General features: G+C 34.3%; 1 long non-coding RNA gene and 1 other non-coding gene across 3 annotated transcripts; both read left to right on the top strand.

Annotated features, from left to right (window-relative positions):
* Nucleotides 1–28,328: 28,328 nt before the first annotated feature.
* On the top strand, nt 28,329–142,433 carry LOC140636290 (uncharacterized). Of its 2 annotated transcripts, none has more exons than XR_012033576.1 (4): nt 28,329–28,436; nt 42,298–42,445; nt 59,263–59,411; nt 142,336–142,433. It is a non-coding gene; the product is annotated as an uncharacterized lncRNA (long non-coding RNA). The 2 variants fall into 2 exon arrangements; XR_012033577.1 differs by lacking the exon at nt 142,336–142,433 and adding an exon at nt 72,153–72,422.
* On the top strand, nt 127,498–127,679 carry LOC140637412 (U2 spliceosomal RNA). The gene has a single exon (XR_012034531.1). It is a non-coding gene; the product is annotated as a U2 spliceosomal RNA (small nuclear RNA).
* Nucleotides 142,434–144,179: the final 1,746 nt, after the last annotated feature.

Below are 144,179 nucleotides of genomic sequence, written 5' to 3'. Positions count from 1 at the left end.
CTATTGCCATAAATGAGAAGAAATTTCTTTCTTTTGGATAATTGAGAGGGTGAGAGAAGAAAAGACATTCTACCTCCAGTGACTACATTACATATGGCACTAAAAAAATACAATAATCATAGATGAAGAAGCTATTAATTCTGCCTGCAGGATCAGGGAGGCTTTACAGTAGATTTGACATTTGAATGCAGTGTTGAAAAAAAGAAAAAGGATTTTATGAGGATGACATGGTGGAGGTGGAATATTTTAGCTCAAAGAAATAGCTAGAATAGATGCAGGGCCAGTTGAAAGTTCATAATGTATTTAGGGAGTCATGGATCAGCCTATGGCTTATGTGATTGAAGAAGTGGACAAAAGTTTAAGCATGGTGGGAGATAAGATTGGAAAGCACATTTGGGGCCTGAAGCTCAAGTATTTTGATATGATTTTAACACCAGAGAAATAGTTAAATACTTTTTCTTGAACAATATTTATATGTTTGTGTATTACAAGCTGATTTTAAATGATTACACATCTATTTGTTAAAGAAATAGCTCTTTGTTATGGCTGCAGAGAGAAATTTAGGAATCAGGAAGCAAAAGTTATAGCTGTTAGATGTGGTAGATTGGAGTATTGTTTCCAATTCTTTACTTTCTATATCAGAATTATACCTCTATACTTCTAGCCATGTGTCCATGCAGCCCTTCCACTTAAAGTAGATGATATAGTTCTCTGCCTTCTTGATAATAGACAAACTTCGGAAAAGTTTGAGTTTGCTATGGAAGATAAGTGGTTTGAAGGAACAGGGTTCCAGTTCCGAGGAAAAATTCAAACACACTAACGCAGTTTGCCTTGCCCTCTGGTACTTTTTGTAACTTCCATGAGAAGAACACTTCTTGAATAACCAGCCTTACAAGGATCCTGGGAATGTACAAAGCATACCTGGCCTCAGCCCAGAATCTTGGGCCAAGTCCATCCAAATCTAGCAAAGTCAAGCTGACCTGCATACCACCAAGAAGAAAATAAAGGTTTGCTGTTGTTATGAGATTTGAGAGTACTTATTATGAAGCAAAAAAACAGACTCATTCTCCAGAAAAGCCATTTAACAATCCAACCTCTTTGAAATAAATAAGAAAACTTTGGAGGCACTGTTTTCAGGATTATTCAACTAGAAGCTGGCGTTCTTTCTTTTCATCTCAACTGCTATATACCTAGGGTTAGCCATTGTTACTTCTCCTTGGAAGACTCTAAAAGCCAGTAAATACATCCGGTTATTTAAACCATGTGTCACATGGCAGCAAGAATGACTTTTTACAAAGTTGCTGATTTATTTTATCCCTTTAAAAGAAAATACTTAGACAGAAACCCAAACTCCCAACAAGACCTTGCATGATCCTCTACCATTTCTTCCTCTTATTTCTGTGCACCCTATCCTTTCCTACTGCACTTGAATCACATTCAACTTTTTCTATGTGATTAACATGCTTGTCTCATTCTCATATAGTGTCATTGGAATTACTTTCTGCCAGATGTTCTTTTCCCTTCATCCTCCTATTGCTGGTTCTTTCTCATCCTTCATATATCACCATAAATCTCCTTTTTGTGCCTTTCCTAGTCATGCTGTCATTCTTTATTTCAAAACCAGCAATTTGTTTATTTACTTAGTTAATTTCACCACATAAATGTATGTTTGGTATAAGTAAGAACCATATTTGTGTTGTAACCTTATTGTCTAGATTTGGTGTGTGTATATTTGCCCAGCAAAAGAAAAAAAAGATTAATGAGTAAATAATATGTCATTAGAGACATAATGGTGTGGGCCAAATTATTGGATAAAGATTGAATAAAATGAACTCTAAGATCATTTTATTTCAAAAACCTTTTGTGTAATTAGACTTGCATGCTTTATTAGAATGTTACTGGGAGAATTTAAGACCATATCTAAGTCCCTTCTTTCTGCATTAGTTTTGAATGGTAAACCTTGAACTAACACAAAGGGAATAGTGGTGAAAAGGAAATAGTTCTCCTGTACTATTTCTGATCTCTCCAAATTGTACCAGAAAGCCACCAAAGCATTCTTTGCAAATTACAGCACTTATAACGTATATGAAAGAGGAAGGCATTTCCGTATTTCAGATGGCATGTTCTTCTCCAATGTGGGCTTGACTTCATTTTTCTTGATAATTTATTGACCTCTAGAGACATGCATGCAATTAAATAAACAGGCTGTCTGAAACACAGTGGTGTGACAATTAAATTAGGCTTGGAGGATCATGTAAATTTTAAATCTTAAGTATTGGAGCAACAGAACCTACTGCCACCGGTTAAGCACCATACTGTATCAGCAACTTCTCCTTATAATCTATTTCATAGGAGAGAGAGAGAGAGAGAGAGAGAGAGAGAGATGTACTATTTCAAATTTGAAACATTAAGATAAACAGGCTTAGGCAAAGATGCATTAAAAGGCTTGGGAAGATACCTAACAGCCAAAAACTGGAAATAGCACAAAAGTCCATTAACTGATGAATGGGTAAATACAATGTATTATATCTATACAATGGAATATTATTCAACATAAAAGGAATAAAGTAATGATACATTATATAAAAGAAGCCAGTCACAAAATTATACAAATGTAAGATTGCATTAAATGAAATGTCCAGAATAACAAATCCATAGAGATAAGTAGATTAGTAGTTGCCAGGATTTAGGGAAAGAGGAAATAGGGAGTGACAACTAAATGAGCGTAGGATTTCTCTGAGGGTGCCAAAATAGTCTAAAATGAGATAATGGTGATAGTTGCATAAAGCCACTGAACTATATACATTAAAGAGGCTGAATTTTATAGTATTTAAAATATATATCAATAAAGGTGTTATGAAAAAGAATGCTTGTGAGTCGGACCTTAATAGAATAGGGTTATTCTCAAATTAGCTAGAATCATATGGATTTGTTTCTGACAGAAGACATTTTCAAATTAACTTCTCTGCACTTATGGAAATATATCACCAAGATTATTTACTTATTTATATATCCAGCTGTATATCAGTAAATTTTCCACTGAATTTTTCCATATAGAAATGACCTATACTTCACTAATTCTCAATACTTGTTTGCCTCAAGCTCCTTTTAATAAAATAGTTCCTTAGTAGTAGATAAAATATTGATATCATTGAGACTACTAATCTATTCTAGGAAACTGTCAAATAATTAACTCCATACCTAAGTATAAAACAAAAAAAAATGTTTTTTCTATAGAAAAAATAGTGTTGCATAATGTCTGCAATTATTAATTTATAATTTTAAATGCCACTTGATTTAGCCTGGGTTTTGAGGGCAAAGATTAAATCTTACTCTTTATATCTTTAGCCCCCAGAAGAGTCTGACACATGTTGGGTATTTTAAAAACGCTTGTCAAATATATACTTGATTACAAAGAAACAGAGTATTTTGAATTCTACTAATCAAAGAACATTATATTGAAGTTATAATATGTTCAAAATTTTTTTTCTTTTAGGGAATTTTATCATCCTTAAAATTAGAACATTGCTCACTTTTTGAATATTGTAAACTAAAGTATCATTACTTCTTACACATTTTGTTGATTTATTTTGTGTCTAAACAACCTTTCATTTTAACAACTTTTTTTTTTTTTTTGAGATTTATTTATTCATTCATGAGAGACACAGGAGAGAGAGAGGCAGAAACATAGGCTGAGTGAGAAGCAGGCTCCCTACTGGAAGCCTGACCGAGATTCTATTCCAGGCCCCGGGATCAAGCCTTGAGCTGAAGGCAGACACTCAACTGCTAAGCCACCCAGGCATCCCAACAACATTTTTTTTTTAATGTCTAGACAACCTCCCACATTCTAACCCATAAAGCTCAAATTGTTACCTATATATGATAGCCTGTGGGACATGAGTGTAAAGATGTAGCACACGACAGTATTTCTATGGGAACTTTTTCTAAAGCATGTTCCATACAGTACAAATCTCCTGGCCGTGGCTTATTTACTTAAGGAAAAAAAAATAACACAATGAAAGGTGATACATGCAGGTAAAATTAGGCATTTTGCCTACTACTGCTATGCTTCCCAAAGCATCACAAGAATCACTGGAATGCTAAAGACTGAGGCACCTTTGAAAATAAACCTATTACTTCGATTTCCTGGTTGTGATATTATGCTAACGTTTTGCAAGATGTTACTATTGGGGGAAACTGTATGGAATTTATATGGATGTTATCTGTATTGTTTATTACAATGAATGGGAATCTACAATGATCTCAGAATAAAAAGTTAATGAAATACACACAAACAATTTGGAAGCACCCTAGGTTTTGTCCTTTTAGCATCACATAAATATATTTCTTTGTAGCTAAATAGTTTATTTCATTAACAAGCAAATTTATTTAGTTTTGTCTAACCTGGTATTTTCAAAACATATCCTATTGAAGATTTCTTTCAACATTTATGGCACATTTTGCTAAACACTGTCTAGAATATTCCCAGCTGAAATGGTTATGTTTGAATTGCAAAATTTGGGACTCTCCAGTATAAATCAGATTTTTCCCATTTTTTTTTTCTTCTGCTACTTGAATCTTATATATTTGGGGATCACAGCTTATCCCAGTAACAACTAAGAATTTCTAGTTTGTCTGTTTAAGGATAAGAATGATTATATATTTTTTTTTGTGCCCCCAATGCCTAATACAAAGCTATGCACAGGATTGGGAATGAGCTAAGGATGCCTGTGCTGGTAGTTTCTGTTTTCCTTCCCACTATAGGGCATAGGAAGGGTGTAATGTTAGTGACCAGGGTGATTTACTAATGTAAATATCACCTAGTCCATTAGAGTCAACACTGGTTTTCAAATGAGGTTTAAGAAAAGTTACCATGTAGTTTTTGCTAGGGACCTGAAGCTTAAGAAAAAAGATATTAGGGAAATATTTCAATTATTACTTTTGATTCTGTGTCTGAAGATTAAAAAAATAGGACAACTAGATTAATGGAACACAATTTCAGATACATAGTGAAATATATGAATAGTAATTCAGAAAATCAGAAGATAGAGGAAAGAAAGATGTGCTCTGAAAACTCATGATCTTTAATACTGAGAAGTATATGTATTTTAGTCCAAAAACTCATGTATAAGAACTATCAGGTTTTTTTTCCCCCTTCAAATCAATTTCATTGAATTTCTTTTTCACTTATCCTAAGGAAAAATAAATCAATTTTTTTTTGAGGGATCACACTTTCTTTAATATTGTGCAACTTTTCTCACATAGCATGAAGACTGAGTGAATCACACCTTTCTTCTGTTCCCATATCTCTCTTATACATTGTTATTAATATTGGTGTTTCAAATGCTATTTTCATACCTTTGTATATTGCTTTTATTAGCAACCTCAGGACAAGGACTATTTCTTAGTTATCTCTTATTTGATGATTTTTGGACATATCCCATTATACGATAGGCACTGAATATATGATCGATCTCACATGAAGAGTGCTCAAATGATAATAATTGAGTTGTCACATATGTAAATATTTTCTAAAGAAACTAAAATTTTTCAAAAGGGAGAATATTGTCCTGTGGAACTCAACATCTTGTTATTGGTGATATCATTATTTATATTTCAAATTTAATGCAACATAAATGAATTTATAGAATAGTGAAAAATAAAGCACTTCATTGAATTTATCTAATTGTGCCTGAGGCTGGAAAGGGTTAAATGCCCAGTCTAAAAGAAGAATGTTTCCAATTAAGGAGATTGAAAAAAAAATTTAAAAAAGAGGCCACTAGAACACTGGAAAAATGTATCAGCTACAATTTGCCAGTAGGTTTTATAAGAACAAAAAAATAAAAAAATAAAAAAATAAAAAAGAAAAGAAAAAGAAGAAAAAAAGAATGGGAAAGAAATGCAAAAGCAAAAGAAAGAACCTACTTTTCTGACTATGGGATACTATTTCTCTGCTTTATCTATTAAAGGCAAATGAAAGTAGAAAATATCATCTTTGCAAACCAGGAAACAGATTCTTCACTATAGAGAACACTTATGGGAGTGGGGGTGGGGATGGGTGAAATAGGTGATGGGTATTAAGGAGGGCAGTTTTTGATGAACACCAGGTGTTGTATGGAAATTGTATATCTGAAGCTACTATTACACTATGTGAACTAACTAACTGGAATTTAAATAAAAGCAAACAAATAAATGCCATCTTTAAACTGTTTCTCCATCTGCTTCCAAGAACAAAATGTCTCCTCATTCTCATTTCCATATAGTCAGCTTAAAATTGTTCTTCTTCACTCTTTGAGGTATTTACCTATCTCATCATCAAACTCTCTAAGCTAACCTTTCTCCCATTCTTGGAAAGCTCACTCTTATTTGAGTTCTCCAACAAGTTTCTCCACCTGCCTGTCATCATCTGACTTTTTCTTGTTTTTCAGTCACACCCTCAACATTACCTCACTGGGGACCTGGACAGTATCAGACATAGTACCAACCTAAAATCACATTTTCCAAAAACATTTCACTGTCAGTTTACAAGCTTCTGATTCATATACTTGCTTAAAATATATAATCAGACAAATACCAGAATTGTCAACCCCATAAAAGCAACTCTATTGATTTCCTAGGACTGCTGTAACAAATTACCACAAACTGGATGATGGATATAACAGAAATTTATTCTCTCTCATTCTCGGAGCTGCAAGTCTGAAACCACTGTGCTGACCTGGCCACATTCCAGTGGTAAAGTCTGTTGATTAGCTGCAATGCTTTGAATATCATCTTTCCTCCCTAAAATTTATGTTCACTCTATCCTCAGAATACAACATTATTGGGAAATACGATCTTTTTAGATTTCATTAGTTACAATAAGGAGATTCTTGTTTAGAGTGGGCCCTATATCTAGTAACTTAGGGTCCTTATAAGAAGAGCACAGTACATAGCCACAAGGAAGGCCATGAGCTATACGGGTAGAGATGGAGTGATGTTGCCACAAGCCAAGGAAACACAAGAAGTCATCAGAATCTGGAAGCTCCCTTCCTTTACTTTCTCCACGCCAAAAAAAATCCCACCAGGTTGTCTAAACCTTTGATTTTATTACCTTTTTGCTATTCTTCTCCTCATGTTCTCCTTTCTAACTTTAATTACTTAGAGTCTATGGTCCATTGATTTCATCCCTCTAGCATGTATGCTCAATGCTCTTCCTCCCCTTCAAAGGAAAATGTGTGAAATTAATCTTAGAAATATCATCTCACATTATTTGATACTCATCTTTTTAAATATGAAAGCAGTCATATATATGTGTCTTATGTTTATATGTGCATATTCACTTATAAAATAATCTGATCATAAGTCTAAGTCTCTTGAAAAATTCCAAATTATAAAACTAGTTATATAATATTATATTAGTCATATACATAAATTTATTTTAAAATGTATTTTCTTCCTTTAATTTTTTTTCTTTTATCACTTTCTATTTTAAATATTTTAGGCTTATTACTCACCTCTGAAACACTCATATTCTTGTTTTTATAATTCAGAGACATTATAGATATAACAATCATACAGTGGATTTTAGAATTCTTTACTATTTATTTTATTTAGGTACAATAAATACACTTTTCCTTTTTCATGGTACAGTTTGTCTTGATGAGTAAGTTCCTTAGTAAGACTTTTATCTCACATTAATTTTTCTGACAGCAATACGTAGAAAAATATTCCAATTTTTAAAATGGAAAGTACTTGAATTTGTAAGCCATTTGGTATTATTCCTGATTTTCAGCGTGAGATACAGATAGAAATTACGTTTTTTCCCCCCTGTGGCTACCAAGATATCCTACCTCATTTTATTGAATACCCCACTTTTCTTTTTATTCATTTTTTTAAAAAATTTATTTATTCATGAGAGAGAGAGAGAGAGAGAGGCAGAGACACAGGCAGAGGGAGAAGTAGGCTCCATGCAGGGAACCGAATACCCCATTTTTTCCTGGCAATTTCATATTCTACTTTTACCATAATGTATATTGCCTTTTCCATTAATATGTTCTTTAATTAATGAAAATGTTTATAATATAAATTATTGTCAAGTCAATTTAGATTCTACCATCCTTTACTTTTTTCTGACATTTTCTGTTTCTACTTTTTTATTGTTCCATATGAATTTTATAATGAACTTGGTAATATTTCCTTTATATCTCAACAAATAAAGCACTATTGGGTTTTTGCAGGAGATATAGAACAATAAACAAATATCTCACTTATTTTCTGTTATCATAAATAGGCTCCTTTCTACAAATCTGTAGCTATTGGGCGATTCTTTTTTCAGCCTCCTTACTCTGATTACCTAAACCACTAATTCAAGAACTTTGGCTAGGCCCTCTATCCATCCTAGTTCCCTCACACAATGTTGCAAAAACATGCTGGAAGAGAGTTTTGTTGGGACTCTTTGAAATCCATTACTCCCTTTGCCAGAAAGTCTCACCACTCATTTTTACTCTTTATGAGCTCCAGCGAAATTTAATTATTTAATTTTTCTGAATTTCCTATTTTAATTTTCTTGTAAATTATAGTTTCTTTTCCTAAAATCATTTTTGTGTTTCTTGGGATGGCTGCTAGTTAACATAATAATTTGCTTCCCCATTTTGTAGAAGAAAGGATAGTAAAAATAATTAGGTTTAGGGGCATTCGCCAAGTTATAATTAACTCATAACTATTATTAATAGCCTTTGTTTAACAAAATAAGATAAAAATGATAAAAAATTACATATTGAAAATCTAGTGTTCATACTTTCATCATATATTTGTGTACAAGCTCTCTATGTTTATATATATATGTATTATACATATATATAATGCCACTTTCTAAATTAAAGATATATACTTATATTAAAGTAACAAATAGTTGTCTACAAATACAATAACTGCACATTGTTTCTTTGTTTCTGGATTTTAATGCATCTGTCAGTTAATAAGACATAATTGTGGTATGTTTTATGGTATAAATTAAATGTCACTGAAAAATTGCTAATATCCTCACTGGGTAATCATGAAATCACCTTCCACATTTACTGTGTTAGATCTCAAGAGGGTATTCCCTTGCATTCTAATAATTTTGGCTAACACAATTTATTACCCAAGACTGTTAGTTTTATCTTTATAGTAGAGATTAATTGACATTCAATTTAAAACCACATTGCTAGGCCTACTTTACTCAAAACCACTGAGGATGTTTCTGGATTAGGTCCCATATGCCAAACTTGTAACCCCAACCAAACTATAAAAGTGAGACTTGGGTAAGAACTAAAGCTTTAAAATCTATTTAAATATTTGCAGATGGATTTTTTATCAATTATCTCTTGAATGGATATGAATATGTTCTTGCTATTGTCTGTCTATATTTTTCACAGCTAGAAGATTTTCTTATCAAAAGACAGCTACACAGATGGTAGGAAAATAAATGAACAACCAAAGTATCAAACTTTTAAAAATTTTTTCTAGGACTTCTGTTCCCAACTTCTATTATAGCAACTACTTTATCAAGTCAAAGAATTGCCCATTGATAGAAACTATGATCAATAAGCTTTGTAAGACACTGCTCACTATAGAGAAATGAATTGTACTTATCATTGTAGGTCATCAATGAAAATTAAGAGAAAATGAGTCCATGAAGTCAAACTTGTGAGTTTATTTGTAGAGTTATTATAAATTATTAAATCCATATACATAATTTTTTATTAAAGGTATAGACAGTTTATTCCATGTTTAAGTACAAAAACTCCTGCATTCCTGCATACCATCAGCTCTTAGACTGCTGTTGAGCCTTATTGGAATGACTCATATCAGGAACTCTCATCTACTAACCAGTAATTAATTTAAAAACAGAGATCTTTGAATTCACATTTCATAATTATAAAAACATGACCCAATGGCATGATGTCGTCATTTCTCACAAACTTCATTAGGCATAACTTGAAGATATTGTAGGTTTGATTCCAGACAACCGCATAAAAGTAAGCCAAATGAATTTTTTGGTTTCTTAGTGGATATGAAAGTTATGTTTTCATGATCCTGTATTTTGTGTGCGATAGCATTATCTCTGAAAAATCCCAATGTACATAACTTTATTTAAAAATACTTTTTGTTGGGTGGCCTGGGTGGCTCAGCAGTTTAGCGCCGCCTTCAGCCCAGGGTGTGATCCTAGGTATCCTGAAACGAGTCCTGCACTGGGCTCCCTGCATGGACCCTGCTTCTCCCTCTGCCTATGTCTCTGCTTTTCTCTGTCTCTGTGTCTCTCATGAATCAATAAATAAAATATTAAAAAAATAATTCATTGTTAACAAATGTCAATCATCATCTGAAGTTTCAACAAATTACAATCTTTTTTCTGATGGAGGGTGTTTCCTTGATGTTGATGGCTGCTGACTAATAAGGGTGGTGGTTGCTGAAGGTTGGAGTAGCTGAGGCAATTTCTTAAGATAAGGTTCACTACATTGATTCTGACTTTTATTAACAATCTGTCTGTAGCATGGGATGCTGTTTTTTAGCATTTTATCTATAGTAGAACTTTTTTCAAAATTGAAGTCGATCCTTTCAAACTCTGCCATTCTCAAACCCTCTCAAAACCCTGCTTTAACAACTGAATTTATGTAATATTCTGACTCCTTTGTTGTCATTTCAATGACCTTCACAGAATCTTCCCAAGTTGTAGATTCCATCTCAAGAAATCACTTTCTTTGATCATCCATAAAAAGCAACTCCTTCATCCATCAAAGTTTAATCATGCAATTCAGTCACGTCTTCAGGCTCCATTTCCAATTCTAGTTCTCTTGCTATTTTCACCACATCTGCACTTACTTCCTCCACTGATGTCTTGAAACTTCATTTGTAAAAAATGCAATATCTGCGAAGTGCAATAAAATAAGGTATGACTGTACTGAAGATCTCTCAAGATTCTCTGGGAACAGATGGCATCATGAAGGAGAGAACTTTCTCCAAAACTTCAGATTAAGCAGCAGACTTCCATATGTAGAGAGCTTCCATTCAAGATTCCCAGACAAAGACACTTCAATGCCAAGAGCCACTATCAAACAATTTCTTTGTATCTACCTTCTTTTTATAGGTATCTTCTTAATTTCTTATAGTTCAAATTTCTAGATTATTAGTTATCAATGATATAAACTTTTAATTTTAATTATGTGATTTGATTTTCAAAGTCTAATTCTTGGTATTTTATCAACATCTGACAAATACGATAAAGACTAAAACAAAATGTAATTAAATTTATAAATTGATGACTATGTCAACTTCTGGGTCCTCCAGTTAATAAGTTCAGATGAAGGATGGAGTTGGTGTTCTTTGTTAGGAACACATAATATAGGTGGGTTGCTAAGGGAAACATTTTAAAGCCTTTTAGCAAATCAACTTGCTATCCTTGGCATCTTAGTCCTATGTTCATTGAGTTCTGTGTCTACACAACAGCAAACTCAATATATGATTGAAGTCAACACACATACACACACACACACAAATGAAATCATACAAGAATATAGGATCTCACTCAAAACTCAACTATTCCTAAGCTTATGGATCTCATCAGTTTTTCAAACATATATATTAAGTAGCAGAGAAAATCTGGACTCTGACTCTTTCTTAAGCATGTCGGCCCTGAACCCAATGCTAGATGAAAAGAAAGTCTGAGAAAGACCTTGAAGAACTAAAAATTTCCCCACTGAGCCTTGCAGGACTTTAGCCCTGTCTTAGTTCTGTCTGTTATCACAAAAATACCATAGATTGAATGGGTTAGATAATAGAAATTGATTTCTCACAGTTCTGGAAGCTGAGAAGTCCAAGATCAAGGTGCTGACATATCTGGTGTCTGATAAGAGCTTACTTTGTAGTTTTCACATGGCTCTCTTTTTGTTGTTTCCTCATATGGAAGACAGCAGAGGGAGAAGCAAGCTCTCTAGTGTCTCTTCTTAAAACGGCAGTCATTCCATAATGAGGGCTCAACCTCAGACTTAATTACCCCACCTCCAAATACCATTTATTGGACATTAATTTTCAACATATGAATTTCGGGAGAGACACAAATATTTGGTCAATGGCCACCCTTAATTGTTCATTTATGATACTTTTGTTAACCTCATATTGTCCTAGCAATATCTGCTAAACTGAGGCTAGTCTTGCTACATTTTTATCTTGGCCCATGACTAATACAACTTCAATTTCCCCATATCTACTGAGGAATTCAATGGCAAACAATTTTCAGAACAAAGTGTACTCTGACCAAATTTCCCCTATCTGTGCTACAAAATCTTTAAATTCTTTGCTTTCTGCAAAACAGTTATTTTAGAGTTTTTCTCAGGTTTTAATAATTTAACAGAGATTTAGCTAGAGGCTTTTGGTCTGTGCATTTTCTTTTCCTGTACACATATATAATAATACATAAACTAAAATTTCATGAAGAATACTTTCAAGTCTTTTAAAAATTTCTTAATTTCATGGAGAATACTTTCAAGTCTTTTTAAAATTTCTTATTTTCTTATTTAATGGGACTAAAGATTAATGCTACTGGTTATTTAAAATAGATGTGGACATCACATCGCTTCAATGGAAATTACTCAACTTTTAGTTAAAGAATAAATCATCAACTAAAAAGCAAGAAAAAAATCACCTTGAGTTAATTTTTCACTAACCATTAACTCTGGTCAAAGGTAGTCTGTGACTGAAATAAATACAAAATAGAGTCCATGCACAGTCTTTGGATTGTACAATGAATATTGAATAGATGATTTAATTATGCTTTTCTTCATTTTTGTTGAAATTTCTTTTTTTTTTTTTAATTTCCAAGTATCTTTAATGTTTGCAGCTGAAGAACCTGGCACATTTCTATGGAAATACAGAAGGAAGAAGATAAAATACAAAACAGGACACAGGAACATGAAAGTGTTCAGTCTTCACTTGTTTCCATGTCCTGTGCCCAGAACTTTATTAGATTCACCTCAACCCATATATTATTATTAAACAAACACTGGAATTCACATATCACTCTTCAGTGTGCATTTAGAGTAAATAACTGTAACGGGTATAGAATATACAAATATGATTAATATATATGGCTGCTGCTTGTGAGAAGCTATACATTTCAGAATAAATTAACATAACTTTCATTTCACATAGTAAAAGGAATCTAAAATCCTTTAGTAACTTGTTTTTAACAAGAGGAATAATAACAATAAAATCCTAGATGAAGTTGACCAAAATTAGCCTAACTGTGTCTATCTCAGATTAAACTGTAGAATTTGTAAGGTAAGTATTAAGATAGTATCATAATAAGATATACTTTTTAGGTATTTATTCTTTAGAAATTATATTTCATTATAATCATCATCTACTTATATTTTTGTAACACATCTGGGCCACTGTAATGTTTAAAGAAAAACAAAATATACAAGGTAAATAAAGAGAGAAATAACTGAGTTTGAAAAGCAAAAACCATAATAAAAACCTGAATGTGTTATATAATGTGGTAAACCACAGAATGTCAAAGATAGTTAATAATGTCATTGCTAATTGCAATTTAAAGCATAATCTAGTTTGCTACCTACTTCCACATCTGGCTTTTCTCTTCAATATGCCTTCACATAGCCTTCCAAATTTTGTCCTAGATCAATGAAGATGACTATCCAGAGGCAAACTCAACTTTTACCCACAGGTTGAGTTGGACAGAAAGAAAAGGTCTTTGGATTCTGCACAGCTCCTAAAGTCTTTTTATGATACTTTAAAATTACTTTTTAGAAATTTTGTAGAGAATATTTAATGCCATTTATGGAAATGAAATCCTCCACAACTAGAACTCATATGTCATTAAATAAATCATTGATAATATACACATTTTACTTGCAAATTGCAGTTCTCAAAATGTAATGATAAAAGCTAATATTATTTACTCAGTCTATAAAGGTGGACTTTTTTTGTAGTAATGCTACTACAAAAGAACAAGAGAAATGGTAATTTGTTATGTATCAATGAGTAATGGAGTCTGGTAAGAATAACAAACACTTCCATAACATTTATAAGACTCTAAGTACCCGATGTATTATTTACTTAAGGCTCTTAATTAATCCCAATTTAAAGAAGAGAACATTGAGAGCAATGAAGTTTTATAATTTGCACAAGGAAACCCATGTATTAAAGGGGAAGCTTAGGTTGAATCCTAGACCACCTAGTCAGAGTCAGTGCTCTTAACAATGATGTCATACAAAAGAGATATGAGGAAAAAGAGTAGAAAGAGAGAACTAGGATGGGAGAAAAGAGAAAGCAGATACAGATGATGATAATGATAGATGATAGATAGATGATAGATAGATAGATAGATAGATAGATAGATAGATAGATATAGATAGATAGATAGTAGATAAGAGGGAGAGAATAAATAGACAAATGGTAGGGAAGCTTACAAATTACTTTGCTCTCTGAATAGTCTCTCGAGATGACACTGACAGGCATAGTTAATCTACATAAGAGTGATGATGACTGGTCCTATCCCTCTTCAGCAGCCTTCCTGTCTGTCTATTCAGAAACACTTGGAAAACATCTCAAGTACAGCATCAGTGAAGCAGTGCCTAGCCTTATAGCCACACATATCACAGGTGGTAAATCAAATGTCCTCATTGTTGATACAAGTAATTTTAACATCTATATTTTAGTTCTGATGGATGAACAGAGGGCATTGGCCTCTTCCTGAATGATTGCAACTGCATAAAAGAGCCATGGCTTTGGGTTATTTTATTATAGAAAGCATCTTTTGCCATGGGTCACTGCAGGTTTTATTTCAAGGAGATTAATCCTCTTGAAGGAGAAAGATAAATTTGTGGTATATTACATCTGAGTAGCTCTCACGGATGTGCAGAATTAACTGGTAATGATGCTTACTGATGCTATTGAGGACAAGGGATATTCAGTCCAGAGCTGCATTCATCATGCAGAAAATAACAGGGACTGTTCAAGGATCCCTTGCACACTTCTTTCCCTATTTCTGTGCAACGTCAGCTATGGACTGTGGGACAAGACTTGACATAGGCTTTAACCAGGGAAAAGAAGTAGATCACTGCTAGTGCAGATATTGTTTAACCTTGCACATACTTATGGATTTCTACACAACAATATTCTCTCAGTTGTTTCAGAACAAAAATGGAGTCAGCTTTACCAATCCAATTCCATACACCAGAAGATAGATTTTTTTTTTTTCTGGTATATTCTTCTGAAGAGATAGAATTAGATTGACAAAGTGGCACCTGGCCTTGCCTCCAGCTTTCTGCTTAGTGGGGAGTCTGCTTTTCCTTCTCCCTCTGCCTGCCACTCCCCCTACTTGTACTCTCTCTCTGTGTCAGATAAATAAATAAATAAATAAATAAATAAATAAATAAATAAATAAATATTAAATAAATAAGAATTAGACTGAAAAAAATAACTTTTATCTAACATCGGATTGCAATGATTATAGTCTTTTAATTATTCGAATCCTTTAAAAACTGAGTTGAATACTTTTGTATTCTCTTCTCATGTGGGTTAACAAGGACTTAGACTACATTATATATCAAAATGTTAATATATAATTCTTTCTCTTTATATTCCTCTAAAACTTTGTATATTTTAACAATTTTATTTAAATATTTTTTAAACCAATCTTTTTCCATTAAGTATGTCCTCTTAAAATGTTGATAGTCCTTTTAATCTCACCCAACCTGTTTCATGTCCTGCTATGGATCTTTGTACCTGGACTACAACCCACACACTAGAGATGGAGTCATATACCACCTATCCTCAGCCATTTTAAAAGAATCCATTTTTTATCTCTCTCTGTTTTTCTGAGTTACACCTTTTTCTGATTTTCCTCATTTCTTTTTTTCACTAATGTTTCATCCCTCTTTCCTCTAGAGGCATTGCAAAAGTCTTAGTCTCCCTTATTTGCTGTCTAAAATTAAATCATAATTCCTTTTTAAGCTCATTCATTCTGGATGAGACAAGAAGTCACATGCGGCGTTAAGATATGAGACTACCTTCAACAACTATAGAAACAAGAAAGAAATTGACAGTCCTCTTAGTTACAACAAGTAGCTCCTTACATGACCAGAAATTTCTATGTGAGCTTGATACCACTGAATAAACAACGTCTTCTAAAATTAAAAACAACAATAACAGCTACAAAAACTAGATAATCTCTAATCACCTATGCTAAAGTTTGGTATAATAAGAAGGTCCATGAATCTCGAGGGCTGTTAACTCCCAGTCAACCAAAATTCTGAGAATGTGAATAAATATTTCCTGGTTTAATGATATTTACAGTAAATGAGTATTATGAGTGATTTTTCTTTTACAAACATTAAAGAGTTTTTTTTTTTTTTTTGAAAGGAAGTGAAGAAGGGGGGGCAGAGGGAAAAGGAAAAAGAATCTTAAGCAGGCTCCACACCCAGCAGGGAGCCCCATGCAGAATTCCATCTCACAACCCTAAGATCATGACTTGAGTTGAAATCAAGTCAGACGTTTAAATGACTGAGCCACCCAGGTGCCCCAAAACTTTAAATATTTCAGTCTGCAATCTGTTTAGGTTTTTGGAAAAACTTAAAATGAAATGGAGAGGAAATCAACTACATAAGCAAAAATCAACATTTTGTTGAAAAATATTGGTTTTCAATGACATCATATTATTAGTCTGTCTGGAAAATGTTATCTCAGTCCAAATAAAATTACATTTTATCACATTTTTACTGCCACGTGCCACAACTTTTGCAATTCAAAGTATATTCTTTTCTCTCTACCATGTAGTTATATTTTTAAGGTACATATTAATTCTAATATTTCTATTGTCTTTTAATGACCATAACTCTTCAGTGAAATAGATACAAAATAAATGCTGAAAATTATGTTTATGTCCTGTATATACATATAGGTGTTATTTTGTATTTTATATATGTTTAAGCAAACTTTAAAACACCTAAACTTTGATAAAATTGTATACTTTTTTCATTAATCTGCAAATGCCACTCATCATATTCTAATATGATTTATGCACAGACTTTGATAAAAAATATTATATTCTAACTAACCTTTAATTCCATTTTAGAGCCTCTGCTCTCCTGCTCTGGGACATAGTATTGAGGCTTCAGGGTAGCCAGAGATTAACATTCTTTCTAGAGTGATTTCTTGAATAGTTTTTAGCTTTTCCCATTCATTTGTACATCATTATTGAGCTCTCATGTGCATAAGATGCCAATCTTAAGTAAATGGAAGACATAGCCATTTCATCAAAGGATGCTTAAGTCATTAAGGGATTTATTAAATTTGAAGGGGAAGTTTCATTATATTGACAGTTTCATTATATTGAACGTACATTATAACAGAAATTTTTACTTTGTGCTATAACCTTACAGAAAAGAAATATTGATGCAGAGGTGTGGAGAAAGCTACCTGTTCTTCAGCTATCCAGAAAAACTGAATCAGAGTTGGCTTATCCAAAAATGTGGGAAAAATAATATTTTGGTTGAAAGAAATAGAATGAGCAAACACCCTGAGGAATGGAAAAAAAGCACAGACAATTGCTAATAATTTCTTGACTGTAATGCATGAATTGTTGATAATAGTGGGATAGAGTGCATGGGATTGGGTAGCAAGACAGAAAACTGGAGAAATGTGCAGTGAATAGACTGTGAAGAGACTCTGCTGATGAGCTAAAAGCAAGGCAATGGATTGCTCAGGAAGGCAATGAGGAGATGTAAACCAGGAAGAAATCTGAAGAGATGTACATTTGGCAAAGAGCAAGGCAGCATTGTAGATCATGCATTTTAGGTAATTATTATAGATAAACCAAGGACTCTCTATTTCCCCTTCAATCTACCTCACTTACTTTACAGACAAACAAACAACAAAAAAACTGAAGGAATTGTCTATTCTCACAATCTATCATTTCTCTCTTCTTATTTTTTCTGAAACCCATTTACACAATATTCAAATTTTCATCTAACTTTACAGATGCATTTGATACATTTGTTCACTTTCATCTTCTTAGACACTTTCTTCACATGGCTACTAGGAACTAACCTTCTTTTTTTCTTTCTGCCACACTGGTGTTTCTTATTTTCCTTCTTCACTGGTGCATCATTTCCCAGACCTCTGATGTTGGAGTTTCCCATGACTCAGTGAACTAATTTCTTTCTTCTATCTGTACCCACTTCTTTGGTATTTTTATACTGTTTCAGGACCTTACTTGTCATTTATAGCTAATGATTCATTAATTTAAATCTTCAATTTAGTCTTCTTTCCTGAACTCAGGCTTCTAGATTTTTCTTTCTAAAATTTTATTTATTTCTTCATGAAAGACACACAGAGAGAGGCAGAGACATAGGCATAGGGAGAAGCAGGCTCCATGCAGGAAGAGTGATGCAGGACTCAATCCTGGGACTCCAGGATTATGCCCTGAGCCAAAGACAGATACTGAACTGCTGAGCCACCCAGGCGTCCCTCTGGCTTCTAGATTTTATATTGAACTGCCTCTTCCACATTTCACAGTATCTCAGAATTAATGTGTTTCTTTTTTTTTTTTTTTTTTTTTAAATTTTTATTTATTTATGATAGTCACACAGAGAGAGAGAGAGAGAGAGAGAGAGAGGCAGAGACACAGGCAGAGGGAGAAGCAGGCTCCATGCACCGGGAGCCCGACGTGGGATTCGATCCTGGGTCTCCAGGATCGCGCCCTGGGCCAAAGGCAGGCGCCAAACCGCTGCGCCACCCAGGGATCCCGAATTAATGTGTTTCAAAACAAAATCCCAAGATTCCTTTCCAAATGATCTCTATCTACAATCACCCCAATCTCACTTAGTGGACCTTCTTTGGTGGACTTCCCACCTATTCCGTTGCTCAGGAAAAAATGTCTCTTGAGTCAAAATCAATCCTCATATTCTATTGCTGTGCAGAAGCTTTTTATCTTGATTAAGTCCCAATAGTTCATTTTTGTTTTTGTTTCCTTTGCCTTCATAGATGTATCTTGAAAGAAGTTACTGTGGCCAAGTTCAAAAAGAGTGTTGTCTGTGTTCTCTTCTAGGATTTTGATGGATTCTTTTCTCACATTTAGATCTTTCATCCATTTTGAGTTTATCTTTGTGTATGGTGTAAGAGAATGGCCTAATTTCATTCTTCTGCATGTGGCTGTCCAATTTTCCCAACACCATTTGTTAAAGAGACTGTCTTTTTTCCAGTGGATAGTCTTTCCTGCTTTGTCAAATATTAGTTGACCATAGAGTCGAGGGCCCATTTCTGGGTTCTGTATTCTGTTCCATTGATCTATGTGTCTGTTTTTTGCGCCAGTACCATACTGTTTGATGATCACAGCTTTGTAATACAGCTTGAAATTCGGCATTGTGATGCCCCCAGCTCTGGTTTTCTTTTTCAATATTCCTCTGGCTATTCAGGGTCTTTTCTGATTCCACACAAATCTTAAGATGGTTTGTTTCAACTCTTGTAAGAAAGTCCATGGTATTTTGATAGGGATTGCATTAAATGTGTAAATTTCCCTGGGTAGCATAGACATTTTCACTATATTAATTCTTCCAATCCATGAGCATGGAATACTTTCCCATCTCTTTGTGTCTTCCTCAATTTCTTTCAGAAGTGTTCTGTAGTTTTTAGGGTATGGATCCTTTACCTCTTTGGTTAGGTTTATTCCCAGGTATCTTATGCTTTTGGGTGCAATTGTAAATGGGATTGAGTCCCTAATTTCTCTTTCTTCAGTCTCATTGTTAGTGTATAGAAAACCACTGATTTTGGGGCATTGATTTTGTATCCTGCCACATTGCTGAATTGCTGTATGAGTTCTAGCAATCTTGGGGTGGAGTCTTTTGGGTTTTCTTTATACAGTATCATGTCAATCTTCATATTCTAGAATATAAGCTCCAAGAGGGCAAAAATGTTCTCTTTTTATTCACTGATGTTTCTCCACGACTTAGAAAAATGCTTAATGTATTGTAGGTACTCAAAAATGTTGAAATGAAGATTTATCTTTTAAAGTTTTTTTTTTTATGTTTAATTCATAGAGACACACACAGAGAGAGAGGCAGAGACACAGGCAGAGGGAGAAGCTGGCTCCATGCAGAGAGCCTGATGTGGGACCCAATCCAGAGTCTCCAGGATCACACCCTGGGCTGCAGGCGGCACTAAACCGCTGCACCACCAGGGCTGCCCGAAATGAATATTTATCTTAAAGTTACACCTAATTAGTAAGGATATAAAGTCAGCTTTATTTATTTTTTGAATTACAAAATTGAAGCACATGCTATTATCTACATGGATACCCCTGTGGTCCAAGTTACCATTATCCTACGGCAAGATTATTGCTATAGCCTATTGTTCCTTTTGTTTTCCTCTATAGTTTATTCCACAAACTGGTAGTTAAAATGGATTAAAACACATATAGCTAATCCTTCTACTCAAACCTCTCCCTGTGTACATCGTATAGCTAACAATAAGACTTATATACTTAAAGCAACCAGTCTGTCTCTTTATAACCTTTCTGAATGCATCTATTATTCTTGGTTTACTGTTATCTGGAATCACATACTCCTCACTGTTTCTCAAACTTCAGGTATACTTCTATCTCTGGGCTTCTGCACTCTGTTTGCTGTATCTGGAATGATCTCCTTTTAGATATCTGTAGGATGTATCCCCTCGATACTTTATTACAATACTAATAAAGTATTTGAATACTTTACTCAAATATTATGGATGAGGTCTTCTTTAACCTTATCCTTCAAATTATTACCTCTCTCTAAACTCTGATACAACTTCCTTGATTTATAGTTTTCTTTTTTACTTCCTTTGTCTGAACAGCTATTTTGATTTGCTTATTTTTTTATTACCTTTTTTTCCCCACTGAAATGTAAGCTCCATGAGATTAGGAATTTTTTTTTATTTAATAATAAATCATCAGTGCCAAGAATGGTCCCCAGTACATAGCATGAAACTGCTGTTTCCCCAAACCTCACTTTCTTCCTGAGATTGCCCTGACAATCATATCTGGATCATCTTATAACTAATCTTCCTGTCTCCATTTTTATATCTGTGTAGTAAAATGCCTACAGATACATCTTTTTTAATCATGGCTTCTTCCAATTGCTTTCCATCTTTATCTTCTCCTCATAGCTATTTCCTTCACAGCACTAAACAACATCTGAATTTATGTTGTTTATTATCTTTCTCTTTCATTCTCTTTCTTTCTTTCATTCTCTTCTCTTTGTTCCTTCCCTACCTCTTCCTTCCTTCCTTTCTTCCTTCCTTCCTTCCTTCCTTCCTTTCCTTTTTTCACAAGAAGAAACAAAACTGCTTTTAGTTTGCTTTATCCCATTATCTTAACAAAATGACTGATGCATAAATATCCCTCAAAAAGGACTTTTTGAATACATAATTAAAATCGTAACTATAGATACAACTGAAATGTTAAGATTATGATACTTCTGAAATAAAATGCATCTCTATTGTAATAACATGTTTTTCTTTAAATAAAGGAATCTTTAATAATAATTTAAGTTCTATTATCATATGATTAAAATAAATCAAACTACTATAGAAGTATAACACAAATTTGGAACAAAATGAATGTTTAAATGTGATAAACGTCATTTTCTCAAGCATTTAAATTAAATTAGAATTGAATATTACTATTAAAACTTTCACATCTTTGGTACATAACTTTGGAAAATATTGATATGGTAACTATAATTTGCATCATTCCAATCACCTTCTGATGCTAGAAGGGAGTTTTCTTTGTGGACATTGACATGTTCTACTTTAACACATCTTTCAAATTCCCATAATGATTTCTATAGGGCCATTTATGTTTCCTTTCTGTCTGACAATATGGTCAGGCCATTGACCACTTCTCATGAGTTTGTAAAAACAGAGACATCATGTCAAGAAGCATGCAAATTAGCCCATCTTCTTAGATTAGAATGGTAGTCTTCCAAACAGGTTGTTGTCCATTTACCTTGGAACTGACATCCACAAACCAAGCAGCTCCTTGTTGGTCAATTGAATGCTGTTCATAGGGTACAATCCATGTGATGATAGAATCTGGCAGCTCCTCCCACTGCTCCAAAGTCAGTCCTAAAGAAAAAAAAAGAGTCTTCCTACTCATAACTCTTTCCTCCTTGCATTCCCTTTGTACCATGATCCTGTATAAACCATTTTCATTTTATTATAGAACTATTCTAATCATTGTTTCCCCATGAGAATTTTTTTTCTAATATTACCCAAGACATCATATGTATTTTAGATTTCAAGACTGCTTAATGCCCTTTGGTCATAGCGGCGGTTTCAATTAGTGTTGGATAGCAAGCTAGTAATTGGCCCTCAAATGGACAATATTTAGTGCAAAGTTCCAGCTGATGTCTTTGAAGGTGCTATCAGGTTTTGTCCATAAGCACCAGTCTATACTTTACATGGAGGTATCAAACAGATAATTTGTCTGTGCCTAGCCTCTATTCTACACTGTAGGGACTCAGGAAACCTTATTTTTCTCCATATAGCATGTTTAATTAATATTGCTTGAAGGAAAAAAAATATTGCTTGAAGGGCAGCTTTACATGCCTTATGTTTTACAGGAATAGTTTCCCTGTCAGATACAATGTATATCCCTAAATATATCCAGGTAAGAGACACAGTCACTTTAAATGTATCAACTTTGTCCCAGCTTTCACCTTAATTTTATTTTTCTTGTACATTGAAATTAAATTCAGAAATGGAATCTTACTATCAAAACTTTCACATCATTGATACATGACTTTGGGAACTGTTTATATGGAAACTCTAATTTGTATCTTCGACAGGATTCATGAATGTAATTTGTTAGGAGATGAGAGGATGAAAGTTAAACATCTGTAAAATAAAATGAAATGGAAAAAAAAGTATGCAAAGTGCAATCTGCTTATAACATATTTTCATTTGTTTCTGTTTGCTTGACTTTCCATCCATAAAGCGAATTAGATTTTGATCTCATATAAATCTCCATAAATTCAAAACTGTGTGAATTTAGTTACAAAGTTTTTAGAGTCAATATAGGTCAATATAGTTCTCATAAATAACTATTTGGATTAAGATGAGTTCTTTGGATTTATATTGTTCTAATTTAAACAGAAATGTAATTTAACTTATTCTCTTTCATTTCATGTAGTGTTAACTAGACCTCAGCTTCATAATTTGGATTGCTGTCTATAAAGAGTCAGAAACAATATATCCACAACAGGAAAAAAAAATGTCAGACTGTGTCATTGTGGCATTTGTAAGAAATAAAGATGAATGGATTTTTGACATCCTGGATGTTTGGATAACATTAAATTCAATAGTTTCTCTAATAAAACCATACACTTCCCCTTTCAGTTGCCTCTTTTGGACCTGGAGTCTCCTTAACTAATTTCATAAAGATTTGACAAAAGATAAAAGTACTTTGTAAGAATTTAGACAAGAATAATTCACATTTTTTCCCCAGAATTGTCCCTTAATAATACTCTTTCTTCTATTTCTGTATTTTTAATTACTCTTTTTTTTTCATTTTACATAAGAATGAGGTAGAAGATGTAGTGAAATTCCTTTTCAAATGATAATTTTAAAAACAAAATCAATACACTATAGAAAAAAAAAAAAAACAAAAGAAATACCTTTCTATCCCATTGGTTCATGAACTTGTCCTTTTATAAAATATCATACTAATTTTCTAATCTTATAATATTTTGATCAATTTTATATAAGTATATTAAAGGCATTCTATGACATCCTTAATGATTATCCAGAATGATTCTATGTCCTTCTTGCCTTTGGAACCAGATGCAGCCTCTCTTACCACATAAATTGGATGTGAGGCCTCAGCAGGTCAACCTAAATGAGCTCAGCCTCTATTGTTCCTAGTGACATACCCAAACCCAGGGAGTCACAACAGGATAATCATTCTGCTTTATGGCTTTAAATCATTTGACAGCTTCTGCTTCCTGTGTGGCAGAAGAAAGTACTGAATATCTCTTTGAGTCCCTAGAATATGCCATTAACATAAATAGTATTTATTCTCTGTTGGATACAAAACTGATTGAAAACAACATGACCATCTTGTGTCTGATTCATCAAGAATTATTTCAATTAAAGTGTTAATGCCATGATATTTTCTGTATAGCACTCAGATGGATCATCTTGTACTTCCCAACCTATTATTAACTAAAAATTTATATCTGTCTCCATGCAATTTCCCTTAGATAAAAGGATGGCCATGGACTCGATATACAGTTATACAAAAAGATCTAATTTAACTTATGGTTCTTTTTATTTCACATGCTTATATATTTTTAAAATATTGAGTTAAGGGAAAGGATGGCTACATAGCTCACAGACCTCCAAAGAGATTTAGAATATTCTCTAAATCTCTAAATATGTGTTTACAATTCCAAAAGGGAAAAAAATCCTGAATGGTAAACTCAGAGATACAGTCTTATCTACCCCCTGGAGAAATATATTTACCCTCTGACACGTAAGGACGTATATTTACCCTCTGACACGTAAGACCTTCCTCCACTCTTAGGAGAGTAGCTATTCCCAATTCTATATAATGGAGACATTGGTATTTCTAATTTCCTTTCCTGAAGGGGAATCCTTCTGAACATGTAGGGTAATGACATCTGACTCTCAGTATATCACCTCTGGGATGTTATCATAGAGGTCCAAACCCACCAAGTTACTTTGCCTAGTGTCTTGGTTCTCATCTCTGAGCAAGGTGCCTCATGTTTCTGCTAGTTAGCTAATAATATCTTTCTATAAGTACAATGTGCACATGTGTGTGTATTAGGTATACTTTAGAATCTTTAGTAATTTTGATTTAATTGAGTATAGATTCCCAGGTTTAGAACCTGTAGTGTTTGTTACTGGGCAGCAGAGTTGATTGATGCTTTCCACCTATACTGAAGAAAAACAGCTCTAAAATTGAGATTCTTAAATAAGTAAATCTTGAGGGAATGTCATTCTCAAAGGCTATTTAAGAATTGTTTCTCTTGGAAACTTGAAGTGGAAGAAAGAAATCTAAATATGTGCACATTTTTGTCTTTGGTACAATAATATCATTCATCATTTTCTTAGCTTCAGCTTCCTTATCTCTTGGAAGTTAATGCATGATAATTGTCTGATTTCATTCACAGGACCATCACTAAAATTAAGTTGCAATATGATAGGAACATTTTGTATGCTTTGATGTGTTATCCCAAGAAGTTATTTGAGATAAACTTACCTTTCTATTCTCTACCTTTTTCATGTTCTACATTCATAAAGCTTTGAAGAACAAATATGCAATTTGAGAAATGCTGCATATTTTTCCATTGCTTGAAGGTTTACAACATTGTATAATATAGAGAGTTCTACAAATTCCAATACTGATTTTTTCCTACTTGGAGTTTTACCAAGTTATTTGACCATAGAAAGCTGTTTTCCTTAACAGCTTTCCATGGCATACATATCTTAGTGAACGACAGCAAACCAAGAACTCTCAATAAGTTTTCTTTAGACTCCTTAAGGAATGATGAATATTAATGGCTCCTAGGTCCTGTTGTCTAGTGACTACAAGAAATATTCTCCTTTTGAGGAATCATGTCGACCTTTATAGCTTTCTTTGCTCTTCTATGGGTGGAACTGCTCTTTTTTCATTCCCATATTATTTCTTCTGTCAGCTTGACAGAGGATGCATGAGTCCTGTGAGAGCAGGACTGGAAAAGTCTGAGGGAGGCCCAGTAGTTGTGAAGGAATGCCCTCAATGTCAGCAAATTTTCCAATCTTTATTATATAACATGATTTCTTATTTTCTGAAGGTTAAGATTTCACTTAAAAGAAACAGAAAGATGTTGACTTTGACCATTCACAATTTTGTTACAATTTCAGGTGTTCTGTAATGAAAAGAAAAGAAAAATCTAACTTCGATACCACTTTTATTTCTGTTCTCTGTGCCTCGTTATTTGACACCAGGAGATGTGCATTGATGCCAAGCTGTTAAATTTTTGACATTGCCAGGTCTGTTGGACTGGTGCTATACGTCCTTAGATTGAAGCTATTACAACTCTTGACTACTTTTCTCCATCTCTTCCTTTCTATGCTTAGCTCCCTAAGGGCTGTTCAATCAAGACTCAATAAAAATTGTTGAACTGTTCAGCTTTTTATTGAGAGTCTTGATGCTTCAGCCCCATAGGAGCCCACTGAAAAGAGGATTAGCCTCGTTACCATAAAGAGGCAAAGAGAATGCCAAGGACAAAGAAAGGCATAAAACTTAAGACTGTAATTGACCAACTTAGTTGATTTTAGAAAGGAGGAAGGTGTGCAAGATACTAACATCAGAGGAAAGCTGATACTCTAAAAAGACAAAGCATTTATTAAAAAGAGCTTTCATTTATAGCTTTCATTTATCCATATTTATTTGTATTGATACAAGTGGTACCTGTTAAGTATAATAATTTTCTTCTACTAAATAATTCAGTGTACCTTGATATGGAGGAGTTTAATTATGTGCTAGTGCATACATAAAGCCCCACTACTGAGAGAGGTCATCTTTTGATTCTCAGGTAATAGAAATATAAACACAAAAATAAGGAAATTAAATTTGATATATTATGATCTTCTAATTCATCCTCACCATTTATGATTCACCAAATATTTCAATGATGTCTTTTAGAGTAAAAATGATTCAATTCAAATAATATGTCACATTAGGTATGTCTCTAGCTTGCTTCAATCTTAAACAGCTTCATGGTCTTGCATTGACATTCATGACCTTAAAACTTCTGAAGATTATCAGCAGTTATTTTGAAGAATGGGCCTCTGTTTGGATTTATTTGATGTTTCCTTACTATTTAATTCTGGTAGTGCATCTTTGGCAAAATATCATAAAAATAGAAATAATGATGTATTTTTCTCATTCCATGAGAAAATGGCAGGCACACAATTTAATTTCCCCGATCACTGATGATATTAACATTGATCTCTTGACTGAGAAGGTGTCTGATGACTCCACTGTAGAGTTACTATTTTTTCTTTTGTAATCAGTAAGTATTTTGTGGAAATATTATATAAATATTTCATTATTTGTCAAACTTTCATCCATTAGTTTTAACATCCTTTGATTTGTTTTATTTGGCTGAATTAATTATGAAAATAATGGTTTTGCCTTTGTGATACCCTTTAGCAAGAGATATTAAATCACAGAGTTTGGAACATGTAAAAATAGTTCATATTTACCTCACTTGGTGGAATATTCCCACTTAGAAGGCATTTCCTCTTTTCCTAGACTGGGATTTAATCTATTATTGTCCTGCTAGGCTCTGTTTTAGTATATTAAATATATTTTGTTGCTAAATTTAGAAGTTAAGAATGTGAGTTTCTAAGGAATGTATGCTCAGATCATTGCTGGAACTGCAATTTCACCCATAATAATTGTGCCACCTGGAAACTCATCTGTGATGTATTGATCATTTCATAATGATCCATGTAATCTTCCCTTCACCAATGTGTCCACATTTCTGGTATAAGCTAAGAGAAAATATTCTCAGAATATTTTCACATTTCAGCCTGCTTCAGAGTAAATTATAAATAGCAAGATAAAAAATAATGAATGTAATATCTATTATTGTTATTGTTGATATTATTATTATTATTAAAATTATTGCCTTAATTAAACAGTTCTTCATGGTTTCCTTGATTTAGGTTTCCTAAGTTGTATTCAGTCCAGTCTGGTCCTTAGAATCTAGTCTCTCTTAATCTATTAAATTTCTTTTATGAGGGTCATTCTTTTTTTTTTTCTTTTTTTTTTTCTTTTAAAGCAGGCTCCACTCCGGGAGCCCGACGTGGGACTCAATCTCGGGACTCCAGGATCACGCCCTGGGCCAAAGGCAGGCGCCAAACCGCTGAGCCACCCAGGGATCCCCCGAGGGTCATTCTTTTTGATCTAATAGAGGCTAATATATCAAAATGTTTACTTATATTTTAAAAATTCATAAATGTCAAAACAATGAAAAAAAGAAATATTCTAAAATAAGACAATAGGCAAAAAAAATAATGAATGTTATGAGAACTATCAGGAAAATGCATAAATAAGAATTGAGGAGAGTTCAGAAATCCTTGTAAACAATCATGAAAACCAGTTATAATTCCAAATATAGGTACAACAGAAAAACTAATCAGTATGGGGGAGTTTTCTACCACACGGATTAGTGTGAAAATGAAACTGCACATTCAAGGTCACTCTGGGTGTTTTCCTGCATCAAAGAAACAAGAAGTCTGAGGAATTTCATACACACACCCCTTTTCCGCCTCTCAGACTGAGTTCAGGGACCTTCATTTTGTTTTCCTTCATGATTTCTATTCCCTGACGTGTTCTCAGCTCTCAGGTAATGGAGGTTGCTTTTCTTAAAATCACTTTTATATAGATTATTTCAGAAACTAATCATGTCTTAAAAATATGAAAAGTAAGCATAAGTTTGTAGTATTCATTTACACAAGTGTGCAGATATTGAGTTTTAACTTTTATGTCTAAGGGCAGAACAGAAAAGACAAAGGAACTTTACTAGAGTAGGTCAGGGGTGTGTGTGTGTCTGTGTGTCTGTGTGTGTGTATTAACTTTTTACCAGATTGTGGAAGTTAGGAAGGGACAAAATAATTTAAATGAGACACAAAGCACTAGTAAGAATTTCAATTGAAGGGATGTTCAGTTTCTAAGAACAGATCGTGTGTTTATATTGAATACAAAGAATTAAGACAGCACATGGTATATGTAGGATTTAAAACCAATAGTAAATCTGAGTTTAGAGTTAGAAAAAAAGATGTGCCTGGAGAGAAAAAGCAGAAACTGAATTAGAAAAAAATAAAAACAAAAACAACCCAAAACCTTTTATGGTCATCTGGAGGAAACTGGAATTTAACCCAAAAGTTTTGAAAAGGTCATAAACACAGTGAGATATAAGCTTTCAGAAAAGGACTCTGTTGGTCATGCAGTGATAGGACTGGGAAGAGGATGTATCAATACACTTGATCTTGAGGCCAGTTGCAAAGCTGTCACTTAATGAAGAATAGCAATTGTTGGGGTATTAATGCAAGTGATCATAGGGAATTTGGATTAGTAGAGTATAGAGATTCTAGAGAAATTTTGGAATGATGTTTATAGGGCAAGATCATTAAATATGGCTGGTGGTTGGTAAATGAAGAATACAAATGACTTGGAGAAGACATACAGTAATCCCTCCTTTCCTATTTCAGCTACTAAATGGATGACGGTAACTTTCACTAATAGAAGGAGCAATAGAGCAAAGGTAGATTTATAGCAAGTTGGGGAGAATTCAAGTTCTGAATTGTCTTTGTTGTAAGTGCCTATAGGGCATTTATGTGGAAAATTTCAGTGGGCATTTAAACCTACAGTGCTAGAACTTACAGGAGAGATTGGAATGGGGATATAGATTTGGAAGTCATAAACAAGAACAAGAACAATAAAATCTCCCAGGGAGAGCAACTAGAAGGATAGGAAAATAACTGTGATAAATGCCAATATTATTAAGGCAAGTCAGAGGGGAGGATGTCACAAAGTCACCTGAAAAGGAACAAGTGAGATAGTAGAGAGCTAGGAGAGAATAGTGGCACATTATTGAGTGCAAGGCACTTAGCAGAACACTTCAAAGTTACTTCTGATGTTTGAAACCTCAAAGCAAAACAATGTGGTTTGTGCCACAGGGAAGCAATTCTGTGTGGATGCAATTTTTAGTGTAAACAGCTCCAGAAGGATAACATATAAATACAAGAGTATACTTATGTCTGACTCAGGATAAATAACATTGATGGCATGGAAAAGAGAACAAATTGGTTTCAGAATATTTTAAGAAAAATCCAAAACACTAACAGTATATGTGTTTTTTTTTAATTGTCAGAAAATGTCTTACTACCTACAATATTTCTTATAGCATAACTCATTAGTGTTTTCATCTTAATAGTATATTTTATCAGAAAAAATAAATATATTGGAAATGCTTCTATTTATGCCTGTGTGGAATTTATTACTCAGGTCTTAATTACCTTATTAAGAGACAGAGCTAAACAGGATAGCACTTCAGATTTCAGCCAGAAATCCTGGCGGAAAAATTCTCACATCTTTCAAAATGACAAGTAAAATGAGTCATCTTCATATACAGTTCCTCCAACATTTTCATTGCCAGCAATTCCATTCTAATTTCAGTGTTTGTAGCTGGCATCACATGACACAATGGCAACTACTGTATATTTCTGATACAGCATGACTATGGCATATTTGATCTCCTTTATTTCCCAGACACACTCAAAGGAAAGAATCCTACTTCTAAAGATGGTGTATTTCAAAAGCAAGAGTTCATATATTGCTATGTAAGCAATGGTCTTACTAAGACATGATATAATTATTGGCTTAATAATACATGTATTTTCAAAATAGATGAGCCAAAAATATTATACTAAATATTGATGTATAACAGTAGATCCTAGTATTCAGTTTCCATCTCCCCTGTCCAAAATCCACTTTTATATGGGCAGCAATATGAATAAATAAATAAATAAATAAACAAACAAATAAATAAATAAATAAATAAATAAATAAATTCCAAGTCTTTTACACAGCTAGTCAGGACTATGAGACTGAGTTCTTGCCAGTGAGCAGTGACCTAAAGCTTTTCGTTAGAATTTCTAGAAAAGTTCTCCAAAGAGGAAGAGACAGCTAATTTATATGTTTTTGCTCTTCTGTCATTCATTCTTCCTAACCCGTGAAATACAGAAATAATAGCTAAAACTCTAGAAGCCATCATTCAGGCATTTGAAAGAGGGTCATATCCTAGGGATAGTGTAGAGATTTCTTGACAACACTGTAGTCCTGTCATTCTAGTCTTTATCTTCTATTCTGGACTTTTCTTTTTAGGATGCTAAAATACTCTTCTTTTTCATCTGAGTTACTGTTTTGGGGTGAATGGTAGGCAGAATATTGAGGTCCCAATCCCGTGAATCTGAATATCACCTTGTATAGCATAAGTGACTTTGCAGGTGTGATTAAATTAAAAAATTTGAAAAGGGAAGATAATCCTTGATTATCTGGGTGGACTCAATTAAGTTGAAAGAATCCTTTAAAAAGGAAGCAGTAGGAGATTTGATTACAGAGACATGCTATCCTGGAGCTGCTGGTTTAGAGATGAGGAAAGGGACATGAGCCAATAGGACATGAGGGAATGCAGCTCTAGAGGTGGGAAAAAAAAAAAACAAGAAAACAGATTCTCCCCTAATTTCCAACAGTAGTGCTGCTCTGCCAACACCTTGATTTGAGTCTAGAGAAATTGATTCTGGATTTCTGACTTCCAGAAATAAACGAAAATTAATTGGCATTGTTTTAAATCCCAAGTTTGTAATAATTTGTTATGGCAGCAATAGTACACTAATACAGAGTTCTTGTTATTTGTAAGGGAGTATAATTCTTAAATAATGCAGTACACAATGATACTCTTAAGCACTAAGGATAAATTGTTTTAATTTGATGTTTTAACCCCTTAAAGAAAAGGAGGATTCTATTAATCTATGTGGCTGATGCTAATAAATAGTAGCTAGAGCATAGGAGGTATTGAATAAACATTTGATAAACTAAAATGGATTTCAGCTTTCTTATCATTGTATGTGTAAGGAAGCAGTGCTTTGAAAAAGAAAACAATTGGTTATTTTCTCCTCCATAATGTGAATATGACATTGGATCAGATTTTTCTGTTTTGTGGTTGTACAGGTGTACAATAGTTAACTGTTTAGATATAAATAATATTATAAAATGAAAATGCTTTTTGGAATTCATATGATTACATCAAATGATCAAATTTCTAACTTAAACACTTGTTTATTCAATCTGAATTATTACATCTTCCAATAATTTCCAAAATAAAGTATGTTGTTGATTTCAGTTTGACTTAGGTCAAAATCTATTGATATAAATATAGTAAATAAGGATAAGGTGATATAAACTTCTTGCTGAAGATAAGTTATTTACTTTCTGACATTGTGTCTATGTAAAAATATATACACCACACATAACTACTATGTTTCTCAACAAAAACAGAGCAGATAATCGGAAGTTTAAAGTTTATTAAAAAGTTTAAAAGAGTTATTTTACTCAATTATATTTCTAAATATGTAGTTGATTCTGAAAGTTTTCTAGATTTTAAACTTATTTTGTCTAGTAGATTTTAAACTGTAGGGTAGATAAGAAACAGAATCCATTGTTACAATGGAAATTTGAGGCTTTCTTCCTGTGGATTCTAATCCAGTAGGTATGTATAAAATGGAGAAATCTGTATCTGAACAACCTCTCCAAATCATCTGTACACCGTTGGTCAGACATTTGCACCAATGTACTGAAATACAGTTTTGCAGTAACCTTTGCTTGACAATTAAGAGACAATTTGAGTTACATATCTTACTCCAGTACATTTTGTTTTAGTGCAAATATTTTTTTCTGAAACTCATAATAAATAGTATTATAATTGGAGAATTTCCATCCTCTAAACAACTGGATCTATTCATAGTCTCCTGTGTAGACAGCTTTATTTGAGGGAGAATTCCCATGGTGAAACATTAAAGAACATCTGTCATCTTTGTAGAACCTCATAAAACAAGGGACCCTGCAAGTTTTAGTAAATGGATTATGCTACATAAAGCACTCTGAAAGTACCTTCATGCATTGAAACACCATGGAGTGCATTTTACAGTCTCCTAGTAGTCAAAGGTGGTTAATATTATACTGTAATCTGCATGATAAATTTTCAGAGACTTGCTGGGAAAAACAAAGTATCTAGGGATTACCATAAAAAAATAGTAAAATTGAACATATTCTTTCAAGTATAAGAGAGTATATTTAATTTTAGATGAACTCTAAAATATTTAAGAATAATTAATATAAATCCAGTTTGTTTCATACACATATGATTCATTATTTTTATAGCTAAAATAATGCATTTATAATTTCTTGAGTTGCTATTAAATAGAAACCTCTGTAAACAATAGAAGCCATATTTACTGTGTCCCAAATATTTACCAGGCACTGTGCTGTACATTTAAGTCATATAATGGACCTGTGAGATATTGTATTAGTCAGCATTCTCCAGAGAAACAGAATCAATAGAATGTATACATATGAAGAGAGATTTATTTTAAGGAACTGGTTCACATAATTGTGGGGGCTGGCAAGTCTGTTATCTATAGGGCAGGACTACAGTCTGGAAATTACAGCAAGAGTTGATGCTACAGATTTGTCTGAAGATTGAGTCTGAAGACAGACTGAGAACAAAATTCTTTTTAGATATTTTCTCTTAAGACCTTCAGTTGATTACATGAGACCCATTCACATTATGGAAGGTGAATTGTTTTACTCACAGTCTAGTGATTTAAATGTTAGTCACATCTAAAAAATAGCTTCTGACCAGTGTCTAGACTAGTGTTTGACCATAAGGTTGGATAGAGTCTCCTAGCTAGGTTAACACATTAAATTAACTATCATAGGTAGGTACTACTATTATTTCACTTTACAGAGGAATAAACTGAGGCAAGGAGAAATTTAAAATTTGTCCAAGATAATAAAATTTGTAAAAGTGAGGTCCAAAACTCAAACCCAGGCTGTGAAATATCTGGAAATATATAATTCAGTTCCCCTTCCAGGAAAGACTTGCAACCCAGCTGTGTGTTGGAGAAGAGACATGAAGTGTGTGGGTGGGTAGGGAGAATTCAGTCAGTGAACAGATAGCCTTCAGTTTCCAATTTCTTTTGGGTCTGCTTCAATTACAGAAATCTACTCTTTCTGGGGAGGTTTTTATCTGAAGAGTAAAGCATGGATATAAAGGCCAGGCCATTTAGGCTCCATGTAGAACAATCCAATGGGCAATAATCATTCTAGAGTTCCCTTCCAAATTACTGTGGCTCTGTTGACACTACATTTGACTTTTATCAGCTACTCTGCCCAACTCTGCTTCTTCTCTTTCTTTCACAGTGGTTAGTTAATTCCTGGGTACCACAAACTCCATCTTAGTGTCTTCTTCCAAAATACTCAAACTGTAACACAGGCCATCTTATCCTGAGCATGAGTTGCTAAACCATTCTTGAAGCATTTTATATGGCATATAGTTATAGCCCTTCTTCTACAAATATAGAGATTCTTGGGCACAAATGTAAGAATTAAATCTTAACAGGCTGTGGAAATTTGGACTTTAGCTGGATAAAATAGAAAATACATTTATCAAAAGGTTTTTGAATCCTACCCTTTTTGACTATCCTACTTTCATGCCTCTTACAACTATAATGAACATGGCAACTATATCTAGTAAGGATCAAGGGCAATTAGAAAAACAGCCCATGGCAAGTAGTTCATTGCAGTGAGATTAATATGGGAAAATAATTGCAAAGGCCTGAAAGAGATGGAAGAGAAGTGTCAGTGAGAAACTCAGAGATTAGAAAATTTAGGAAACACCTTTAGAAATCAATGGTGTTCTTGAGCTCCAATGGGAGGCTGTATGGAGGCAACTAGAACCATAAGGAAGCTCTCTGACAAGAGCTGGGAACACAGAGGGAGATACTGAGAAGGAGCTGAAATATCAAGAAAATGTTTCCTAAAACATGGAGGGCTGGACACACAAATGCTGCCCGCCTCCCTGCCCCCACTCCTCCTTTTCTCCTTCCTTGCATTCCTCTACCAGTGCCACCTAATGGTGAGGAAATCTGGCAAATGTAGTGGGGCTGACCAGCCCTCTGAAAGACTGGACAGAACCGAAGAAAGGGGGAAGGGAAAGGTCTTAAAAGAGATTAATGACAGATGCATCACCGAGATGTCTACTGAAGTCTGTGACAATGATTTTTAATTACAGAGACAAAGACCAAGTCCCATGATATGCTGCCATTCTTATCACTATTATCAGCCTGTGTCAGTGTGATTAACCAATTAATCCCAACACTTCTTCCATAACACATTTCTTCATCTTGCCCACAAGATCTCATGGTATAAGTTAAAAATTTGCAACAGAAATTAAGACATGTTCTCTGGGGCCATTCATTCATCAAGTAAGCCAGTGGTTGTTATGGAAGAAAGCAAGCTTCACTTGTTTTTCTGTTTTAATCTGCAAGAGTCACAAATTTCTTGCAAGCACTCTGGGAGAAAAAGTAGACACTTGGTTTCTGAGATTTTGTCAGAGTAGCAAAAGAAACTACATAATTTATGTAATAATAGTATAGGTAAATGCAAGGCTATTCAAATTCATTTACTAAAGTGGAAAAAAATCCCTTTCCTGACAACAAACTTCCTTTAGATCATTTGAACATTGTGATGTTTTACATGCTTTCAAGTTGAAGGTTGTTTACAAGATTTAAAAAACATCATGTACTAAATAGCTCAGAACATTTTGTTATCACTTATGAATATCTCAGGAAATTTTTCTTCTGTTCCTTCCCAACAATCATAGTAAGAGAGAGTGAGTAAATAAATCTAAATTCCAATACATTCTTCTCCCACCCTTCTGCTCCCTTTGTTCCATAAGAGCCTGAAGTCATAGATACTCTTATCTTCAGACTCCTTTCTCTTATCAATAACCTAATTATTAACTTGTACATTAAAAATGAGAAGTAATCAATATGTGAGTTTTCTTACTACCTAATAGGTTACTAATACTAGTGTGACTTATAGATTTAAAAAAATTAAATCAGTGTTGTGCCCAAGATTGCGAATCTGAGAAACCACCAAGGAGCCGACACCAATGCAAGTGCACGAGGGTTTATCTACAAGCTCGAGCTTGGGTCCAAGTGGACCCAACAGAGCAGAGCAGGGACTTGGACCCTGAAGTGGGTTACAGCTGGGTTTTTATAGGCTGGTCTAGGGGATTTTCAGAAGAGATGGAGGAATTTCTCAAGTTCTGTTTACATTCTGATATGGGGCCTAAGGGCATTGAGCTCTGTTCTCATTCTAATATGGGACTTTCTACCATGGGCAGGCATGGGCTCTGTTTTCTTTCTGATATGGGATTCCCTGTCAAGAACTTTGAGGACATTCTGCAGTTTTTCCCGTAAAGTTCAGCTCTTATTCACAGGGGCCTAAAATGGCTGTACTTGTGCTAATGCTAAACTTTAGGTGGGATGGCCTTAATTTTTCTTGGCCTCCACATTTCCCCCTCTCAGAGGAACCTAAGGAAGGACCCAACCATGGGTCCAGGATGGTCTCAGAGTAAGTCAGTGGGTAAGATTAAATCATGATTCAAACCAACCTTGTTGCTGTTCTCGCTCCCGTTTACATCTAGCCAAACCTTTTCTGACTTTTTCCATAGATTCCCAGACTATTCCTGAGTGGTCAGTAAAGAAGCAACACTCCTCATTTGGGGCAACACATAACCCCCACCCCTTGCTTGCAAGAGCCTCTCTACAGTTAGGATGCTCCCATCTTTTTAACCCTTAAAAGACTTTAAAAGCAAGGCTGAATTGGGTGCACATTTAAAAATGGCTAACGGGGAAGCAACATTAGTGGGGTAAGTGAGAACGGCACAGTCTTAGCTTTAGGGGATTGTCCTTGTCTGGTTGGCCTTTCCATTCTGGAACAAAGTCCTTGAGAATAGCATGTGGATCAGCTGGCTGGACGTGGGTGTAGTGGACCCAGGGAGTAATCCCATCGACCTTGAGAGTGGTGGGAGTGGTCAGGATCACAATGTAGGGTGCCTTCCAGCGAGGTTGAAGTGTCTGGTGTTGGTATCTCCACACGTACACCCAGTCACCCAGCCGGTATCGATGGGGGCCCGGGGGTAGCCCAGTCTCGTAGAGGCCCCTCAGCTTAGGCCACACCTGCTCATGGGTTCGTTTTAACATTTGGAGGGAGAAAAGGAGTTGGTGATCAAATTCAGCAAGCACCTCGGGTTTTAAATTGGGGATAATAGGTGGAGGAAAACTGTACATGATCTCATAGGGAGTCAGTCCCATCTTATATGGGGAGTTCCTCACCCTATATAGGGTGAAGGGGAGGAGAGTCACCCAGTCCCTGCCAGTCTCCAGGGCTAATTTAGTTAAGGTCTCCTTTAATGTTCTATTCATCCCCTCCACCTGTCCTGAGCTTTGGGGCCTATATGCACAATGTAATTTCCAATCTGCCCCAAGTATGTAAGTGCCACTCCTCATGTTACCTTAGAAATGAATTCTGGGCCTTTGTCTGATCCAATCTTAACAGGAAAACCATACCTTGGTAAGATGTCTTCCAGCAGTTTCTTGGTCACGGTCTGTGCTGTTTCATGTTTGGTGGGAAAAGCCTCTGTCCATCCTGGCGGACAGTTTGCGGTTGTGGGATCCTCTGCTCTGCAGACCTGGGCTTTTTTAGCTGAGGCCCAGTATCCTAGAGCCGCTATGGTTTGTAGCAAATCCCTGGTGCTTTGCAAGCATGTGTCCTGGTCCTCCACTGCCAACAGGATATCAAATGAGGGTGCTTGGAACGGAACTCACCCAAGTCTTCATGTAAGGCCTCATGGAAGATGGTCGGTGAATTTTTGAATCCTTGTGGTAGTCGAATCCAGGTGAGCTGGCCATTGATGCCTTTCTCAGGGTCCGTCCATTCAAAGGCGAAGAGATCTTGGCTTTTGGGTGCTAAAGGCAGGCTGAAAAAGGCATCTTTTAAATAGAAGAGGGTGTATGTGTTTGGGACCATAGGGTGCATATCCTCTACTCGCCGGTTAACTTCCCTTAAGTCCTGGACTGGCCCGTAATCATTAGAGTGGGGTTTTGAACTGGCAGCAAGGGAGTGTTCCATGCTGATTGGCAGGGCCTCAATAGGCCAGAGTCCAGTAGTCGCCATATGTGGGGTGTGAGTCCCATACGTGTTGCGAGAGACATGGGGTATCGGTGGACCCTGACAGGGTCTGCCCCTGGCTTTAGTTCTATGTATATGGCCAGTCGGTGCCGAGCCAGCCCAATTCCTCCAGTTTCTGCCCATGCTTGGGAAAATTCCCTCAGCCAATGGTCAATGTCAGTCATTGGGGCCGAGGGCATTTGGTGGAGACTATATTCATCTTCTAAACTCAGGACAAGCACCTGAATAAGGTGCCCCTCCTTGTTTAGGATTTTTGCCCCTTTGGGGTGGAAGCAAATTTGTGCCCCCATCTTGGTGAGCAAATGCCGACCTAACAACAGGTAGGGACACTCAGGGATGACCATGAAGGAGTGGGATACCCAGCCCATGCCAAGATCCACAGTTCTTCGGGTAGTCCATGAGTATTGTTTGGTGCCCATGGCCCCTTGCACCCATGAAGTCTTGTTTGCCAATTTCCCTTGGGGTTGTAATAAAACCAAGTGTTGTGCACCAGTGTCCACTAGGAATTTAATAGATTGCCCCTCCACTCTGAGAGTTGCCCTGGGCTTGGGGAGGGGTGCCAAACCCCAGTTCCCCTAGTTGTCCAGATCCTCCATCTCCAAGATCTTGGCAGGGGCCTTAGGTCTTTTGTTAAGACAGTCTTTCACCCAGTGGCCCTCTTCTTTGCAATAAGCACATTGGTTTTTGTTCAGCTTAGGGCGCTCCCGATGGGGACCAGGGCCATCCTCCTTACCTGTCCCTGAAGCCAGCTTCTTGAGGTGCCTCCGTCTTTCCTGGGGGTCATCCATGGTTGTGGCCAGCAGGATTTTGGCCAGGTTTCGGGTCTGCCAGTCACTTAGTTTGGTTTGTTGCTCTTCCAGACTTTCTTTATTATTATTGACTCTTTTTGCTACTGTAAGTCCTGCAAGCTCTTCTCTCCTAGTATTTTCTCTAAGAAGGCTGCTGGACTCTCAGTCTTACCCTGTCTTACAGAACCATACCTCAGCCAGATTGCTTGTGCCTGGTAGCCTGGAGACCTGCCATTAGAGTCTGGCAGTGGACCCGGAGTCTCTCCTTACCTTCAGCTGAGTGTTGCGCTTTGGGGAGTAAAAATGGTTTTAGCCAAGGAGAGGAATTCTCAATCATGTCCTGCCAGACCAGGATGTAGGGCACCTGGTCAGGGTGGCCATCCGGTTTGTCCCTGAAGATCACAGCCTTAACCTGTAAGATAGTAGGTAGGTGGAAAGTTCCTTCTCAGTGCCATCCCACGCCAAAGGTTGGCCATTCTGACATGCTGTAAGTTTGAAATTTCCCTCTCTTTATGTAAACAGTTATGACAGTTAACAAAGACACAGTAACACAGACAAATGCACAGTTAACAAGGACATAGTAACACAGACAAATATTCTCGTGGTCCGCAGAGACAAAACAGAAAGTAATCCGAAGGGCTGGCAGCCAGCCCTCCTTACAGATGAAGACTCCTGTCCTTACAGATGAGGACCCCATCCTCCTTACAGATGAGGACCCCCGTCCTCCTTACAGATGAGGACCCCGTCCTCCAGGTGGGGGCAAGGGACGTCTCCTCAAGACCCCTGGTTGACAGCCCACCAGTGCGTCTGCCTAAGCCAATGCTGACCCCATACAGATTGGAATTCCTACAGGTAAAAGTACAGTTTAGAGCTCTCAGAGAATATGTGTGCAAAAGGTGGAAAATTTGAGTGCACTCAACATGCGTGAAACCCTCTGGATAGGGTCCTGGAGGTCTCTCAGATACCGGATGAGCCCCCAAATGTTGTGCCCAAGATTGCAAAGCCGAGAAACAACCAAGGAGCCGACACCGATGCAAACACACGAGGGTTTATTTACAAGCTCGAACTTGGGTCCAAGTGCACCCAACACAGCAGAGCAGGGACTTGGACCCCGAGGTGGGTTATAGCTGGGTTTTTATAGGCTGGTCTAGGGGATTTTCAGAAGAGATGGAGGAATTTCTCAAGTTCTGTTTACATTCTGATATGGGGCCTAAGGGCATTGAGCTCTGTTCTCATTCTAATATGGGACTTTCTACCATGGGCGGGCATGGGCTCTGTTGTCTTTCTGATACGGGATTCCCTGCCAAGGACTTTGAGGACATTCTGCAATTCTTCCCATAAAGTTCAGCTCTTATTCACAGGGGCCTAAGATGGCTGTACTTGTGCTAATGCTAAACTTTAGGTGGGATGGCCTTAATTTTCCTCGGCCTCCACAATCAGGTTTAGGGTAATTTACAATTAAATGTACCCACTGGAGCTGTAGATTTTAGTGAGTTTATATAAATTCATATACTCATCTAACCACCACCATTATTGAAATATAGAACGTTTCCATCACTCTAAAATGGCCCCTCATGTTCCTTCTCAGCTTTACTCCTAGCCCCAGGCAATCACTGATCTTCAGAAGCCCCAGGCCTTCTGTCACTGTAGATTTGAATTGTCTTTTCAGACTTCTATATAAATGGAATCATACAGTAAGTACTCTCTCCTGTCTGGGATCTTTCAATCAATATAATGTTTGTGAAATTCACCTATGTTTTTGCATGTGTCAGCAATCATTTCTATTTATTGTTGACCACTATACCCCTGTTTAGATAATAACACAATTCGTTATCCTTTCATTTGCTGATGGATATTTGGGTTGTTTCTAGTTTTGTCATAATGCAGTTTATATGGGAGAGCTTGGTTCTTGTCTCACAGAGTCAAAGAATGAACCTCGCGGACAAAGTAGAGTGAGTAAAGCTATAGAAGTTTATTATTATTTTTTTTTAATTTTTTTATTATTTTTTTAAATTTATTTATGATAGGCACACAGTGAGAGAGAGAGAGGCAGAGACACAGGCAGAGGGAGAAGCAGGCTCCATGCACCGGGAGCCCGATGTGGGATTTGATCCCGGGTCTCCAGGATCGTGCCCTGGGCCAAAGGCAGGCGCTAAACCACTGCGCCACCCAGGGATCCCTATAGAAGTTTATTAAACAAAGATAATACAGAAAGCTCTCAGAAATGAGTCAGCTCCTGACAGGGTTGCCACTGGGGGCTTTTAGGGTTGATCTTTTATTGAAGGCCAACTAGGAACCTAAATTCTTTTTAACATATCTAGTGATAGCACCACTGAGTAAGGACTAGCATCTTTAATAGCTTACTTCTTTGGGATCTGGTTATTTTTTATTGGTCACAGATGACTGTCATGAAAAAAAGACACCCTCCTCACCCACACCCAGGGCAGGATGGTCTGGCTTGTTCCCTTATCTCTCTGGTTTCCTTACACCTTAGCATTTTGGGGATTTTTGTGAGCCTGATTTCATGGCCCCCTACCTAGCCTTGCCTAGTCCCATTTCTCTCTAACTCACAGTGGGAGTGCAAAATGGTACAACTATGTTGGAAAACAATTTGACAATTTTTTATAACTTAAATATAAATTTACTATTGACCAAGATGGCCTTGCTATTTCTTTCAGCTTGACTAAACTTTAGACAAGTTTCTTTCTGATATAGGCCCTTAGCCTCTCAGAGCATTATTTTACAAAATCTAGAATAAATGATCAATTTTCCTCTGACCCTTTGAGATATTAGCATTCTCTGGTCTCTTGAAGTTTTAGAATCCTGGGAATGTCTTTCTCTAATACCTGGGAGAAATCTAATCATCATGAAAGATAGAGCCCCTGTCTTTCAGCTTGTGGGACAGGAGGGACCCAACTTTCATATATACCCTACCCATTAGCAATCACATTCACCGACCTTCTTCACTTATCTCTTCCAGGATTTTTACACTAGCTCATAGCAGTGCTCAAAAACCCTCTTGCTGGGATGCCTGGGTGGCTCAGCGGTTGAGCATCTGCCTTTGGCTTGGGGCATAATCCTGGGTTCCCACATCAGGCTCCTACCATGGAGTCTGCTTCTCTTCCCTCTGTGTCTCTGCCTCTCTTTCTGTATCTCTCATGAATAAATAAGTAAAATCTCAAAAACAAACAAACAAAACCCCCTCTTGCCTTTTGTTTCAGTGGAATTGGGTTTAATCTCTCTTCCCTATTGCAATAATCTCAAATAAGTTCTTCGGTTGCCCACTCATTTTGTCTGGTACAATTTTTCTTTGATACCATATGACTAAGAGATTCCATTTGTAGTTCATTTATCAGAGAAAAATAAAATACCAAGACATGTATTTGAAAATGTTAAATTTTACCAAGACTGTGATGCCTTTTAAACAAATATGTTTAAAAAATCCCTTTGAGTTGTAGGAAAAGGCTTATTAGAACTACTCTTTCCCTTAAGTCTCACAGATTTCCTCCTTGCTTACCTATGAGAAGGCCAGACACAGATTATCCAAAATACTATAATGTGTCTCATAAATAATTTGCTAAACTATTCATTCATCTCCAGTGATCAGTTGGAACTGTTGTGCCCAAGATTACGTTTCTAAGAAACCACCAAGGAGCAGACACCGATGCAAACACAAGAGGGTTTATTTACAGCTCGAGCTTGGGTCCAAGTATACCTGACACAGCAGACCAGGGGCTTGGACCCAGAGGTGAGTTTCAGCTTAGTTGTAAGGGCTGGTCTAGGGGACCTCCAGAAGGGGTGGAGGAATTTCTCAAGTTCTGTTTACATTCTGATATGGGGCTTTCAAGGGCATTGAGCTCTGTTCTCATTCTGATGTGCGACTTTCTGCCATGGGCATTGAGCTCTGTTCTTATTCTAATATGGGACTTCCTGCCCTGGCTTGGCCTCTGTTCTTATTCTGATATGGGGCTTTCTAGGATGTTAAGCTGTAAACTGTTTTCTTCCTGTAACTGAAGTAAGGTAAAGTTCAGCTCTTATTCACAGGGGCCTGGGATGGCTGTACTTGTGCTAACACTGAACTTAAAGTGGAATGGCCTTAATTTTCTCGGCCTCCACAGAACAAAATGCCTTTCAATCTGACTTAATCAAACTTTAGTCAAACTCACCTTCCGCCGTGCTCCTAATCTTTGACCCATCCTCCACTTGAGCCAGCATGTAAACCCTTTTTAACAATCTCTCTGAGAGAGAAGAGACTGACCTCAGAGTAAAACATCCTCTGATCAACTCTTTTAGCACATTACCTGCATTCACTCTTTTCATTTCCTCATACTTCTCCCCCCCGCCCCCCAGCGTCATAGATTTGTCTTTATGAAAGAAAAGTCTTTTTTCTGTTTGGTGTTTAAGATTCTTTCAGACCTCTCTGTTGGGAGCATTCTCCTCCCCATTGTCATGGTCCTCCCTGCCCCCTCCATTGCAATAATCCATTCAAAGAAACTCTCTCTTTTCTTAAGTCCAGATTTGTTTTTATTTGACAATGCTAATGTTCACAGCTTCTTCTGTTTTTTTTATTTTAAATTATTTTTTGTATATTTTTTTTATTGGAGTTTGATTTGCCAACATATAGTGTAACAGCTTCTTTTAATGTTAAACACATTTGATTTGAACACACAATAAAATGTGTTTTGTTTACAATGCCCTTGCCAACAACAGAATCACATTGTCATAGATTTATAAAATGTTCTAGTTAAAAGAGAACTCAAGCAGTGTCTAATATGATCTTTCACTTTTCAGGTGACAAAACAGAAATCAAGAAAATGAGGTATCTTGACTAAGATTACAGAATAAGGAATTTGAAGGATAAAGTTTAGAATCTTGACATTATGGCCCTTTGTCAATGACAAACTTGCTTACAAACCACCTGGTTTATATTTAATACTCAAATTTTGCCAAGGACAACATTTAGTGCATTTTGTCTGTAGATTCCAGAATACATCATTTTCTCATTTATAAAAAGTGCAGTACATTTGCCTGTTTTTAAATTCTGGCCCTCATCCTATTATTCATAATACTTCATAGATAGCCAGCAATGATTGCACAATCACACTCTAAATTATTTATCAAGTCATATTTATAATCTTCAGTGTCAGAGATTTTAATTCATTTAATGTTTTCCTTCACTTGTCACAGGCAAGAGGTCCCTCAACAATAAATCACTAACACTTTCTAGTTTGCAAATTGTTCTCTTTAACAAAGAGAAAAAGCAAACATTATTTTTAGTAGTCCTTTCATTTCTTTAAGATTTGCCTAAAATGGTGAGTATATTCATATTCATAAATGTTCTTGTTCTTTTTGATATATTTTGCAAATGCCAGCTTATTTTTGACAATAGACACAGTGGGACTATTATATTTTCATTCTATTGATGTATTTTTCTATAGTTAAGTATCCTTTTACATAATTAAAAAACTGCATGTATCCTTATTAGAGAAATATCTGAGCTGATACATGGTTTCTTGTTGTTTTATTATTTCTCCTTCACTTATTGAAGTGATAGAATTTCATTATCAAAATCTCTCCATAAGATCCTTTGCCACGATCCTAAGCACTTTATGTATTTCAATTCCTTTAAACTTCACAACAAACCCTCAGGATATGTACTATTATTATTCTTATTTCACAAATAATGCAGATGATTATATCATTAATAAGTGGCAAATTAGCTGCTCTTCAGCACTCTACCATATTGCCTCCAATCTCTGCAGATCCTCCATATTATTACATTTTATTACCACAGGATTGTTCCATTATCTTGAAACTCTTTTAAAATCTCCTTTTTCGCAGAGCAAAATAGTAGAATAATGCTATTGCTATAGTAGTAGAATAGTTTAATGACTATACCCAGAAAGTTAATACTTTTCTCTCCAAATTTCTCATCACTACTCTTCAGTAGGCAGGACTTCTTTTTGCTAAAATTAAGTAAAAACTGAAGTTCCTTGGTTATGTTCCCAATCTTCTGGAAGATGACCCTGTCAGCAAGGCAAATAAAGAATTTATTACATGGTTTTATTAGACATACAGTTGGAAGAAAATGATCCCTTTCTAAAACCTCATCCAAATACATTTTATCATGCTTCCACTATCATTTCATTGATTTAGAACCAAATCAAGATCATTGTTGAAAATTTTATCTGTAGAAATAAAAGCCATACATTTGAAGGTAAAAACTTCAAGTTGTTACTGGAGTCATAGCAGTTTAGATAAGCACTGCAATTCTGTCCTGAAAAGGTGCCTATACTGCTGGGGATGGACCATATTAAGCTTGTGACTGGTTGAGATAAGAAACCAGCCTACTCAGAAAAGAAGAGCCAGGAGCTAGGAGTCATGTTCATTTCAGATGGGGAAGTGAGAAAGCAGTCCTTACAGATTCGCCTATTACCACATATGTATATTATTGTTCTGCCAGAATTATATGCTTTCTCATTTTGTTTATAAAGGACTCATCAGAGATTTTTATTTAGGTAAAGTGATGATAATTTACTAAGATCCAGATGACTTATGTAAAACATACTTTCTGAATTTAATTAAGAAGTATTTATATTGTTCCCACTAGTTGTATCAAAGTTTACTGACTCCAGATTACCCAACCCATAGATAAGGATACAAAGAAATATTTCAAAACTACCTACATACATGTCTGAATGAATGTATGCTCCCAGATCAGACCTTCTCTTCACCTGAAGTAATATCTAGAGTTTGGCAGAATGTGTATAGATTCAAAAAGTACAATTGACAAACATCCTTGCTACTTTGCATCCTCCATCTAAATTGTGGATTTTAGTGATTTTTTAAATATAATATTTAATGGAGAAACTGACAATCTGGAAAAAAAACTCCAAGAAAGCAGAGAACACAGGCAAGGTCTATGATATCATAATAAATGAAGAACAAGTGGAAATTTCACTCTGAATAAAAGAATATTTAGAAGAACAGGATCAATTCCATAAAGTGAAAATTCCCATAAAAAGGAAGCAGAATATCTGTTCTATGTTTTTGCAAAGTACATATTTAGAACTGAAAATTAGGACATCATAAGAAAGAGTGCATAGGAATGTCTGGCAGCAACAGTGGGTAGCCCATGAGGATTTGAAAGTGAGGTAAACAGAAATCTTTCTACTAGACCAAATATGAAGTTAACACATATGGGATCACTGCAGATATGGAAATTTGTATTAATAGGATAAAATATTTCCCATGATAGCATCAACTTTGATTGTAAACTAATTACCTATACCATTACATTGAAGAATCTAACTAATAGAGAGATGGTTAGTAAGCAATAGAAATCAAAGTGAAACACAAGTCACAAAAAACATTGGATTCTTATAGTTTAAACTGACATACTTCTAACTTAAACATAGAGAAAAAATAATTTGGGGCTCACTTTAATGGAAAGATTAGATATGGTTCTAGTTTTAAAAAATATAAGATCCTGGGTCTCAAAGAATACTAGGAAGCCTCTGAATTCTCTACAAGCTCTGTTTATCTATGATTGCCTGTATTCTAAATGTGGTTTTTCAGTACTGTGAGCTCGTTTAATATCAGCAACCTATGTTCTCTAAGCTTAGAAACATCAGAATAAAGACAATGTTTTAATATTTTTTCTTCAGATATCAATCCCATAAATTAATCTGAGTGACCTTCATTAGATATCAACACCTGCCTTCCCTGAGACCAAGCACTGAGAAACAAAGAAATAATGCTAGGATGATATCCATTATATTGTACACCCGAGCTAACATAACATTGTATGTTATTTATATTTCAATAAAAATATTTTGTAGGAAAAATGAGATAAATTATTAATATTATATATCAAAATCCTTCCAGACATGGAAAACAGCATTTATGATTCTTGCAAAAAATAAATAAATAAACTAACTGATCTTTTTTTAGTAAGCTTTAAGTAGTAAACTTTCTTGTGTTACAAGTTAGATCTTAATAATTTAGGTATTTTTTAAAAGATTTTATTTATTCATGAGAGACATACACACAGAGAGAGAGAGAGGCAGAGACATAGGCAGAGGGAGAAGCAGGCTCTCTGCAGGGAGCCTGATACAGTACTTGATCCTAGGACCCCGGGATCACACCCTAAGGCTAAGGCAAAAGGCATATATGCTCAACCACTGAGCCACCCAGTTGTCCCTTAAAAATTTAAGTATTTTCTATAGCACTCACAAGTTATTCTTGGTCTGAATTAGGGAAGTCTGTGATAGATGTTGATTTTAGCCTAATATAGATTCCATCTATTTATATAAAATATCTTATAATTTTACTAATATTTTGTATACCACAAAATGATTTGGGTCTTGTTTGTTTGCTTTTTCATTTTGGCAACCCATATAAAAAAGAAACACATTTTCAGTTTGTAAACCAAAATATTTAGGTCATTTTATACCCTCCTCATTAACCACCTAGTGAAGAAAACCTGATCTGGGTAAACACAGTGAGTGGGTAAAAATCATAATTTTATTTATACATGAAAAAAGATAATACACAAAATCCTGATGTACAAAACTTGATAAATTTCATCCTCATTCATCTACTGAGTCATTTATTAAGGATTTATTGAGCACAAAGTATGTGCTATGCACAAAACAAATGAATTGATAACTAGAAAAAGCCCTTTCTTCAAGTTACTTATAATGATTAAGGAGTGAAGACAAACTAGAAACCATACAGATTCTGACCAATTGTGTAGAAATAAAGTTCATGCCTATTGGTTGAAAAATGACTAAGGAGACTTCAGAGATTTAGAAGATAACAAATCTCACTGACAAATTTCCTTCTCTGTGGTTTCATGAAATAATGCTTTTAATTCCACGCCTCAGAAAATAAAAATAAAATACGAATGTAAAAATGACACATTGTTAAGAAGAAACTAGAGTGGTTTGTGTTTTCTTGAATAGGGTTATTATTTTTTAATGTAATAGCTATAAACCCCCCCCCCCCCCAAAAAAAAAAAAAAAAAGAATTTTTTTCATTAGATTGTCCAGGCCTTGTGGCTGAAGGCCATACTGCAAAAACATTTCCTCAGGTAGTTTTACATTTAATTTTCATCAATTGTGATGAGCACCAGGTGTTGTATGGAAGGACTGAATCATTGAATTCTACACCTAAAACTAATACACAGTGTGTTAACTAACTGGAATTTAAATAAAGACTTGAAACTACAAAAAAAAAAAAATTTAAGACATCAGATATTTATCTTTAATTTTGTCTTTGCCAACCAAACTTATGAGATTGTAGGCCTAATTGACACAAATAAATGTCTAAGATTATGTAATATTGAATACTACTTAAGATATATCTGTGGCGAAAAAAGCTGTAGCATATGCAATGACTAGATATAGAAGATAAAGGTATCTGAGAACATTGGTGTTATCTTAAAGCGTAACAATTTTCAAGGTCTCAAGTTCCAACAGAAAAAGAAATTAATATGAATCCAATACATGCAGTAACCAAATCAGGTATGTTCTGATAACATTAAAATATTGTTTCCTATCATTGTTAGAAAGATAAAATGACAGAATATTCAGAATATTCTAGTGATAAGTTAATATGTAATAATCATTTAAAAAGATTTAATACTTTATTCTAGAAAGAGCAAAATGGTGAATAAGAGACATGAATAGGTGTTATTATTACAATTTATTATTACATTTTTCTAAATTATATTTAAATTAATCTTAGTAGACATAATTCCACTAATACAATTCAACATTATAGAAAGCTCATAGGAATAGAGTGTCTTCTAAAGTTAGGTTACCATAACCTCAAGTATAAGACAACTCCCACTTTCCCAATGAGAATACCCTACCAAGCAGCTTTTTATTAAGTTTGATAATGGAAATTTTGAGGAACTTAAAATTTAACAGCAAACAGTTAAGGGATAATAGTTGATGTTACATATGCATATTTAAAATGACGTATAAATCAATGTTTAGAAATTTTGCCATTTTTAATACTAAAATTCATGTAAAGAAGGTTGTTGTTGTTGTTGTTGTTTAGATGACCAGAAGCATTGAAAAGCATGGCTCTCTTTTTTAGCATTCTAGCCACTTTCAAGTCATTTAACTTAGATTTCCAGACCAAGTTACCTTTCATTTACCTAAGCTGATTGTGACAATGCACTTCTTGAATATCTTAGGGATGCAGTCACTAGAAATTTTATTCCAATTGACTTTTTATAACACATAATACTTGTATAGTTTTAGAAATTATTATTCATTTTAGATGTACATATTTCTGATCTATAAAATTTAACAATTGTTTTGTTGATTTGTACCATCAGTTTTATTAATTTTTGAAAGCCTCGTATGTTTTAACTTCCAGCACTTGAAATTGTGAGGTCACACATTGAAAAGAGTTACCAAACAAAAAACACATTTTATTTAACCTGCTTTCTCCCTCTCTTCCTTCTGTCTCTTCTTTTTCCTCCGTCTTTCACTCTCCCTTTTCTCTCCTTATAACTCACCACCACTATAAGTATTTAAGACTATCATTCACTTAATAAAAATTTCTTCACTAATTATGATATGTACTATGTGCAAAGCTCTGTTCTAGATCGGGTTATAAATGATTAAGACAAAACAGGAAAAATGCTACTGTCAAAATTATTTGAAAAGCACTACACCATAATTAAACTCAATAAATGTTTACTGATTTATATGATATTATATCTATTTTTACACATATGTACATATCCATATACACACACACATATATACACATGTATACATGCACATATATAGACATACACATGCACATGCACACACATAGAAACAGACACATACACACATATAATATTAAAAGTCTTGGGATGCCTGGGTGGCTCAACGGTTGACCCTCTGCCTTTGGCTCAGGGCATAATCCTGGAATCCCAGGATGGAGTCCCACATCTGGCTTCCTGCATGGAGCCTGCTTCCCCTTCTGCTTGTGTCTCTACCTCTCTCTCTCTGTGTGTGTCTCTCATGAATAAATAAAATCTTAAAAAAAAAGTCTTGTCCTTATGGAACATACATTATATTTTTTAAAATAAAAAGGTAACACTTTATTTTATATATTGCATTTATAGTAGATTGATTAAGCTATGATTATATCTTTATGTAAAAATAAAAAAAGTATCAATTATTATTTTAATGTTGGCTAAAGTAATCATTTATGATTGGATTTTATACCCAAGAACAAAGATCTTACACTTTACTATATAGACAAAGCACTTTTTTATATGTCTGTGTGAAAAGAAGCCACCATCTCATGACGTTATCATGGACCAATTTGAACTTTTGGAAGAAACATTTCTAATATAACTGAGTATATTCTATTTATTTGCAGCTCTTTTATGTATAAACAGAATAAAGACATATTATAGTCTCTCATTTGAGAAGAGGTAATTTCAGTCTAATTTCATATGTTAAAACACAAAGTGTTAACTAACAGGTGACAAAACAGAATTAGGAGCTTCAAACAAGCATCTCATTTAGTCTGCAAATTTTGAAGTAACTGTCAACTTAAGGAAGCTGAGACTTCTCTGTTTTCTCAAAAAGTTCAAATGACATTACAATAATGGTATAAAATGGTAGAAATAAATAAAAGCAGAGTGAACAAAGCATGGGAAGAAACCACAGCAACAAGAAAAGCCAACACAATTTTAGAAGATGAAGTATGGGTTGATAAATGCTAGCATTATCAAAGTAAGGGATGCTGAGATCTATCAGTACAGAATGTGAAGGAAATCGATTGAGATCAGGCAGGCCAAAAGTTTCATGAATCAGAATTACCTAATACTTGGATTATGAGGGCTGCAAGGCTTGGAAGGAAACAGAACTGAGTGAAAATAAAGCACAAGAAATATTTAAACTTTCACCTCTCTCCCCAGACCAGGAAGGCAGACAACCATCTGTCTTCCACCCAAGCAGAAAAATGGAGTTTTACTTTCTGCAAAGCTGAATGTAAGGTTTCTAGACTCACTGACACCAAGAAGGGATGGGGTAGGGATGATATTTTACTGAGGCCAAGAGAATTCACTTTGAATCTTCATTCTGAAATATCACCAGATATTTTAACAGGAGTTATAGAAGTTAGGAAACAACAGATGAATGTTTTCAACTTTAGAGGGAAAATTATCAGCAAAATTATAATCAACCCCCAAAAGTTGTGAAGACAATGCAGTATAATCTTCACCGTAACAATAAGCAGGGTTCAAAAACTTAAACCTAGTAAGTGTATTATTGAAATTGTTATTATTGTAATGTTAAGCCTTCACATCTCCCTGTCAAGAAGTACTGTGTTCTCACTACCCGCTCTAAATGTCACCAGGCCCAGTGCTGGCTAGATTCACATGATGGTGTTTGTCTGCTCTGGTTAGAAAGGTCGAAAGGGTTGGTTCTGTGTCCACTGGCTATTTAGACTGTTATAACTGAGGAGGAATTCCAGTAAATATAAGTTTATTTAGTACTAGTTTCATTCATTCCCAAATGCACCAGGAAAAATAAGGACAATGGACCATGATCTGTCTCCCTTCTATCCGTGAAAAAGTTACCTGCCCTTTCCACACACACCATTCTACCTTCCCTCCATTTAACTCCCTCTCTCCCAGCAGATAAGAATTCTAATGTGCTGCATTTTGAGAATAGAGTTGGGTTAAGGGTAGGATCTGCTATGTATCTAATTTTTTTTTTTTTACAATGTCTTATTTCTGAAAATAACATATTTCAGCGTGAAAGTTTTCAAACCTAATATATCACCAAAACACACATGTTCAGGATACTACTGTGATTATGTGTTTTCTAAATAAGATAGTAAGCAGTCAACAAAGGGTCCAGAAATTGATGCTATATAAGAGATCTAACACAAGAAAGACAGCTTTAAGGGACTCCCAAGGAGATATATATGAAGCTGATCTTGACAACATCCAATCCAGACTAGAGCAGCAGGGAAGAATGCTCAAGGAGGAAAGATACCACTAACAAAATAAAAGTTGTATTATCTGATGTGCTTTGTCACACTGAGTGGAGATTATGAGGCTCTCAGCCAGGCAGGAAAGAGATAAAAAAAATATTCATAGATATAAGGACAAACAAGAAAATAAAAGAATGTTATGATTATTTCTTCTAGAGAAAACTATGAGATATTCAAAAAATAGAACATAAATATACTGTATTTTCTTAGTGCAGATAACATTTACATGGTCCAAGTAATATATTGATTCAACTAGAAACTATAGTATAAATATGCTAGGATGTTGGGGAGAAAGAGGAGAAAGTTTGAAAGCACAGTTAAGAAGGGGTAGTTTTAAGAATATAACACTCTCATTGTCTATATTTGGAAATTAATAAATAATAAAAGACATGAAAACATAAAAGTCAGTAGATTATATTATTTCAAATATGGAAGCAAGTACAAGAAGAAACAATTGAATTAACTGAGAGTCACTTGACTTGTGAGTGTGATCCAGGAGTGAAAATAATTTAGAGAAGGGATTCTTGACTTTGGTTATAAGGCTTAAGGTAGCATTAATTTTTAAATTATGGACATGCATTTTAGAAAATAAAATGGAGGACTCATAGTCTTTAAACATTAGGTCCATCAGAAATAGTGGAATGAGATTCAAGAATGTTAGTTTTAGTCCACTGCTTCTTAATTCTTATGTTTTCCTCAATTTTAAAAGTATTTAATTTAAACATTGTAAGAAAGAAAAAAAGAGAAAATGATAATACTGATTAGAATTAGTTAGGAAAGTTACTGAGAAGAAATCCATATTCTAGAGCTACTCTGCCCAACACAGTAGCTACCTGTCCCTTTTGTTTATTGGAAGACTTGAAATATAGCTAGACATATTTTTGATATTTTAAGTAAAATCAAATATGAATTTGAAACAAAGTTTATCTGTTGAATTTTAATTGTTTAATGTGGCTAGTCTAAAATATAAACTTACATGTGTGGCTCTCATTTGTGGCTTATCTTACATTTTTATTGATATATGTTATTGGGTAAAAGTTAGAAGTGAATAGACAGAAAATAAGGTTCTGGTAAGGAAATATAGGGACATTGTACACAAGAGCACAAATTATCAAAGATCATGTTTTATCTGGAGAATGACATCAGCCAGACTGAAACTGAAGATTTTTTTGTGTGAGAAGGGAAAATGAACATAGTTTGATGCTCAGTTGGAAGTGACGATAAAACACTTAGGCTCTAACAACAACAAAAGACTTCAAGAGAGCATGGATCATAGAATGGACCCAATAAATACTGTATAGATATAAAAAGAGTAAAAGGGTGCCATGGTGTGTTAAAGGGACTATCCAAGCAGTGGTGTTGCTGATTGCAGTACATATAAGTATTAAGAGATGTAAGAGATCTAAGATGATGTTTAAGCATAAGGTCGTGTTTTCCAAATTAGCTAAGTTGAAAAGAAATTGAATACAAAAAATGCTTTGGAAAAAAAACTCAGAACATATGATAGAGAAGAAAGAAAAATAATTGAAAGGACATAATCCTACTAATTTGAAGTTGTGGTTTTAAATAGACTAGAAAGTCTATAAATAATAAAGGAAAACTCTAAATAAGTATATGTTTAAATGGGAATTCATTTTTTTAAAAGATTTTATTTATTTGAGAGAGAGACAGATCATGTGCACACAAATGGGGAGGAGGAAAGGGAGAGGGAGAAAGAAAATCTCAAGCAGACTCTCTGCTGAGAACGGAGCCCAACACGGGGCTGGATGTGGGGCTCAAGAAGGCGCTCCATCTCACAACCCTGAGACCATGACCTGAGCTGAAATCAAGAGTTGATTGCCTAATCAAGAGCCACCCAAAGGGGAATTCATTTTTTAATACATTAAAGTTTGGTTGCAAACCAATTGTAAATAAAGCTAGAATATGACATTGAAGAAAAGATTAGGAACTATGATGTATGAAATGCATTTTGGAACTATTTACACAAAAATAAGAATTGCAACTGTAAAAGCCAATTATTTTCATAAGTAATAAGTGTGAAAAGCTCAATGAGCATTACCTAGAAATATGTCATAATGTGGTTATGTAGTGATAACATCAATACGTATGAACACACAAAATATGTTAGGCATATTATCACTATTAACAACAAAAATCCTGCACTGACATCCTAGTATTTTAAAATTTTTGGGAAATACCATCGTTGTAGATCAAGAGAAGAAAACAGAGTTTTCAAAGAGATCCTAGAATGACCAGACATCAGAGAACAAGACTGCAGAATGATTAATGATTGATCAGGAGCCATTAGTTGTCTTTGGATAACATGGTCACCATATTTTTAATTTTTACAACTTTATTGAGAAATAACTGACAAATATGGTCCCTGGCAACCTCCATTATATTTTGTGTTTCTATAAAATCAACTTTTTTTTTTTTTTTTTTTTAGATTCCGCATATAAGTGATCACATAAAATAATACAATATTTGCCTTTCTTTTTCTGGTTATTTCCCTCAGCATAATATTCTCAGAGTTTTACATGTTTTGTTACAAAAGGCAGGATTTCTCTCTTTTTTATGGCTGAATAATATTCTAATATATATAAAACATCACATTTTCTTTAGTCATTCATCTTTAAAAGGACACTTAGGAAATGTCCACTTATTGGCTATTGTGAATAATGTTGCAATGAACAGGAAAATACAGATGTCTCCTCAAGATCCTGCTTTCATTTCTTTCAAATCTTTATCTATCTATCTATCTATCTATCTATCTATCTATCTATGAATTGCATTGCTACATAATATGACAGTCCTATATTTAATTTTTTAAGGAGTAGTCATACTGTTTTCCATAATGACTGTACCAGCTTATATTGTTACCAATAGTGTACAAGTGTTCCTTTTTCTCCATATCCTCATCAACATTTATTATATCTTATTTTTTTTATGATAGCCATCCTAGCAGGTATGAGGTGGTATCTCTTTTTTTTTTTTTTTTTTTTTTGAGGTGGTATCTCTTTGTGGCTTTGATTTATAATTTCATGTTATTTAGTGAGATTAAGCACCTTTCCATGAACTTGTTGGCCATTTGTATCTCTTCCTTGAAAAATGTCTATTCAGGTCCTTTACTGAATTTTTAAATTAATTTGCTTTTTGTTGCTATTCATTTGTATGAGTTTTTTTCACACATTTTGTATATTAACCTCTGATCCAATATATAGTTTGAAAAAATATTCTTCAATTCTGTAGGTAACCTTTTCAGTGTATTGAATTTTTTTTTCTTTTCTTTTTTTTTTTTTTTTTTTTTGCTGTGCAGGAGCTCTTTAGTTAGATGCAGTCTCAATTTTTTTTTTTTAATTTTAGTTTTTGTTGCCTGCACTTTTAATGACTTATCAAAAAAAATCATTACCCATACATGTGTCAAGGAATTTTTCCCCCTATATTTTCTTCTAGGATCTTCATGATTTCAGGTCTTACATTTAAGTCTTTATTCCATTTTGAGTGATTTTTAATATGGGTCAAGTTTCATTCTTTTGCATTTGGCTGTCTAGTTTTCCCAACACCATTTATTAAAGAAACTATCTTTTTCTCATTACATATTCTTGGTTTCTTTGTTGTTAATTGACCTTATGTGTATGGGTTCATTTCTCTGCTATCTACTCATTTCCATTGATCTATGTGTGTTTTTATGCAAGTACCATGTTTTGATTATTGTAGCTTTGTAATATAGTTTGAAATCCAGAAATATGATGTCTTCACCTTTGTTCCTCTTTCTCAAGATTGCTTTGGCTTTTCGGGATCCTTTTTGGTTCCATATAGATTTTAGGTTTTTTTTTTTTCTATTTCTGTAAAAAATGGCCATTGGAATTTTGGTAGGGATTGCATTGATTCCATAGATACTTTTGCATGGAAATTTTCACAACATTAATCCTTGCAATCCAAGAACTTGGGATATCTTTCCATTTATTCATGTCTTCTTCAATTTCTTTCATCAATGTCTTATAGTTTGCATTGTCCAAGTCTCTTTCACCTTCTTTGTTAAATTTATTCCTAAGTAGTTTATTGTTTTTGATGCTATTTTAAATAGGAATGCTTTCTTGATTTTTCTTAGCTAGTTCATTGTCAGTGTACAAAAATATAGCTGATTTTCATATGTTGATTTTTGCATCCTGAAACTTTACCAAATTTATTTATTAGTTCTAATAGTTTTTCCTGTGGAATCTTTAGGATTGTCTATGTAAAAGATCGTATTGTCCACAAACAATTTTACTTCTTCCTTTCTAATTTGGGTGCCTTTATTTTCTCCTGGCCTAATTGATCTAGCTAGAACTTTCAGTGCTATGTTGAGTAGAAGTTAGGAGAGCAAGCATCCTTGTCTCATTTCAATCACTATATGCTTTTAAACAAGCTTTCAGTAAAATTCCACATAACACATTAACTTTCTATTATTTTCTATTTCTTTTACACTAAAAATATATGCTGCTTTATTTGTACTAAAATTAATAAAATCAAAAAAGTGGGTCAAAGGAGATACATAAAAGATAAATCGTTAAGCAAAATGACTTTTCAGGATATTAAAGTGATTTTTTAAACATCCAGAAAGGAAAAAGATATTCATGTCATTGGAGTAAGCTGATGACTTGACGTTCTATTTAATTCTACTCTTTAGATAATAACTTTATTATAACTTTATTAATATCTGGAGGAAAAATCACTTAAATCTTTTGCCAAAATAATAGTGCTTGCTTACCATTTAGCAATTTTCTCATTCTTATTTTTTTCCTTGAAGCTGTTTGCATATTCCACAGGCTCATTCGTTATGTTTATCTTTTTTACCATATCTAATTGAATGGAATAGGATGATTTGGCTCATTCTGTGCACAGTGTGGTCTCTGCAGGCATGCTTCTCAATTCATTTTAATATCCTAAAAGAAAACCCTATTACTGCAAGATAACTTTCAGATTAAAATGTAAACATGCCAGTCTATTGCCTTACCTTGTTTGAAATCACAGGAGTCATAAGACAGAAATTCTTAGGGTCTAATACAAATGTCTTTGAAATAAGGATAATGAACTTTGTATTACAGAGAATAAAGCTCCAGAAGAGTCTTGTACTTTATTCTGGTCGTGTAGAGATGCTATGTATCATATTCATCTAATTTACTTTCATATTGTAGCTGCAGTAAAGGAAATAGACTCTTTGGAAGTTATAAATTAATTTTAACAAAACTCAATAAATAAGAGTAAGTAATAAATAAATAAATAAGTAAGTAATAAATAAATAAATAAATAAATCAGTGAGTCAAAAAGGACTAAGTAATCAGACATTTATGAGTTTACTGTATCCATTTCTACCATCCAAAGGTCAATGTGTAATAGAGGATGATGGTTAAACAATTAGGGGATTAAATTTAAGGAAAAGGAAATGAGATGATGGATTATTATAAATGTTAAAAACTAATTTAATGTCATAAAATGTAGTAATCAGCTATTTATAATTTCAACTTAAAATAGCAAACATTGGAGCTAGACTAATGACAAGAAGAAGCTTCCTACTCATTTGGAGAAGTTTAAACTTGCTGTTACATATGTGTTTATCTTGCTTGTAGTGGTTGTCCCAAGGCTTTCTCTGTAAAGTATGTGAACATGTTTTCTACTATAATTTTGGTATATGCAAAACAAGAGGATGACAGAAAAAAATTATAAATAGGTATAATAGAGGTACATTTTGAGGTAAAAGGCTGTGAAAAAACATAGAAGCAAAGAGATAAAAAATCTCTGTCAACAAAAGGAATGTCCACTTTTATGAGGCTCTATCAACAAGCTATGTCCTATTTCCATCTTAACTCATTTTGGCAGCTGTGTTTCAGAAGCCACTCAAGGTTAAAAAGAACCTTGATTCAAAAGAACTATCTGTCAATGTTATTTGAGAAAATAGTCACAGGATATTTAGTCATTGATTTAACTGTAATGATTGTGACTGAAAAACATTTCCCAGGAAAAATAAATTACCTTGTAGGAAATAATCCTTTGGCAATACTACCTTGAAATGTACATACTGTAGTTTTGTTGCATTTGTTCAAGACAGAGCATAAGGCCTTCTAGTATGCATTTCTGAGATCTCTCTGAGTATTCTGGCTAAGACCAGGGTTTAACTGATATTAAAATAAGCCCAGTAAATGGATAAAACACAGTTTTCAAATTTTAGTATGTGGCCCAGTTACCTGGAAGATTTGTGAAAATACAGGTTGTTAAGTCTAAATTCCAGAGTTTCTGAATCAATAAGTCTAGGGTGGAGCCTGATAATTTTCATTTGTAATAATGTCTCAAGTGGTACTGATGCTCCTTGTCTGGAGATCACCTTTTGAGGATTAGTTTTCTAAGACACAGTATAATTATTGTTAGCATGATCATTATGAAAAAGATACTAACCACTTAGATCCAATTAGATGATCTTGATTCATATAATTTTATGTATTTGTATATTATGTGACATTTCTATTATTAATATATATTAAATGATATAAATTATTTAAACTGAACACAGACACATTTGTACTTTCAGGAAAATGAGCATTGGACATACCGTAAATAAAAAATTTGAGTATTATTCCCAATTGATTTGCAAATTTTATGTAATTTTATAAAATCTTCATCATTTGAAACCATATGGAACTCTGCAAAGAAAAATATATTGTTTAAGGTAACTTATATAATCTGTATAAACCTGACTTACTGAAAAATTGCAACATATTACACTGTCATTTGTGGCTAAGTAACCTTATCAGAAAAACTATATGGACTCTTAGGTCACCAGAGTACTTCATAAGAGGAACATTTTCACAAGATAAATAGGGTAATTAATATAACTTAGAAACAAATGGAATATATACACAATGGTGAGCTATGTTACAAGATAAAAATCAATATGATGATCTAATAGTCTTCCTGTGGAGATATTAATGTTTGACCACAGTTTTTAATGAAGCTGTAGTTGACGCTTACAAGCCAATTTTTGCAATGAATAAAATGACAAGGTGCTAAATATATTACAATGTAAACCTATAAATCTCTGTAGAAGTTATCGCTCAAATTTTATTTTTTCTTTTTGTTCAGACTGGATATTCACACTTTTTTAAGTTCCTATCTTGGTTTTATCATTTTCCTCTAAACAGTATTATATAAAAGATAAGATGAGCCACAGGAACAATATGATCTAAGTAACTTTTTAACTTCAAAGAGAGAGCAAGAAATTTAAAGTCACGTTGGATATTTCTAATTATGATTTTTTAATGATCCTTGCTAAGGTAGTTAATATTAACACTTCCTGTCCAAGATAAATCAGGATGGAATTAGAGAAATTAAGCAAGTTATATTCACAGCACCATGTACAAACACAAACACACTCTCCCACACATTATGCACTTCTGTAGAGTAAGTCAATATGAATTGAGGGATCAGACTCATGTTTAAGGAACATAAATCTCAAATGTCAAGCATATTGAAAACCATACAATGGCCATGCCATTATGTATTCTATTTCAGAAGCTTTTTTGCAAAAGGCTCTTCTGTGACATTGGTTTGCCTCCATGGAGAGATATCTATGTTCCCTCTGTCTGAACAGTGACTGACTTCGTAACTATCTTATCCAATGGAATACGGCAGAAAGGACACAATGGGAAATCTAAGAAAAGGTAATAAAAAGTACAGTTTCTACTTGTGACTCTCCTCTGTGTTTGTGTGTGTGTGTTTCATTTTTATCTCTAATGCTTCAAGCTTTTATCTCTAATGCTGCAATGTTTCACATTCTATATCCTTACATTTTTTTGTTCTTGTTAATTTCTGCCCGTTTTTGCTGATCTTTTTTTGATACTACAAGGTCAGGTGCACACAAGTTTATTAAAAAAAAAAAATGTTTTGGAGGCTCTTGTTTTCTTTCTTTTAAAACTATCATTCCCATTTGTCCTTCACAGCTTTTTTATGCTTTAAAAATCATTTGAAGTATACCAATATTATTGTACCAGCTGTCTTCATTTATCATTTAAAACATTTCTATTAGAGTCTGTTTGTAATAATTCTCTTCTAAGAGTGATATAGATCAATCATAGCATCTTTTAAATCTCAGTGTGTGCCTATTAATAAGTATTATTAATTTATTAAAGATAGCTATGATAATATAATATTTGAACTATTTCTAAATGTCACTTTGTATTTTGCTTACAATGTTCCCTGTGTATTATTTTCCCCTCATCTTTAACTGAAAGATATATGTTAATATATATATTTTTCCCATGATGGTTTTCTTCTTTAATAACTTACCTTAAATATTTTTATGCCCCAAAATGTTTATTGTTTCTGTCCTTTCCCAGATTATGACAAGGAACATAACATGTCTTAGTTTTCTCTGAAATGTGTTCCTGGATCTTATTTGTTATTGTTGTATAGTATTTTAGATGAGTCTTTCTTAATTCACCTGCAAACTGATCATTAGTATTTCAAATTAATTAGATGAAAAATCATATGTTATTAAGTATTTGCTAACCACTCTCCCTTTGATTATTTATGTTTTAGCTGATACATACTTTCAGCAAGTTTCAGAGGAGCTATACATTTGTATTGCTAGGCCTAAAAATATTTTTATTTATTTCTTTAAATCTTAGAAGATATATATTTTATTTCCCCTAAGAATTGAAGTGGTATTCCAATGTCTTTTGGAAACTAATTTTAAATATAATATGTATTTAGGGGTGCCTGGGTGGCTCAGTTGGTTAAGTATCTGTCTTCAGTTCAGGTCAGGATTTCAGGCTCAGCAGGGAGTCTGCTTCTCCCTCTCCCTCTGACCCTTCCCACTGCTTGAGCTTTCTCTCTCTTTCTCTCTCATAAATAAATAAAATCTTAAAAAAAAAAAAAACTATTGTAAATGTTCATAAAAAAATCTAAATTTTCTCTCTCTAGTTGCCATTAATATTTTCTTATTTACTACATACTTTTTTGCTTCTTTATGTTTGTTTTTATTTATTCATACTTTCCTTCATGTGTCTTTTCAGTTTAAGGACTCATATCTTCTGTAACTTAAGAAACATTTCATATAATATGTATTTGGATATTGTCTTTTCATCATTTCTTATAGTCCTTTTTTTTTAAAGAAGATATTTATTTATTCATGAGAGACAGAGAGAGAGAGAGAGAAAGAGAGAGAGAGAGAGGCAGAGACACAGGCAGAGGGAGAAGTAGGCCTCATGCAGGGAACCTGATGTGGGACTCAATCCAGGACCCCAGGATCACAACCTGAGCCGAAGGCAGACGCTTAACCGCTGAGCCACCCAGGCATCCCTCTTATATTCTTTTCTCATAGAATGTTTATTAAATGCCCACTTGAAACTTTCTTTTCTGAATCCACTCTACACTTTATCTCTTATTAATTCATTTTTATTTCAATAACTGATTTTTATTTATATATTTTTCATGCTTATATGTCTTCTATTCATGTTCAGTTTTTTTTCCCTATAAGTTCTTGTCTTTGGTTATGGATGTAAGTATTTCCTTTAGATTTGAGAAACTTAAACACACTGATAAAGAGCCCTTTTCACATTGCATTACAATTGCAATTTCCTCAGGAACAAAATCTTTAATTTATTGATTTTGTTGGAATTGATAGAGATTTTTTCCTCTGGGTTTAACATTATAGCTTGTATGGGCACCTGGATGTTTAATGGTTGAGCATCTGCCTTTGGCTCAGGTCATGATCCTGGGGTCCTGGATGGAGTCCCGCATCAGGCTCCCCTCAGGGAGTGCTTGTCCCTCTGCCAATGTCTCTGCCTCTCTCTCTGTGTCTCTCATGAATAAATAAATAAAATCTTTAAAAAAAAATTATTCCTCAAGCCAGTGCCCTGTTACCCATCTTGTAGGACTGCGTATGATCTATCCTATCACTTTAAAAAAAAACTATTTGTTATGAATAACAGTCTTGAGTAGTGAGTAGTGGGCACGTTTTGTAAATCTTTAGTTCACACAGTGAGCCTGGGTCAAGTCCGAAGCCATTGTTGTCTATTTCCTATTCTAATTTCTACCTCCACAATCTGCTTTATTTGTTTCATTTAAGGTCCACAAAGAGAATTTTTTATAAGTATTATGTTTGGATTTGTCTATAAATTATTAATTTCATTATCTTGACCAGAATTATAAATATATATACACATGCATATATATGTATAAACATATCCACACATACACATATATGTATGTGCATGTATGTGCTATGTGTGTATATATACATATATATGTGTATGTATGTATATATATGTCTTTTTGAGAGAGAGGAGAGAGAGAGAGAGCACTTGCAAGTGGGAGGAGGTGCAAAGGGAGAGAGAAAGAGAGAATCTTAAGCATTCTCCACATCCAGCATGGAGCCCAACTTGGGCTCTATCGCATGACATGACTTGAGCCAAAAACCAAGAGTCAGAGGCTTAGCTGACGAAGCCACCCATATATATGTCTTATTTTAAAGATTATGATATTCTCTTTTGAATTGGGGTGCAGGGTATAGATATTATATGAAAAGGGGATTAACTTTTGTAATGCCTTTTCTATATCTTTATTTCAGTGTTATACTTGTCATAGAATGATATAAAGACTATTCAGTGACTGTTTCCAAAAACTGTGATGCTGTCAGATACTCTTTTTTGCAAGACTGTCAGAGTTCCCAATTTATTCTAGTAATAAAACTTCTAATTTGTGAAATATGACTCCATTTAGGAAATACTTTTCTAAGATGTCTGTTTGCACCATATGCACAGAATTATTAAACATTTCTTCAATAGTTAGGATATGCTACAGTTTGAGAACTGACTAGATCTCAAAATAATGTGTCATCTGATATGTAGACTCATGAAATACTTGGTTTCTAAAAGGAAATATTCTAATGAGATTAAATGTACTTAACAGTGAAGTATATCTGTTGCTAACTGAAAATGTATTATCAAGAAAAATTAACAAATCTTTCCAACTGCCATATACATTCTTGAATATGGTGCATGTGTCTACTTCACCACTTTTTCATATTTTAGATAAATTAGTGGTTAATGTTAGTGTGTATATAAATAGTATATATGCTGTATATACAGTATATTATATACATATACATATCATACATCATAGGATGTATATATATTATATACACACCACAAACTTTCTCACACAAGAATTCTGCACCTTTTGTGCCCCTTCTAACACAACTTTACAGAAATGATCATCTTGTAATTGGATTCTTTATCAAGAATTGTTTGATATAGCAATCTGATTGCAAACATGTTTTGGAGAACTGTCAATCTGAAGAAAAGAAAGGAGAATCATAATAAAAAGTAGAAAACAATAGAGTTCTTCAAGGCAAAGAGAGTATCTGAATAGGGTCTACAAGGGAACCTTTTGTAATGCTGCTACTTAAAGGTTGGAATATTAATCAAAACTAAATATGAGGGATCCCTGGGTGGCGCAGCGGTTTGGCGCCTGCCTTTGACCCAGGGCGTGATCCTGGAGACCCGGGATCGAATCCCATGTCGGGCTCCTGGTGCATGGAGCCTGCTTCTCCCTCTGCCTGTGTCTCTGCCTCTCTCTCTCTCTGTGAGACTATCATAAATAAATAAAAATTTATAAAAAAAAAAAAAAAAACCAAACCTAAATATGAATTCCCTTTCTTACCTTTACATCTGGAACTTTGATTTACTTTTTTAAGCAATCCATATTCACAAGCCTTATTTTTTTTAATTAATTAATTAATTAATTAATTAATTAATTTATTTATTTATGGTAGTCACACAGAGAGAGAGAGAGAGGCAGAGACACAGGCAGAGGGAGAAGCAGGCTGCATGCGCTGGGACCCCGACGTGGGATTCGATCCCGAGTCTCCAGGATCGCGCCCTGGGCCAAAGGCAGGCGCTAAACCGCTGCGCCACCCAGGGATCCCCCCTGCGCCACCCAGGGATCCATACAAGCCTTATTAAAATTAATTCTTCATTTCATTTTTAACATGGCTTCTCAAAAATTATGATTTCAAAACTATAACTTTCCTGTTTGCCATCATTATGAACAAAGACCATGAAGACTTTAGAGTGTAGTCAAAGAAAAATCACCTTAAAAAGAAAAATCTACTATAGCTTAAAACAAGGACAAATTAAAATAATCTATTTTTCTTTCTAATGTATTTCTTAAATATCTAGAGCTTAATGTTTTGTACTTAAAATTTGTTCATCTAAAATTATTAATAAGCAGCATTTTCTATGAGAGGGTTAACCTCTTGAAAATAAACAATTTACTTATGTTCTAATTCCATAAATTAATTCCATAAATCCATCTAATTCCATAAATTCCATTAAAGCTTTAATTCCATAAATTTGAATAAATTAACTCAGTTGAAGACTTGCCTTATTATTTGGAGGCCCATACACTGTCATAACTTCACAAGTAGGCTATGTGTGCCCTTAATCTCACATTCTTATCATAGATGTATCATGTCACCATCTACTAGGTACACACACAAACATCCTAGAGACATCTTAGACTATCTACTTCCCCTTTTCTCTACCTCCTACGGCTAGTCAATTACCAGCTCATATGCTCTACTCTCTAAACATACTTAAAATCCATCCCTCATCTCCACATTCTTTTTTTTTAACATATTAATACTTTTTATTTAACATTTATATTTAAGTAAGAAGATAGGTACATTTAGATTTTTTTTTCATTTCCACACTCTTTAATAATTTCCAAAAAGGGGAACATTGTCAAATTTCTCCTTCAGATTCACCGATCCCATCTGGCATAAGTGATTGTTCAAACATTTTCAGATCTCATAATACATTGTTCTTAATAAAACCATTTGAACGGCCCCTCCATTTTCTTTAGAATAAAACTCACTTTCATATTAAGCCCATTTATGATTTTTTCCTCAATGATCTCTTCTGTTTCATTCCTTATCATATATTTACATAATAATTATTTTACATAAATTATTATTACATAAAACATATTTACAGTGCTTGCTAGGTATCATATACTGTTCCAAATGCTTTACAAAACCCTGCCCTGTAAGTTGATGTAGCTCTCATTTCCATTTAACAGATGAGGATGCTGAGGAATAGAGCAGTAAAGTCACTTGGCCATAGTTACAGCTACTAAGTGGCAGAGCCTGAATTTGAATCCAGGTTCCCCTCCAGTTCTAGAATCTTGGCTTTTAATCATCCTTCCTTCTGCCTATGTTCCTTCTACTTCGTGAAAAAATTAATCATACTGGAAAATCATAATTGTAGAGGGTTTTTTTTTTCTACTAGATGATTCATATTTCCTTTTGCCATGGTGTCTTCAAGTATTCTATACTCTGGAATGTGGGTGTGTGTGCATGTGTGTTTCTCTCTCTCTCTTCTCTCTCTCTCTCTCTCTCTCATATTTCTCATGTTACAAAATGAACTCAAATAGGAATTCTCTGAGACTTTAAATTTCAAACGTTTCTCTGATTCCTTTTTCCCTTGCCTTCCCACAGTTTAACAAGATATCAAGTGCACACATCTTTAACCTAAGGGGAAAAAAAGAGAAAAAAAAGCAAGCAAGCAAGCAAGCAAGCAAGCAAGAAAGAAAGATTAATATTATCACTTCTCTATTTCCACAAGTATCTGTGTAGTTCTAGTCATACATCCCTATTCACAGGCTGCAAAAAGGACAGTTTAACAGAAGCCAATTCATAGTATGGCTGGGGTAAAGAGAAACCACTTGTATTGATATTTTTATATCAATCATTAAACAAATTGTAATGTGACAAATTAGTTTTATTTGTAAGGTACACAAAGCAACTAGCTGGATATTTTTAGCAGCCCATTGTTATGGATGCCATTTTGGCACAGTTAAATAGATGATTAAGGTAACCAAAGGGGGAAAGATTAGTGTTTTTTAGTCAACTAAAGCAAACAAATGAAAAGAAAGGATATTAGGAGTGCAAATATAAGTTTAGTGACAGTTTCTTTTCTGATTCCTTAAGTAGTATAAGCTTCAAATATTTGTTGTTAGTACACTCAGTGGTTCCTGTATATTTGTTTTGAGAACTGAAATTTAAGCAGGCCTCTAATACTTATACTTTCTTTTGGAATGGATTTTAAAAATGACTATGTATACTGTTGAAGAGAAAGAAAAAAGAATAGTGCTATGAGGATTTATAATGATATAAAGTTTCATATAACAATATAAACTATAAGGTTATTTCTATTATTTCTATATATGGCATTATGTGAATCTAGATTTCTTGCACTTCTAATCTCGCATCCAAAAAACTAGATTAATTATATATGCATAGCTGAGTTGGCAAAAACTTAAGGGATCCCCAGAAATTAAATGCAAAGTGAAATTCCTAATCCTGAGTGATAAGGAAGCAGTCAAGCTGATTTTGCTTTGGAGCAGATTTCAAATCCCAGCAAATTCAGTTTCTGTTTTAACTGCACCCTGAACAATGGACTGGAGAAAAACCTAGGGTTTCACCTTAAGTGAGAGTCTAATAGAAGTCTACATAAAATTGTTTCTACTCTTAGTGTTGGGTGGACCAGAAATAAACCTATTCCAGAGAAGGTGAAATCAAGAAAATTACTTGATTTAAATTTGGCTCTATGGAAAGAGAAAAACATCATCCCTTGAGAAATTACAAGAATAAATTAGATCTCATGAAGTTTTATAGCTGAAATTCTCATAATCTGGACTGAGAGAGTTTCACTTAATTATTTTTAAATAAAACAAAACAAAAGCAAAGGCAAAAGCTAAACAAAACCCTATAAATTGTTGACTAGCATTTCACCTCTCAGCAACAGGAAAAATAAGGGTAAGAAAAAAAATGGAAACATTTCAAAGAATAGGAGAGTGTAAAAAAATGGGCAGAAAATCATAATGAGGAGACTGTTTACATAAGGGGACTAGAATTAATCCATATATATCAGTAATTACATTTAATACAAGGAAGTTAAACTCCTCATTCAAAAGATAAAGATTGTGAGAGTATTTTTTTAAAGCTCATAAAAAGAAGTTACATGTTGTTTACTGTAGACACATCTAAAATGTAAGAACATAGAATGTTTAAGTAGTTGTAATTTGATTTGATAAGCTTTCTCCAAAAGAAAAACATGCCCTTAACTTATGTAAATCAGTAGGTTTAGCAATTTAATCATGTGTTAGGTATATACTGGAAATGTATTATGTGCTTAGAATTGTGCTAGCTTTCCTGAGTAATTTGGGGAAGAATTAGAAAAACAAGTTCTAAAAAAAAAAAAAAAAGAAAAGAAAAACATATACTAAGAATAAAGTCATATTTTTTCTGTTGTACCTATAGTGCCCAGACAAGATGAAGAATAAGGCTTGCTTACTTAGGTGAATTGCTTTATAAGAGACTGAGAATAATCATCAAAAATATCTGGGAATTAATCTTATGGAGCAAAGAAAGTTTGCTTATGTGTTTCTTAAATTTGAAAGTTTTTATAAGTTAACAGAAATGTATGACAAATGCATATTAAAGTCTGCATTAAAGATAAAATATACATTTCTTTAAAAAATTCTCAACCTATACATTGTAAACAAAATGTCAAAGAAAGCAACAAAGAGATGAATAAGAGGGTTTTTGCTTGTTTATTTTGTTTGTTTAATATATGGCAATATTGTCTATACCTGGAATGCTTTTGAGGGGAAAATATATCCATCGGAATTCATCCAAAACTTAATGCAAGTCCCTATGATAGGGAGAATAATAGTCCCTCAAAAATAACCACATCCTAATCCCCAGAGTTTATGGATATGTTAGTTTATAGGACAAAGTGGAATTAAGGTTGCAGTTGGAATTGAAGTTTCTAATCAGCTGAATTTAAGATAGGAAGTTTATCCTTTGTTACTTGAGTGGATTTAATATAATCATAAGTGTCCTTAAAAGTGAAGGAAGGGGGTCTTGAAACAAGGAATTCAATCATCCACTAGAATCTGGTAAAAGCAAGGAAACACATACTCCCCGAGTGTAGCTAGAAAAATATGCATCCCTACCAACACCTTGATTTTAGTCCCATGAGATTCAGACTTCTGATTCCCAGAACAGTAAAGTAATAAGGTTGTGTTGTTTTAAACTGCTATGTTGGGAATTTGTTACAACAGTAATAAAGGGAATATAGTTCCTAAAAAGAAGATCAGATAATGTGTGACAACTATTACTTCTATTCTAGCATCAGAAAGGTTTAACAAGATCTAAATTATTCAAGTCAATCAAACCTTATTAGAGCACTGCTATGTATTTAACATTTTGCAGTGGCAACAAAAATTAGGTTTAGTCATTTAAAGTCTGTTTAAAGGATTGGAGGAAAGAGAATATACATGCATTAAAATATTAAAGCACCTGTTAAACTAGAGTCAAATATGGCTCAAAGCAATGAGAGTCTGGATGTTCATCAGAGTAAGAACCAGCTCTGGGACTAGTCTGAATGGAATAGGAAAACAGCCACAGTTTACCAATTTATGAATCTCTCTCACACATAACTTCTCACAGGCTATTGCTAGGTGGCTCCATCTCTCATGGTCCCAAAACACAATCTTTCTATCTTTCTTTCTTTCTTTCTTTCTTTCTTTCTTTCTTTCTTTCTTTCTTTCTTTCTTTCTTTCTTTCTTTCTTCTTTCTTTCTTTCTTTCTTTCTTTCTTTCTTTCTTTCTCTTTCTTTCTTTCTTTCTTTCTTTCTTTCTTTCTTTCTTTCTTTTCTTTCTTCTTTCTTTCTTTCTTTCTTTCTTTCTTTCTTTCTTTCTTTCTTTCCTCTCTCTTTCTCTTTCTTTCTTTCTTTCTTTCTTTCTTTCTTTCTTTCTTTCTTTCTTTCTTCTTTCTTTCTTTCTTTCTTTCTTTCTTTCTTTCTTTCTTTCTTTCTTTCTTTCTTTCTTTCTTTCTTTCTTTCTTTCTTTCTTTCTTCTTTCTTTCTTTCTTTCTTTCTTTCTTTCTTTCTTTCTTTCTTTCTTTCTTTCGAGAGAAGCAGGCTCCAAAAGCAGGCGCTAAACCTCTGAGCCACCAAGGTGTCCCATCCTATGGCTTTTCTTAACACCATCCACTGCTGCTTGGCATGCCTTTTCACCTCTTTCAAAATGTAGCAAAAGGATCTTTTCTTTTTTTTTTCAAGGATACTTTTTATATGTATCTCTCTCTTGTATGACTGTTTTGCCTTTTTGTCATAGGACTCAAAACTGGTTTATCAACAAGCCTCTTTTTTCCTATTATCAGTTCTTCAGTGATTCCTCACAAAGTGATTTCTATGAAACCATTCCTTGTATTTCAAAGAAGTAGTGTGTGGCTCAGAGTAGGCATTACAAAAAAGTAGGGAGTGAAGTAAGCATGCGATTCTTTTTTATGCCAACACATCAAATTTTCAAAAAAAATCATAAATTTTAAAGAATATGTTTAAACTTCAGAGAAAGGCACTAGCTTATTAAAACTTTTTCTTTATTATTTTGGTCAAGTAAATCTTTTGTCAGGAATTCTTTATAAAAGACAGAATTAGGGATGCCAGGGTGGCTCAGTGGTTGAGATCTGTCTTCGGCTCAGGGTATGATCCCAAGGTCCTGAGATCGAGTCCCACATCAGGCTCTTTGCATGGAACCTGCTCCCTCTGCCTATGTCTCTGCCTCTCTCTCTGTGTGTCTCTCATGAATAAATAAATACAATCTTTAAAAAAAACACAGAATAAGTCTCTGAAATACAATTTGAATTATGTTTTCTGTCAGTCAAATTATTTGCTGCTGCTTAATTAAGATAAAAGCTTATTTTCAAGCTAAAGGAAAATAAATGGGTCCTTCATAATAATACCTAGAACCCTAAATAAGCCAGATGGGATTTTTTTTAGAATTTAGTAAGAAAAATGAAAAATTGAAATTAAAAAAATGATTCCATATTCCAATGAGCTTAATTTCATTTCCTATTGCTTTCGCTTCCTGCAAATATTAGCATAAGTGAATAAAGCATACTTTGTTAAAAAAAATAACATTTTATGTAAATTTAAAAAAGGGAAAGGCAGAAGTATTTTTTGGCTGATTTGAATCATATTTCAGTGAGTAGTGAATCTGTTGGAAGTATGTTTTAGGGAGGTGAAAGTTACAATACTGCCTTTATTTAAATTCCTGTAAGTCCTACAGAAAAATACGTAAAATTATCATGAGACATTTAAAACAAAAACAAGGGCAGCGCAGGAGGCTCAGTGGGTTAGCGCCGCCTTTGGCCCAGGGCATGGTCCTGGAGTCCCAGATCGAGTCCCACATCATGCTCCTTGCATGGAGCCTGCCTCTCCCTCTGCCTGTGTCTCTGCCTCTCTCTCTCTCTGTGTGTCTCTCATGAATAAATAAATAAAATCTTAAAAAAATAAAATAAAATTAATACAACAAAAACAAAACCTTTGGGCATTTAGAGGAAATAGTAGGAAACCATAATGTTTGAAAAACAGACTGTCCCAAGAGCTACACAAGACAGGGCCAGTAAGGGGGAAAAATAATAATCCCAACATGTTTAAGAATTTTTGACTTTTCTTCCCTCCAGAGAATTGCATTAACACACACACACATTACTGATTCAGTAGTATTTGCTAGAGCTGTTCCTCTATTTCTTGTTGTACTTCTTTTGCAGTAACACTTTCCCTGTCAAAATGTTTCTAGGGAACAAAGAATAGGAAATTATATGCTTGAGGAAATGTTAAATGTAAAAGCAACATAGGTTTTACTGCCTAACTAAAATAAAAGTCTCAAAAAAACTTAAATTTTCTATAGAACAAAGTAAAAAAATGGGAAGAGTCTCTGCTCTCCATGTTTAATCCTCTTTATTTTTTAAGTTAAAGGACAAGTTCCAATGGCTACTAGAGTAATCATTTCAGTGAGTTAGATTGTCTATTCATTGTGAACAGAGCTGGCTCTTGAATTATAAATCAGATTTTCCATCTTAATTACAGCAGATCTTAGCAAAAACTATAAACTAAATGCATTTGAAATCTATTTCTTTATCACCAACCAACACATAATCAACCATACTTTCATAAAAATGTGAGCATCATAGTAAAAAAATCATTTTGTGTTCCTTTTATCCTATGATCAATAAAAGTTTGTTTTAATTGAATATTTGTCTAGCTCCTAAAATAAGACAATGTTTTGTTAGGTAGCAAGGATGTGGAAAATTGGTGGATTAAGCAATTTTTTTTACAGTGGGGTCACTGTCCTTTTAGAAGAAGCTGAGTATATTGTATCTGTAGAAGGAAGAGTAAAATGGATTTTTGATTATTGGAAGGCAAAATGGATTTTTGATTATTGGAAGGCAACTGGCTCTCTCTTCAATTGTTTTATCTCCTTCCTGGGCAGAGAGCTAGACCTCATTTCCCACTCTCCTTTTTAGTTTAATGTCACTTATGGCTGAGTTGTGGCCTGTGGAACATGAGAAGATAGAAGTTCCACTTTTAGACTCCTTTCATGATTGAGGCAAGAAAACCTAGGGGAGGAAAAACAAAACAAAACCTTGGAAGCTACATATTGAAGTGAGCCATGCCCCAAATGGAAAAAGTCTTAATGCTGAATGAGCATTTGGAAAAGGACTGCTTCCAGATATGAAGGGGGCTACTCCATTGAGATGTGGAGTTTTAATCAGCAACTTATGATTACACTAATTAGTGCAAGGATTTACTACTATAGCAGATCACACTTTTTGAGTAAATACTTTCTGATATGCATTTTCCAGATAGAGATAAAAAAGATGAATAGGGGAGTGCCTGGGTGGCTCAGCGGTTGAGTGTCTGCCTTCAGCTTAGGGTGTGGGACCAGAGTCCCGAGATGGAGTCCCACATCGGGCTCCCCTCAAGGAGCCTACTTCTCCCTCTTCCTATATGTCTCTACCTCTCTTTCTCTCTGTGTCTCTCATGAATAAATAAATAAAATATTAAAAAAATGAATAAAATATTTAAGAGTTATTCAGTAAACATAGAATATAAAATTAAACTTGGTATATATTTTAATCCTACCACAACTATTTATGACCATTAGTTATTTAAACTTAAGAATATTCATCAGTTAATTGTTAATTGAGGCATCTTCTTTTGGGGAGTGTTTTGCAGATGAAAGAAAATTTGTTAAATTTCTAGTTCCATATTGTTAATACTAAGAGAGAGCTCAAATGCTGGCCTCAAATATAAGAGGATACAGTTACTATTCATAAATAGCTCTGTTTTAGTTTCTGTCTACAGACTTGATTTATAGTAAGTTACAAGAAGATATGTATTATATGGTAAAAAATTAAATTAACAAATATATTAAAATTAATTATTATTTTTGCTATTATATGTTATATTTTAATCTTTTGATTTTATGGCTTTAGTCTTTTGGATACATTTTTTTTTTCCTTTTCTTTTTCTCTTTCCTCAAAGATATCCCCTGTAGGACCACCTCTTGACATTGTAACACTGTGGTTTAATATCAGAACAACTTCTAAAGAAAAGGCCTCATAGTTTAAGGTTACAATTTGAACAGCACATTTTTTCTTAAATTACATTGAAAAAGAAAATGAACCGTTTTGGAAAGCTGTATCCTGTACCTGGTTATGAAACTCAATATCTGAAAAGATGTGAGTACACATTTGAAAACTTGACTAAGTGTATGTCTATTAAGACTTTTGAATTAAAATAAAGGGTTTCTGTTATATCTGTGTGCTTTAGGAGAATCATCTTTGGTAAGCAAATAAGTATTTGAAATAAATACTTGGAATTCATTATATAAATGAAATAAATACTCAGAAATTATATATAAATGAAATAAATACTCAGAAATTATTCCAATAAATGGAATAAATTAACAATTTAGCTTATAAGTGACACAGGTAAATGAAATTTTAACTACAGGGAGATAAAAATTTGAATACTAATTATAGTACATATAATCTATCCATGCTTACTTTAGAATATTAACATCTCTCCTCCCTTATGAAAAAACAAAGATTGAAAGCTCCTAACATGTGTTTAGTACATTTATTTTTCCAACAAGTTAGAGGTGAAATGAGAGACCACGGTTCTAGTTTTTAATAGATCTAGTTGTAGTGTATGAAGGAGTTTTTACCTGAGAGCAAGTTATTCAGATTTGGAAAAGAGATACTAGTTTGTATGTTACAGAGATGAAGGGAAGCAATTTTCATGTACCTCTGACTTGCACATGGCATAGTATTTTGCTACCTCCAACTGAAACCTGCAGACTAAAGGAAGAGTCCTTTAGGGAGACACATTAGGAAATACATGGAAAGCATGTATTTACTTACTGTAATTGTAGTCTCTGAAGATCATTCAATTTAAATGGGAAGAACAGAAACCTGGGGTAGGAAGAATGGAAAGTTCATGTAAGATTTTATTCCAATTTTAAACTCTTGCCCCTTAGTAGTTTTATTATCAATTTCAAACACTTTTTGGGGGCTGTTATACACATTTTTAAAAAACAAAATAAGCTCTCTGTGGATTTTTCTGAATTTGTTTTCCAACATTGGAAAAGCAACATGATTACTTGGTAATATGCTGTGACCTGCAAAGCTGCCTTGTGGCCATTTTTTTCATATTCTGACATCATCTTTCTCTGAGTAAATATTTTACTCCTTGGATTTAGTTAAACAATTCAAAACAGCATAAAGTAATCCAGTGCAACAGTTAGTATTTTATGTTCCTTTTATTCAGAGGTTAATGTATTATTTTGTTCATTTATTGAATACATATTTTGAGAGCACTAGAAATTCACCACCTACTGTTCCAAGCCCTGGAAATGCGATGATAAACAAGTTAGATCTGATGATAGTGTGGCAAAATGGTCAGGAAGTTCTTACCAATAAATAGAAGCAAGTGATTTTCAAAAGTAATAACTGTGTTTCAAATAAAATAATATAAAATAAAATAAAAAAACGATTATAGGAGACTGACTTGAGGAAGGGAGGGTTTCCTTAAATAGAAGTGTAATGAAGGAGTACTGGAAAATGATATATTTTAATTAGATCAGAATGAAAAAAAAGCAGCTAGACATATAAACTTCCTTATATAGATTACATTTAGCATAGGAAAAAACAGTTTAAAGTACTAAGATGAAAAGAATTCTGGAAAATTGTGGAAGAGAAAAAGGAAAGAGCATGGAGCATGTGAGAACAGGCACAGTCAAAGACATTGACAAGAGGTCTGAGTTTTAAGGCTGGTCACCTTCTCAGTGGAATGTAAAGACTCTGAGTGAGAGCTGGATACTCATTTAATACCTTTTGAAATACACCTGCCAGTCCTTTGTGGTCCAGAGGTGAATCAGGGAAACCAGTTAGGTGATAATTTAGAAGTTTAGGGAAGAAGAAAGAGTATATTGGACTAGGGTGGTGGCAGAAGTGTTGAGAGGTAAAGGATGATCCTTTGAGATAAGATCAATAGTATTGCAGTTAACTTGGATGAGGAGAGATCTGGGAAATGCAATTATTAAGGGTGACTGCTATGTTTTGGGGAAATAGCTATAAGTATTTATAAATATGATACTGGGAAGGTTGGAGGACAAATTAGTGTAGGGAAGTAGAAGGGCATATTTTCCAATTGTAGATGTGAAGTTTGAGATGTTTTATAGGAAATCTAACTGAAGATTAAAGGTGCTATACCAGGTAGGGTATCTGTATTAATCTAGACCTCTAGCACACATAGGGAATAAGGATATATAATGATTTGGCAGTATGTAGATGGAATTGTCATGAGAGATTTAAATGGGTTCACTTGGAGAGAAATTGAAAATAAAATGTTGGGGAAGGACAAAGAAAAGGAAAAGAGAGGAGCTAAAACCTGAGACTCAGAATGTCCTTTAGAGGAAGAAGGTCCAGCAAAAGGAATTGAGAAGGAGGATTTATTCATGAGAGACACAGAGAGAGAGAGAGGTAAAATCATAGGCAGAGGGAGAAGCAGGCTCCTCACAGGGAGTCCGAGTCCAATGTGGGAGTTCCGGGATCACACCCTGAGCCAAAGGCAGATGCTCAACCACCGAGCCACCCAGGCATCCCAAGAAGGAGGATATTTTTAAAAAGATTATTTAGTATATTTCTGATCCTTAGACCAAATATTAAGACCAACATATTAAGTGGTAGTGTGATGATTATATGAAAGAATAAGAATGACATTTCTAGATTGAAGAACATCTGAATTAATCATTCTTTCTGAGTCTCTCTCATTCTCTCTCCCCTCGTCTTTTCTGCCTCTCTCATTCCCTAAAGAGTAGAAATGAACCAATATAATTGTAATTACTGATTGAATTAATAACAGATTTTTCCTTAATGTTTGTTCATGAAAAATGTTATTTCTTTTAATTCATTTTTACCTTTATAGAAGCTCTGAAAAATTTAAGAGTAAGTTGTATGTTGAATTGCTCTTTGCTTTCACAAGACAATGTATAGAAATATGCATGTGTGAGACACAAAGGGAGACAGAGAAAGGGAAGGGATGAGGGAAAGAGAAAGAGAGAGAGATGGAATTATTTCTCTTCCCCTGGGGGGTTTAGGCTTATTTGTTGTCATTTCTCCAGCTCCTTTAGGTGTAACATTAGGTTGTGTATCTGAGAACTTTCTTGATTCTTGAGAAAGCCTTGTATTGCTATATACCTCCTTCTTAGGACCACCTTTGCAGCATCCCAAAAGTTTTGAACAGTTGTGTTTTCATTTACTTGACTTTTTAAAAATTCTTTTAAACTTACTTGTTAACCCATTCATTCTTTAGTAGGATGCTCTATAGCTCCATGTATTTGAGTTCATTCCAAATTTCCTCTTGTGATTGAGTTCAAGTTTCAAAGCATTGTGATCCAAAAATATGCAGGGAATTATCCCAATCTTTTGGTATTGGTTGAAATCTAATTTGTGGCCCAATATGTGATCTATTCTGGAGAACGTTCCGTGTCTATTCAAGAAGAATGTGTATTCTGTTGCTTTAGGATGGAATGTTCTGAATATATTTGTGAAGTCCATATGGTCCAGTGTGTCATTCAAAGCCCTTGTTTCCTTGTTGATCTTCTGCTTAGATGATCTGTTCATTGTATTGAGAGGGGTATTAAAATCTCCTACTATTATTGTATTATGTGTTTCTTTACTTTTGTTATTAATTGGCTTATATAGTTGGCTGCTCCCATGTTAGGAGCATAAATATTTACAACTGTTAGATTGGATAGACACCTTAATTATGATATAGTTTCCTTCCTCATCTCTTATTACAGTCTGGTTTAAAATCTAATTTGTCTGAGGTAAGAATTGCCACCCCAGCTTTCTTTTGATGTCCATTAGCATGATAAGTGGTTATCCACCCCCTCATTGTCAATCTGAAGGTGACTTTGGGTCTAAAATGAGTCTCCTGCAAGGAGCATTTCAATGGGTCTTGCTTTTTTATTCAATCTGATACCCTGTGCCTTTTAATTGGGGCATTTACCCATTTACAATCAGAGTAACTATTGAAAGCTATGAATTTAGTCATTGCATTGCCTGTGAGGTCACAGTTTCTGTATATTGTCTCTTCCTTTCTGGCCCACGTTACTTTTGGGCTCTCTCTTCTCTTCAAAGATCCCTTTTAATATTTCTTATGGTCAGGTTTGATGATCACAAATTCTTTCAGTTTCTGTTTGTCCTGGAAGCTTTTTATCTCCCCTTCTATTTTGAATAACATCTTAGCTGCATAAGGTATTCTTGGCTGTATACTTTCTCATTTAGCACCCTGAAAATTTCACGCCAGTCCTTTCATGCCTGCCAATTCTCTGTGGGTAGGTCTGCTGCCTGTCTAAAATTTCTACCCTTATTGGTTACAGAACTCTTGTCCTAAGTTTCTTTCAGGATTTTTTCCTTGTCTGAGATTTGCAAGTTTCACTGTAATATGTTGGGGTGTTGACCTATTTTTATTGATTTTGAGGGGGATTATCTGTGCTTCTTGGACTTGGATGCCTGTTTCCTTCTTCAGATTAGGGAATTTCTCTGCTATAATTTGCTGCAATATACCTTCTGCCCCTCTCTCTTTCCTCTTCTTCTGTGATCACAATTATTCTAATATTGTTTTGCTTTATGGTATCACTATCCCTTGAATTCTCCCCTGGTGACCCAGTAGCTGTTTTTCTCTCTTTTTCTCAGCTTCTTTATTCTCCATTATTTTGTCTTCTATATCTCTAGTTATCTCTTCTTCCTCCTTTATCCTAGTTGTTAGAGCCTCCATTTTTAATTGCATCTCATTAATATCCTTTTTTATTTTGACTTGATTAAATTTAGTTCTTTAATTTCTACAGAAAGGGATTCTCTAGTGTCTTCTATGCTTTTTTCAAACCCAACTAGTATCTTTATATCATTATTCTGAACTCTAGGTTGGACATCTTACTTATGTTCATACAGATTAGGTCCCTGGCAGTCAGTGCTGCCTCTTGTTCTCTTTTTTGAGATAAGTTTTTCCATCTTGTCATTCTCTCCAGAGAAGAATAGATGAACAACCAAAAAATTGTAAAATGGTAAAAATAACCCCAGAGAAATATACACTAAACAAATCAGAAGAGATCAAAAAATGAAAAAAAAAAAGCGAGAGAGAGAGAGAGAATATAATTTGACGGGTGAAAATAATAGAGCCATACACTTGATCCTGTATATATTTTGGTCCACTTGCTAGAAAACTAGATCCCAAAATTGTAAGGAAAGAGATACTTAAATATGTACAAAAAACATCAAATACAATGAAAGTATAGAATGTAACTGTAAAAATGAAAATTAGAAGACAAAAAAGAAGGAATATAAACAGGTGAACAGAACAGAGCAATACACTATATACTGAGTGTATTTTGGTTGGTTTGCTGGAAGATACTACATCTCAAAATTGTAAAGAAAGTGTATATATATATATATAAAACTAAATGCATTGAAAGGGTAAAATGTAACTGTAAAGATGAAAATTTAAAAAGACGTCAATAAAACAAAAAGAAGAAGAAGAAAAGTGCAAATATGATCAGACATGTGAAGAGAACAGAGCCATACACTAGATTCTGGGTGTATTTTGGTCTGTTAGAAGAAACTGTATGTAAAGAAAGAAAAACTTACATATATACAAAACTGAAATATAATGAAGTGCTAGAATTTAACTATGAAAATGAAAACATCAAAGATTTTTTTAAAAGGTGATAAAATAAGAAATTGGTTGAGAAAGGAAGGAGAAAAAATTAAAAATGAAAGACTAAAGAATCCTGGTTAAAAAAAAAAAAAAAAGTACATGAATTCTATATGCTGTATTCCCTTAGCGCTGGAGTTTTGCAGTTCTCCATGATCAATAAACTTGTTCTTGGCTGGATGTTCTTGATGTTCTTCTGTGGGAGGGGCCTGTTGCATTGATTCTCTGGTATCTGTGCCTTGGGTGGAACTACATTACACTTGCTGGGGGCCTGGCTCAATTTGTCTCAGGATTGCCCTAAGTGTCTTTTGTTTCTTAAAGGCTTTCTGCATAGCCTTAGGGATTGAGGGTGAAAATGGCAGCCTCCCAATCTCTAGCCCTGGAGCTGAAATTTTGAGGCCCCACTTCCCAGTGTGCCCACAGGAAAAATCACTCCTGTCTCCCTGGTCTCCATCCACATTCAACGCTCACCCAGCTTGTGACAGAGCACTTCTATCTCAGGCATGTGACGCCCTTTTGAGTCCCCAAACGCTGCAGACTCCTGTGGCACCTCCAAGCTGCCCTTTCTGGGGGAGGAGAGGGAGTCTCACTGGTTCTACTGCTTGCTGGGCCCCTGCTCAGAGATGAGTCATGCCAACTATGCCCTGGTTAGAGGTTTATGGCAACCCCCAGCTGAGAGCCCACTTTTGTGTGCTCACTGATTGTAGCCAATTTCCCTGTTGGGCCTGGAAACTCTGCTACACTACACTCAGGCACCCCTATATTCCTATGAGCCTGAGGATCCTGGGACCACATTGTCCCACTTAGGATTCCACCCCACTTCACCACCTGAGCACCTTTCAGGCAGGGACATCCCTCATTAGAGCACACTTCTAAAAATTCAGATTTTGCACTGGACAACTATATCACTTTCTGGTGCTGGCTGTCAGAGTCTTCCCCATCCCCTGCAGTTTATCTTCCTTATTTTGCCTTAGATTCATTTATCTGTGCCTCCTACTTTGCAGAAAGTGGTCACTTTTCTATTTGTAAAGTTATAGCTATTCTTTTCTTAGATCTCTGATTGAGTTCTAGGTGTCCAGAATGACTTAATAGCTATCTAGTTGAATCCTGGAACCAGATGAAACTAAGGTGTCCTACTCCTCCATCATCTTGGACTCTCTCTAGAATTTCATTAAATTTAAACGGATATTTTATTAATTATATAGTCCATATAAAATCTGCATATGAATCCCACTTTTAACTAATTTATTCAACACATATTAAAAATACTAGTCTCAAAGCTTAATCAGTAAATGTTATGGATAGTTGAACTTCCAGAAATGAAAATTAGACAAACTAATCCTGTGAGATATTTTATACCAGGGATACCTTTCTTGTATTTTGAAACACATTATTTTGACAAAATCTCACTGGTGTGCCCTGGAATGATGGGTCCCTGGTTGATGAGTTCTTATGCGGGTACTGCTTTATACATGCTGAATGATGCATGGTTCTCAACGCTCTTGTTTTCCATTTTTCTGAGAATTATTTTGCTTCCTTTATGATTCCTCCTCCTTCTGCATCTGCACACTTCTCCACAAAATGCCCTTGTATATTTATAGTTTAAGTGTTCTAAAGCCAACTCTGGCAGAAAAGTTAAAATTTTCTGATGATTAATATAGAAAGGAATATTTTGCCAACAACTAAATGGACCAATAAGGAAAACAAATGAGGCCACTTTTATCATTCATATAAGCTACTCAGAATTAATTTGACATCTGATTAAAGATACAGAAAAGTATATATTTTGCCAAAGCATAAGGATAAAAGTCATGTAATATTAATGCTAAGTGATTAGTTGGAAATGCAAAACAAGATTTGTTTGATTAACTCTAGGTGGTGCAGTTCTTTAACAAAGAAACATTTTCATTGTTTGAATAATCAACATGGTCAAATTAATTGCACATAGTTTTCTAGTTCAACGACTTAATTAAGCTTATATTGACAGTCCACTTTCACAAACTACTATGGCCATTACTTTTAAATGTTGACAGTATTACTTAATTCTGCTTAACAGACACAATGAGAGTATCAACCCTTTTTACTGGCTATCATTTCATTCAAAATTGCATCTCTTATATTTTTTAATAAGAACTTTATTCAAGCACCCATTATTGTTAAAAATTCATATGGGTGAGTGAAATATATGATTATTAACAATAGGCACTGATTGTTCAATATCTGCATGATAAAATCTGAGATTATTTAGGGTAGGTGACTGTATAGTTCTCTTGCCAGATGAAAGCTCTTTATTCAAACTGATGTCAGTTCTAAGTAAAGCCTCCATGGAATAATCAATAGTGATTTTACAAAACTTTTTTTTCTTTTTAACAATACAATGTCATAATTTTTTTGACTTTAGAAGACATAACACATCACTACTAAAACAAAAATATTGAACTGAGAACTCATCCAAAGTGCCTAAGGCCTTAACAAGAATGTTGGTTTACTAACAAATGCAAAAAGAAGAGACAAAAGAGTTTATAATATATAGAGAAATGGAGTAACAGTGGGTAGTTAAGCAGATAAAATCAAAGAAAGAAGCCAACCAAAAGTACACTGTTAACAAATCTTAGTAGAAGAACATGATGAAAACAAATGCAAAGACTTGGAAAGTGAGCTTGAGAATATCAGGCAAGGTCGGATATAACTAAATGACAGCACCAGTTTTATCTCTTTCTCTGCCTTTGAAAAAAATATTATTTGAAATAGCCAAGTATTTGTTAGTCAATTACTTAAACAAGGATTAAACTAAAATATCCTTAAAGTCCCATAAAGCTTGAAATTATATGAGTATTATATGTATAGCACATTCTATTACATTATTATATAATATCCATATAAACTATGCACAATGTAGAATCACCAGGCCAACTTCTGTAAGTGTCAAATAAATATTTTTTGAATGTGTAAATAAATCACTGTATTCATCACTTCTTGTTCTATGGAAGGTGGAAGGAATCTTCCAAAGAAGTTTCTTGGTAATAGGAGTGAAGATCAGTTTTTCCAGTTTTCTAAACAAGTGTCAAAATTTCTTTACTCTTCACCTGCAGATATTTATTAACAAAACTTGGATTTTCCTGCTGAGCTGCTGACCAAAATAAGGGTGGTAAAAGAATGTACTCAACTCTGACATTTTCTCAATAAGGACATGATATTAACCTCCCACTCAATAAAATAGTTCCACCCAATTTCCCAGAATGAGTTCTTAATTTAATTGGTCATTTGAAGTGCACTTATGTATAAAGAGAGTATAGCCTTATATGAAAGGAGGAAACCAATTACAGATTAAAATTTTTAATGTCAAACAGAAATGAAAGAAGAATATTGATGAAACTAGTGAAGGTTAAGAAGAAGATATTACCTAAAGTAAAGATGGTTGAAAATCATCAGAGAAACCAAATGTACAGAATTTAATGATACATTTAAAATTATATCCTTAAAGGATGTGGACCAACATATTTAAATATTTAAATATTTGGAAGAACTTCTTGGGAAGAAAGTTCCAAAGACCTAGAATATATTTTAAAAGAGTGGTTACAGCTCCTTCTTTAGGAAATAAATTACAGGCCAGCCCGGGTGGCCCAGAGGTTTAGCACTGCCTTCAGCCCAGGGCCTGATCCTGGAGACCCAGGATCGAGTCCCACGTCGGGCTCCCTGCATGGAGCCTGCTTCTCCCTCTGCCTGTGTCTCTGCCTCTCTCTCTCCTCTCTGTGTATTCTCATGAATAAATAAATAAAATCTTTAAAAAAAAAGGGAAATAAAGTACCCTGAAATACTGTAATGTAATTGTATCATGTATGTTCTTAGTAGAAAGCAAAACTAAATATTAAATCACAAAAATCTAGATCTATAGCAATACTTGACAGCATTAATAACCATTTTATACATTGCATCAAGAAGATTGTATTATGTCTAAATTTGATTCTAATTTATAGGTTGAGATCCTATGAATCAGAGAAAAAAACTTTCTTCAAGATTTAGGAACTGATTTGAAAAAAAAAATCCTTTCCTTGCTATCATTTTGCATGAACGTTTATTATGATATTATATGGTCAATTTTAACTTTTTCATATTGAAGATTGCATTTTAAAATAAAACTTGAAGTATCTGATTGCTTGAACTTACATTCCTTGAATCAGTAGTGAAATTAACTTACACTGAAACAACTGTATATAAGACACCTTTATTCTGTGTACTTACCTGTTAATAATTTGAGATAAAACATGACAATTTAAAGAAGTTTCCTTGGGAATCCATAAGAGACTCTTAACTATAGTGAATAATCTGAGGGTGGCTGATGGCGAGTGGGCGGGAGGCCTGGACTAAATGGATGATGGGTATTAAGGAGGCCATTTATGTGGAGAACCAGGTGTTACACCTAAATGATGAATCACTAAATACTACCCAGGAAGCCAATATTACATTATATGTTAACTAAAATTTAAACAAAAACTTGAAACATTAAAAAAGTTCTCCTTTATCTGCTTATTTCTTAAATAATTATATGTGAAAATATAAGTCTTGAGTCTACTCAATGTTTCCTTTAAAGAAATATATGTATTTAAAGTTTTTAAAATTTAATGTAGCCAGTACCTAAAACTTAGTGATAAAGCTCAAATACTGCAAGGATCAGCATGATAAACAGTGAACTTTAAAAATAAACTATCTGGAATAAAAGTTTTAAAAATCAAAATTCCTTTATCCAAGAGGTTTTTTTTTTCCCCCAAGAGCACAGCATTCTAAATCAAATAATAAGATTTTTGAGAGTCTAAATTTACACTAAAACTTTATTTTCATTGTACTGTTTTCTATTAAGAAAAAAGAAAAATATTTTACCCTGAAAAAAAGTTTTGCTGGCAACCTTGTTCCTTTTTTTATTTCATTGCAGGGTGGCTACTGCTATTCTAGAAATGTTCAGACTTTTCAAACCTGATTACACAGCTTACTTGTCCTTCCCTCTTTGTTTCTACACAGGTTTCCACATAAATACATACTTCATGATGATCTGGCAGACTCTTCTTACCCAGAATAGACATGTAGTGATGCAGGGGAAATGACAGAAGAGTCAAGTTCCCCCGTTTCTCATATAACCCACCATTTGGAGTGCTTTTCTTGTTTTTAAGATTTTGTTTATTTATTCATGAGAGACACCGAGAGAGGCAGAGACACAGGCAGAGGGACAAGCAGCCTACTTGCAGGGAGCTCCCCACAGGGAGCCTGTGGGGCTTGATCCAGGGACCCTGGGATCATGACTTGAGCCGAAGGCAGATGCTCAACCACTGAACCATCCAGGTGCCCCTGGGCTGTTTGCCTAATAAAGCCATAACATAGAGTATTGTCTATAAAAGCATGACAGTCACTTTGAGTGTGTCTTATAATTCTGGTGATCCAGACCAATGAACTAATTTCAATTTTTTTTCTGTAATTAGGTGGGAAAAACAGCACCAATCAGACATTTTTAGACTTCCTAATTTAATTCTATTTTGTTCTTTGGGGTATTCTTTTATTTGGTCTCTGAAGACTTGTTCATTGCCCTCTTGCATAGTCGCTTTAATTTTTATAACAACTTAGATCCCTCATAAACCATTTTCTTGAATTAGTAGAATAAGAATTCGTCAGAAACCACCCTAAATCCTAGTACATAGAAATAGTAAAGTTGATACAGCTCCCTCTGTGTTCAGATAACTCCTGATAGGCATTTCTGGCCCAGCACAGATATTTATTTAATCCATCACTGTCTCATGTTTTAACATTGTTCTTTTTGGGGCAGCCTAGGTGGCCCAGCAGTTTAGCACTGCCTTCAACCCAGGGTGTGAACCTGGAGACCCAGGATCGAGTCCCACATTAGGCTCCCTGCATGGAGCCTGCTTCTTCCTCTGCTTGTGCCTCTGCCTCTCTCTCTCCGTGTCTCTCATGAATAAAAAAATAAAATCTTAAAAAAAAAATAAAATAAAATTGTTCTTTTTGTTACTACACAGTGAATATGTCTACAAGACAATTTTATGTTGTTTACAAATATAAATATCAGTATGCATTTTTAAGTATTATGTATCTTGTTATTAAATACAATATCAAAGCATAGACATTGAATACAAATTGGCTGAATAACTACCTTTGTAAATGAGGAGAAATCAATTAGTATTCAAGATTTTAAAATATGTATCAAAATTTAAAATTATATTAAACTGCTGAAGTGTACAATGTTTTTCTACTTTTAAACATAAGAGAAAGTTGTTCAAGTCTATGCTGTGGACAGGTCCTGAGATTGGCTACATCAAGGATAATACTTCCCTGGATAAATGAATTCTTAATATATGCCACAGTTTTAACTTGTTTGAATTTTTACCTGCCAGAATGACATAGAGTAAAATAGCAAAATGACTAGCAAGGTATTCCTCTTAGATTGTGATCTTGATTAAACCAGATAACATTCCTGAGCCTCATTTTCTTAATCTGTAAAATAAGAATTATAATAATAGATTTAAAATATTCACAACAGTTCTGGGAGAATTAGATGAAAGGAGAGTCTTAAAATCTTTATAATCTCTAATATATTTTACAATGAAATTATATTATTGGTGCAAATTAAATCCATTAATAAATAATTCTTATCATCTAACATCTATGTTATTCAAAATGTGAGTTTATAAACTAACTGCTTAACATCACCTGGAGGTTCTAAAAATTGCAAAATCTCAGGCTATTCCTCAGAAACACTGACTCAAATCTGTTTTTTAATGGTATACCCAAGCAATTCACGTATATGTTAAAGGTTTGGAAATGGTGGTTTAAAATATGCTTGAAATTGGGGGTGCCTGGGTGGCTCAGTTGGTTAAGCATATGACTCTTGAGTTGGACTCAGATCATGACCTCAGGGTCCTGGGATTGATTCCCCTATGGAATCTGCTTGAGATTATATCCCTCTCCTTTTGCTCCTTCCCCCACTATTGCACTCACACACACACATACACACTCTCTTTCTCTCTCTCAAATAAATCAATCTTTAAAAAAATAAAATAAATAAAATATATTTGAAATTTAGATAAATGCAGGGGAAGCATTACACAATTTTTGCGATAAAACACATGTTCTTATTCAAGATAACAAACATTCACACTTCATAATAGCTATATGAACACTTTTTGGCCTTTTGACAAATAAACAGAGTTGGTTTTCATTTCTAATTTGAGCTTAAAAGCACAAGATATTTTCTATGCTGTTTCAGAGATGCTATAGAATATGTAGGAAAGAGGGACTAATTTCTCAAGGTAGTGTTTCTTGCTACCAACATTCAAAGAGTACTCTTGCGGGAGGTGAATGGGATTAAATGTATGTGTGAGGTTTTCTTTTCCCTCCATCAGATTTCTATTTTGACTGCTTCCAATAACTAGTTTTTTGGGGACTATTATATTTAGTTGTCTGTCTCCCTATTTGAATCCTATTTTTTCTCAGACTCTTGGCAGTTTGTGAAGTTTCAGTAATGAGGAGAAAGTCAAAGCTTAGCAAGTCTGAGTCAGGGAATTATAAAAGCTCCAAAGAACAAAATAACAATGTGGATGCAGATTTTTTTTTCCCCTTTAATTTTTGGTGGCAAAAAGTCTTTTACAGCTTTCTATTACTCCGGTTGCAGTTTGAAACCTATAATCTAGGTGTATAAGAATATAGATGCTTCTTTGTTAATAGTGTTGAGTTCCCGGTATTTTACCAGAATACTTAAAAGGCAGAAAGATAATTTTGTGTAGGTCTGGGAGCTCATAAAAAAAAAAAAAAAAAAAACAAAAAAAAAAAACAAACAAACAAACAAAAAAAAACCTTATAACAACTCCTAACAAAATATTATTTTGAATGTAGTAATTGATCAAGGGAGCAGGATTTTGTCTGAATGTGGTGCAATTCAAAACAGTATAACTAAGGGGCATCTGAAGGGAGCAGTTAAGCCTCTGACTTTTGGTTTTGGCTCAGGTTGTAATCTCAGGGTCATGAGAGCCAGCCCTGAACTGTGCTCTGTGCTTAGTGCAAAGTCTGCTTGAGAGCCTCTCTCTCCTTCTGCCCCTCAAATTGATGCTCTCTCACATTCTCTCTCTCAAAGACATAATTAAACAAGTAATAAACAAACCTTTTAAGAAAATAAATAAAATAAAATTTAAAAAAACAGTATAAGTAAAACTATCTCACTCATTTAGCAAATACTTATTGAGTACTTACTCAGTGAGTCACTGGGCTCCACGTTGAGTATATTGTGTTGAAGGAAGTAGATAGGGTCAGTGATCCTATCAATATCAATTGAAAACAAATAATTAAATATAATTTTTTGGTAACACAAATTTACTAATTGATCTGAATATGTTTCACATAACCATGTAATAAGAGGGGGATCCCTGGGTGGCTCAGCAGTTTAGCGGCTGCCTTTGGCCCAGGGCCGGTTCCTGGAGGCCCCAGATTGAGTCCGGCATCGGGCTCCTGGCATGGAGCCTGCTTATCTCTGCCTCTCTCTCTCTCTCTCTGTCTATCATAAGTAAATAAATAAATATTAAAAAAACACAAAATCAAACAAAAAAAAACATGTAATAAGAAAACTTACTGGGAAGTACTTATTGTATTAATTGTTTAGGAAATATTTTTCTGAATAAGTGAGTTTTAAATATAAATATCTTAAAATTAAGCAGCAGTCTCATAAAGAGTGGGTCAGAAGTAAGGACAGCTGTGGGTATAACATATGGAAAGACTAAACTGGGAGCTTGACAAAAGGCTGTTAGTAATAACTGTCAGAAAATTAGCAGAAAAAATATACAAAATGTTTGAACAAATCAGATGAATGATTTCTTACCATCAACATCATCGCTGGGAGAAGAGTGCTCCAAAATTAGGAATAACCAAAAAGATATACTCATTTAAAATATGTTTCTTAAAAAGAAAATTTTCATGAAAATTAGAAAAAACAGTTTGGACTGTGGGAGTTCATCCATTAATTATTAGTTAAACAATTATGGGATATCTGGGTGACTCAGTGGCTGAGCCTCTGCCTTCAGCTCAGGGCGTGATCTAAGAGTCCTGGAATTGAGTCCCATATCAGGCTCCTTACAGGGAGTCTGCTCCTGCCTCTGCCAATGTCTCTGCCTCTCTGTGTCTCTCATGAATCAATAAATTAATCTTTAAAAAAAATAAGTGAATAAATAATTATAATAAACTAAATGTTGAATATCTACTATTTCCTGATACTGTATTAACACCTATATGTATATTTCTGATTTTAATTAAAGTATCCTGTTTTATGCATTAATTTTTATATGAAAAATTAAACTCAGTTATGCATTACCTTTTTAACTAAACAGTCCTTTCTTTAATTGATTTAAAAACGTATTAAATAATCATCTGTATTTATTGAAATATCAGGAGTTATGAATGACCTCTAGGACTTCAATTACATATTACACATATCTATCTCCTTTTCCATGTTTAATTAGATATTAAAAGAGTAAAATTATTTTTGATCCTGCTAATTATAATAGCTCCTAATTCAGTCATTTAAATACCCTATCATTTTGTGTTGAGTAGAATTCTTATTTCTGGCTAGTTGTCTCAGTCAAATAATCAGAGCAGATTCTAGCAGTCGTCAATACACCAATATCATCTAAAATTATAATATATAGGAAATAAAAATCGATATGTGTAGACCTACATCTTTACCTAATTCTATATGTATACCTATCTGTATCTCACCCTCTAGTCATGTCCTCTGTTTTTTTTATATGTGTCTTCCCAGGAGTTTTTAATGCATGGACTTAAATGTTATTACACATATACATCCATAAATGTGTCCTTGTATCAAAATAAAATTTTAAATTTTATGTTTTCATTTCAAGAAATTATTTTGAGTATGCTTAATGTAAAAGATATAGCACATAATTGTGCTGGTGAACCATAATTTACTTAAAGATTCTCATTTGCTTATTTTCTGCCTTTTTAATATTCTAAATAATACTGATATGAATATTCTTTTTCATAGTAATTGAAATAGGGAAATGATATGTGAATATTTTGCTGGGATAAATACCTAATGTGGAATTGCTGATCAATAGATGTTTATGTAATTGTGCTAGATATGACCACACCACCCTTGAAAGTGTTGAAAATTTCCTTCCTAACCTGTAAGAACAATCAATACTGAATATTGTCAATATTTACATTTTGTTAAATTGAAGTCATGTTAACAGTATTTTAATTTATATCACTTTGATTGTTTGTCTAAATAATACTGTCCAGATTTTTTAATCATTATCCTAGAATTTCAAAATGGTGTTTCTTTATGAGATTTTATTCCATATAAAACTATCTTCTCAGTGTATAGCATAATTTAGGGAGCCTGATTTAAATTTGTAACTAATGATATTTAAGAAATGTAATCATGACTAGTAGCAATCATCCAAAGATTTGCAGTAATGAATTAAATTTAAAATTAGGGGATCCCTGGGTGGCTCAGCGGTTTAAGCGCCTGCCTTCTGCCCAGAATGTGATCCTGGAGACCCGGGATTGAGTCCCACGTCAGGCTCCCTGCATGGAGCCTGCTTCTCCCTCTGCTGGTGTCTCTGCCTCTCTCTCTCTCTGTGGGTCTCTCATGAATAAATAAAATCTTAAAAAAATTAAAATTAATATTTTAGTTATATTTTTCCTTAAAGAAATTTCAAAAACTTAGCAAACCACTTTGTTTCATTTTAGATAAGTAGTATATGATGATGCTGATGATAATGATACAATTAAAGACCCCTTGAAAATTTAAGATCTTTATGCCAGTTTGATCTTTGTAGGAAATAAAAATGGTAAGAATCTTTGTCTTTTAATCTCCCTTGACTTGGATTTTTTTTTTCAGTAAACTATCTCCTAAGCCCAATCCAAAGATTTAGGTACATTTCTGAAAGCTAAATAAGACATTAAATCTAGATTTTAAAAAGAAATCATTGAAGAAATTAAAGAAGGACATTTTTTGTAAAATTAAAATGATCATTTTACTAAATTAAATCAGCCTATGTTTTAAGGGAAAACATTACTTTTTAAGTGACCAATTAAAGAATATATATATATATATATATATATATATCAGTATACTTTATTTTTCAATGTATTAAGCACATTTTCAAATATGCAGTGTTAGGCTTGGTATAATAATTTTTATTGTGATATACAAGCTATAGTTGCAGGCCTCAGAAAGCATACAAGTTAGTAAAAAATGTATAAAATGATACCTATGTGTAGGTTTATAAACCTATATATATCTATTTAATTTCATCAGCACTATATGGGGGTTACAAACTCATTGTTTTGCAAGAGGAAGCTGATAGCTGTCATTTCTAAGGAGAATGAATAGAGATTTTCTCATGGATTTACTCCTTTAAGAAAGGTTGGATTTTTAACAGATAGATGGATATGCCTTTTAAACCCAGAAAGAACCATCGACAAAGACTTTAATAACACTGATATGCTCTTGTATATTTTTTGTTTATGAAATTGATGGGGGACTATTGAAGATAATAGATATATATACCTGAAAGAAACAAGAACACAGAATTTAACTTTGTTATACAGAAATACATTACACAGAGTAGAAGGAAGATGATGATATACCAATTATCTTGCTTTTTAGGTCAAGACAGAAGCTGAGATGGTTGAAATGAATCAGTATGATTTTATTTACTTTTTTATTTTATTTATTTTATTTTTATTTATTTTTTATTTTGAATCAGTATGATTTTAAGAGATAAACTGGAAGAAGAGAAATTATCCACCACAAAAAAAAAAAAAAAGAAAAGAAAGAACAAGGGTACAATTACCATCATGAACATAGTCCAGAAAAATCTTTTTTAAATTAAATTTAGATATAATTGACATATAATATTAGTTTCAGATATGCAACATAATAATTCAATATTTACATATATTGCAAAATGATCACTACAATAAGTCTAGATAATATCTACCACCATAAAAAGTTACCAAGGACTTTTCCTTGTAATCCCTATAGCAACCGTAATTTACACCTGTTTACATTTCATATACACATTTTCTTATATTGTTGCTATTCGTCCCTGTGCATTAGTCTTTTTCACAGAGTCTCTAAATACTTTGAGGTTAGAATTAGGTCGTTTTCTTTTCTAGATCTTCTATTGTTATCACAATGCTGAGAATGTGTTTGGTGAGCTCCAACCTTCAAATAAGAGATTGAAATAATTTACCTCATGGTTCATTTACATCCTTCAAAGTAACACTAACAATGAGGGCATCAAATGTTCAGTAAACTTGATGTTCAGTGATTGATCTCATAACACATATTCAATTTCTTCACAATAATAAACATCAAAGAAATTTTAAATCTGAAATATATTCCCTTTGACATTTTATATGTATAAGTGAAAATGCAAAGTAGATATAAATTTTTGACACTTCTATTAAAGAGGTACTCTTTATAAAGATGCTGTATTTGGGCAGCCCGCGTGGCCCAGTGGTTTAGCACCTGCCTTCAGACCAAGGTGTGATCCTGGAGACCTGGGATCGAGTCCCACGTCGGGCTCCCTGCATCAAGCCTGCTTCTCCCTCTGCCTATGTTTCTGCCTCTCTATCTCTGTGTCTCTCATGAATAAATAAATAATTAAAAAAAAGACAATGCATTTGAATCTGTAAAATATTCTCATCCTGTGTTATAATTCAGAATGCTTTAGCTGTCCTTCATGATATGATATTATAGGTAGTTGTTTAACTTTAAAGTTGCTGTTATTTCTAGCCTACAGATTGCAACCTTAGTAAGGAATAAGGTAAGAAGTAAAAGCTAATGGTAGCTCTTCCAGAAAATTCTATTTCTTGACATGGCTTGATTTATTTATAAAAATATGCAATAAGTCACTTCATTAATACAGAAATCTATGTACAGTTAGATGGTTTAATGATGTCTGGCTTTTAAATATACATAAAAAAAGTATGGGCCTTGTGGAAAATGCAGTTGTATACCATAATAATGTCCAAAAATAGTTTTCAAACTATTTTATCATTTAAATTATTAAGGAATCAATAATTATACTTAATTAAAATTATGGTATACTCTTTATTATGATTTTAGATCTTGACTAAAAATGATTTAGAAATGGTATTATTTCCCTTTAAATGCCACATAAAACATAGATTATAAGTATTTATATTACATATTAATTTACAAACTGGAGCATTTAGTTTCAACTTTGTAGACTTCATTTGCTTTTTATTTTAAGTAATATAAATAATAAATGAGCATATGGGTTACTATGAAAAATGTCCATTTTCTAAAAAGGAAAAAGTTTTAATTCATGTAATCAACAAATGCTTTTCAAAGTCTTTACTGGCTGGTTTCAGTCTTACATCTCATCTCCTGAAAGACGCTTGGAACTCATGTTGGCAGGCTCTGTAGCATGGTGTTAAGAGCTCATGATTTGGATTCAGGCTGCTAAGAACTGAAGCCCGAAATACTCTAACTGTGATCCTGGACAATTTATTCACTTTTTCTCTGTATCTAGGTTTCTCCTTTACAAAAGAAGGATAATGATAGTAGCTATGCTGGTGAAATGCTTATTTTTTTTAAATAATGTAGTAAATACCCAGCAAATACTTATTGTTCTAATGTTTATTTGGATTTTTAAATTTTCAATAAGCTCTAATATTTGAACAAATAATAACTTGTCATTCATAACTTAAATTTTCAGAGCACATTCTTATGAACTAATATTTAATGCAAAAACTATTTTAGAGCATGTAGTGTTTATCACATTGACATTTATATGAACCTGTCATTTTACAATTTTGTAAATTTTACTGGACCTTATTGATAATTTTTTTCTGGAAAAAAGTAAATGTATTTTTTCTTTGTCCTAATTGTCTCATATAAATGAAATTTTGTCGCTTCTTTAGTAACATATTTTTTCTTGAAGACTATTTAACAAAAACTCTGAGTAACTATGAATTATTAAGGTAAAACTACTATTCAACGAGTATCCTGACCAAATCGTTATGATCAGTGTGGATGCTTTTTCTCTATTTTGTTTATAACTAGCAATAATTATAATCAAGAGGTTTAGACATTTTTACAAATGCTGACAGAGTGCTCACTTAGAAAACGCATGACATCTGAAGATTTATGAATACATGTGTACACCCAAAAGGTAGTTTGATCTGAAATAGATGACACTCAACTACTTCCTGTTAGAAGTAAGAAAATGTGTTAATTGCATTTAATATAGTTTATTACACTGTAGTCAACATGGGCCATCTGTCCACACAGCTGCCTCTTAGTGGTTTCAGCAAAGTGAGTGTATGTATTTTAAGGGGAAGCACAATTGAAAAAGCAAAATAGTCCACATTGATTGACTTTGTGTTACATGAATATGTGCTATTTTTTTTTTTAATTTATACCAAGTAAATATAACGTATACCAGATTTTCTCTTGGGATAAGAATTGACTTTGTTAGGAATGTGTCTTGATAAATTTCTTGATTGAGAAATAACTGTGAGGATTTGCATTGACTAAAGAAAAAAAATATAAAACCTCAAACTACTGTGCTTAATATATATAAGTAAAAATGTGGGTCTGGAATTGAGGAGAGGGGAGAAAAGCAGAGAGAGAAGGACCAGAGGAGGATGAGACAACATGGCAGGGACCTAGAAATTTGTGTTGGGGAAATGAGTTGGAGTACCTTTTTTTTCTTCCCATGTACCAGTCTCTTTTATTGCGTATTAATACTCAATTAGGATATGAAAGGATTCGTGGATGGATGAGAGGCAAAAGTCAAGGTCAGGGTTGCAAAATGTGCCCCCTTCACACTAGGCCCTCATCAATGGTACGGTAGTATCTGCTTATGTTTAAGTTCCTTTTAAGAATGAGAGTAGTTGAAAAGTCCATAAACTGCCAGCATCGTAGGAATCCCAGTGATTTATTCAGATTGACATACTTGTAATACCAGAAGTAACCTCTTTGAATTGTTCCAGCAATGCCTTTGGGATGAAATCCCGCATCAATATCCAGCTTGACAGCTCTCCTAGTTTGTCATCCAGGAGCTTCTTCTTCATTGGTACAGATGATCTGATCTTGGAGTCCTGGGTGTCCCCTATGTCAGATTCAGGAGAACTTGAGTTGAGGTACTTTTAGGAACAAGAATGTTAACTATGCAATCAATTATTAGCATTTCTGTGATGTATTCCAAGTCATTTAAAGTTTAGTAAGGTCTATTTACACACACAAAAAATTGTCATGTCTAAAAAATTATCATGAATATTATGTTTTTGCTTGGTAAAGATCAAAGACAAAGCTGTATTGATTTCATGATGTGTTCAGGTAAAGATCAAAGGGAGAGCATTGGGTGATGAAGTCAATCCTATACTGGATAAACTTGAGTGAACACTTCTAGAAAGATAGACATAATAATGCAAACCTATTACCCCCTCTAAGTTCACAGATATCTTGAGATGAAGATGCAACTTCCCCAAGCAGATTAGCCTTAATTAATTATAATTGAATTTAATATAATTAATTTTACTGTAATTGGTATATCCTCATTGTATGGGGAAAAGTGGCCTCAGCAGGTAACTCTGTTGTGTTGCTTTTTGAAGAATGACACTAAAAGGTAAAATCATTAATTTCAATCAAAATATAATGAGTGCTTTTCTGTGCAAGATGATTTTAAGTCATTGCATATATCACAGTGAATAAAAGAAACAGAAATCCTTGTCCATGTGATAATTACATTCTAATGGAGAGAAGAGCCAAAGAAAAAAAAATATGAGTCAAATAGATATTATGTTAGTTGATAACAAGTATTATGAAGTAAATAAAGTTGGCAAGGGAGTATTAGAGAGAGGATGCAATTTTAATTTGAGCAAAGACTAAAGGAAGTGAAAACACAAATCAGACAGAGATCTGTGTAAAGAGTTCCAGACTCAGGAATGTGTAGTAAAGACTCTGAGGCTCAATTTGACCTGGCTATTCAAGAAAGAACAAGGAGAGTGGCTGGGTGGCTCAGTGGTTGAGCATCTACCTTTGGCTCAGGGTGTGATCCTGGAGTCCCGTGATCGAGTCCCACATCAGGCCCCCTACGAGGAGCCTGCCTCTCCCTCTGTCTATGTCTCTGCCTCTCTCTGTATGTCTTTCATGAATAAATAAATAAAACCTTAAAAATAAAGAAAGAATAAGGAGATCTGGAATCACATATTATGATAGTGCCTTGATGTCAATTTTTTCTTTGATGAAAGTATCACCAAATTTGTAAGCACTAGCTTAACTAATCCATGTGGTTTTATTTCATAAACAGAAATACTGGATATTTCAAATTGTTCTGTCTGAAACATTTATAACCCATAATCTATATAAAATCATATACTATCCTGCAATGTTATTTTAGTATTACTTTTTTATCTCTACTCCATAAGCAAACTAGGTATTATTTTGGATTTCTGTTATTTGATGTCATGGTTAGACAGGAGAATGAACAAAAGTATGTGAAGTATTTCTGGAGCTCTTTATTCTCTTTTATCAGAATAAAACAGATAGAATGTCAGAAGTACCAGAGAAAAGAAACAGAAAATATCTTACAAAAATATTTATGCATTCGTTTCTTCATTTCAGCATATTTATTGAGAAATTACTGTATGCCAGCAGTATGTTAAGCACTGAAATTAATGGTAATATAAACAGACATAATTTTATTAAGAAGATGGTAGAAAATTCATATAGTTTGTAGATGATACCGAGAGAATCTGAGGAAAAAAATATATTTTATGGAGGATTATAGTGTCAGGGAACTTCTCTTGTCTTGGAGATCAGAGAAGGCCTCACAAAATAAGATGTCAAAACTCTTATGAGATAAAAAATTATTTTGGTCAAAGACAGTGATCGAAGATACTAAATGATACTGATAATGGCAGTTTTTCCATTTCTAAAAATTAGCCACAAGATTGGGCAAAGTGGATACAATATCCACTACGTACAGTTTGGACACTGTAGTAAAAATGCAGATTGAGGTTCATAAGAGAATGAAGGAGAAGAAATAGAGACCATAGAGACCAGACCTATACCTAAAGCCAAGACCCACTGACAACCCCTTAAGGAATTCTGTGTTGGGTGATGATTATTATTAAAATAATATTGGGGTTATATAACATGTTTCTTTATTTATAACCACTTTTTTAAATTGATGCTAGAACATAAAGTTGATGTCAATCACCGTGTGGATTTTCTTTCATAGAGAGGAGAGAAAAGGATTTAATATAGATGTGAAAGAGATGGCCTTCAATAATACCCATTCATCCAGAAGGCGAAGTATGTGTTTTCATGCAAGGAAATTCATACACTCAGGAGATAAAGAATTTCTCTTCTTGTGTCTTCAATTTTCTCAGTGGGGATGGGGGGAGCAAGATTACCAGTAAACTGGCAATTATATTAGAGGCTGAGTTAAGGAGAGAATATATGAAATAGTTACTGAGTCGAATAGTCTCCTTGAGGATAATAGTAATTAATTTAAATTAAAACCTTCAGGCAGCCATGTTCAGAGACTGGGTTTACAAGTAGATATGGGTGGGGGTTAGGTGAAACTAAATGTTGGAGTTTCATCAAGTGCATGTGATGAAGGGAGAGAGTTGTAGGGAAGTTGAGGGTGTATACAAGGGAGAAGGCAAATGATGGGACATAGAATTTACTTGTGTGAAGGGAAGAGTAAGCCATCAGAGGTTCTGGACATTACAAATGTAAATAGATCAATGCATAAAACATTTCAGTCATGTTCAAGAGTTATTAGAGATGGGGTAATAAAAAGAGTGAGCTGTAAAGATGGAGTGGTGTCCAGAGAATAGTGTTGATACTGAGATTATAGTAGCCAGCTATTGATATTGACAAGGGTAGGTAAGGAGCAAGGGATTAAATAATGGGCACTGGAGGAGAGGGGGTAAAAGAATTGTAAAGCCAGAGTATCAGATACATTATCTACCTAGATTTTGAAATTAACTATGACTTAGCATAGAACTAATGTTACAGAAAGTTTAAATGTTTCTGCCATAATCCACATCCAGCACCTTGACTGTGGACCAAAATTATCACACATTTAAAATTTGAATATCAGGGCTCCTGGGTGGCTCAGTTGGTTAAGCAGATGATTTTGACTCAGGTCATGATTTCAGGTTCCTGGGATGGAGTCCCATAGGGCTCCATGCTCAGCATAAAGGCTACATGTCTCTCTCCCTCGTCCTCTGCTCCTCTCCCTCTGCTCCAAAACCACCATCAACACCACCCCCGCCACCCCCCAGGCACCCTTGCACTCTGTCTGCCAAATGAATAAATAAAATATGTTTTAAAAACTAAATAGAATTTGACAATCATTTCAGATCATTTTGTCTCCAAAATTGCTAAAATCTGAGGTGGTCATGAGGTATTTCAGGAACATGTATCTCAGTAGGTGTGACATAGTCTCACTCCTCATACATAAACAGCACTTTCCCTTAGTGAATGTTCAGAAAATCATTTGATTAGCAATTTCCCTCCATATGCAGAACAGTAAATTGATGTGCACTTCAAATTTATTAAACTGTTGCACTCTGACTCTGGCTTTTGTTTTACCCAGAGTTCAGCATTTGTTTAAAGCGTATCAACTCTCACCACTGGCAGAACAGGCAAGAGGGCCCAGTGGTACATTCTGTGCAGCCAAGAAGTGACCTGGTGATGGTGATCCCATTTGGCAGATAGATAGTGGCCTAAGTTTAGGATGCCAAAATGTCTTCCAGGAGCCATCAGTAACTCTAAATCTTTCCAATGCTCACTTTATAAGAGCTGTGATAATCTGTAAACTTTGCATCATTGGAGAAAGGTAGAATTTAAGGTAACTCATCTTTAACATTCAGTGTGTTTAGACTTCTGAAGATGGAAATAATTTTATAGCACTGTTTATATCTATGTATGAGAAATGCATTACTAAGAAATCTTCTTAGTAAAAACTTATATTAGTTTACAGGAGTCCTATATAATGTGTGGTATCAACAAATTACAAAGAAATGGGCTTCACACTCATTCTCTAACTAGTCTTAGGGTAATATGAAACTAATCAGAGTTTCTACATATTATTTACCCATCATGTCCCTCATTGGTTATCTAGGTACCGAAGTAAATAAAGCAGAGTGAAAACCAGGAGATACTTTCTGCATAATCATTATGACTTCTCCTAGATGGCTTTGTTTGCAATAAAAAATATTCTGATAGGACCAACAACAATGCATTTTTGAAAGTAGTAGTGAAATGGAATTAAATAAAGCAAACTGAGGCATGAGAATGTTTCTTCTGTTATAAAGGCAGAATTAGTTCTGCCTATTCAATAATTAGAATTATTTCATGTTAGGTTAATCCTAACATGAAATAAACTCTTCTATTAAATTCACACTATCTTTTATTTGCTAGAGACAGGTTTTCTAGGTATATACATTGTAGCTGTTTTATTGCTCTAAAATATTTTCTATTAAAAACAGTCCTACAAAAAATATTTTATATATAGGGACACCTGGATGGCTCAGTAGTTGAGCATCTTCCTTTGAGTCAGTGTGTAAACCCAGAGTCATGGGATTGAGTCCCACATCAGGCTCCCTGTGGGGAGCCTGCTTCTCCTCTTGCCCTTTTTTTTTTTTTTTTTTTTTAAGATTAAAAGCCTTTTATGCACCTGATATCATCTGATTTTTCTCAGTGACTCCCCAGCAACTCCTAGGATGGCTCCGAAGCCATGAGACCACCAGCTGTCTGCTTTTCTGGGGGTTGGGAGAGCCAGAGCTGGTCTGAGGACCACTGGGACTCTCTTAGAGCTCAACCTACCAACCTCACAGCTGGTGTCGGGTCCCACAGAGGCTCTGGACAAGAGGGGGCTGATTCTCCTTCTTCCAGGGGCACACATCACCTGCACAAGCACACAGTGTGCCAGGAGCGACGGCTTTGTGTGGTCTCTGAATGCCTCTCCCTCTCTCATGAATAAATAAATAAAATCTTTAAAATTTTTTCATATATTAATAATTCTGCAAGTGAATATATCTGCATATAGATACCACATACTTCTCAAATGGAATTGATAGATTAAACATATGATTTTTCATGTTGATAAATACTGATATAAAGTTTTCTGGTGGTTTGTGTCAATGTGTATTCCTAATAATAATGTGTAACAACAAAGAGTTTCTCACAAATTATCAAAGATTTATATTAATTATTCTAAGTCATTGCCAATCTGAGTTCTGAAAATGATATAGGATTGATTGTTACATACATATATTTTGTTATGCTAGAGGTCAGATATTTCTTTTTTTTTTTTTTTTCTGTGCTCTCCTGTTAATGACTGTCACCATTTGTTGTTCTGTTAATATTTTATTTATCAGGGCAGCCCAGGTGGCTCAGTGGTTTGGCACCGCCTTCAGTCCAGGGTGCGGTCCTGGAGACCTGGGATCGAATCCCACGTCAGGCTCCCAGCATGGAGCCTGCTTCTCTCTCTGCTTGTGACTCTCTCTCTCTTTCTCTCTCAAGAATATATAAAAAAATATATATATATACCTTTTATTTATCAAAGAAATATGTATATTGCAGGACTTACCCCTTTGTCATTTATTGCAAATATACTTTTGCCAGTTTTTTTGTTGAGTTTATTTACGGAAAAATTTAGTCTTGCTACTAGTTAAAAAATAATATTAATATATTTATCTGTCATTTTCATCTTGATTGTCAAATTCCAATCATGCTAATAAAAGCCTTCTCTAGTCTAATATATCATATTTCAAGATTTTCATAATTTTTGTAGTACCTTTACAGTAAGCTCTTTTAAAAAAATATGTAAATATTGATTATCCCTGTCTCTTACCTTACTTGTAATGGACAATGTAAAGTTTTTTAAAAATTTTAAATGACTATACAATTGTGAGAAAAAATTTAGTATATAATTAATCATTTCCTTACTAATATGAAGAACTGCATTTGTCAGTTGACACAAGGCTTTATTTGCTATTTCCTCTTGATTTGTGTGTTCCTGTTGTGACATACAGATAGACATAAATACAGATATTTTACTATTATACATTTGAAATGGTTAATATTTGGGAGCTCCTTGTTTGTTCAATTTTCTAGTCACTCGGAATATTTTTTCTCTAATATGAAATTTGGGGAAATTTCACTGAGTTGCAGAAATATTCCTTTGGTATTTGTTTTAGATTTTATTTATCTATTCATGAGAGACACAGAGAGAGAGAGGCAGAGACATAGGCAGGGGGAGAAGCAGGTTCCTCACAGGGAAACCCATGCGACTGGATTCCTGGATCCCGGGATCACACCCAGAGCTAAAGTCAGATGCTCAACTTCTGAGCCACCCAGAAGTCCCCTCCGTTGGTATTTTGATTGAACTGTTTTTGAACTTTAGACTTACTGAGTGAGACTTGGCATATTTATTCCTATCCAAGGTAAGCTTGGGGCTCCTTTTGTGAAACTCTCCTTTATGTCACTACCTAGAAACATAAACTTTTTTTTTTTTTCATATTGGCCATTTACAACTTTTATTAATGAATTTTCCAATGTTCTTTTCATTTATTTGGCAAATGAGATTGCTATCTACTCTTAACATTATGTTATCTAGTCAGTTGCTGTCTTTACATGGTTACAGTATCCATACCTATAGTTTTGTGACCAGCCATTTAACTGAATTTTAATATTGTGCCCATAGTATTTTGGTATTAAATTATCTTTAAATTTTCCACAACTCTAACACCTGTTGATATGAACATTTTTTTTTTCTTTTCAAAATACATTACTACTTTTTTTTTTTTCCTTTTGTCAAATTTCTTTAGACAAACTGACAGGGTAAACTTTAATGAGAGTGGTGTGTGCTTACTTCTATTGCTCATAAATAGGTTTGGAACATTTTTCATGGATAACTATTAAGCACACTCTTAGAATAGCCTTGCTAAAAGATTAAGATTCACAGGCAATGGAGTAATATAAATTATATGTTTGAGAAAAACGTCCAACATCAAAACTTAGTGTTTTATTTGTTTTATGACTAGCCTTGTTTTTGACTGAAACAACTTTCTCTGGAACTAACTGATAAAATTTAGCTTCTAAATTCCAACAAACCCCATTCTGGTAGTAGAAACTACACTGTGAGACTTGTGATGCACAGTCTATGTGGCAACACCTCTGCTCCCTGCCTCATTGCCATATAAAGAGGGAATTACATAGGAAAGTATCTTTTTCGTTGCAGACAAATGTGGCGAACTTTAATAATGTCCTTCCACATTTATCTGCATGGTATAGTTTCTATTACAGAGCTTCAAGATCCTATGGGCACCCATGGAAACAGACTGTTTTAGCCATCCATCTGAAACTTGGTCTAGAGCGCTCCCAGGATTTCATAACACGAAGTGGAGGAAAGGCAAAGCCAGGGTGAGAGATGTCAGGGACAGCTTGCACTCTCTGCTTGCATGGATAGAGTTCTGGCTTACATCTGGGCAATGCAAAGTATAGCTGAAGTAGGCATGACTGCAGCCTGTTTGTCAGCACCCTTCATTCATTCAGCAGCCTTGCTGCTATGGTGAGGGGAACAATGGCAGGCAACTTCTATGAGAAAAGCAGACAAAGTTCCAAGGGATGTCAGGGAGCTACAGATGCAGAAGCATAATGGTGCTACCAGCACGCAGTCTCAGGACAGATCCACACTCATTAGCAAATGTTGGTAGTTAACCACCTTCATAAACTTATCACCCACCTTCTTCTTCCCTCCCATCTTCCACAGTTGAGTTGAGACTCAGCTGAATACAGTGCCTGGAAAAGTAGGACCAGGAGTAAGAGGAAGGCAAATACCCCAATGAAGCAAGGAAATTCTAATATTATATTGAGATCAGAAATGATGTAGTGACAAAAATTTTCATAATTGAATTGTATTACAAAATCACCAGATAAAGTAAATTTACCACAAAGGATGAGCTATGTTAATTGGTAACATAAAAATTTCTCTACAACTATCAAGCCATATGGTGCTAGCACATGATGTTGATATCATTTATTAACAAAAACAAAAATATTTTAGTTTACACACAATTCATACCTGATACATATGCCAAAGTCTTGTTCTCCAACTTAGTACAATATATTTTTTAAAATTGTTATTGCCTAGGAGCTACTCCACACAGATTTCATTATAATCATAGGTTTCAGGGCCACAGCCTAACCTTTTTTTCTTTTCTTTTCTTTTCTTTTCTTTTCTTTTCTTTTCTTTTCTTTTCTTTTCTTTTCTTTTCTTTTTTTCTTTTCTTTGTTTGTTATACAGCTTTCTGGATGATTCCCAGGTGTAAAGGATGTTAAGAACCATTGCTCTCACACAGGACTTACACTTTCATGTGCATGTGAATTACCAAGATGTCTTGTCAAAATTGCAGATTCTGTTTAAGTTGGTCTGTCAAGTTGCCTACTGATGCTAAAGCAAGGCTACACCTTTTATAGAAGACTCCCTAGCACCTTTTAAATGAGTTATTGGAATAATCGATTTTGAGAAATTTTATTTAAATTCACTTTTGAAATATCTATATCTTTTTTTTTTTTTTTTAATTTTTATTTATTTATGATAGTTACAGAGAGAGAGAGAGGCAGAGACACAGGCAGAGGGAGAAGCAGGCTCCATGCACCGGGAGCCTGACGTGGGATTCGATCCCGGGTCTCCAGGATCGCGCCCTGGGCCAAAGGCAGGCACCAAACCGCTGCGCCACCCAGGGATCCCTCTTGTGTTATGTGGGTGTGTGGATGTGGGGAGTGTTGGGGTGAGTATGAGAGAGCGATCATGCATTGTATTGAGAACTTATTGTCCTTTCTACAGGTCAATTTTCTTGTAAATTATCATCTCTTTACAGACTATATTTCACTTATATTTGTGTTTCCTTTTTTTTTTTTTTTCATTTGTAATGTTTCAATTTGGTGTATTCGGGGTATTTTTTCCTTAATTAGGTTAGCTAATGGCAGATGTGTGTTATATTTTTAATGAACAATTTATGCAGTTCTTTGTAAAATATACATTTTATCATTTTATTGTTTTTCTAACTTATTAATTTTATCTTTATGACATTATTTCTTATGCTTTCCTTACATTAATTTTATTATTTTCTATCATTTTATTTAATACACAAAATTTTCCTTATTTAGGAATATGTCTTTAAGTCTTTAAATATATCTCTAGCGATTGGTGGACAAACAACTATCTTTAGCCATCTTTTGCTATAACCAGGAATTGGAGGAAATTACCATGCTCATTGCAGTTATTCTCTGTGTTTTGCAATTTGCGTTTACATTTTTCTCTTAATTCAGTTGCTATCTTTTTCTTAAATTTCTTTTTTTTTTCTATTAACTAGTAAGGAAATTTTTTTCCATTTTAATAAGGAAATGTGATTTTACTTTCTGTAAAAGCTGACATTTTTCTATTTGTTTTAATGTTTGGGTAATTATTACAATATTTCTATGCACACTTAAAAATATTTTTTTTTCTGTTTTCAAATATAGTTTCTGTTTTCAAATCATACAGATTTAGATGAATCTATTAGATCAGAACTTAACATTTTAATGATTGGGTTTAGAGAACCCAATACACTTTAAAATTTTTTATCCAATTGATCTGTTATCTCACTTGTATTTTACTCTATTTCTCCATTTATTTCTTACAGGGTTTTAGTGTTCATGTGATACTTTATGGTTATGGTATATTCATGATTATTATATTTTAGTGCCCCCTTTCTTTTCATTATTTATTGCTTTTGCTTTGAAATCAAACTTTGCTTTGTTCTCTTTCCATGCAGTTGTGATATATTTGGCTAAACATTTAATTTCTATCATTTTGAGTCACTTTGTGTTATGTATCTGTAATATTACAAATATTATTATTCTATTTTTAAAATTTAACTGTACCGAGACACCTGCACCTCGATGTTTATAGCAGCAATGTCCACAATAGCCCAACTGTGGAAGGAGCCTCAGTGTCCATCAAAAGATGAATGGATAAAGAAGATGTGGTCTATGTATACAATGGAATATTACTCAGCCATTAGAAACGACAAATATCCTCCATTTGCTCCAACGTGGATGGAACTGGAGGGTATTATGCTGAGTGAAATAAGTCAATCGGAGAAGGACAAACATTATATGGTGTCATTTATATGGAGAATATAAAAAATAGTGAAAGGGAGAGGCGGGGCAAGATGGCAGAAGAGTAGGGTTCCCAAGTCACCTGTCCCCACCAAATTACCTAGATAACCTTCAAATCATCCTGAAAACCTACGAATTTGGCTTGAGATTTAAAGAGAGAACAGCTGGAACCCTACAGTGAGAAGAGTTCACGCATCTATCAAGGTAGGAAGATGGGGAAAAAAGAAATAAAGAAACAAAAGGCATCCAAGGGGGACGGGCCCCACAAGGAGCCGGGCTAAGGCCGCGGCGAGAGCCCTCAGGACAGGAAAGCCTCAGGAAAGCCCCTCCCGGAGAAGCAGGGGCTTCACCAATCTTCCCTGACCAAAAGGTGCTTGCAGGAAGCTCAGACAGGATCCCAGGAAGGGCAGAGATGCCCTCAGGCTCCCAGGGACACTAACAGAACACCTGCACCCCGGGGAGAGCACGCCACACCCCACGGCCGAGCTCCCTAAAGGGCTGCAGAGCGCCAGGTGGACCTGGGAGCAGCTCGGAGGGGCTCGTGCGGAGGCTCCCTGCGAGGGGGCTGCATGGCCAGGAGAGTGATTCCAACAGCGCAGGCTCCAGAGCACAGTGTGCCGGGGACACAGCCCAAGATCCGGTGCTCCTTCAGGACAGGCAGAGGCTGAGAGGGCCCAGGACAGCAAGGACACTCCCGCTTCCCTGCCCGGGCTGAGTAGATCAGTCGCCCCCCCAGAGCATACAGGCCCCTGCAGACTGAGAGCTCCGGTAGTTACTTCAGGAACTGACTCCAGAGCTGGGGAGTTGACAGCTGCTACTATTGTTTCTCCTGGGGACTCACAGGATAAAAAAACCCCATTGAGCTTCACAGTGGCTTCACAGGATAAACAGGTTAAACAACTTTCACTGAGCCCTGCACCAGAGTGGGGGCTGAGCAGCTCCCCCAAGTGCTAACACCTGAAAATCAGCACAGCAGGCCTCTCCCCCAGAAGACCAGCTAGACAGACAGGGGAAAAACAAATTATTGACTAAGCAGCACTGGAAAGTTCCAGGGTAAGTCGAGGGATTTACAGTATACAGAATCAGAGGATACTCCCCCTTGTTTTTTGTTTTCTGTTTGCTTCTCCCCCCTCCCTTTTTTTCTTTTCTTCTCTTCTCTTTCTTTTTTTTTTTTTTATTTTTCTTTTTATTTTCTTCTTTCTCTTCTCTCTTTTTCTCAACTTGTTTTTGGCCACTCTGCAGCGAGCAAAATGACTAGAAGGAAAAACTCACCTCAAAAGAAAGAATCAGAAACAGTCCCCTCTCCCACAGAGCTACAAAATTTGGATTACAATTCAATGTCAGAAAGCCAATTCAGAAGCACAATTATAAAGCTACTGGTGGCTCTAGAAAAAAAGCATAAAGGACTCAAGAGACCTCATGACTACAGAATTTAGATCTAATCAGGAAGAAATTAAAATCAATGAAATGAGATGCAATCAAAACTAGAGGTCCTAGTGAGGAGGGTTAACGAGGCAGTAGAACGAGTTAGTGACATAGAAGAGAAGAGGATGGGAAAGAGGGAAACTGAGGAAAAAAGAAAGACAGCTAAAAGATCATGAGGATAGATTAAGGGAAATAAATGACAGCCTGAGGAAGAAAAATCTACATTTAATTGGGGTTCCAGAGGGCGCTGAAAGGGACAGAGGTCCAGAATATGTATTTGAACATATCATAGCTGAAAACTTTCCTAATCTGGGAAGGGAAACAGGCATTCAGATCCAGGAAATAGATCCCCCCCCCCCCTTAAATCAATAAAGCTGCTCAACATTTCGACATTTAATAGTGAAGCTTGCAAATTCCAAAGATAAAGAGAGGATCCTTAAAGGAGCAAGAGACAAGAAATCTCTAAATTTATGGGGAGAAATATTAGATTAACAGCAGATCTCTCCACAGAGACCTGGCAGGCCAGAAAGGGCTGGCAGGATATATTCAGGGTCCTAAATGAGAAGAACATGCAACCAAGAATCCTTTATCCAGCAAGGCTCTCATTCAGAACACAAGGAGAGATAAAGAGCTTCCAAGATAGGCAGGAACTGAAAAAATATGTGACCATCAAACCAGCTCTGCAAGAAATTTTAAGGGGGACTCTGTAAAAGAAAGAGGAAGTCCAATGGAACAATCCACAAAAACAGGGACTGAATAGGTATCATGATGACACTAAAGTCATATCTTTCAATAGTAACTCTGAACGTGAATGGGCTTAATGACCCCATCAAAAGGCGCAGGGTCTCAGACTGGATAAAAGAGCAGGACCCATCTATTTGCTGTCTACAAGAGACTCATTTTAGACATAAGGACACCTACAGCCTGAAAATAAAAGGTTGGAGAACCATGTACCATTCAAATGGTCCTCAAAAGAAAGCAGGGGTAGCCATCCTTATATTACATAAACTAAAGTTTATCCCAAAGACTGTAGTGAGAGATGAAGAGGGGCACTATATCATACTTAAAGGATCTATCCAAGAAGAGGACTTAACAATCATCAATATATATGCTCCGAATGTGGGAGCTGCCAAATATATCAATCAATTAATAACCAAAGTTAAGACATACTTAGATAATAATACATTCATACTTGGTGACTTCAATGTAGTGCTTTCTACAATCGATAGGTTTTCTAAGCACAACATCTCCAAAGAAACAAGAGCTTTAAATGATATACTGGACCAGATGGATTTCACAGATATCTACAGAACGTTACATTCAAATGCAACTGAATACACATTCTTCTCAAGTGCACATGGAACTTTCTCCAGAATAGACCACATACTGGGTCACAAATCAGGTCTTAACCAATACCAAAAGATTGAGACTGTCAGACCTGCGTATTCTCAGACCATAATGCTTTGAAATTAGAACTAAATCACAAGAAGAAGTTTGGAAGGATTTCAAACACGTGGAGGTTAAGGACCATCCTGCTAAAAGATGAAAGGGTCGACCAGGAAATTAAGGAAGAATTAAAAAGCTTCATGGAAACTAATGAGAATGAAGATACAACCATTCAACATCTTTGGGATACAGCAAAAGCAGTCATGAGGGGGAAATACATCACAATACAAGCATCCATCCAAAAACTGGAAGGAACTCAAATACCAAAGTGAACCTTACACCTAAAGGAGCTAGAGAAAAAACAGCAAATAGATCCTACACCCAGCAGAAGAAGAGAGTTAATAAAGATTCAAGCAGAACCAACGAAATCAAGACCAGAAGAACTGTGGAACAGATCAACAAAACCAGAAATTGGTTCTTTGAAAGAATTAATAAGACAGATAAACCATTAGCCAGCCTTATTAAAAAGAAGAGAAAGAAGACTCAAATTAATAAAATCATGAATGAGAAAGGAGAGATCACTACCAACACCAAGGAAATACAAACGATTTTAAAAACATATAATGAGCAGATATACGCCAATAAATTAGGCAATCTAGAAGAAATGGACGCATTTCTGGAAAGCCACAAACTACCAAAACTGGAACAGGAAGAAATAGAAAACCTGAACAGGCCAATAACCAGGGAGGAAATTGAAGCAGTCATCAAAAACCTCCCAAGACACAAAAGTCCAGGGCCAGATGGCTTTCCTGTGGAATTCTATCAAACGTTTAAAGACGAAACCATACCTATTCTACTAAAACTTTTCAGAAAGATAGAAAGAGATGGAATACTTCCAAACTCATTCTATGAGGCCAGCATCACCTTAATTCCAAAACCAGGCAAATACCCCATCAGAAAGGAGAATTATAGACCAATATCCCTGATGAACATGGATGCAAAAATTCTCAACAAGATACTAGCCAATAGAATACAACAATACATTAAGAAGATTATTCATCATGACCAGGTAGGATTTATCCCCGGGTTGCAAGGCTGGTCCAACACTCATAAAACAATCAATGTGATTAATCATATCAGGAAGAGAAAAAACAAGAACCATATGATCCTCTCAATAGATGCAGAGAAAGCATTTGACAAAATACAGCATCCATTCCAGATCAAAACTCTTCAGAGTGTAGGGATAGCGGGAACATTCCTCAGCATCTTAAAAGCCATCTACGAAAAGCCCACAGCAAATGTCATTCTCAATGGGGAAACACTGGGAGCCTTTCCCCTAAGATCAGGAACAAGACAGGGATGTCCACTCTCACCACTGCTGTTCAACATAGTACTGGAAGTCCTAGCCTCAGCAATCAGACAACAAAAAGACATTAAAGGCATTCAAATTGGCAAAGAAGAAGTCAAACTCTCCCTCTTCGCCGATGACATGATACTCTACATAGAAAACCCAAAAGCCTCCACCCCAAGATTGCTAGAACTCATACAGCAATTTGGCAGTGTGGCAGGATACAAAATCAATGTCCAGAAGTCAGTGGCATTTCTATACACTAACAATGAGACTGAAGAAAGAGAAATTAAGGAGTCAATCCCATTTACAGTTGCACCCAAAAGCATAAGATACCTGGGAATAAACCTAACCAAAGAGGTAAAGGATCTATACCCTAAAAACTACCAAACACTTCTGAAAGAAATGGAGGAAGACAAAAAGAGATGGAAAAATATTCCATGCTCATGGATGGGCAGAATTAATATTGTGAAAATGTCTATGCTACCCAGGGCAATTTACACGTTTAATGCAATCCCTATCAAAATACCATGGACTTTCTTCAGAGAGTTGGAACAAATTATTTTAAGATTTGTATGGAATCAGAAAAGACCCTGAATAACCAGGAGAATATTAAAAAAGAAAACCATCGCTGGGGCATCACAATGCCAGATTTCAGGTTGTCCTACAAAGCTGTGGTCATCAAGATAGTGTGGTACTGGCACAAAAACAGACATATAGATCAGTGGAATAGAATGGAGAATCCAGAAGTGGACCCTCAACTTTATCAACTAATATTTGACAAAGGAGGAAAAACTATCCACTGGAAAAAAGACAGTGTCTTCAATAAATGCTGCTGGGAAAATTGGACATCCACGTGCAGAAGAATGAAACTAGACCACTCTCTTGCACCATACACAGAGATAAACTCAAAATGGATGAAAGATCTAAATGTGAGACAAGAATCCATCAAAACCCTAGAGGAGAACACAGGCAACACCCTTTTTGAACTTGGCCACAGTAATTTCTTGCAAGATACATACATGAAGGCAAGAGAAACAAAAGTGAAAATGAACTATTGGGACTTCATCAAGATAAGAAGCTTCTGCACAGCAAAATAAACAGTCAACAAAACTAAAAGACAACCTACAGAATGGGAGAAGATATTTGCAAATGACCTATCAGATAAAGGGCTAGTATTCAAGATCTATAAAGAACTTATGAAACTCAACACCAAAGAAACAAACAATCCATTCAATCATGAAATGGGCAGAAGACATGAACAGAAATTTCACCAAAGAAGACATACACATGGCCAACAAGTACATGAGAAAATGTCCCGCATCACTTGCCATCAAGGAAATACAAATAAAACCAACAATGAGATACCACCTCACACCAGTGGGAATGGCAAATATTAACAACACAGGAAGCCACAAATGCTAGAGAGAATGTGGAGAAAGGGGAACCCTCTTACACCATTGGTGGGAATGTGAACTGGTACAGCCACTCTGGAAAACTCTGTGGAGGTTCTTCAAAGAGTTAAGAATAAAGCTACCCTACAACCCATCAACTGCACTGCTGGGCATTTACCCCAAAGATGCAGATGCAGTGAAATTCTGGGACACCTGTATCCCAATGTTTATAGCAGCAATGTCCACAATAGCCAAATTGTGGAAAGAGTCTCGATGTCCTTCGACAGATAACTGGATCAAGAAGATGTGGTATATATAATACTCCACACAATGGAATATTACTCAGCCATCAGAAAAGATGAATACCCATCATCTGCTTTGATGTGGATGGAACTGGAGGGTATCATGCTGAGTGAAGTAAGTCTATCGGTTATTTACATATCAACTGAGGCCAACCCACTCTTTTACATTGGACAAAAGGAGGAATCCATAATATTTACAGCTTGACCTTACATAAGATAAAGTTTCCATCTGGACCATCATGTACATGGTCCCTTGGTGTTCCAAGGAGACTCTAATCTCTGTTAGAAGAGTTTCCTGTACAGACAGTTTCTTCTGGAAACCTTCCCATACAGTCATTCCCCAACATTTGAACATATTGCAATTTATTCTTCTGCTCTGTTGTTTGATGATGTTTGGGTTGTTTCTAGTTATGAGCTATTATGAAGCAAATGCAGCTTTAAATATTATTTTATATACTTTTCACTGTGTAAGCTCACACAATTCACTGTGGTATAAATTACAATATTTTTTATCATAAGGTAAGTATAGTTTTTATTTTACTAATGAATGATTTATTGCCTAAAATATTTTCATCAGTTTATGATAGTCCAGAGTTCTTGTAGCTCCCTATTTTGCACATAATTGATATAGTCAAAAGTAATTTTAGACATTCCGGTAGGCATAGTTTCAAATAACTAATATTTATTAACTATAATTTTAAGCATATTATAATATACTTTTATAATATACTTATTGGAAATGTAAATAAATATTTTAGCAAACTTTCAACTCTCTCCTTGTCTTTCTTCTTCTTCTTCTTCCTCCTTCTCCTCTTCTTCTTCTTTTATTTATTTTTGCAATGTCTATCTTTATCCACAATTTAAAAGAATTTTTTTTTTTTTTTTGTATTTCTGTATACAAGTTCTTGGATGCTGATCAGAATTATAAATATAAAACTACATATTGTGGCTTATTTCTCATGTTCTTAAAGGTGACTTTCAATAGGTACAACTTCTTAGTTTTTACTATTCTATTTTCTTTAATGGTTGGTATGATTTATACATTGTTTTAAAATCTGTTTATACTCTGTGGTTATGATAATATTCTCAAGGATTACATTTTCAAAGTTTCACTTTATATTAATTTACCCATTTATTTAATTTGCTTTTTCACTTAGTTTTATAACCTATCTACACTTAACATTTTATTTATTTATTTATTTATTTATTTATTTATTTATTTATTTATGAGAGACACACACAGAGAGAAAGAGAGAGAGAGAGAGGCAGAGACACAGGCAGAGGGAGAAGCAGGCTCCATGCAGGGAGCCCAATGTGAGACTTGATCCCAGGACTTCAGGATCACACCCTGGGCTGAAGGCAGGCTCTAAACCGCTGAGCCACCCAGGCGTCCCTACACTTAATATTTTAATATACTGGAAGAAGGCATCCATATTTCATCATTTATACACTCTTATTTTCCAATACCATTGGTGGAAAGGACAGTGTTTTCCACTTTATTAAAGATCTTTCTTGCTATAAATAACTTATCAAATATCATTATGTAATGGTTATATGTATATTTTAATTCCATTTCTCTATTTGCTAGGCATGCACCAATACCAGGATGACTGACTTACTATAGCTGTATTATAAATATTGATAACATAAAGCTTTCTACCTTATTGTTCATATCTTGACTATAAGAGGCTGTTTTATTTTTCTTATGAATCTTAAAATCAATTTGTGGAGATTTCAAAAATGTTATTGGGATTTCGAGTATAAATGCAGAAAACAATATAGAGATAGTTGACAAATTTAACAATGTTGAGACATAATCATCTATGACAATGATATAAGCTTCATTTATTTAGGACTCTTTAATGTCTTTCAATGAAATATTTAGGTCTTTTGTAATCCCTCTTAATAAAATAATCTGAAGCAATGTTATAAATTTTTCATACATGCCTTGAATATATATTTTTATATTAATCTTAAACATTTTTTGTTAGGTGCTATTTTATTTAATGTTTCTTTTTCTGTTTTAGTTGGTATGTGAAAATGAAATATTGGGTATATTTATTTGCATTAATAAACCTTAATAAACTCTTAGTAATTCCTCAAAATTTATCTTTTGCTCCTTTGAATCTTCTACATGAATAATCATATTCCCTTCTTTTATAATCATTATGATATATACCTTTTTCTTTTCTTTTGCATTAAAACTTCTCACTTAGTATTGAGAGAAGATGTAATCATAGTGAATCTCTTTATCTTCTTCTGAATTTCAGAGGGAAAGGATTTATTACCTGTATTGATTGAATACAACGTGATAATGATTTAATAGATTTCTACATTGTGAAAAGATTACCACAATTAATTAATATACCATTACCTCCTTTAATAGCTCACTTTAAGTATGATGGTGACCCAATGTTTTTGTTATATATCTTTATAAGTTTAACTAAGTTTATTTCTATTTTTAGTTAACTAATAAAGTATATTTTTTTCTAAAGGTATTAAATTTGTATTCATGAAGGATGTTAGATTTTAATTTTTCTACTGTATAGTATCCTTACTGATTTTTTTTTTTGTCAAAGTTTTATGGGCCTCGTAAAATGAGTTGGAGAGCATAACATGTATTTTATTTTCTCTAGGCTTTTATGTACTAATAGAATTTTTTTTGGTTGAGTTTTCAGTGAAATTCACTAGTAAAGAGAAGTAAATTTGGATATTTTTTCTCAAAATTTTTTTTTTCATTTCTCACTGCTCTGTTTAGACATGATATTTATTTTACAAATAGTTTTGGTAGTGATATTAATTTAAATATGTTAAAGTACATTAGTGGGCAGCCTGGGTGGCTCAGAGGTTTAGCGCCGCCTTCAGCCCAGGGCATGATCCTGGAGACCTGCGATCGAGTCCCATGTCGGGCTCCCTGCATGGTGCCTGGTTCTCTCTCTGCTTGTGTCTCTGCCTCTCTCTCTCTCTCTCTCTCTGTATGTCTCTCATGAGTAAATAAGTAAAATCTTAAAAAAACCAAGTACATTAGTTAAGATATCACAGCTATACTACAAAAAAAAAAAAGATATCACAGCTATTTAAGAATTAAATATCATAAAACCAATATATTAATAAAATGCAAGTTAATTTCATGTTTATGTAAAATTGTGAGTGGACATCATTTGTTGCCAGATATTTCTATTCTAATCAGTGACTTCATAGACCCAGGCCCCTATTCCTATGGCTTTGCTATCTACAATGTATGGAGCTGAAGTGTGTGAAACTATAAAAGACTGAACATAGGAACTTTATGAGATCAACTTGGAAATGAAATACTTGCATCATATTTAATTTACTGGGACTCAGTCACATAGCCCTTCCACACTGCATATATGGTCTATCTCTTTGTCAAGAAAAAGAGATTGATTAGGAAAATTAACATTGGCACAGTATATTGTTTCTAGTAATTTACATATTTATTTTATATATTTAGATGATACTTCCTAAAAGTATTCATAATTTAGCATCATTATCTTGCTAAGTACTCAGTTACAAAGTTATTTCCACTTTCAAATCATTCTATTCATTATTTGTGTCATATATTTTTTGTTTGTTTCTTGGTCAATACAACCAGACTATTAGCAGTGTGTTTCTCTTTTGAAAGAACTAACTCATGGTTTTCTTGAACCACCTGATAGATATCTATGCGTGTGATTGATTTCTGCTCTTCCTATTTTTTGTTATCTGTTTTATTTCATGCTTCATGTGTGTGCGCAATGCATGTGTGTGTTAGTATTTATTAATATTGGTCATTACACTTGATATTCAAGTGTACTTTTACAACTTTTTAATCTGAAAAAATCTAATTGAATATTATTTCATTTGCCAATAAACCAACTAATTTGCACATCTTTTTGTTTCTCAGCTATTTAATTCTGAGAATGCTAATATCTCTTCCATCAACACATTTTGGAATCTATCCAATCCAATTTCCCAACTAAGAAAATACTTATCATGATGATTTTTATAATATATATGGCAATGAGAATGAGACTGTAGGAAGTAACAGATAATCCTAAACAGTTTGTTATTCTCTGAAAAACAATTCACAATAACTAGTGTTGCTTACAGGGTTTCTATGCTCTGATTTACAGTTATGTCCATCCCCAATTGCCCCAGTACACATTACAGAGTAGGTAAAATTGGTTCCTGTATCAAAGGATATACTTACTCTCCTAGGAAAAATTACCATACTTGAATTGGTACACTTAAATTTAGATGTCTTTTGCTCCTAAATATTTGAATTCTATTTAATGTTTGAGATAAGGCTACTCATAGAAGAAAATCACAGATTGTAACTGTTCAATAAATCTTTTAACCATTAACTTCTCAAGATTCCAAATTCCCATGATCTAACATTCTGTTGAATATTACAAATCTTACTTCTATTATATATCCTTCCCAGAAAATTAATGAGATTTGTATATCCCCCAAACATTTTAACACACTGAAGACTCTTGGCCAAATCACCCAACCCTGGATGACATCCCATCTCAGATCTTACTTCAACAATTAATACATCTAAATCATTGCATAAAAACTAAATGCTGTGTTGTGAGTTCATAGATCATTCAAAGGCAGATTTTTTTTTTTTTTTTTTTTTTTTGGCATGCAGCTAAAAATTTGTACAGGTGGAGAGTACAGAGGATGTGAGATGAACAAGGGAAAGTAGGAAAGAGACACACTCAAGTTTGGAAGATAAGTGAAAACATGTGTGAGTGGCAGATTGGCGTAGGAGGCAAGAAAGAGGTGTAATTATCTTGGTAGTAGATTAAATGCAGTGCCTAGGTTTTAAGTTTATCTACCATGTGTTTACACATGTATTTCTAGCCCATTTTAAAGAACTGTGAGTGGGATGAAAGACTCAAGTCATACAATTAAATACTTATGTAATTTCTTTGTCCACAATTTCTGAGTTTCACTCATAATTCATTTATTATTCAAAGTATTTACAAGTCCTTCAATTTGGGACACAGATGTAGGGTGCACAATGCTTGCCTTCATGAAGCTCACAGAAAAATAAATGAATAGATCTGAATATGATGAACCTATTACAAAAATAATAGTATGTATTTAAGTGGAGAAAGAGAGGAACATATGATCTGGTCACATTGAATGTTGGACAAATTGGGGGACTTTTCCTTCAAAAGGATCTGTTTATGTGAATCCTGTAGAATAAGCAAGATTTCTTACTTATACATGCTAGAAGAGATCAGTGACTTGTAGCAATTGATATGTTCTGGGGGAAAAAAATACCTGCAAAGACAAGAAATCTGAATGAGCATGATGTAATAAATCAAATTTAAGTGATGAAGTGAAACTGGAAAGGTCTTTTATGACACTTCAAGGTTTAAGTAATTAGATTGAAGTGAGGTCAAATTACTTTTAAGAAATATAAATTATATGGACATGGAAAAGGAGAAACATGGATGATAGACTGGAGAGGAAGAAATAGTACGAAGATAAATTCAGAAAATTCATTAATAGTACTTTTTGACCAATACTATGAGGAGCAGTGAGAGTAAAGGAATGATATGTCATTCAATAGAGCATGGGAATCTCGGGTGATTCCCCGATTTCAGGTATAATTGGCTAGACAATTGATGCAGAAAGTAGGAGAACAGACGATAGTGTAGGGGGTGCCAAAAGGTGGATGATAGTTGAATGTTAGCCTTCATAATTACAGATATACATGAGATACCTAAGTGAAACTCCTTGATATAGATGCTTAAAGAATGACTTGGTATCATTAGTCTCTTGTGTTAGCTGAACATGATGATATGAGTGACAAAACCAAGTAAGATTTAGGAGAGGAAGATGCGTGTGGGTCTGTATGGCCATCTTTAAGGATAGAACCTGAGAAAACTATCATTTCGTGGGAAGGCCAGGAAAAAGAGCCTAAAAGAATGGAAGAGAGACTTTCAGTAGTGAGAAGAGGGGTTGGAGGAAAAATAAACTTTTTGCTTAGAACCCAAGAAAAGTGAATTTCAAAATGGAGGAAGTACAAATAATGTCACAGAAAGGAATGTAAAATACATAATGGTCTATGATGTATCTCATATACTTATCCTCAGAACAATTATTAGACATCTAGGGAAGTGTAGTGCCAACAACAAGTTATCAACAGAAATGTAAATGGAGGGGCACAAGGGTGGCTCAGGGGTTGAACCTCTGTCTTTGGCTCAGGTCATAATCCTGGATTCTGGGATCAAGTCCTGCATCTGGCTCCCCACAGGGAGCCTGCTTCTCCCTCTGTCTATGTCTCTGCCTCTCTCTGTCTCTGTGTGTCTGTCATGAATAAATAAACTCTTTTTAAAAAAAAAAAAAAAGAAAGAAATGTAAATGGAGGAAGAGTAAATAAGAAATTGGGAAGTGGAAGTGTAACCATAATCGACTACTTCCATTAAGAGTAGATTGGAACTTAAGGACAGGCTGGACAGAAGGAGACATTTTAAATAGAGGAGGAAAATTCTTATTTCAAAGATGAAGAAAAAGAAGTAAATGTATCACCCACTATCTAATAAAATGTAAAATAAAGATAAAAAGCTATGCAAAACAACTAAGCTGGTTGATTTTTAAAAAGTTTATGAATCAACAAATGTATTGTTGAATTTAAAAATAGAAATGATTTATGTCAGTAGGATGAGGCCAGTTTATGGATGGCATTGAAAGTCATCAAGAGATTAGACCTGACCTCCTTTTTTAGAAAAGTTAAATGGATGTTACTTGTACCTTTCCAGGCAGAAGGTTATCTTCTCTCTTTGGCAAATGTTCAAAAGAGAAAACTATTATTATTATTTTTTAAAGATTTTATTTTATTTATTCATGAGAGACATAGAGAGAGAGAGAGAGGCAGAGACATAGGCAGAGAGAGAGAGGCAGAGACACAGGCAGAGAGAGAGATTGGCAGAGACATAGGCAGTGGGACTCAATCCCGGGTCTCCAGGCTAAGACCCTGGGCTGAAGGCAGGTGCCAAACCGCTGAGCCACCAGGGATGCCCAACTAAGCTATTATAATTTTAAAAATATTTTCTAATATTTTGAATATCATTGTCTAACAGGTTACCTATATTCAGTCTGATTGTATTATCAGCAAAATTAGATACCATATGCTCACTGGCTATGTTATAGTAGCTTCTGGTATGTATACTAGCCACCTATAAATTACTTTACATCTTTTGATAATGTGAAAATTATCTTCTATTTTATCTCATCAGATAAAATCAAGGAAAAAAAACAAATAAAAAATATTAATCTAATCATACCTTTTAGTTTCACAGAAGAGACATGAGGAGATATTTTATGTATCAGGAGATAAATATTACCTTTTTATTCCAATTTTTGTTTTCTTAGAACATTAATAGTCATGAAGACTCAACCATCATCACTGCCTCAATTTTTGTTACCTCCTAATAAAGCCTCATCCCTTGATACCATCACATTGGGGGATAGGGTTTCAGCATGTGTTTTTGAGGGAACACAAATATTCAGTCTAAAACAAAACTTTCCATGTCTTTTTAGATTTTTTAATACAGAAAATAGTTTGAAATCATTTAGGAGAGGTGAAGTCAAACTACCCAACTCATTTTGAGAGTTCATATTCCTGAGGTTTTCTAAGACACCAGTGCCTCAATGTGGCAACTTGGCTGTATGAGTGGGTCACTCCTTACACAAACACAACACCTTTAAGAATAAATGGAAGGAGTATTATGAATATGCCACCAGCAACAAAGTTACAATGGTGGCTGGGTTTACGCCAAATGACCCCTCTCACCATCGCTCCGTGGTTCCCTGTTTCTACAGGCGCAGGACTCAAGATAGCCTATGATTAAAACACATCAGTACAAACTTAAAAAGATCAGATGATGAAAATCGGTGCAGAGTGAAAGTTTTTAAATAGTCTTCCAAGTAACCTTTATATTGATTTTCATGTAAATCTCCACTTTAAATTAGCTCAATGTGTCACTTTGGCAGGTAGTTTTTTTCTTTTTTCTTTTCCTGCTCTTATTTTCTAGTGATCACTGAATAAATTTTTCTAGCCAGATCAACCGAACTAAGCAGAACAAAGGATTGCAGATTAAAACAACCTTGGACTTTTTGTAATCCTTAGCTGTTACTTTAAAAACAAAGTATCTCAAAAGTCTGTGTGTCTGGGTCCTATTTCGATTGCCTTAAATTGATATTATTTTTCCCTTTTTGCTGACTTACCTGCTTTGATTGTAGTATGAACCCTTCTAAACTTATACCCACAGTATTTTAAATGTTATATTTTGAGTAATTTGTGAATATCATTTATCAAGGTGATAATTGTTTAACGAATATAGTATAATAATGAACAAAGCTGTACATCTTTTCTAAATAAATGGTGCAGAAACAATGGAACAATGCATTTTTAAGCAATTCTAGTTGCATTTTAGACTCAGATGCATGTGATTTCTTTGATTTCCTGCCTATGAATGTCAAACATGTTTCTATCTGTCCTCACACATGCTACTATGTTTTTGTTTTGTTTTGTCTTGTTTTTTAGCTGTCATCACACCCATCCTAACATCCTAACGTATGGTATGTAAGACTAAGTTCACATTCTCTGCAGTCTGTCTCAGTCCCATTCTGTTGGGGATTACTGGGTATTCATATCTGTATATTGTTACTATGATCCAGTCTCAACCTTGTTTAGAAAGGATTCTGTTTCAGTATTTGCTTGAATGCCTTTTTGGTGCCTTCTGGTCTTTGCATCCTGATTCCAAGCCAGCAACCTGGATAGCTAACCATGGAGACACATTTTAGCTTTTAATGTTGCACCAGGTAGGTTTATTTCTTGCATGTGATTTTTAACCTGCCGTTTTTTGTTTTCAAGACCATTTGCATTAAAACTATGCCCTTCATTCTTAAATGCCCATCTGTTCCTGCTGTTTATTTCTAGACTTAAATAGTGAGTGACATCATTATAATTTCTATGGCAACCAACTGCATTGACATTAAAAGATGATACAGCCTTCAGATAGTATAAAAACAGCAGAAGCTTGTGAACTGTTAAAAACAATGTCTTCTGTTCATGCAAATGTCTTTAATAAAAATGGAAGGATTTGCTGTAACTCTTTGAAGGCACATATACTATGAGGCTCCAAAATTCTGAGGAGCCCAAGAAAATATTTTATGTACTAAATTTTCTTTTTTTCAACTTTAATATTCTTCCAGATTCCATACAAACACTCCATTTTTTCTAATTTTGGAATGGGAAATCATGAAGGGATAAAAGATATAAAAATGTCATTGTGAAATTGTAATATAATAGTGCATGGCTTTGCTCAAATATCCTCTAAGTCTTAAAATCTAAGATCATATAGAGCTAGGCCTTTATATTTATGCCAAAAATGGAGATTGTGCTAGCAGGAAGTATCAGGAACCTAACTGAATAAAATAAGTAATGAAAATGAAAGGATAGAGATTCAGAAGCAGGTAGTCAGAGACACACACAGTCAATTATATGGTGTGCTTAGGTCATAGTCAAGGCCAGTGTGTGTGTGTGTGTGTGTGTGTGTGTGTACGCACACGCACAAGAAAGAGACAGTATATTGCACAACATGATGAATAATCTAAATAAGAATGTTGGAATATTGGAATGGAAGTTATGATGTACTACACAGATATCTACCCAGGCTCACAAACCCCCAGCTGCTGAGAATGTTGTCAGACAACCATTCTCAAATGAGAAGCCAACCAAAAATTACCTTCAGCCAAATAAAGCTGTCATATCTAATGTCACTGGGTACCCCATGTTCAGCCTGTGTTCTATGGCACAAATATAGAGGCCACTCTATATGGAAGAATATAGAGGCCCAGCTATCTTTCTTCAGGGTTGGACAATTCTAAAGGGCAGGCCTAGCTCCAGATTTCCCTGAAGGTAGACTGAGACTTTTGTGCTATGACTGTTTCACAGTTTAATTCCTCTTTCTACCTAATCATACTTGCTTTATCTTCCCATAGGTGATGATTACTAGGGTACCCCTAACAATTTCCTGCATAGAAATCTCTATCTCAGAGTTTAATCCCTAGAAACTTGCCCTAAGATAATTGATGTCTGAAGTAGTCCAAAGAAGTAGACTCTAAAATTAGATTTTTGAGGTTTATCATCTAATGGCTAACAGGCAATAAAAAGATCAACACAGCTGGTAGGTGGTTATTATCCCTGTGGTGATCTTGATAGGGAACAAGTGGGAGATAATGCATTGGTGGGATCAATACCACATCATTTGAGAAGTTCAGAGGAAGTCTTTATTGTAGGACTATGGAATTGGTTGGGTATTGCTGGGTCAATGGATGTACTAGAGAAAGAAAATGAAAGGCTGAGGGTGTGAAATTAAAGCCAAATCTGAAAGCAAGTAGTCTCTTTTGGCAACACAAAGAGTCTCATTTTCTGCAGCCAGGGGCCAGAAAAAAATTGAAGGCTTGGAACTTAATTAATAGGGAAAGCAAAGTTCCAAAGGAAGTTGAATTCTTAACTTCAGCAAGTTGGCTACATAGAGATTAGGATCCTGATTAGGAAGGAATGATCCCCTCAGGAATGGCATCAGGACACTGGAAAACCATAAGTTCCCATATCCTTGTGAGCTCTCCAGGTGGGCAGGAGTGCCCATCACTTTTTTTTTTTCATTTTTTTAAGTTTTTTTTTGGGGGGGGGGGGAGGGAGGAGAGAGAAAGAGAATGGACATGGGTATGTGTCAGGAGGGGCAGAGGGAGAGAATCTTCTGAGCAGAATCCATGCTGAGTACACAGCCTAATGCAAGGCTTGATCTCACAACCTATGGGATCATGATCTGAGCTGAAACCAGGCATCAGTTGCCTAACTGACTGAGCCATCCAGGTACCCCCCCACACACATACACACAGTTTCTTTTAAAGCCTAATACTACCCTACTTGAGGGAAACGTTACTAGAGCTTCTGCCTGTAAGAAATAAGCAGCCCATTCACCATCTATTCCCACTTCCCCTTGAGGATATCAGAATAACTATATTAATTAACCATACGGTTTTGCTAAGGAAATGCTGGACCTGTTAAAAGAGGAGCTATGCTTCAAATGAATTGTGGGAACTAACCAATATGTATCAACAGGAGCCTGGAGAGTTTGTAGTGGATTGGATTCTGAAGTGCTGGATCATGAGGGAGTAGAATATAAAGTTATAATATAATATAAAGTTATAGCAGAAGTTTATTGATATGGGATTATTCTCCTTGATATAGGTATTAACACTATGGTAAGACCTTCAAGAAACTGCTTACATATTACTAGAATGATCTTTGGAAGCCTGGAAAGTGTGATGACTAACACTAAGATAGTAGAAATGAGAGAAGTATCTTGGTAAACAGGGAAAGAAAAGATCAAAAGACTCAGAGAAGAAGGTGGATATTTTAAATAAGACCTGAACACCCAGTAACTGACTGTGTTACCTGGATGCTGAAAGTGATCTGAAAACACTGTATCTATTAAACCAGTAAGCACTCTGCTGGAGAAAGAGGCAACAACATCACAGAGAAGCTCAATGTTGGGTTTTCTCTGCAAACCAGAGCTGAGAGTACATGATGCTGCCACAGAACTGAGGTTCTAGAGAGCAGTGGAGATGAGAAGTTCCCAAAATATTTCATGCTGATGCTTAATTATTAAAGGAGTTGGAGTATAATTAATATAATGAGTGCCAAATTATAGCAGCAAGATTACAATGGCAATTCCATACTTGGGGATATAGATTTAACACATTTTTTTTTTTCCGAGTGATATGGAAGGCTGCCAGCTTTGAGTGAGTCTAAGAACAAAGAAGGACCTTATAGCAGATTGAAGTCATTTGAATTAAACCTAGTTAAAAACAGCCACTGGAGTGCTTCTGAGTTTTAGGAGAGGAAAAGTGGACTATGGGACATCAGGTGACTATGCAGCTGGAAATCTTCTATGGCTTGGATTCTATTAAACCAACCAAATCTTCTGCCCAGCAGCAATCAGTCTTAAGATAGAAGTTATATCTTAAAGATTATGAATGATATCTCAAGGATATCTTAATTATTGAAAATGAGAATGTCCTGACCTTCCCTTAATTCACACTTATGGCTGGATAATGGAGTGGTCATCCCTTATGACCAATAGATTGAGGGGGAAATAGGTCACCCTTAGTTAGAAGGTGGTTTGACTTAGTCATTGCAAACTAAGAATGGAAGTCTGCTGCGCTGAACGATAATGGCTAGAGAGAGTGCTTCAAGTGGTCAGATCTTTAGGTAATGTTCCTTGTCATTGACTTTTTATTAAAAGAGAAATGACCAGAGCTAAGAATATATACTTACAGACTCATGAATAATTTGGCTAGTTTATTGGAGGCCTAGAAGCAAACTGTAATGTTAGGGACAAAGAAATCTGGAGAAAAGACACATGGATAAGTTTCACAAATTTTGATGACTTTGTATTGTACGTTAATTAAGAGCCACTATGGGAGAGGCACAAAAATATTACAAAAACAGAAGGAATCTACTGGTCAGCCTTTCTTATCAGTCTTCAGGACTGGCATAATGACATCAAGACTAGAGTGACCGAACTAGCAGGAATGTAGACTACACATAGACTCTGTTAATGTAGGCCTTCCTCAACAAAGCTGATCTAGTTATTGTTGTTGCTGAATATCATAATTGCCTATAGCAGAGACCAAAATGTAAGTCCCTATGGCACTTCCCTCAAGGAGACCAGTCAAACACATGGACCTCCCAAACCCTCCTATCTGAACTGGAATCCATATATGTTCCTGGTCTGGGTTTATGTATCCTGGTCTCAAGTCCTTACCCAGCACCAGTATCTGAGTGCTTACAAAATGTTTAATTTTCTGGCAAAGCACCTATTGTAACAGCTGATCATCCCAAGAGATACAATTCATATCAAAGGAAATGGGCACATTGCAGTGAGATGCACTAGTCATGGTATAACTTGTGTTACCCAGCAGCTTCTGACCTGGTAGCTAGAGCAGAGCATGGCTTCTGACGGTGGAATTGAAGTTGGAGCCTATAATAAATCAATGGTTATAATATGATGCTTTGTGCCCAAGAGGTAGAAAACTTGAGTCTGGGAATCCAGTGGTGAAAGTAGGACAACCTTGCTTACCATCACATCTAGTTACCTACTGAGGGAATTTATACTTCTTATATCAATTCTCTGGGTTTAGAAGTGGTTACTATTAAAGAGGAATGATACCACTAGGAGACATGGCGATAGTTCTAATAACTTTAGTTAATGACTGCTACTTGCTTAGTTCAGGCTTCCTGTGCAAAGACACCCTGAGGCAAGAAAAGATATTATTCTTTTCTCCTCAATAATTTTCCATAGTTATTAATAGAAGATTGAGCTATAATGTTGGGGACATGGAAGAAGATATGTGGCTGTTCAGGTTACCTTTTCGAAGTATCTCCTGGTATCCTTTCATGAAACTTTGGCAGTAAATGGACTGTTGTATTTGTCCTGATCCAAAAAATCCTTCTGAGGACTTATACCATTAGGAATGACATTGTTGATCATCCCTCTGCAGAGGTACCAGCTTGGGTTAAGAAAAATTTTGAATGAAAAGTAGTTGAGAGAATAGATAAATATCAGTTGAGATTCTTGCATTCATAGTCACCACAGAATGTCTCAACCATTAAACTATCTTCTTCCTTAAAAAGAAAACACAACAAAACAAAACAACACCAAACCCATGGAGATGGCATCACCAGACAGCAACGAGGAGAATTGGTGAAATGGGGAGGTCAGTTGTGTAGTTCATCCCATTAACCTTATTAAAAGTTTTCTTGGTAAAGGAGATCAAACAGAATGCTATAGCACTGTTTAAACATTTTATTATTAAAAGAAAATTGGCCTGAGTGTAACAAAGGTTGAGCTGAGTAAAATCTTTGGTAGGTCACACAGATCCATTCTTTATGATTGAAGCATTCATCTCCCAGGCTGCTGAATGTGTTGAAAGGGACAGCTCACAGCCGAGCTGTTTTGCAAGAAATGCTACCTGTTTGAGGTCATAGGCTTTCCCCAGGACTCCCTAAATTCAATGACTGGTTTATACAGTGGTATAAAAAAAATGAGCCTTACAGTTTAAAGGCAGGATAGCTTTGAAAGGCCATCCTAGTTCCAGAGCTCTCCATCATGTTGGCTGGGCCTTTGTGCAATTGCATTCCAGTTTAATTCTTTCATCTGTGTAATCCTTCTTCCTTCACTCCCTCACAAATGTTGATTTCAAAGACACTCCCATTCTACATTGAGTAAACCTCCTACATGGGCTCCTAGGCAGCCCAATCTAAGAAAAATGTCTATGAAGTTGAAGTCATTAGAGGTGAATGTCATTATATAGTGAATTTTCTTTTACTGGAAGCAAGTAAGACTAACTCAGCTAACTCCAAGAAATGTACTATAGATGGAAAATTGATTCTAACAGATGAATTCATAATTTGAAAATTATTTAGATGATATGTAATTCAAACTCTCATCGACTATAAGAATCCCCATCCATAATACATTTCTTAGAGTTAGCTAAGTTTATGCTTACTTGCTTCCAGTAAAAGAAAATACACTACATCATGACATACACCTCTATTGACTTTAACATTCATAGGCATTTTTAATATATGTATATAACAAATATTTATATATAAATACATAATAAATATATATTATAAATATGTACATATTTATAAATATGCATTATATATGACATAAAATTAATGCATCCTTATGGGTGTTAAGTACATTCCTATGGGTGTTAAATTGAGAATGACATATTCCTACAGGCTGAGCATATTCCCTTTTTTTTTCTGACATTAAGCTTAAATCAATTTAAGTAGGATTATATAGCGGTGAATCTGGATTAAATAAATGACTATATAATTAAAGGAAGGAGAAATTCTGATTAAAAGTAAATTGATATGTCATCACCCCCAAAATTAAAATTTGGTAAATTATAATTACTTGCATTTTTAGAAAAATATTTCATTAGCATTTTAAATGGAAATTTACATTTTTTAAATCCCTCTCTCCTTATATTGGTGCTACTATCAGCACTTTTCTTTCCTAGAATTGTCAGGCCTCTATAAATATGGTTAACTGCTTGACTAAGATAATAAATTAAACTTTGAAGATGGTAATTTAAACTTCAGTTTATTTGATAGAGGGAACTAATGAAAGGAAGTGAATCAGGACAACACAGCCATGTGGCCTGTTTGCTGACTCAAGTCCATTTGCTCTACATGCTGTTTCCAACTAAATAGAGGTTTTTTCCACAGTGTGATTGACTTGTGATTAAAAGAGCTGTATTACATAACTATAGATACATTCCTACTTATAACAATTGTTGTTACTTTTCTAGCACTTTCAAAGATGTTGTTCTGCAAAAATAATTATCATATCATTTGGTTCAAATCAATTAATAAGAAAATAGTGTGCATTTCTGATTATTAAAAACACATATTAGAAAATTATTAGTGTTTAAATGAAATTTAATTTTACTCATTTTTCTTTATTCTTTTAATTTTGCTTGCCTTATTTTTCAAATCACACTGTCCTAAATTAAATTTGGCATACACATGCATTTTATATATTATATATGCTATCTATATGTTTTATATACATATCATAATTTTTAAAACTTCTGAAACAAAGAAAAATTCATGTTCTCCTCTTATAACAACATTTCCCTTCTGCTCATTTAAGAAAATTTTTTGTGAGGGCACACCATGCCCTATGTTCTTTGACTCTTTTTTGTTTGTTTTTGTTTTAGGATTTTATCTATTTATTTGACAGAAAGAGCAAAAGAGCACAAACGAGGGGAGCAGTAGAGGGAAAGGGAGAAACAGGCTTCCCATTGAGCAGGCAGCCTGATGCAGGGCTTGATCCCAGAACCCTAGGATCATGACCTGAGCCAAAGGCAAACACTTAACCAACAGAGCTACCCAGGTATCCCTGTTCTATGACTCTTGAATTGGCTTTTTCATTTTTCATGAACTTCCATTTAATGAAAATAAATAAAAGATGTCATGAAAAAAGTGCAACAATGGTGAAGATATTATTAGTTAAATATTCATATATTTCCATAACTTTTTTCTTTAAATAATGTATTTCATTAACATAGCATATGCAAAACTTGAAAACATTCATTTTTGCTATGAACACGCATATTTTCATTATGGTTATACAAGTAAAGGAATAAAATCAAATTCACATGCCTCTTGAGGTTGTGCTATGTGGAACGTATCAGAGAAGAAATCCTGGATGATCCTGTAATTGTCTCCTTTAGAGTGAGGAATTATCCTCACTTGCTTCTGAGTAGACTAACTGTTTTTCTTAGTTTATTCCTTTTTTTTCCCAAAATAGAATTGTTCTCTTACATTGTGGTATGTTTTATCAGATGGTTTGAAAATATGATTGTGAAATCCCCTATAAAAAAGTTTACAAGGATTGGAAATTTATCATCACATAATAGTGCCTATGTTGGAAATACTACTGTATCTCATTTCAAATTTCTCTTGTATGGACATAGAGAACAGTCACCTTCAGCCTTCTTATTGTTTCATGTAAACGTGTACTAACTCGACTCAATAATAAGTGAGCTAAAGTGATATATTTTACATGTTGGATGAGACAGAGAAAGTCTTCAGCATTGTTTTCTAGTCTCCTTTTACCTCTTCTGAGTGAAGAGAAGGGACTCATGTTTCAAGGGGTGGATCTCAAAAATGATAGAGCCCCCATTATACGAAGCTCTGAGAGCTATATGGCACAGATACCTACACCAGCTTGTAGTGGATATATAGTTGAAACAATATCAACATTTATCACATTATATTATAAAACTTTGGAGGTTGTTACTTTACCCTAAACTAACCTATCTGGACCAATAATATATCTGCATTAAGAGATATGATGTAGAAAATTAATATTTGATTAAGATTTGAGATGGCAATATCAAGCAATTGGTGTAGTGAAATATTATTTTAGAAATCTTAACAGACTTTTATTTTTTCCCAGTTTTATTTTTTTCCTTTCATCTTTATTTAAATTGACATGAAAAAAAATAAATTGACATGATATTTGGGCTTCTTGCTTTCGCAGAGAGATGTGGCAAGATATATTGATATGTGTTCATCTTTTAAGCTTCTTTTTATAGACCATAGCCTCCTCTCACAGGAGAAGACCACTGGGCATAAATAAATGTATTGGAAAAATGGGATTTGAGAAATGGAGGGCTTCCACAGAATGGTGGGAGACAGAGTGGGAATGATGAAGCATTGATATATTCTAGAAAAGGGCTGCTGCTCCTTATGCTCAGTCACAGCCATAGGAGGCTGCACGAAAATCCGGATGAAAAAGATATAGAGTAAGAATAGATATGTGGAGCCAATGGGCATTTCTCTCTAAAGAAGATTATAGGAAGAGCAAGATGTGTCACAAGTCCCCAGAAAATGGCTTTGAAATAGAAGTAGATCCAATAAACATTAAAAGACCCAGAGGGTAGAATAATGTCTCATGATGAATTGTTTAGATTGCGATGAGCAAATGCCATAGAGGATATTGGAGAGCTCTGGAATCACATATGTGTATTAATGACTAAAATCAGGTAAGAACAATGATCAAATTAGAGAATAGTCAAAGTTCATAACCAATCTTCCCAATACTTCTGTAGCTCAAGAAGACATGGAAATTGTGAAATAAGGAAAATTTACAAATTGAAACACTGAGTTTAAATTTTTACTACCCTGGAAGACTTTGATATATATATATATATATATATATATATATATATATATATATATAAATATAACATATTATATAATATTTTGATATATATTATATATAATATTTTTAATATTTATATATAAATATATATACTTTGGTATATATATTATACACTATATATAATAAAAATTATATATAATAAAAAACAGAGAGAAAGTGGAAACATATAATATATAATTATATATAATATAAATTATATATATAATAAAAAACAAAGTGAAAACAAGAGTTAGAAGAGAGATTATAAATCACTCAGTGATTTACTCATAAATATTTAAAGGTGTTCCAAAGCCAAAGTTAGAAATGCTAGTTTTGTGGGCTTTCCAGCCAAAGAAATATTCCTTCTATCTGTATACCATTTTATAAGTCAAATAGCATACATCTGAACATAAATTTAAAAATTATGTGTCTAATCAGGGATCAACAAAATAGTAAAACCCAAAAGTAAATATTTTAGGCTTTATGGGCCATATGGTTTATTTTGCAACTACTCCATTCTACTTTTATAGCATGAAAGCAGCCATAGATAATTCCAAAATGAATGAGTGTGGCTGTGTTTCAATAAAACTTTACAGAAACAGGTAATGGACTAGATTTGGCTCATGGATCATCATTTCTTTATCTCCAGTCAGGCTCAAAACAGTGATGTGGGTATTTTTTACAACTTTGGGATCATCACTTCTCAGTCTTTTGGCTAATATCAAGTGTAGTATCTGTTTTTATCAGTTTAATATCTGATATATTCTCTACCTGAGGACAGTGTATCAAATAGATGTATTTTTTTTGATCAAGGAGTTGGAATAGGAGCTTGCTCTGTCTACTCCATGCAGTGATCTGATATAGTACTGCACCCCCTTGGGGAATACCAGACAGCTGCCATTGTGTTAACCAAATATGATGATCCCGGAGCCTCCACTTGGCAGACCTTAGACTATCTACCTGCTGTGTGCTTTTGCCATTCAGGTACAAAAGACAGTCAAGAATATGTGTAATGTGTATTTATACACACACTATGGCCGGCCTTCTTACCTACTACTAACATGAATACAAGTCTAAGTCAACAGTGGAAGTGGTTTTGCTCTTTTTTTCCTTCTTTGTTTTTGTTTCTGTCTTTAGATTTCTTCTCCTAGTTTTTACTTTCTTATACTTAAGTTTTTGTTTTTCAAAAACAAACAAACAAACAAAAAAAACATTGGGGTCATATTTTTCTTTCCTTTTAAAAATATTTTAATAATCTTCTTTTCATGTGTTTATTCATAAATGTGATTTGGCTTTGTCCATTCACAAATCATTCGAAATCTCTAAAGTTTATATAAAATGATCTTAAAATATTGGAATGAATGATAACTGCATGTGTTTTGAAGGGAAATGGAGATTGACAGACAGCTTCTATAAATTGACAGTCAAAGGAAAAATGGCAGAAAGAAAGTATGTCACACTGGAATATTTTGTGAAATATATTGAAACTTATGGCATCCTCCCCCTCATTTTAACCCTGCATGTGTGCACTTTTTCATTACTGCTAGGCAGAAATGTTTATTCTCCCTGAAATGCTGAATCTGACTTAAACTTCAATACATTTCACAAGTAAGTATTTACTATGGAGAGTATCTTCCTTTTGCACAGTTAACAGCATTCCTAATGAGCTGTTAATGAGCTGTCAATTTCTAATATGAGCTAAAGAGCTAAAGTAGTCACCGAGGAATTCTAGAAGCAAAAATGTTGAATCCCAAAAACATAATCAAATGAATTATTCCAAGATTTTAATTACCCTTAAGTTATACTGGCTTTATGTGTCATTTCTAAATTACAAGTGGTGTTTTTGAAGATTAATTTATGATCTTAAATATTATCTACTGCACAATGTTACTATTTTTACATGAGTTATTATTTTAATTACTAAATACTGTTTGTTATGGAACTACTCTGTAAGTTACAATCTATTGGGGAATATTCTGAGATGTGTAATTATTTTAATAATAATAAATAATAATATGATAATACCGGGAGTAATAGGCAAACCTGTCTTAAGGTAAACACCTTGAATTATCTAAGATATTCATAGTAAACTATTTGAAACAGGTCTAGTGTGGAATTTATTTTACCGAATTCAGACTTTGAAACAAAACACGATTATTTTATCTTATTTCATTTTATTTTATTTAAACATGATCACCCCCCAGTATAGAGAAAGAATCAAAGGAAGAACATGGTGGTTAAGGTAATAGTCTCTTTATGGGGGTGGTCATTCTTGAAGTGAAGCTATTCATTCCATTAATTGCCCACCCCCAAGGATAACCAAATTGGTTGATTGAAATGTTCTTCCAATGTATAAAGCCAAAAATGTAGAACAAAAGGCAAGAGATAAATTGTAGAATTTTCTTGCCACTGAGTACTATTGCATTTCTATAGTGTAGGTCTGCATATACAGGTAAATTTCCCTGAGCCATAAATCAAAAAGACACAATATTGACCTGTCTTTCTAGCACCTCATTCAAGAGGTTCATCTTCTGGTGACCAATAGAAAGTTACTTGTTCTTTGTTTTTTATATTGATTGATTGATTGATTGATTGATTTTTATTTATTTATTCGTGAGAGAGAGACAGAGAGAGGCAGAGAGAGACATAGAGAGAGAGAGAAGCAGAGACACAGGCAGAGAGAGAAGCAGGCTCCATGCAGGTAGGCCGACATGGGATTCAACCCTGGGACTCCACGATCACGTCCTGGGTTGAAGCCAGGTGCTAAACCAACGAGCCACTCAGGGATCCTCTTGTTCTTTGTTTTTTTTTAAGATTACAATATGATTCTCAAGAGTTAAATATAAAATGCTTATACAGTTCTTGGCACACTTTTAATTTACAATGATAGCTGTTGTTATTATTTTGTATTGTTCTTATCAAAATTTGTTGCAAAAGATAAAAGGATGATGGGGGAATAGAATAAGGTGCTGCAGCAATCTATCATGAGTTCTGTTAGGACACAATAGAAAAAAATGAAGGCAAGATTATATTAGAAGTTATATGGCTGAAAATTTTTTTAGAATGGATGATACAATCCTAAAGTTGAAGAAGAACTAAATTAGACAATTTTTTGTGTTACTGCAAAATATCAAAAATAAATTGAAAAGAGATGCTATACGATATGGAGATACTAAATACAAGGAAATTACAATAAGAGATTATATGGGTTTTATGAATGTCAAAAGATGGAATATTTTAATTGCTGAAAGAAAATAGAATTAATTATATTAAATTTAACCATTTTGTTCTAAATTTTGTCTATTTTTTTAAAGTTTATAAAAGTGTTTACTTTTTAGTCAGATAGGTCAATTTTTTATAGTTTTCATTTCCCTGAGAAAAATTTTCAGACTTGGCTTAGTTATTTTATAATCCTTGTTTCCTAATTCCATGGATGGATCTCTTTCTGTTGGTTTTTGTTTCTGCTAGTTTCTCCTCAGTTTTTCTTATCTCCTCAGGTATTTGAAAAATTATATGTAGAAAAAAATTGAACCTGAGGATTTTATCTCATTCCATTTGCTTTTCATTTGCTCCTACCCAGGTGCTTGGAGGCATTAGCATTTCTGGATCAACTTGATAGTATACTCGCAAGTCTAGTTTGCCTGAGGAAAGCCTGTTTCATCTCTATTTATCTGGAATTCTATCTGGTTTAGTATTTACACAACTTAAACAAAATTTGATGAATAATTATCAAAAATTGCTGTATCGAAATAAGCCAAGGTAGTTTGGGTAAATCTCTGCTTTTGTTGATGGATGCTCTGTGAGGACATAATGGTTTCAAATACTGAGTTTAGGTACATTCTCCAGAGTGTGGTAGAGTTAAATGAGCATGACTTGTTTGCCTACCTGAGCTCTGTTGGAAACACAGAAGGAGACTTAGGAACTATCTAGTTCAGTGCCAAAATCATCCTTAGCCCTGGGCAGCAGCAGAGCTAAGATAACTGAATCAAATGAATGTTTATTCACAATGAATTGCATAAGTAGAATTCACAACATTGTCAGGACAATTATGCAAAATCTGAGAGCACTGAATAAAAAGCATTGGGTTTCTGATAGTAGCAAGCAGCATGATATATGAAATGGAAATATGTGAGATGAACAAGGGGGACCTGGGTAAATGGAGTCTCCTTGATAGGGGGACCTGTTGCTCCCCACTTTTACATTGAATCCATTAATGCTTTTCCTGAGCATCTTACCTGAGGATGTTACCCAGAGAGGTGAAGCCAATTCAACTCAGGCCTCACTCATGACTGACCTCGTTTTCCCAAATTTGTAGAGTCAGATCCCAACATATTTGGGGATATGGATGCTCTCATCTCAAGTTTATTTATATCATCTCTCCCTCTCTGCTATGATTTAGGCCTCAGAATTCTTCCATCTGACCCTGCAACATACACATCACTGGCCTTTTGGAGTGATGACCATATATTGACATGTTCCAAAGTCCCAAAGAGATAATAGGCAATCTAAATGTCTAAGACACATGTGTGCCAAAGTATGGGACAGAAACCTCACAAAAATGCAGAAGCTTATTTCCTCAATGAAATTTCTGTTAACCCAGTGGTTTCTTGAGATATCTCCTATACAAATGTAAGGGAAAAATACTATAGTTTGCCTAATCTTGCTTTATACGTGAATTGTTAGAACCTGTTCAGTTGACATTTTGATATGCTGCTGTTCTGATAAGGATTTAAAGTTATAAAAGCTTCCCTAGGATGCAGGGCAAGGAATTCTGCTTGACAATTTACATTAAGATCCAGAAAACCAAAGCAGATTGGTATGCCTTATAGAGGCTGTAGGGATGAATCAATATAAAATGACTCCCTATGATTTTTTGAAAACAAAACAAAACAAAACAAAAAAAAATCCACTTTTTAATGACTGTTTTTAGTTGTCTACCCAAGTGCATGTGCAAAGATCTGAATTAAATTTTATTACTGACTTCACATATGAAACATCTTAAGTATATAAACTATCTATACAACTGTATTATAAAGCACTAGTATATAACAAATCCATATCTATTATCTATATCTGTCTATATATCTCCAAATCTTATTAAATCATATGGGATACTAGCCCTGAATTTTAAGAGAAAAACATCACATAGCAATATCATGTATAGTATAATATCAAATTTATGTAATACCTAGTACATATTAGGTATTCCTTATTTATGAATAAAACAACAAAACCTTTATTGTACTACAACAATAAAAAGATACACTCTTTCTCCAACCTAACCGTTCCCCCCACCCATGTCACCCTAGTTTTCCTTTCCTGAGAACAAGTTTTATGGTGTATGTGTGTGATTTTTTTTTAACATGAGAGCATATTTCCTGTCTTATGTTCCTCACACCATATTTGCTCTTTCCACCCACTGCAATCTGGTTTTCAATTCTATATTCCACTAAAATATAAAAAAGATGTAAAAGAATCTTTCAATGGCAACATTGAGGATAAAGCTAACTGCAGTGGCTTCTGCTCCATTCACTCTGTGGATCCCCCTCAGCTCCTAATCATCTCTTTCCTTGAAGGTCACTGATCCACCATTTGTTTTTGTTCCTCTTCCTTAATGTTGGTAACTTTTGTCCTTTACTAACTCTTTTATTTTCTCCCTCCAGGGATTATCCTGTAACTACCACATAATTCTCAAATTACATTTCCACGGAGCTCTGTCTTCAAAGAGTTCTGATCTAACCAATCACTTCATGATCCTTCTCCCTACTTTCAATCTTGCTCCATTTTCTCATCCCCAATCTTAATGACACCTTTTTCCTTGACATGTAAATCAGAAACAACAGAATAACCTCACATCCTCTAATAACACACAAGTATTTTTATTTCACTTCAGTAACATTTCTCTTACCTATACCACACTCCCCATTTTCATGGCTCTTTCCTTAAATTTAAGCCCCATTATTCTTTCTCTAGATTATGCAGTTACCTTCTATTTTACTATTCTGGAATTCATATTACAATTGCTAGTGTAGAAAAATTGCAAATACTAAATGGCTTTGGCATTCTTTGATGTTAATCTGAGAATGTTACTAATTTTTTAAAGGCTTTCAACTATTTTTTTTGCCAGAATTTATAAGAATATCTGTCCACCTTTCCAGATTTAATTTTGCAATGCTCTTTTCCAAACTGCTTGTAGTATTCCTCATGCAGAATTGTCTTTCACACTGTCTTGCCTCCATATTGCTAAAACTTCTGCTTGAAAAACATACTGTATCCTGCTCTCTTTCTTTACTTTGTCATTTTAATGACACTTTTCCCATGTCACAGGGAACTGCTTTTCTCATATTATTTTATATGTGCTATTTATATTGATGCTTGGGGTTGAATGTTTCCTTATGATATTTAAAAAAGTATCTTAATTTCTCGGAAAAAATATCCTCAAATCACATGCAGAATAAATTTTTAGGTACTATTCTCATCTATAATACATAGATTAGTTGATCTCAAGAAGTATATATGTGTCTTCCTCTTGTCTCTCTACATGTTTTTTTTTTTTTTGACTTATTTATTTATTCATTAGAGACACAGAGATAGAGAGAGGCAGAGACATAGGCAGAAGGGAGAAGCAGGCTTCTCGCAGGGAGCCAGATGTGGAACTTGATCCCAGATCCCAGGATCACACCCTGAATGGAAGGCAGGTGCTCAACCACTGAGCCACCCAGGCATCCCTTTACTTGTTTCTTTTAATGAAGTTAATCTTGATACAGTTTTAAGTTAGTACTTCCCTTTTCCTCCTAGAATTTATAGTAGAAATTAGCCCTCCTGGAACCAGAAGATTATCAGAGCTCAGTAATGATAAGGATAAAATATTTCCTCTTTTATGCAAATATGTACACAAACACCACCCCCCATCCCCATCCACACACAAATAATCAATAGAAAACTATGTAGCTTAAAAACTCTATCATACTAGAGCAAAAAGATCATGTTAAAGCATGCTGAGAAGGATCTGGTTTTCTTATTTATCAATGTTCTTATTAGAAACTCAGAGTCGGGCAGCCCGGGTGGCTCAGCGGTTTAGCGCCACCTTTAGCCCAGGGCGTGATCCTGGAGTCCCAGGATCGAGTCCCACATCAGGCTCCCTGCATGGAGCCTGCTTGTGTCTCTGCCTCTCTTTCTCTTTCTCTCTGTTTCTCTCATGAATAAACACATAAAATCTTAAAAAGAAAAGAAAAGAAACTCAGAGTCTATCCATCCCTGCCTATATGTATATGGACCTTAGAAAGTATATTTTTTAAATACTAAACCTTATATAGAGACATAGCAAGGCTTTTTGTAGAACACTGAACACACCCTCAAATAAAATGATGTCTTTTATTTTATTATATAAGCTTATGAGGTTAAAAGGTTCTAGCGCTGACAGCTCAAAATTGGACCATAACATTCCCTACTGAATATAACATAACAAAAATTTCACAGAATGTCAAATACTTTTGGACACATTCAAAAACAAGATCAATCTGGCCTCATTTCTAAACAAAAGCCAAAGAAAAGGACACTGTGCTACCACAAAATCATCTAATATGTTCCTTTCTCTTGGCTCACCGAGGGGCTCCTTACACTTACAAATGACGTGTCTAGTACTTTTGTTTCTTCCACTTTATATATAAAAATTATTAAGCCCAATCATCAAATTGTCCCTGCTTCCTGAGAGCACCCAACTCAGAACACACCCTTCCTTCATCAAACCCTCTCTCGAAATACCCAGGACAATCTCGAACATTATAGCAAGCCTTTCTTAAGTCTCTCTTACTGTGAAACTCCAGAGCTCTTCATAGAATGTGATATTTTTGATGAAGAAATTATTAAATATCCTTTTGTTAAAGATTATAGATACATTATGCTTGGTGCTTTTTTTCACTGGAATTTACCAGTTAAGTAATTAAGTAGTAATGACAATAAAATGTGGTCTGATATAACTATCCAGATTTATCTCAAAATACTATAATGATAAATGCTAGCCACTTCATGGAGCAGTGATCCATTAGAATCACCTAGAATTTGTAATTTTGTGTTAGGCAAGGCTTGATTATGTTCACTTTTTAAAATTTTCTCAAATGATACTATCAGACAGAAAAGATTGAGTAACTTTGGTTTAAGAAAATGATTCTGTTTAGTTTGCATTAATCCTCTTCTAAGATTTGCATTCCAGTCCTGTATATTCCATAACATCTTGTCCTGGAATTAAAGGTTTTTGCTGTTAGCATTCTTCAGTAAAGGTAGCAAGTTCTTTGCCTATGCAATTGCTCAAAATCTTTTAAAGAAGTTTAAAACTGAGTCTCTATCAGATGGTTTCTATAGAAGGCTTGGCTGCCTTTCAATATTTTCTTTGAAATTCTGAAGGCCAACTTTAGTTAAATAACAAAATTTTCTCTTCATCTTAATCAATTGGTCTTTTCAGTATTGGCTGCATTATTTCTGATCCCCTCAGCATTCTCTGTGCCCTCTAGGCATAGGAGGAGCAATTTTACCCCAATTTGTGTGAAGAGTAATTTCCTGAAAATATTTCTCTTCCTGTTTGGGCCCATTTAACTCTCCTCTGTTCAGCCATTAAACATCTCCCAGTCTCAGCAACTCAAAGGCCTTGCTGTTTAATGAGCTGGTGCCTGATGAATTTTACTCGGTGGATGTTCTTCAGTTTACCATTACCAGGGATATTGCAGCAGCCTCAAACTTCTTCTTTCTGCCTTTCTGGAACCAGTATAATCCTGGGGAAAAATAGAAAACTGACAACTTACTTCCTTTTTAAATATAGTTATGTTTTTCATTAAAAAGTATACTCCAACTTTTTGGTTGTTTTTCTCTTTCCCTGACCCATCCCAACTTGTAAATACTTTACAACAAGTTAATATTGACTAGTGTTTAGAACCCACATATATTTTGATAGTAGAATGTCAACTTGAAATTTAGAGAAATTAAACATATGTATGGAAAATGAGTTAATGAGTTCAGTTAGCTCATTAACTGAACTTTTTATTATTCAGCTGATTGCACTAGCATAATTCTATTACACTTATAGGAAAGATGTAAAAATGATATTTAGATGTCAAACAAATTTATTTTAAACGAAAAATATTTATAGGCTAACATTATACCCACCATATGTTTGAATCTCAAAATTAATAGTATATTTTACTTTAATGGATCACCAAATCCTTTTTTCCATGCTATTCTTTGATATCAATGTCATCCAAGGTGTCAGACAGAAAGTTAGTAAATTCCTATAGTAGTTTGATTTTCTCACCCAATGGATCACATGATATTCTATGTAGAAAACCTGAAAGACCCCACCAAAAAATTGCTAGAACTGATAATGCATTCAGTAAAGTCATAGGATACAAAATCAAAATACAGAAATCTGTTGCATTTCTATACACCAATAATGCAGCAGAAGGAACAATCGGACAATTGATCCCATTTAGAATTGTACCAAAAACCATAAGGTACCTAGTAATAAACCTAACCAAAGAAGTAAAAGATCTGCACTCTGAAAACTATAGAACACTGATGAAAGAAATTGAAGATGACACAAAGAAATGAAAAACATTCCATCCTCCTGGATTGAAAGAACAAATATTGTTAAAATGTCTACACTACCCAATGCAATTTATTCATTCTATGCAATCCCTATCAAAATACCATTAGCATTTTTCACAGAACTAGAACAAAGAATCCTAAAATTTGTATGGAACCACAAAAGACCTGAGTAGCCAAAGCAATCTTGAAAAAGAAAAGCAAAGCTGGAGGCATTACAATTCTGGACTTCAGGCTGTAGTACAAAGCTGTAGTCAGCAAGAATCTAAATCTTTTGGAAGTTTATTTGCTGAAAGCGAAATGTCAAACATTATTGTCAATGCTATAATAAATATAGTTTAAAAATTCAATTTTGAGGATAAAATCATTTGTTTTTGCAGAGATAATGTTAACAAAAATTCTGATGGAGCATCTTGAAAAAAAATAATGTTCTTACCAATTTAAAGAACTTATAGACAGAAATGTACTTAAAATTTGCAAATCAGAAATTTTTAACACTTAAAGCATTAAAATTTATCTTTGTAAAAGGAATGATATAGAATTAAAAGTTGAGAATTAGTAGCATACAAGGTTTAATTTTGAAATCCAATATTTCAAATATTTCAATGTATTAGAACATTTATTTTATGAATATTATATTTTTAATTAGATGAATACATATTAAATATTGATGAACTCAAATTGAAAAGCCCTATAATTTTGCAAAATTAGCAAAATATTCAGTAATCATAAAAATAACTTACTGATAAATTCTGGCTTGTAAAATTATTTATTGAAGAAAGGCTTTCTGAGTGGAGGCAAACACAGTTATTTGTGAAAATATTTTGGCTGAACTCCCATGTGTCAGTGAATATATATATATATTTTCATAAATATATTTGAGACTAATATCCAGTTTGCAGAATTTGTTCTGAGCTTAGTAAGTATTGACAGTTCTAGAAAAACAAGAACAACAACTAATTTCTTAATTCAAAACCTCATGTACTTTAGGGAAAATTTATATGACAGGAAAGTGATTTAGAAAAAGTTTGAACTTTCTTTTAATCATAACATGCAACTTAGAAGAAAATGAATTAAAAATATTAAAACTATTAAAGAAAATATTCAGAAAAAATCTTGAGAAAAATTTTATTTGACTGAATATTAAAGTACATGTGTGTATCAAGAATAATTTGTTCATGCTATTTTAAGTTTATTTAATCAATGTATTCCATTTTGCTTCAATGTAGATGAATATGGTATTTTGATTTTAATAATGATTTTATGTTTTTAGAATAGGTTTTGAGGGAACTATAATTGGTATTCCGTGAAGAATGAAAAGCAAATTTATTTGCCAATAGCATATTTTACCATTTTACCATTGTTACCTTGTTGGTGAAGACTAGTTTATTTCCGGGCACTGTAACTCCTTCAGATTACTAAACCCAAATGGCAATGCATTAACAAAAGCAGAGCACCCAATGTCATCTCATCTGCCTGAGGAGGGATCATCTTGCTTTATTGTAGTTTCATAGAGTCTGGTGATCTTAGATTCTCACTATCTTGCTAGTTTAGTGACACTTTCTAAAAGATATATTTTAGACATTTTTTTAAAAAACTCTTCAACAGCATTTTGTTTGAAGATCCTAATCTGTCTTTATGAGATATCAACAAAAGCTATTAAAACATACACACACATGCACACACACACACACCACACAATATTTTTTTCTATCTCTTGAGTAATACTTTGCTATAATTTAAACCAGGACTCAGATTTTTTTTTTTGGGGGGGACTCAGATTTTTTGACTTTTGCTTTCTGATATTATTTTTTAGTCACTATTACTCTTATGTTTAATTAAGCATTGTTTAGAAAGTATAGCAACTGGGGCACCTGAGAGGCTCAGTGGTTGAGCATCTGCCTTTGGCTCAGGGTGTGATCTGGGAATCCTGGGATCGAGTCCCACATCAGGCTCCCTGCATGGAGCCTGCTTCTCCCTCTGCCGATGCCTCTGCCTCTCTCTCTCTGTGTCTCTCATGAAGAAGTAAATAAGATCTTAAAAAAAAAAAAAAGAAAGAAAGAAAGAAAAGTATAGCAATCAGATATTTCTACTCACCTTTAATTTTACATAAATCTCACTCATGCTAATTTTTTTTAAATTTTTATTCATTTATGATAGTCACACAGAGAGAGAGAGAGAGGCAGAGACACAGGCAAAGGGAGAAGCAGGATCCATGCACCGGGAGCCCGATGTGGGATTCGATCCTGGGTCTCCAGGATCGCGCCCTGGGCCAAAGGCAGGCGCCAAACCGCTGCGCCACCCAGGGATCCCTCATTCATGCTAATTAATATTTTTGAAGGTTGCAGACATGAGTAAAAAGGACATTTTTAAGCAAAAAATATATGTTTTGTGGAGAAATATTATTTCTATTTAGACATTTCTTACAAATTAACTCAATTTAATTTAAATCATCTAGCAGCATAATAAGTAAAATGTCTTTTATGTGGTCACTTAAAACTTTACGTAATGACTAATTTGTCAAAGTAATAAATATGTAACTTAGAACTGTTTTATTAATTTCAAACATGCTGCTATTCTTACCTATTCAAACTTGTTTCAATGAAGTAATTAATCTACAACAACAAAGTCCTTTTAAAAACCTTTTTAAAAGTAACAAGCACCACCAAAACAAACAAACAAACAAAACAAAACAAAAGAAACAAAAAACTTGGTTATTTTTCTTTCTGTCTTTCAATAACCTGATTTAGCATTTACCAAACAAAAGTTGAGCAAGATGTAACAAGCTATTTATCTTCCTCAAGTTCTGTGTCACATAAGACTGGAACAGCCTTTGCTTGAAGATAAATATTTTGCTGTGTGGTGGAATGATTTAAACCCTTCAATGTAACCACATGCAGTGTTAATCTCCAAAGGGAAGAAATAAGTTGGGACTAGTACCCAAATCTATTTAATCAGAATCAATTCTTTGATCTTTTCTAGGATAAGAATTGCTTATTTTAGTCTCTACTTATAACATCTGGCATGCAATAAATAACTATGAGACTTAGAAAAAAGCTAGAATTTGACCTATGTCAAAAAAGAGTACTCAGTTAGTGGAATCAAACCCAGAGATAGTCCAGATGTTGGAACTGTAATAATCACACAAGAGCAATGAAATATCTAGTAAAATACTTTAAAATATTTAAAAGGAAAAAAATAAAAATGGAAAAGTATGGATAATTAGATGGGAAATTTGAGTAGAGAGACAAATAACATATAAACATTGAATTCAAGGAGATTGCAAAGGAAATTATTCAAATTGAAGCCTAAACAGAAATAAGTACCAAAACAACAACAACAACAACAACAACAACAACAACATCAACAACAACAATCAAATAAAGGCTTCTAGGAACCTATGTTATGTGATTATAAGTTTAGTAGAGTCTCAGAAGTAAAGAAGTGAGTAATATGGCAGAAGAAACTAGTTAAGAGATGATGCTAAGCATTTTCTAAAATTGACCAAAGACAAACTTCAAGATGAGAAAATCTCAGAGAAACTTAAAGATAAATACACAGGAAACCACACCCAAGCATTTCAGAATAAAACAGTTGAAAGAAAATGAGAAAATCTTAAGAGCTATCAGAGAAAAAGACATTACACAGAGGAACAATCATCAGAAAAATAGCTTCCAAAAGACAGTAGGATGATGTCTTCAAAGTGTTGAAAGGAAACAAAAATTACTGACAATTTGGAATTTAATAAGGAGTAAAAATTAAGCCCAAAATATATACAAAAAACCCTACCTTTTCAAGCAGGCAAAAACTGAGACTATTTATCTCTAGAAGACCTGCCCTGTAACAAATAGTAAAAGAAGTAGTTTAAATGGAAAAGAAATTATATCAGCTGAAAGTGTTTATCTACAGAAAGGAATGAAGAACATCAAAAAGTAAAATATGGGCAAAAGAAATTTTTTTTTTCCTTTTCTTTCTCTAAGAGAAAGAACCTGATGGAAAAAGTCACTTATTTTATTATTCTATTCATCTAAAATATCCAGAATAAACCACACACAGGTCATTCTTTGCTAGGGGATAAGGGAAGAGGGAGAATGAAGGAAAAACTGCTTGAGTAGAGTTTTACTTTAAAGCAAATGAAATATTTTGGAACTAGATAGAGATGGTGGTTTACACAGCATTGGGAATATTATTTATATCACTTATTGTACACTTTAATTTGTTAAAATGGAAAATTTTAAATTATATATGTGTAATCACCTTGAAAATTTTAAAAATACTTTAAATATAAAAAAAGGTAAATGTAAAAAGATGGGGAAAAATGCCATCGAAACACTAAATATAAAAAGGGTGTGGCTCTATTAATATCAGAAAAATCGATTTTAAGACAGCATTATTAGACATAAAGAAGGGCATTTCATAGTAATCAGTGAAGGTATTGAGGAGATAATGCAGTCCTAAACCCAGATGCACACAACAATTCTTTAAACATATAACAGAAAAATATACATAACAGAAAAATACAAATAAAATATGTCATTGAAAAACATAAAATATTTGGATCTTTTAATGTCATTACCTTAGAAGTTGATAAATTAAGTGAAACAATCTTTAAGGTTATAGAAGACTAAGACAGTACTATGAGGGAAAACACTACAGTGAACAACGACAGATTACATATTCTATTTTTTTAAGGTTTTCTTGTTGTTGTTTGTTTTTTTTAGAGACAGAGAGCAAGTGGATGTGGGGGGACAGAGAGAAAGGAAGATAAGCAGACGCCCTACCCAGCATGGAGCCCAATGCAGGCCTTGATCTCATGACCATGCAATCATGACCTGAGCCAAAACCAAGAGCCAGACCCTTAATTGGCTGAGCCACCCAGGTCCCCCATAAGAATACACACTGTTTTCAAGTAGGCACAGATGCACAAATATAATTTAAAAATTGGACCATAAAATAACTGTAATGAATTTCAAAGGACTAAAATCCTAGAATAGGTTTTCTTACCACAGTAGTTTAATATGGGAATAATGAAAATTATTTAAAAACCAAAAATAGTTGGAAACTATGCAATCTTATTCCTCTCTCTTAATCATCCTCAGGTCTTCCAACAAATTAAAAGTGAAATTAAAAAATATTTTTCATTGAATGGAAATAAAAACAAAGCATATCAAAGTTTGTTATTGGCATTTATACTATTGTTTATGGGATACTTTTAGATTAAGTGCCTACACTGCAAAGAAGAAAAATGAAAAATCAATGTTCTAAACTTCCACCTTAAGAAATAGATGATAAGCTGATTAAATACAAGTGAGTAAAAGGAAGAAATTAGTAAACATAAAATTTCACATTAATAATATAGAAATAAGTAATTGAGAGATAAAAATCAACAGTCAAAAGCCTCTTTGAGAAGTTTGATGAAGTTGATAGGCCCTGGCAAAGCTAATCCGAGGGAAAAGGAAAAATGTAAATATCAATTTTACTTTTTATTTTTAATTTTTTTTTTTTTTTTTTTTCAGAGAGAGAGAGAGAGGCAGAGACATGAAGCAGGCTCCATGAAGGGAGCCCCATGCGGTACTTGATCTCAGGTATCCAAGATCACACCCTGGGCCAAAGGAAGGTGCTAAACCTCTGAACCACCCAGGGATCCCCCTAATTAATTATTATTATTTTTTAAAGATTTGTTTATTTATTTATTCAGAGAGAGAGAGAGAGGCAGAGACAGGCAGAGGGAGAAGCAGGCTCCAAGCAGGGAGCCCGAAGTGGGACTGGATCCTCAGTCTCCAGGATCAAACCCCGGGCTGCAGGCAGCGCTAAACTGCTGCCCGGGATCCCCCAAATTAAAGTTAATATTAAAACATATTAAAAACACAAGTATGTAAATAATTCTGCAAGTGAAATTAAGCTTTTTTTAAAAAAGATTTTATTTATTTATTCATCAGAGACACACAGAGAGAGGCAGAGACACAGGCGGAGGGAGAAGCCGACTCCCTGAAAGGAGTCCGATGTGGGACTCCAGGATCACGCCCTGGGCTGAAGGTAAGCACTAAACCGCTGAGCCACCCAGGTGTCCCTAGGCTGACATTTTTAAAAAGCATAATCTGTAAAATAATTTATTCTCCTTAAGAAAACAAAAGTACAAATGATTCCACCCCTTAACGCTATCAAATATTTAAAGAAGACATGATACTAATTATGACAGGTGATATTATATGTTGATTTGACCAGGTTAAATTACCCAGATTAAAACATTATTGCTGCTAGGGTATTTCTGCATGAGATTAGCATTTGAATTGGTGAACTCAGCCTATTCCCTAAAATAGATTGCCCTCCATTGGGGTTGTGCATGATTCAATCCACGGAGGCCCTGAAGAGAATAAAAGGCAGAGGAAGGAGGATTCCACTGCCTTTCTTTTATTTCTTTCTTTACTATTTGTACTGGGACTTTTTATCTTATTTTAATTGACCGTCATACTGAGGTTTACACCACTGGCTCCCCTCTTTCTCAAGCCTTCAGACTCAGCCTAAATTCTATCATTGGCTTTCTTGGGTTTTCAGGTTCCAGACGACAGAATGTGGGGCTCCTCAACTGCTATAACCATAGGAGCCAATTCCTTATAAATCAATCTCATTCTCCATAGATAGATGGGCAGACAGGTGGGTGGATGGATAGATAGGTGATACATACAGACAGAGAAACAAAAGTGTGTTTATATGGGAAAAAGATGAATTGCAAAACCTTTTTCCTCTGTGCACAAAAACTCATTCCAAGTCGATCGTTAATATAATAGATGTAATTGTAAATGCAAAAACAATGTATTTCTAGAAACATAAGGAGAATATCTTTGCATTTTTTAAATAAATGGCCAATAAATGCATGAAATATTGCTCAGAATCACAATATCAGAGAAATACCAATTAAACCCCACTGAAATATTTTACACTGTGGTAAAGGATGGAGGTAGCAAAACAAAACATATGTACACACACAAATCCAAAATAATACTCACAGGATATAGCAAGAAGAATCCTGGGAAATATTTTACTAAAATATTGTGATAAATAGAGGGAACATACTAGAGCACAATCATTTTTTTGGGTATCATTGTTACATGTTGGGCAAAAATGAAAATGTGAAAAAAAGGAAAGTCAAGCTATTCCATCCAGTAGTCATATATATGACTTCTTATTCTTCAGAGTCCCTAAAAGTTTTAAAAGATGTTAAATCTAGACTGTCTACTAAAAGATGAGAATTTCCAATTAAAAAAAAATAAAGGAGGTGGAATGACTAGATTCTCAATCAAATCTTCAGAGCATTTGCATGGCAGAGGGGTAGGAGAAGAATGACTTTGTGAGTCATTGGAATTCCAAGTATTACTCTTTTAAACTCAGAGGAGAGGATGGCATATAATTTAATAAGCACAGAACTGTCATTCAAAAAATGCCAATTAAATTGAAATATGTAAAAAAACTTGTCTCACTCATGTCAAGTCATATATTCATGCCTTAGGACAATATGTTTATAGATTGATATTTGATTTACATATCCTACAGAAATTATTAATAAGGAAAGGGACATTCCAAGTGGACCCATGAAATTTAGGTATGGAGCAAATGAGAAAGTGAGGAAGTACTTTATCGTAGACTTTTTTGATTTTTGTTTTTCAAAAAGAAATGTAAAAATACAGTGATTTTCTGTTAGATAAGACTACTGCCTTAGTAAAAATGGTTTTAATCAGTGCTGCATACTATTTTTGCTCTTATTTGTAGGGCAATGGCAGCAGTT

The sequence above is a fragment of the Canis lupus genome, chromosome 7, assembly GCF_048164855.1.
Source record: "Canis lupus baileyi chromosome 7, mCanLup2.hap1, whole genome shotgun sequence".
NCBI classification, from domain to species: Eukaryota; Metazoa; Chordata; class Mammalia; order Carnivora; family Canidae; genus Canis; species Canis lupus.
Note: the sequence above shows the minus strand (reverse complement) of the source record. Positions and strands in the feature narration are given on the sequence as shown.